General features: G+C 42.2%; 1 protein-coding gene across 1 annotated transcript; it reads right to left on the reverse strand.

Annotated features, from left to right (window-relative positions):
* Positions 1 to 40,344: 40,344 nt before the first annotated feature.
* LOC124791250 (glycoprotein 3-alpha-L-fucosyltransferase A-like) lies at positions 40,345 to 108,344 on the reverse strand. The gene is made up of 5 exons (XM_047257849.1): positions 108,259 to 108,344; positions 87,961 to 88,111; positions 72,607 to 72,836; positions 53,867 to 54,095; positions 40,345 to 40,818 (listed from the first exon to the last, which is right to left on the reverse strand). The coding sequence occupies exons 1-5, from the start codon at positions 108,342 to 108,344 to the stop codon at positions 40,345 to 40,347; spliced, it is 1,170 nt and encodes a 389-aa protein (XP_047113805.1).
* Between the last annotated feature and the right edge of the window lie 35,835 nt (positions 108,345 to 144,179).

Genomic DNA, 144,179 nt, shown 5'->3' on the forward strand with positions numbered 1-144,179 from the left:
CGCGGCGGATCGCATCAAACAGGTCAGGAGACTGATAATAATAACAATAAGAAGAAGAAGAAGAAAACCATGATTTAACGCCAATTTCAAGCTCAAACTTAATATCCATGTTGTCAGATAAGGAGTGCTCCGTCACCACATGCCGTTGTTTCACGTAACTTCCCAGTAAGATAGATCCAAAAGTTGTCAGTTAATTCTTTCCTTCTTCCATCCCTGAAGATGGGTTCCTTACTCCTATTCAAGATATTTATGTTGCTCTCCAACAGATTTTCAAGTAGGTAAACACATCTGCTATTGGTGTCGCTGATTCCCCACAAGAGTTGTCGGCGCTGGCATCGCAGCCTGCCAGCAGTTGTTCATTCAGCTGCAAACAACTGTATACCAGTCTTCTTACTTCCTGTGAAGGAGGAGCACTGTCTTCGTATGGAAGGTAAGTTGAGGCCAGTACAATTTACCTCGTGCTCCCTTCCCCACGCTGTTTCATACTGATGGTCACTAAGACACTGGGACAGAAGTTCGCCATCAGGATCAATGGACTCCATCCTTGCTGTAAAGGCAAGTTCTGAAGGTTTTTTAGATTTCTAGCGTAATTCAGCTTATCAACTATTACACTGCGGTCTGATATGTACCCTTTACATAAGTAGGGAGTCTGGATCAGGGCCTTTGCGGCCAAGGTAGCAGGCTTCCCACATTCCCTTTTCAACAAAAGAGTGACTGGTACGGACCTTTCGATGTCTTCAGATTAAAGCCTCGTTAAACGAATCGTCACAAACGAGCAGCCAATACTGACGTTTTAATGAACATTCATCATTCCACTGTTGAACAAAACCTAACGTTGATATAAGCCTCCTTCAGTCCTAATACTCGGTCCGTAAATAGCACCAATTTTTTATAACGAACGTTAACAGTTTGAATTTTTTCGGCAGCTAAAATCGTATTGGAGAACAAATTTCAAATTTGGCTGTATTGCTGTTTGGGTAATAAAATAACTCTTGGGTAATAAAATAAGCTTAAGTGTTAGGAATTCTTTTCTAAATACTTTTGTAAGGAGAGTTGGCTTGAATGAAGTGAGATTGAACGATAAACAATTCAAACACGTAGAGTGTTGAAGCTTTCGAGATGAATATGGAAGATGAAGGGTAGACTGGATAACTAATGAGCAGGTACTGAATCGAATTGGGGAAGAAAAAAAAAAGGTACGACTTAGCTGGAAGAAGGGGTCGGCTGAGTCATAAAAAAATCAGCAATCTGGAAGTGGAGTGAAGCATGCAGGTTCAAATCGATGTAAGTTGCAGTAGTTTGCAGAGATGACGAAGGATAGTAGCGTGGAGAACTTGAACACAACAGTCTTTGGACCAAAGACCACAACAGCACCAGGCAGCGGGTGCCCAAAGCATGGAGACACTGGACCTGCACGGTCGTGCATGCACTGAGCTTGGGTTGATGACAGGCGCCGTTGACAGTCACTGTACAAGTAGACAGCTGTGTTACAGTTAAGCGGGCTATGCTCTGACGCTAGACTACAACAACTGTTGAATATTCTCTCCATCCAGTACTGTCTCCTAGGAATGAAATAAACGTGAACATCTACTTACTGCATTCAGACATAAACAATGGTGCAGAGCCATCACATTGGACGATCTGTACAGGCAGGAAGGTCGCCAGGAGTGGTGAATCTTGGTACACATTGTTATTACTCGGCAAAGGAAACTGAAGACCTAGCTAGGGTGGAGCACTACCGTGTTTATGTTCGAGCAATGCAACACGGGAGTGGGAGCGGGAACGTGAGGCGGGGGGAGGGGGGGGGGGAGGAGGGGGGCGATTATTAAAAGCATGCACTCCTAGCAAGTAGAGCGCTTTCACATGGTACATTTCTATGCACCAATGTCGTGCATAGCAAAACAAACAAACGTGTATGAGACCTTGGTTTGATAATTCACATTACAATGATGTATGAATTATGGCTTCATCTAAATAAACCACTGGCCGTTTTAAGTCTAGTGCTTTAAATTTTCGTCGTCTTGTTCGCTTTCCGAGGACGTTATCTCGCGAGCGAAGACTTACCAGGAAGACCAACTTTACACTGAGATAGCTGACACGTTAAGCTACATCATCATTCAGTCCGTTTTCTGATCCCCATATGTGGCGCACACCCTGCCTCAGTAACAGTTTCTTTTCCTAGCCTGGAAGTCTAGGCCTGTGTGGATAGCATGTGAAGTTACCTCAAAGTTGGCATTTCTTTCGATTGTTCATAATGTCCCCGACACTGCTGTCCAAAAACACATTTATCCGTAACGCCAATGGAATATTTATTTTGTACACTTTCCGCCTCAATTCCACTCACCTCAGCGCCGTGTTGCTCCTGGTTTAATTTGCCCACCATCGACTTTCTCAGCGTGACCACTTTGTTCTGTCTCATGTTCCGTCTGCAGTATCATTTCTTTCTCTTTCTCATCGCCAATAAATACGACGACGTTAACAACCTCATTCCGCTCCTCCGCCTTCTTTGGAAAAGCCGTTTACAGAATGATGGTCCTCATAAAGGAACAGCTATTACCGATGATTTGTATTAAAAATTCAAGCAATGGCTGGGTTCGAAACCGGGACCAGAACTTTTTTACCATTAGTCAAAGGCTCTCCTTCCTTCCCCTTATAGCCCTTCTATTCGCTCACCTTTAGTTGCCTTCTCGGCCTGGCTTCTGCGCCTGTCATTTCATACTTCTTGTTAAGTAACAGCATTTTTTTTCTTTTATCTTGATTGTTAAATCATAATACTCATAATTCCCCTGAAAGATGGGAGAAACTGAAGGAAGTATCGACCTTTCTTTTATTCGGCAGCAACCTTTTTTATCAGTTGTAGCTTTCTATTATTTAAATTAAAGTGCTTCTTAATAGAAAATTAAACCTTCTACTTTCCCTTAGCGCTTGCCCCGTCTAGTATTGAGTCCTCTTTTTCAGAACTTTGCAATTTTTAGCACTCCGTACCTCTTTCGATAAGAAAGGAATTCCTACAGAATCACCTTGTTGTTCGTTTGTTTGTCTATCTGTCCGACTGTTAAAAACCATTTTTCTCAGGAGCGGATAGGCGTATCAAATTGACATTTACCTAATACACTAATGTCGAAGGTTCCTTGGTGGTGTAAGAAATTGAAGCTTCTAAGTAAAGACAGTCAAAGTTGTCACATACTTTGATACTCGCAAACTCACTCGTCAGAACCTATAATGTACTTACAATTGACCTAGAGCCATGAAATTTAGCGCGAAGCAAGGTTTCATGGTACAACTGAAGGAAGAAATCCGAATATCGTAAATCTGTAATTTCAGCACACGATTTTTTTTTTCCATTTGTTGTCTGTCTGTCCGTCTGTTAAGACCCCTTTTTCTCAGGAATGGATATACGTATCAAGTTGACTCATCAGAACCTATAGAGTACTTCCTGTTGACCTAGAATGATGGAGGAGTGTTGCTCTGGGGAGCGATTTCGTATGACAGCAGGAGCACTCTCGGGGTTACCCCACGCATCCTGACGGCAAGTTTGTTCGTGAGTGTGGTGATTCGACCAGTTTTGCTGCCATTCATGAACAGCATTCCAGGGAGTAGTTCCCAACAGAATAACGCTCGCTCACGTACCACTGTTGTAACCCAACGTGCTCTACGGAGTGTCCACATGTTGCCTTGGCTTGGTCGATCACCAGATCCGTCTTCCATCGAGCACATATGGGACATCACCCGACGGCAACTCCGGCGCCATCCTCAACCAGCATTAACCGTCGCAGTATTGACCGACCAAGTGCAACCGGCGTGGACCTCCATCTCATAAACTGACATCTGGAAGCTGTACAACATACTGCATGTATGTTTGCGTGCTTGCATTCAACATTCTGGCGGTTACAGCGGTCACTAATGTACCAGAAGTTCACACTGGCAATGGCTTATCTCCCGCTTACATTAACATGTGATCTTGCAATGTTAATCACTTAAATATGTTACCTTTACAAATATATTCACCAGATTTCATTACTCTACATTAATTATTTTTTTGGTGTTGCTATTTTTTTGCGTCTGTGCATGTATGGTCAAGGACGCCTCTATGTACAGGGTGATTATAATTAAACGTTCAAACGCTGTACAAATAACACCGATGGCCAGAATGACGTCAAATTGCAACCAAATATTATCGGAGAAGGGGGAAAACGTATGGAAGAAGAAGAAATAAATAGTGTGAAAACTGATCAATAGATGGCGCTATATGTGTCAGAATACATAAATGAAAATACCTGTCATGCGCACGACCCATTGAAGTTGGTATAGCCGGCCGGAGTAGGCGAGCGGTTCTAGGTGCTACAGTCTGGAACCGCGAACCCGGTACGGTCGCAGGTTTAAATCCTGCCTCGGGCATGGATGTGTGTGATGTAATTAGGTTAGTTAGGTTTAACTAGTTCTAAGTTCTAGGGGACTGATGACCTCAGAAGTTAAGTCCCTTAGTGCTCAGAGCCATTTGAACCATTTTTTTGAAGTTGGTATAAACACGCCGAGTACACGGCTTTTCCTCCTTTTGCGTCTGCGACGTTTGCCATGCTGTCTCAATGCACGATCGCCCTCTGCTTGTAAAGCTGTATACAAGACTGATGACTGTGCAGAAGTTCCGGACACTGATGGGTTTGAAAAAAGGCGTTGGTCCGATGACTGCCATGGGTTTGGGAAAAATGATTCGGAAATTCGAAAAGACGAGTGTTGGGGTGCAACGTGGTAGAGGGAGGAAACGAATTGATTCGACGTCAGTGGAAGCAGTGGCCGCAGCAATGCAGGTCAATGGACAATGATTGACCGTGGAAGATTTTGTGGACAGACGAAGCCCACTTCCATCTGACAGAATATGTCAATACACAGAATAGTTGTATATGGGCAACGGAAACTCCTCAAGCAAATCAACCAGTACCACTTCATCCTGAAAAGCCCACTGTGTGGTGCGGGTTTATGGCATCATTTATCATACGGCCATATTTTTTCGAAGAGACAGGTGCTGTTACTTGTATCATCAATGATAAGCACTATGAGTGTCTTTTAGCGCAGCCACGTCATTCCAGACCTCCAACAGCGGGAATGTGTGGATGGGATCATTTTTATGCAAGATGGCGCACCTCCGCACATTCCAAATAAGCAGCTGCTGAAGTGCCATTTCGGAAATGCTAGAACTATGAGCCGCCATTTGCCAGAGCCTGGCCGTCTCGATCACTTGATCTTAATCCGTGTGGACTTCTGGCTGTGGGGCTATCTGAAAGATGTTGTGTTCAGCGTTCCGATTGCAAACATAGCTGCATTGAAGGCACGCATTGTGCAACACATTCTGGACGTGACCCCGGAAACACTTCGATCAGTTGTGGAACATGCTGTTTCTCGATTTCAACTTGTTGCAGAAAACGATGGTCAGTATATTGAACATGTTTTGTGCCAGTCACGCGGATATTATTAATCCGATTGGATTCTGATTTACGTTTTTTATGCCGTTTTTGACCTTAAGAAAATTAAAAACTGCTGTGATTGATGCTTTTTATTAAAATTAAAAAGCGATTATTCCCATCCGGTGTATAGTTTGTTTAACATCAAACGTACACCTTAGGCATTGTTGTATGATTCATTTGTCATTTGTAGTCGACCACTATTAAATTATGATTATCTATTGCTTCAATTTGCAGCTATTTAGTTTCCTTCTGCCATTCGTTTTCCACCTTCTCCGATAATATTCCGGTCAATTTGACTTCATTCTGACCAGTGATGTTATTTCTACAGCGGTTTGAAAGTCACCCTGTACTTTCAGTGCGGATGCACCATATCTTCTGAACCCCTAAGGGACTTAGCGAGTGCTACGAGCAGTACGACTAATGAACGGGGACGCTAATTGTGTGCGACAGGTTGGAGATTGGGTCCACCATGGCCGAGGCGGTTAAGGCAACACTTTCAGAGAGGTGGAAGATTCCAGTCTGGCACAAATTTTCAACCTTCACCATTGATTTATTTCAGTGCCCGTAAGCCAATTGAAATCGTGTTCCTCGTAATAGTATGTCCCCAAATATAGGCTACTCCTCCTGGGACACCTCCACCAGAAACAGCACCAATAGCAGAGCCTCAGGGGCAATAATGAACATCGTAACAACACGCCCCGCCAGTTATGATGGCACTGAACATCTAAATTGATGCATTGGATCACAATTCAACCTACTCTGAAAATTTACTGTAGGATACAGACAAGTTCGAAATTGTAATTTCGCTTTCCGTACAATTTTAGTGACATTAATAAAATAATTTTGTGCCCGTACATACAGAATATGTGTTCAAACATGGATCTAACATCAATAACACGACTTTTATTGTTATTCCAAAATTTTAATTATTTTTGATATATTCGATATATTTCGGAATTTACTTATTCAGTTTTATTTTTGTTTGAAGTCATTAGTATTGAAACGGTTCATTATAAACTTTTAAAAAACTTAAAAAAAATATCGATAAGTAAATAATGTTTTATGTAAAATAATTTCTTTGACAGGTGTATTATCTTTGTTCTTGACGGTGTGAGAAGTTATTGATGTGTGTGATTGGCGGGGAGTTATTGTACTGTGTGTGTCATGCCGTCTTCTGAGTTTTAGACACAATTGAATGTTGATATTGTGATGTCTCGTAATGAAGAGGACTAAACGCTCTATGTGAAGGATAAAGCGCGTGCAAAAAGTTATTTCAACGTACATATTTTAAACCAAAACCTTTGTATCTTCCTGCAAGCACAAATAGCACGAATAGTTGCTGAGCCAACAGTCTCGTCGAAACTCATCGAATAAAGACAATAGTTAAGTACTGAAAATTACTGATTTAATTTGTATAACAATCTGTGATACCCGCGTATGAATAATTCAGGCTCTGCTCGTATTTGTTCGTGGTGACAGAAGATATTATGCAAATAGATGCAAAGAAATAATATGTGAGAGTTGTTATAAAATTAAATATTGTATACAAGTATAAAGGTTAGTGACTGAAATGAGAATAAAGAGTAAAAGTGTTGTTCCTTTTTTAAAGGCGAGATGGGGGTGGGAATTAAAGTATCCTTTACAATGAGCGAGGCCATTGGAAACGAAAATGGAAAATTATGTACTAATAAATGAGGATGGTCCTTGAAGAGATCTTCATGTCATTTATAAATTCTGAGATGCCGCAGTGAACGTAGACCACCAGGGTAAGAGCGTATTGTGAGAGCTGGTGTCCCCCACCCCCCTCTCCCAGTCTCCCAGTCCCCTCGCCCAAATCCAAATATAAGCCGAATTTTTCCGCCATTTCTTCAAGTCCATTCATGAAATTACGCTCGTATAGTGGTCAACAAACTTTGTGTTTGGCAGCACAATGTGTGCCAGCATTTACAGAAATGAAGAACTCAAAAATGGCTCTGAGCACTATGGGACTTAAACATCTGAGGTCATCAGTCCCCTAGACTTAGAACTACTTAAACCTAAGGACTTCACACACATCCATGCCCGAGGCAGGATTCGAACCTGCGACCGTAGCAGTCGTGCGCTTCCGGAGTGTAGCGCCTAGAACCGCTCGGCCACAGCGGCCGGAAAATGAAGAACTCCTTTGAATTTTCACAGATTTATGTTTCTGAATTGTCGACAATAACAAATACCTTTCACAGGTTTCCGGAAGCGAGTGTCCCTTTGACATAACAGTTTTATACCTGTCTTATAACATACGGATACAATGTGTTGTACGCAGGTCTACTTTACAAACGTGTGTATCGTATTGTGTTGTTTGAAAATTGTACGAAGGTAGGTCAATTTATGACCACATTTTTCGTATTAATAAAACTTTTACTGCGAATTTTTTTTATCTCTGTTAAAATAAGCTTTTTAATATCTCACTAAAGCGTTCACTCATCCATTAATTAGTGTTCTGTTTATAAATGTTCGACATAAGGCAGATACAAGCGTGGATGCGACACCAACAAATGCCGTAATAACTTCTAAGCGCCTCAACAACGCACGAATATAATGTTTATTTGTAGTTTCATTTTGTTGGCAAAGATGCATTCCGTCAAACTGTGCAGCAGGTATTTAGTACTATAGCTACTGATCTTTTCGACTACAGGATTGTTACATCTCACTAGATTGATGATTACTGCGAATCAGTTCTTGTCCAACACTGTTGTGGTGTCAGTCGAATTTATTGCTGGGGTTTGTTCCATTGAAAAAGATTAACGTTGAGTTAGATCACTGATATTTTTCGTGTAATTCTTGGAAAATTTGGAAATTTGTGGTAAGGTCATATGGGACCAAACTACTGAGGTCATCGGTCCCTGAGCTTACGCACTACTCAATCTAACTTACGCTAAGGACGACACACAAACCCATGCCCGAGGGAGGACTCGAACCTCCGGCGGGGGAGAGCCGCGCGGACCGTGACAAGATGCCTCAGATCGCCCGGCTGCCCCGCGCAGCACCGTGTAATTCTGAAGACTGTTTTACGACAATCACTGTTTATCATTTATATACACTAATTATACATTGCTATACCCCGCAAAACCTCATTTGGCTATCATTCCTTTAGTGTTTGGTCCATACGTAAGCAACAGGCAGATCATTTTACTGCACCGAATGACATCACATATGTTTAATATGTCTGGACATCCATGAGTGCACAGTTAGCGTCTCTTTCAGGTTCGTCAGTTGCCTCTAGTGTAGTCTTTCTCGAGATCCATTTTTCCGTTTAACTTATGTTTGCCTCTAGTATCATGAGTTATTTTAGAACTTCTGGCGCAGCTCCCTTTTAACCATCAAAGTTCAGCTTTCTAATGTTATCACAGGAGTCCAACTTAACTTTATAAAACCTTGACAAGATCACGAATTGCAAAAGTACGTTTTGCCACTGTCCTGGCTTTTGGACAGAGCTGACTATGTCCGTTTCACGTGGTTTTGTAGAGAAACCAAATTTCTGATACGATGCTCAAGCTAAGTTAGCGACCGAGATCACACGAACGACAAGGGACGTTCGTTAATCACTGTCTTCGCTCAGCTCTTGATAAGGTCAAGAAAAACTGAAAGTAACCATTGATATCACAATACAGACATATGTCAAAATCTCTTCACAAACAAAGCCGTGATCAAATAACCAAACAGCAGAAGAAACACATTTTAAAAAAAGACAAAAAAGATTGACATTATCCGTCGCAGACAATCGCCTGAAACTCATTACGACTAACACAGCTTCAGTTATAGTTCACGCCGAAAACTATGTCCTTCCCACAATACTTAGGATGCTACCCTCAAAAATTCGCTTCAAACGGAGAGTAGCCCTCTTGCCCCATGATTCTTCTGTTGATGAAACGTCATGCATTTTCAGTAACAGAAAAATTACAGCTGTTATCTATTCAACCAGGAAATTATTTTTGTCAGTTTAACCAGAAAATTATTGGTGGTACCGATTTCCGAATAAAACGAAAACCTTGTTTGTGAAATCCTCCTGATGGGACTTACGCTAATAGTAAAAGCTAAAATTTTCCAGACAGCAAGAACGCTGAAATTCTTTTGCTTCTCACGTCACAGGCGAGATTAATACTGTGAAGGATTAGCTGTCAGCCGGTGGAGAAAAAACTTAGGCAGAGAACAGATGCCGAATGAATTACCGTGATGGACAGCGCAATTAACGCCGCGTGAACGGTGCTGCCATCTCGCGGACGGGCTGCCAGGCGAGGTCCTAACATCGATTTACAAGTGTGCCGCTTCCCGCCCGTTCCGCCCCCAAAACTTCAGCGTGGCATGAACTCTCCTCGGCGATTCCTGCAACATATTACCAGTCCGTCAAAATGTAACACGAGTTGATTCACATACTGTATACAGTTCTTGCTCGAAAGCAGACTGTATTCCTCTTTGGTTTTTGTTTTTTAATGACATTTTGCAATTAAAGCTAAAAATAGCTTGTCAAAACAACATTTTATTGAAAAACTCAGCTTCGGTCTAGCTATCTTCATTTGTTACAGTACAAATCCCATTAGATTCCAAAAGCGTATTTGAAACATAGTGTCAGCGGACAAAATACGACAAAACCAAAAATTCAAAACAAAAACTCGGCACGCGCAAGCACTACTCAAGCTTCATGTTCAAGAACATATCTTACATTCGTAGGATAACGGTTGCATATCACCATCCATTCAGATAGAAATCTTAACACAAAAGTAAATCTTACATACCCAGACTGCAATCACATGCAATCTTGCACAAATAAGCTACTGGAAAAAAATTACTATACCCTCTCAGAGATATGCAACTGACACAAGATTTATTGTTGCAGGAGTACATGAAATGATTACATTTACAGATCAGTAGCTCAAGCGGTTCCAATGAATCAGGTATCGACCAATGCTGAAATATTCATATTAGTACGTTGTGCAGATTCCACGGTATAATTCAACAGCAGGCTCTGGAACTGCATGCTTGGGGTGGTGGCCAACATTGGAAGGAAATTCCCAATTTCCCAAGGCCGCTTTTCTTCAGAAACGCTTTTCTTGCCATTGTCAGTCTACATTTTATATCGTCACTTCTTCGGCCACCATTTATTTTGCTATCCAAATAGCAAAACTCATCTACTATTTCAAGGGTCTCATTTCCTCACCTAATTCTCTTAGCATCACCTGATTTATTTCGACTACATTACGTCATCCTCGTTTTGCTGTTGTTGATGTTCATCTTGTGTGGACACCGCTCAAGACACTGTCCACTCCGTACAATTCCTCCTCCAAGTCCTTTTCCGTCTCTGACAGAATTACAATGTCATCGACAAACCCCAAAGTTTTAATTTCTTCTCCCTGAATTCTAACTCCTACTTCAAATTTTTCTTTGGTTTCCTTTACTGCTTTTTCGGTGTATAGACTGAACAACATCGGGGATAGGGTAGAATCCTGTTTCACTGTCTTCTCAAGCACTGCTTCTGTTTCGTGTCCCACAAGTCTTATAACTGCAGTCTAGTTTCTGTACAACTTGAACACAGTCTTTCGCTCCCTGTATTTTGTGCCTTCTACTTTCAAAATTTCAAAGAATGTAGACCTGTCAACACTGTCGAAAGCTTCTCTAAACCTACAAATGCTATAAAAGTATGTTTGACTTTGTTTAACTTATCTTCTGGCCTAAGTCGTAGGGTCAGTAACGCCTCGCATGTTCCTACATTTCTGTGGAACCCAAATTGATGTTCTGCTTATGTAGATTTTACCATTTCTCTATAAATAATTACTGTCTGTACGTTTCAGCCTTTAGTTTTTAAACTGATAGTTCGATAATATTCACACCTATCAACACCTGCTTTCTTTGGAATTGAAATTATTACATTCTTATCGAAGTCTGAAGTTATTTCTGGATTTCCAGCATGCAGTTGTATGTTTGTCCTGCCAACTGTCACATGACTAAGACACAAGTGCCCCTGGATGATTTCAGATAAATTATACACACATCAATAAAAGTTTCGCATCACCTCGGTTCCGAGAGTTCCGGAACCTGTACAGAAAATTGGAATAGAGATCAACATAAACATCATTTCCGACATTTTTATTGCTCATGAAAACAACACATTGCATGTTGTACCACCATACAGCGAACCTATTCATCACGTAAATAAAAAGACCTGATATGAAGATAGTAGCTGTTCTCGAAAGAACAGATACCATTGATGACCGTGCAGCTTTTCTAGAATAAATGATAATTAATTGAAACCCTCAGCTGCCGACAGGTGTTGTTGACATACCTTGATGGGGACAGCTGAAAATGTGTGCCACGACCGGGTCTCGAACCCGGGATCTCCTGCTTACATGGCTTACTTAAGTGGGCGCGAGTAACGAGTGGATGGGCAAAGTATCTATTAGGAACATTACGTATGTAGATTGTGGACAGTTGGAAATGCGGGTCCCACGGGAAACATGCAAGGGATAAGTCCCTGCAGTCACGCTGTTCATCTGTGTCCTCGGTGGCTCAGATGGATATAGTGTCTGCCATGTAAGCAGGAGATCCCGGGTTCGAGTCCCAGCAGGGGCACACATTTTCAGCTGTCCCCATCAAGGTTTGACAACAACACCTGTCGGCAGCTGAGGGTTTCAATTAATTATCCCTTAAAAAGACCTGAATTTCGCAACTTTGGCTGTTTTCTACATCAAACTGAATGTATTTCGCCTGTCTCATACACACTGACGAAATAATGACAGTCGCAACGCCAAAAAGTAGTTGTGAGACATAATAAAAGTTGGTAGGCATGTTTCTGTATCTGAAAGACGATGTCTATTCAAATTTCGTGCCATTCGCACAAGAATGGTTCTAGTAGCGCCATTATAAGGATGCAAGTCAGATTTCCTTTAAGTACATTCTGTAACGGGAGTGAGCGTTAGGCACCTTTGAGACTGGATATGGTGAGTTAATGTTAGTCAACAATGCCTTTAAGACCACAAAGGCACCATTAGCAATACCTCTCGGAGTTTGAACCAATTCGTGTAATAGAGCTACGTGAAGCTGGATGTTCCTTCTGCGATATTGTAGAAAAACTTAGCAGAAATGTAGGCACTGCACATCATAGCTGACAGCGGTGGTCAAGAGAATGTAAGGTTGCAAGAACATTGGGCTCCGGACGGCCACGTGGCAGTATCAAGGGGGAAGGCCACCGTGTTCAGCGTATGGTTCTGGCTCATGCTGCATGTGGAGCAGCAATTTGAGCACCAGTTGGTACCACAGTGACACAACGAATTGTTACAAATCGATTACTTAGAGGACAGCTCCGAGCCACACAACCTGTAGCGTGCTGTACATTGACCCCAACATTGACTCCAAACCACTGCCATTTGAAACTTCAGTGGTGTCAAGCGAGAGTTAACTGGAGGGCAGGGTGGAGGTCTGTTGTGTTTTCTGATGAAATTTGCTTCTGCCTCGGTGCCAGTGATGACCGTGTGTTGGTTAGAAGGAAACCAGCTGAGGGCCTGCAACTAATCTGTCTGTATGCTAGACACACTGCCGGCCGCCGTGGCCGAGCGATTCTAGGCGCTTCAGTCTGGAACCACGCGGCTGCTACGGTCGTAGGTTCGAATCCTACCTCGGGCATGGATGTGTGTGATATCCTTAGGTTAGTTAGGTTTAAGTAGTTCTAAGTCTAGTGTACTGATGACCTCAGATGTTAAGTCTCATACTGCTTTGAACTAGACACACTGAACGGACACCTGGAGTTGTGGTCTGGGGTGAGTTCGTGTTACACGAGGAACACTCTCGTGGTTATCCTACATATCCTGACTACAAATATGGACGTCATTCAGATAATTCGACCTGTTGGGCTCTCATTCACAAATGGCATTCCAGGGGGTGTTTTCTAACAGGATAACGCTCTCCTACATGCCGCTCTTGTAACTCAACATGCTCTACAGAGTGTCGACATGTTTTATTGACCTCCTCGATTACCAGATCTGTCTCCAGTCGAGCACGTACAGGACGTCATCGGACAACAATTCCAGCGTTATCCACAAACAGCATTAGCTGTCCCTGTATTGACCAACCAAGTGCAACATGCATGGAACTCTCATCTCACAAATCGACGTCCTACACGTGTACGTCACAATACATGCACGTTTGCAAGCATTGATTCAATATTCTGCCGGTTACACCGGTTATTAAAGTACCAGCATTTCACATTGTCAGTGTCTTATCTCGTATTTACATTGTCCTGTGATCTTGCAGTGTTAATACTTAAATATGTTACATAGACAAATATATTCGCGAAATTTCATTTCTCCACATTAATAATTTTTTAAGTTGCGATTTTTTCCGTCAGTGAATCTTGTGCACCAGGTGGAATAGTTTTGTCTTGGCTGATTCTCCCAAGGGTGTCAGTAATGAAAAAATGGCGGCTACCCCAGGGACCATGTTTCCAAAAGACTTTTGTAATTGGATTGGGGATTTAATGTTATCTTCGAGGGAAAGCCATCGACAGACGAAGAAGTAAATCTATGCGCGCCCAAGAGTAATGTATTGGGGCCTTTGCAGTTCGTGTTGTACATTTATGACGCGTCAGACAGTACTAACCTCAGACTGGTTGCAAAAGATGCAGTTGTCTATAACGAAGTACTGTTTGAAAACGCTGAACAAATATTCAGGCAGTCGTTGATAAGATTTCAAAGTGGTTCAAAGATTGGCAGTTTGTTTGAAATGTTCAGAAGTGTAAAGCTAAGCACTTCAAAAAACGCAAAAATATGACGTCTTGTGACTACAGCATCAAAGAGGCAATTGAAATCAGCCAACTCATCCAAATACTTGGATGTAACAATTTGTAGTGATGTGAAATGGAATGTACTCATAGGCTCAATCATAACTAGAGTAAATGATACACCTCACTTCATTCGTAAGATAATGGTGTAATTCAGTCAGTCTAGATAGGAAATTTCTTACAAAACACTCGTGTAATCCAATCCTAGAATATTGCTCAAGTGTGTGGGACTTAGACCAACAAATAGGTTTACGAGTGAGAACGGAACGTTTACAAAGAAGACTAGCACGAATAACAGGTATATTTGATCCACGTGAGAGTGCCATGGAAATGCCTAAAATCCTGAATGGACAGAAACTTGAGGCCAGATGCCAACCACCCGGCGAAAATGTACTTACAAAGATTCAAGAAGCAATAGTAAGTAGAGAGCCAATGGGAATATTACACCCTCCTACGTACAGCTCCCTCAGGGAGGGCGAAGTCAAGGTTAGTCTGAACTACCGCACACACAGAGGCATTTTTCGCGCGCTCTACAAGCGAATGGAACGCAATGGCCAATGGTAAGTCCTGTGTACCATGCAGTTCACAGTGGTTTGCGAAGTATGATCTAGACTGTGGTACCTAAGTTTCATTTTTACAGCTTCAGCATACCAGCTTCATTTCATTACGCTACAATGTAAACATGTTGCTCTCTGTGACCTATAGCAAGACAATGTACGAGGGATGTCCAGAAAGTAAGTTCCGATCGGTCGCGAAATGGAAATGACTATGATAATCCGATAAAGCTTTGCACAGATGTGTTGGGCAGTGTCTCTAGTATGTCCCTATATAGCATCACGTCTCTCTTCACATTCCTAAGCTCACAGTGAGCGCGTAAAGATGTCTAGAAAATAGTGCCTCCCGCCAAGTACGAGGACCTGGTGAGAAATTTCGCCTGAAGCTATGCAGCCAACATTACATAACTGTCGTGCGGTTTCATCTTCAAGACAATTATCAGCCGCATTCCGCAGGGGCAGTGAAGATGCTCCTGCATCGTTTTCAATTGGAAATGTTTGATTACCCACAATACAGCCGGAATTGACTCCCTCTGAGTTTCATCTCTGCTCACATGCTGGCTTTGAAGACATTTTGGCACAGAAAACGAGCTATAGGCCAGCGTAGAGAATTGGCAGAAAGCGCTGGTGGCTGTCTTCTATAATGAGGGTACTGGAAAGTTGGTACAACGCTACGACTAACGCCTAAGTCAGAACGGCGACTACGTAGAGAAGTAGCTGGAAGGTATAGCTAACTGTTACAAATAAAACATTTCTGATTGTCACTGTGGTTTCCATTTCGCGATCAATCGGGATTTACTTTCTGGACAGTCCTCGTATATATTTTGTTACTCTTTCGGGAGTTGAGTCGTCTTCGTGTCTAAGGAGACGAGGATAATGCAAGAGAGATAAGTTTGGTGTAATCGGTTCAATGAATTATGTGCTTTCCTGTCAAGCTCTGCCAGATGTAATTAATCGCCATTACAAGAGGCATAATTATCCGAATAATACCTGAGGAGAAAGATTCCAGAGTGAAACTTATTCAGTATTGTACATGAGTGCACGTGTGGAACTCCGATAATTTACGTGCCCAAAATAAAACAATGCAGTATAGTAATTAGATGCTGCGCTACAAGCTTACGCTATAAATTGCTCCGAAGCAGGCGCCGCTATGTTACATGTCCCAAACCATTAGCAGATGATCGCTTCTTGTTCTTAATTTCTGTCGTGTGTGCGCAACAGTTCTTTTGGATGGAAAATGTCACAGTGCTTTCGTGAATAACACATTTGACTCAGTAATAACACACATTTCACGTCGTTTTTGTTACACATTTCGGATAACCAAGAATTGAAGCATGTGACGCTTCAACGAGGGTTTTTTACACTTTAGACTGTGCTCATAATGATTAATATGCTCGTAATTGACGCAATGTGACATTTTTGATCAAAACTCTTGTAAGAGGTCCATGACTAAGGAAATTATTGCTAGCGCACTCGGGCAGATGTAATTTCTATGGATTGCTCACTTGCTGCCTGCGATAAGTAAGCTACAATAGAATCGCAGACCAGAAAGCAGTGTCGGCTGCTGTAGGAGCAGTGTCGGTTACAGTAGTAGCAGCTGGCAGTGGGAGATGTGGAGTTGTTGGGGCCGGTCGTGGGGAGCGATGGCGGTGCCTGAGGGAGGTAGTATAAGGTAAAAGCAGCCGGGCGCGTATGTAAGTTGTAGCAACTGGTTTTGTATTATTGTTATATCAAGTCCCATGTAAATGTTTTTTTTAAAAATCTTTTAATAATAATCTTTCTTTTAAAACTAACTTTTGACACTCATTCATCTGAATTCAGAGATTTTACTGATTTCTCCAGTCCATGGTCATCCCTATTATCGTAAAGAAAAACCAGTTGTTTCTTTTTATTCATGAGAAATCTAGTGGCCAGCATTGCACTGGGCTGTGCCTGTAAAAATTTCTTATAGTAGCAGATATATACGCGTTATCCGGCGACTTCACTGAGGTATGAATTTTCAGTTTATTCAGAATGATTTTTCAGGGCCATGACGCAGCATTGCTGACGTCAGATTTACCAGTTTAGGTTCACAGTCAGTTAATTATTGAAAGGTTATATATGAGTCACAGTTTCATTGAGAGATTAGTCACCACTATTATTCCGAGTATTCTGAGCTTATGGAAGTAAACTGTTGGGAGGTTACACTGAATGTGGATGTTATAAATATTTTTTTTTTTTGGAAGGTTACACTCTCCCACCAGAAGCTAGTGTTTGGGGTACCTAACGTGGCGGATGTCTGTGACGTGATGGCAACTCCCCTTATTAAACGAAATGCTTGTTTCATCATTTCTCTGTATGAACTAATCAACCCAGTTTTTATGTTCCCATCTTATTATGTTATGTATTTCAAATTTCTCTCCATGCAAATAGCTACACGATAAACGAATGAAATATCCAGTATAGGCCTTAGGCGTTTCCTTTCATTAATATTTTTTTTTTTTTTGTATGTGTGTGGAAAGATGTAGACTGATCTAGTCATCTGCCTTAGGCGCTACGAGCGATAATTTGAGATGTGGCCTCTACTCGAAAATAATTCTTAGCGATTCGTCTCAAATCGGTAATTTTCGCAGGCCCACTCTGTGACAAGAGGATACACCTTTTGTTTTTCGTGTCGTGATAATCATCGGCCAGTACAGCGCAGTGTTTCCCAAATTACACTGTGCTCCAGTAGCGACAGGAAGCATATCGGTCGCGAAGGAAAGAGACAATGCATACTGATGCGTCCAAATGACGGGACGCCATGGGCAGCGGTGAGTTTATACATGCGATCAGGGCTGATTTGCAACGAACCCCGTCCTTCTCGTACATTATTTATAAGGAAGGGGTAATCGCCGGACGGAGGTTATTATCTGTCAAAACTAACAAACAGGGAAGTTTATTGGGGCGGCTCGGAGACGGGCGGCTATTAGACAATGCTGGCCGCGCCGCGCTCGCCTATCGTTGCTTATTGACTTCCTGTCTTTATTAAAGATGCTATCACGGCGGTCGAGCCATCTGGTGTTGAAACGCCGCCCCCGCAGCTCGTCCTTAATTTTCCGGATCATTTCACCGGGCTCCAATTATGATTAGCGGCGGAGATGCGTATCTGGCCGGCCCTGCCGAGGGGCAACCCGCGCGGACCCTCGCTGGCCTCGCCCGCCCCCGCAAACCCACCCCCAGGCCCTGCGTTTAGCGGCCCCCAGGGGACGCCGCGCTACTGTTCACATAAACGTGCGTACAACCCTCTCACTTAATCAGTGGTTTAGAAACGACCTGTTTTCGTCAACAGCATTATACTGCATTTTCCTATTGATTCCCTCCGCTTTTAAGTCCCTTTGGACCGGGTTGCAGCATTTTCACTCTTCCCTCACCCCAGCCCTTTACTATCAGTACCAAAGGTATTCGCGGATGTCAATATTCGCGGATATCCGCAGCATTCCTATCTGTGCAGGTAATGATTGAAGAATTCAGTGGAAAAGAGTGGTGACCCACAAGAGTGCATTTAAGTCGCTGCTTGTAACATTTTTTTGTTAAATTTGTGGGTAAGAACATAAATACCAGTATAGCTCAGTGTTTCTCAAACTACACCTTGTTCCAGTAGCAAAAGCAAGCACATCAGTCTCGAAGGAAAGAGACAATGCATATTGATGCGCATAAATGACGGGACGCCACCGGCAGCGATGAGTTTATACATGCGATCACGGTGACAAAAGTCATGAGGTACCTACTACACTACTGGCAATTAAAATTCCTACAGACGTGCTACAGACGAGAAATTTAACCGACAGGAAGAAGATGCTGTGATATGCAAATGATCAGCTTTTCAGAGCATTTACACAAGGTTGGCACCGTTGGCGACACCTACAACGTGCTGACATACGGAAAGTTTCCAACCGATTTCTCATACACAAACAGCAGTTGATCGGCGTTGCCTGATGAAACGTTGTTGTGATGCCTCGCGTAAGGAGGAGAAATGCGTACCATCACGTTTCCGATTATGATAAAGGTCGGATTGTAGCCTATCGCGATTGCGGTTTATCGTAACGCGACATTGCTGCTCGCGTTGGTCGATATCCAGTGACTGTTAGCAGAATATGCAATCGGTGGGTTCAGGAGGGTAATACGGAACGCCGTGCTGGATCCCAACGGCCTCGTATCACTAGCAGTGGAGATGACAGGCATCTTATGCGAATGGCTGTAACGGATCGTGCAGCCACGTCTCGACCCCTGAGTCAACAGATGCGGTCGTTTGCAAGACAACAACCATCTGCACGAACAGTTGGACGACGTTTGCAGTAGCACGGACTGTCAATCGGAGACCATGGCTGCGGTTACCCTTGACGCTGCATCACAGACAGGAGCGCCTGCGATGGTGTACTCACGACGAAGCTGGGTGCACGAATGGCAAAACGTCATTTTTTTCGGATGAATCCAGGTCCTGTTTACAGCATCATGATGGTCGCATCCGTGTTTGGCGACATCGCGGTGAACGCACATTGGAACCGTGTATTCGTCATCGCCATATTGGCGTATCACCTGACTGCTGCCCTGGCCAGCACATTCTCCAGATCTCTCACCAACTGAAAACGTCTGGTCAATGGTGGCCGAGCAACTGGCTCGTCACAATGCTCCAGTCACTACACTTGATGAACAGTGGTATGGTGTTGAAGCTGCATGGGCAGCTGTACCTGTACACGCCATACAAGCTCTGTTTGACTCAATGCCCCGGCATATCAAGGCAGTTTTTACGGCCAGAGGTGGTTGTTCTGCGTACTGATTTCTCAGGATCTATCCACCCAAACTGCGTGAAAATATAATCACAAGTCTGTTCTAGTATAATATATTTGTCCGATGAATACCCGTTTATCATCTGCATTTCTTCTTGGTGTAGCAATTTTAATGTCCAATAGTGTAATATCGTGTCGGATCTCTTTTTTCAAGATGTAGTGCAGCAGGTCGACGTAGCGTCGACTCAACATGTTGTTGGAAGTCTCCTGCAGAAACATTGAGCCATGCTGTCTCTATAGCTGTTCATAATTGCGAATGTATCGTCAGTGCAGGATTTTGTGCACCAATTGACTTCTCGATTATGTCCCGTAAATGTTCGATGGGATTTATATCTAGTGATATAGGTGGACGAATCACGCATTGTCTAGAATGTTCTTCAAACAAGTCGCGAAGAATTGTGGCCCGCCGACATGGGGCTTCACCATCCATAAAAATTTATCGTCTTCTGGGATCATGAACTCCATGAATGGCGGCTGCAAATGGTCTCCAAATAATCCAATATAACCATTACCCGGTCCATTTCATGTAAACATAGCCCACACCATTATGGACACACCACCAGCTTGCTCACTGCCTTGTTGACAACTTACTCCACTGCATACAACTGACAGCTCCACAAATGCACTGCCCACTCATACATTGTGTACGCGATACTACCGCCACAGGTATACGTGCATTTCGCTATCCCACGACTTTTGTCACCTCAGTGTATTTTCAGTCGATGCTTGTTGTATTTTTTTGTTCGATTTATAGATAAGAACCCAAACACAATAAGAAAAAAATCAAATCCTGTAGTAGACAGCTGTTTCTAGCAGTTCATATAGATAAAATTTGCTACCAGAGAGTAATGTGTTTGTAAGCACTCCATCTTCAGGCCACAAGTGGCCCATCGGGACCATCCGACCGCCGTGTCATCCTCAGAGAGGATGCGGATAGGAGGGGCGTATGCTCAGCACACCGCTCTCCCGGTCGTTATGATGGTTTTCTTTGACCGGAGCCGCTACTATTCGGTCGAGTACCTCCTCAATTGGCATCACGAGGCTGAGTGCACCCCGAAAAATGGCAACAGGTGTCGGCCACACCCGACAGCGCTTAACTTCGGTGATCTCACGGGAACCGCTGCATCCACTGCGGCCAGGCCGTTGCCAATGTGTTTGTAAACACAACAGATTATGGGATCAGATTAATCATTACTAAATTGAGGATTGGAAATTTCCTCCATTAACCCATTCAGTTACGTGGTGGGTGAAAGTCAAAGAGCAGTACCTACATTTCGATGTTCGTTTATCTACTTTACAAGCTTTTGTAATAATAATACCCTGATGTGACAAAACTCTGCCATACCTCCTAACATCGTGTCGGACCTTCTTTTGCCGGCGTAGTGCAGCAGCTCGACGCGGCATGCTACCTCTACAGCGATCCATAATTGCGAAAGTGCATGATTTTGTGCGTGAGTTGACTTCTGGATCACGTCTTATAAATGTTCGATGGGATTTATATCTGCCGATATGAGTGACCAAATTGTTCGCTCGAACCGTCTAGAACAGGGGTTCCCAACGAAATTTCCTGGAGGATCCCCTCATCGAGCATGATTGGTACCTTGTCATATCACAGTATTAAGTACCTAAAAAGCCAAATTAAGAGTCTTTTTATACATTTTCTATTTTTGGTAATTAGAAAAAACATTGACATATTCATTATTGAAAAATTATTGAGCTTAAAACTTCTTCAATTTAACCCTCATTGTTATTGTTAAATTTTTGATTATTGCTCAAAACCTTTGTCTTCAAATCTGGGTGTATAGTTGCTCATGCTCAATGCCGATCTCTTTACAAAACAAAGAAAATAATCTGGATTGCAAATGTCGAGTTTTAATGTAGTTGATGATTTGAACTTCTTCGTTAAGTATCTTTTGCAATGGTTCAGGCAATCTTTTGGCTACTAAGGCTTCACGATGGATACAACAGTGAGTCCATTTCACCTCAGGGGCTACTGCTTTGATACGAGCTAGAAGTCCTGTTTTTTTGCCAGCCATTCACTTTGCTCCATCTGTCGACGAGCCTACACATTTTTTCGAGGTAACATCGTGACATTGAGATAATTACTTAATGCAGTAAAAATATCATCTGCTGTTGTCTGCAGTAGTTCGCATGAAAAAAGAAAATCTGCGAACACTTGGTCCGCCCATAAGAATCTTGCAAAAACCAACATTATAGCTTTTTTTGATATGTCTGTGCTTTCATCCAATTGTAGAGCATACATGTCACTCATGCAAAGTCTAGCCAGCAATGTTTCTTCGACGTTAACTGCCATATCAGTAATTCGTCTTTGAATAGTATTATTTGAGAGCGGGACAGTTCCTATTACCTCAGCAGCTGCATCACCTAACATTCTCTCGCCAAGTATTATTGCTGATGGCAGTGTACGTTCCTCAGCAATTGTGTGGTTTTTCCCACATTTAGCAACAAGCTGAACCACCTCGTAAGACGCAAGGTTGCATTTTCATTTACATTTGCACAACAGTGTTTTTGTTAATTGTTTTACGAGATGTTTTCAACTCTCCTAATTTATTTTTGAAATAAATCTAATGACTTACTTTTGTACTCTGGGTGCTTTGTTTCAAGATGGCGCCGGAGTTTTCCTGGTTCATACATTCATTCGAAAGGCTTTCATTGCCGATTACACCGATTTCCGAATAATCAGAGTTATATTTTCTAATTTTTCTAGTAAGCTTAACACTGATCCTGGAAGGGTTAGGTTCAAGGGACGCCGACGATTTAGGTTCAATGGACACTGACAACTTCGGTTCGAGAGTCACTGACTTTCTTGCCTGCACATAAAATGCATTGTCTTCCTCTTCATCTGTAGACCTTTCTAGTTTAAACGAACCACTTTTTAAACAACGGTTCATTTTTAACTACGCGAACTGTAGCTTCCGCGAAAAACAACGCTTTACAAACACTACTGTTTTAATACAGAATATTGAATATGTAAACAACACGGTATGTGAAAGCACTGGCAATAAATTAACACTGGCCGATTCTCGTTTGAAATGCGAGTTTCTGTGTAAAGTGACTGTCAGTTGTCAGCTGCAAAGAGGCAGCGCGCCCAGTCTAACGGCATACAGCAGAACTATTTGCCTCTGTCTAATTCTAGTTTTGCGCTGGAGTGTCCTAATGTCAGTTTACTCTAGGAAGACGCTAGACGCAGAAGTTAGCGTTCGCTAAAGCTCTGCTCATGCAGGAAGCGGCCGAAACAAAAAATCTGTTAGCATACGAAATGTATTTAATATATTTTTTTTATTCTAATGGCGTCTTGCGGACCTCTCTGGCATAGCTCGCGGAACCTTGGGGGTCCGCGGACCACCTGTTGGGAACCACTGGTCTAGAATGTTCTTAACTGCAATCGCGAGGTCCATCCGATATCGTCACGAGTCCAAGAGAGACGCTGCAGGCGATGTGCCGTTAGTAAACGCAATCGCGTCGGTCGAATGCCACCATATCCCATTAACGTCAAATTCTGCTGCGCTGTGCCGAGCGGTTCTAGACGCTTCAGTCCGACACCGCGCTGCTGCTACGGTCGCAGGTTCGAATCCTGCCTCGGGCATGGATGTGTGTGATGTTCTTATGTTAGTTAGATTTAATTAGTTCTAAGTCTCGGGGACTGATGACCTCAGATGTCAAGTCCCATAGTGCTTAGAGCCATTTTTCTGCTGCGCTGTCCTAACGAATACTTTCACCATACGTCTCACATTGATTTCTGCGGTTATTTCATGCAGTGCTACTTGTCTGTTATCAACTCTACCCAAAAGCCGCTGCTCTAGGTCGTTAAGTGAAGGCTATCAGCCATTGCGTTGTCTATGGTCTATGGTCAGAAGTAATGCCCAAAAATTTCTATTTTCCGCACACTCTTAACACTGATGATCTCGAAATATTGATATGATATTGCAGTGCCTGTGTTATTCTGATTACGATGCGAAGTTACTTTGGACATGCTTGCACTGCGGCGACTACGGCCTTATGAAATACATTAAACGTATTCGCAATTGCAATTGAGGACTACCATCAGCTGTAGACCCTGACGGTACAGCAACTGGAACACCATGATTCTCAGCAACGTTCTGAATTTGCTCCTCGGTTTCTGGCACAAATCGAAGTTGACGACATGTGGCCGGGCAATATTTTATTGCGTGACGAGGCACATTTTACTCTATAGGGTACACTGTTAAATGCAGAGGAGAGAGCAGATAGGTGGAAAGAATACATTGAAAGCCTCTATGAGAGTGAACATTTGTATGATGTGATAGAAGAAGAAACAGGAGTCGATTTAGAAGAGATAGGGGATCCAGTATTAGAATCGGAATTTAAAAGAGCTTTGGAGGACTCACGGTCAAATAAGACAGAAGGGATAGATAACATTCCATCAGAATTTCTAAAATCATTGGGGAAGTGGCAACAAAACGACTATTCACATTGGCGTGTAGAATATATGAGTCTGGCGATATACCATCAGACTTTCGGAAAAGCATCATCCACACAATTCCGAAGACGGCAAGAGCTGACAAGTGCGAGAATTATCACACAATCAGCTTAATAGCTCATGCATCGAAGCTGCTTACAACAATAATATGCAGAAGAGTGGAAAAGAAAATTGAGAATGCGCTGGGTGACGATCAGCTTGGCTTTAGGAAAAGTAAAGAGACGAGAGAGGCAATTCTGACGTTACGGCTAATAATGGAAGCAAGGCTAAAGAAAAATCAAGACACTTTCATAGGATTTGTCGACCTGGAAAAAACGTTCGAAAATATAAAATGGTGCAAGCTGTTCAAGATTCTGAAAAAAGTAGGGGTAAGCTATAGGGAGAGACGGGTCATATACAATATGTACAACAACCAAGAGGGAATAATAAGAGTGGACGATCAAGAACGAAGTGCTCGTATTAAGAAGGGTGTAAGACAAGGCTGTAGCCTTTCGCCCCTACTCTTCAATCTGTACATCGAGGAAGCAATGATGGAAATAAAAGAAAGGTTCAGGAGTGGAATTAAAATACAAGGTGAAAGGATATCAATGATACGATTCGCTGATGACATTACTATCCTGAGTGAAAGTGAAGAAGAATTAAATGATCTGCTGAACGGAATGAACAGTCTAATGAGTACACAGTATGGTTTGAGAGTACATCGGAGAAAGACGAAGGTAATGAGAAGTAGTAGAAATGAGAACAGCGAGAAACTTAACATCAGGATTGATGGTCACGAAGTCAATGAAGTTAAGGAATTCTGCTACCTAGGCAGTAAATTAACCAATGACGGACGGAGCAAGGAGGACATCAAAAGCAGACTCGCTATGGCAAAAAAGGCATTTCTGACCAAGAGAAGTCTACTAATATCAAATACCGGCCTTAATTTGAGGAAGAAATTTCTGGGGATGTACGTCTGGAGTACAGCATTGTATGGTAGTGAAACATGGACTGTGGGAAAACCGGAACAGAAGAGAATCGAAGCATTTGAGATGTGGTGCTACAGACGAATGTTGAAAATTAGGTGGACTGATAAGGTAAGTAATGAGGAGGTTCTACGCAGAATCGGAGAGGAAAGGAATATGTGAAAAACACTGATAAGGAGAAGGGACAGGATGATAGGACATCTGCTAAGACATGAGGGAATGACTTCCATGGTACTAGAGGGAGCTGTAGAGGGCAAAAACTGTAGAGGAAGACAGAGATTGGAATACGTCAAGCAAATAATTGAGGACGTAGGTTGCAAGTGCTACTCTGAGATGAAGAGGTTAGCACAGGAAAGGAATTCGTGGCGGGCCGCATCAAACCAGTCAGTAGACTGATGACAAAAAAAAAAAAAAAAAAAAAAAATTGGGCTACTATTAAACCACATGTTGTCCACGAAGAGCTATTACCCTCGCCATTTGTCTGTGGTGTGGATTCACAGGCACCTTTGTTCTCGGTCTCTTTGAATAAAATGCACCCATAGGGCCTATCAGTGAACCGTGACGTCTGCACTTCTTGTACAGCATGTGATTCCTGCTTTCGAAGGGCGCAACTGGAGCAGCACCTCACGACGCTGGCCCGTTGAAAGATCTGCTTAGTGCGGCCTTCCACAAACGTGGCCTGTAGCATCACCTGATCTGAACCCATGTGGCTTTTGCCTCTGTGGATACCGAAAAGGACATGTTCGGTCTCTGCCTGATTTGAAGGCCACTATACACGAAACACGTTGTTCAGATTCAACCTGAACAGCTGAGAGCCACTGTTGATCAAGTCGTTTTACGGATGCGCCATCTCGTCGATGTCTCCGGTGCTCACACTGAACAATCTGTGTAAGCGGCGGTTAATAACAAAATCAACATTATGCTTTTCTCACTTGTCTGATAATTACATAAGGAAACATTTCTATAGGTCTTTCAACCATTCAAGCGCCAGATTTGCACCTGGTGGTAAAAACCGGAAATTATTTTTTTTCCAGTGTAAATCGGCTGCGCATTAACGTATCAGAATATCTACCAAACTCACCGACGATGCTGTAGGCGTATTTTGAAGATCAGCTATCGTGACCGCGTTTCAGATGATGACATGCTAAGAAGAATTGGTCCATGAAGCCTGCATAAAATCGTCGTTGTTAGAAGATTAAAGCTTGCAGGGCATGTTCTACGAATGAAAGATGCAAGAATTCCCAAATCAGCTCTGTTTTGGAAGCTAACGGAGGAGTACAGAAGCAGAGCAAGACCTCGTAATACCCGGAAACGAACTTTTGCAGCCGGCCGCGGTGGCCGTGCGGTTCTAGGCGCTTCAGTCCGGAACCGCGGGACTGCTACGGTCGCAGGTTCGAATCCTGCCTCGGGCATGGATGTGTGTGATATCCTTAGGTTAGTTAGGTTCAAGTAGTTCTAAGTTCTAGGGGACTGATGACCTAAGATGTTAAGTCCCATAGTGCTCAGAGCCATTTGAACTTTTGCAAAATATTACATGACTTGGGAGGAAGCTGAAAAACTGACCGCTGATAGAGTTTGCTGGAGGGAACTCGTCACGCGATACGCTACCTAGCCTTGGTGGAACTAGGTCTAACAAGGAAATATCACCAACTTTAAAGGAAAAAAGGATACTTGCAGGATATCAGGCTTATTAATCAATCCAAAGCGAAGAGTTGAACCATAATTCTGATAGTACGCAGCTATGAATGTTTGAATATACAGCTTTTAAATTTCGCGTGCACCGGTTGTTTGTTAGTAGCTCCGTCCCACTGTCACTCAATGCCCGAGGGCGAAGTACTGTACAGCAGGGCGAGTAAAAGGTTTATGAAATACTATTGTGACAGTGCTAACATGCTTTGTTCATAATGTCGAAGAGTGCGGTTTCTAACCTCTAGCTTGTGCTAGAGATCTCTTTGCTTTTGCCATTCTTATCCTGCGATTCACAAATGCGGTGTCACTGAATGAAAAGAATGAGTGTCTCATTAAAGTAACGAAGCTCTATTTCATTATTAACGCCACTGTTGTGTGCTACTTTCTTTGGATTTTAAAGCTGACAGTGTTAAAGTGAAGTAGGCTACATTAGCAGGGGATGCGTTGTTCTCCAAATTGATTGGCATAGTTAAATTGTAAATCCAAAATAACTAACTTTATTTCGTAATAATTCTTCACCTGCTTAGGTCTATTAAATTTGCTTTTGAGGCATGTGTATAAAACTGCAGAATATCGATACGAAAATACTGATAAATCATACTGAACACGTATATACGTGACATTGCCATATCGTGACCTCACGCTGGCTGGCCGTAACTGTGTTGTGGAACAAGATTTCAAAATACGTTGGACAGATGTGTCATCTCCCACCTCCTCTTCCCACACTTTCAACATTCCCAGAACAGAGGGCTCGGGTTGTCGCTCCGCTCAACAGCTCTTGGCGCTCTGTTTGGGTGGAGCGACACACAAACAACCGAGGCAAAAGGAAGTTAAAAACCCTGTAGCTTATAACTGCGTACTATCAGCATTAAGGCCCAAATTTTCACGTGGGATCGGTTGCTGGGCCTGAACTCTTGCGACTGTATTTTTGTCTCCTGGGAGCTTGATGTCGAATTGGTGACGTTCCCTTATAAGTCTAACTCTCCTGTTCCTATAGTACCAGAAGCTTCCTCAAGTCTGTTTCGTTTACCGTAACAAAGGCCACTTGTTTACCTAAACTGTCACAAATCGACATGAAGGCACGCTCCCCCGTTGTAACCATGACTTCTTGATCTGACTCATGTTTTTGTATCTCACACGACCTTCCTAATGGTCGGTGTAAAATTAGTAAATATATCAACGTTCTTCTGAGGTATAAGAACGTACTTCAGCACATAACATATTGAGAAGTGTACACCGAAACCAAACCAAGTGTTTATATTTTTCACCACACGAATAAAAAAAAAAGTTTGTTGAAATTTGAACGGTAAGTTTTCTTAAGTTCTGCGATAGCTTTAGTAGGGTGAATGATGAATAGAATGAAAGAATAACACAGTTTTAGGAATAACTGTATTTTACTGTGTTTTTAGAAAAGGCAAATAATATTCTATGCTAGTTAAGGTCGTTTGTCGTTCAGCTGTAATAAGGGGAACATTAAAATAACAATTATAGTTGTGCCTACCAAGCCTGAGCCAGGTGAAACCGAGAGCCAATAATCTTCACCGACGGGAAGGCAACCTAGGTAGTCTCATGGATGGACTGCTCGAAGTCAGTTACCACCGTTTTTGGATTAAACACAGTTGCCTCTTCCTAAATTTGTTTTGAACACATGACTTAATGTTCAAATAGATTTGCTTCTTCCTATCTTTCATAAGACTGAACACAGACTGAACACTGATGGTATGTAAGGACCTGCAGAGAAATCGTCGGTGGTGAAGAATTGGAGAAAGTGTTCCGCTACATATTGAGAAGTATCATCCAACAATATAGTTTCCTGTTGACACAGTTATTGTAGACTGAAGTCGGTTGAAAGGCAACCTGACCATTATCCATATTATCATTATTGTAGTTGTCACCTCCGTCTGTGATACGGCAACTCGGAATTTTCACCGCGGATTTTGACAGTTTCGCCATACTTTTCAAACGAACGCAATACTGTTGCGAATATACCTTACATCCTTCCTCGTTAATGTGTTCACGGTTGTCGGATTGTCATCTACGTCTTTGCGTATAACGTTTGTTGGTCTTTTATCCAAACCTTCGCCGTTTGTTTTAACAGAATTCCATAACATTCTCGTGTTTAAAAAGCGTTCTACTACAGGTGTGTAATTATGAGTACCATCCAAACGCAAAAATAAGTTTTCACAGACTACTGCAAATAATTTAACATAACACCGCGAAATTTCGCCATAGCATCGTCATCAGCGTTCTTCTGTTCCTAGAAATCGCATGTAAGATTTGAATTTATAACCGTGTCAGGCTAAAAAACATGGCTTTCGGCCATAATTTCCGCTTCTATGACTAATCTGAACCAAACAGCGATACACTAGGTAATTCTGCACAGATGTTAGCGAGATGCTGCTGTTTACAGGACTGACGGATTCGGTTAGAACCAGAATACCGCCCCCGAAGACTCATACCTAGGGTCAGGCCGTCTTGCTACCTACGTAAAAGGTTGCCGAGTTCCGAGTGTGAGATTAACGGACCCTTCCTGTGGTCATTAAAAGTTGGGGAGTTCGAATACATCCATAACTGGTACCAGATGGTCAGGTGACCCTATACTGCTGACTTAATTCGTGATAATGGAGTGGTGGGTATGTGGCAATCGTTCGTATGGAATCATGAGTTAAATGGTTCAAATGGCTCTGAGCACTATGCGACTTAACTTCAGTCACCTAGAACTCAGAACTAATTAAACCTAACTAACCTAAGGACATCACACACATCCATGCCCGAGGCAGGATTCGAACCTGCAACCGTAGCGGTCGTTCGGTTCCAGACTGTAGCGCCTAGAACCGCACGGCCACTCCGGCCGGCTGGAATCATGAGTCAACGTGGAAATGAGAAAGAATGGCAGTAAAAGAGTGTTTGGACGTACTCTACCGAGAATGAATTAGTCCTATTTGTTGCATCAACGCGGACTGTCCAACGTCTCTGCAAAGAATGGTGTACTAAACAGCAATGTAACATGGCGTAATAACAGTGCTCGTAAAAATATCATAATCTATCGATAGGAACTGAAGACGAATGTCACGTCTTGTCAGTCACAGTCGGTTTCATACCTGACAGAAGTTGCTGCTGTTAGTGAATGCAGGCCCACTCAATATGTTTGTGAGCGGACATTGCGAAGCGAACTGCATGCGATTCGCATACTTCGCCAGAAGACTATTGGTCAGAGCGGCGCATAAAGCTGCACGTCTTCATGACCCCAAACAAGATAAAATCACGATTGCTGATGAAGCCGTTTAGTATGGCCCAAGGAGTCGCGGAATTCTCCCTTTTGTAATCATACAAGGTGGGAAATACATTTACGGCTCAATGAGACGTTTCGTCCGCAATATGTGGAGGTTGTAGTTCCAGCAAAAGGTGGTTCTGTGGTGTCCTGGGGAGACGTATTAATTGTAACATGACAAGGGTCCACTCAGTGTGGTTAAGGTGAACATGAACCAAGATGTTTACTCAAATGCTCACAGTGACCAAGTATAAATCTTTCTTCACGACAAGCAGCTATGCTGTTGACACTGCGATCTTCTAAAATTACTACAACTGGAGTTACAAGGTTTGGTGCCTGGTTTGACAAAACCGCAGTCACTCTACAGCATCTCGACAAACCCGCTAAATCACACGGTCTTAATGAAAAAGAAAAGCCGGCCGCGGTGGTCTCGCGGTTCTCGGCGCTCAGTCCGGAACTGCGCGACTGCTACGGTAGCAGGTTCGAATCCTGCCTCGGGCATGGATGTGTGTGATGTCCTTCGGTTAGTTAGGTTTAAGTAGTTCTAAGTTCTAGGGGAATGATGACCACAGATGTTAAGTCCCATAGTGCTCAGAGCCATTTGAACCATTTTTTTGAAAAAGAAAACTCTGGCGCTATTTGAAGCAGCGGATGAATCGCAGCAGTTAGTATCTGCGCAATTTGGTGGTTCTACGGAATCGAAAGCGTCTTGAAAAGAGGACGCGAAATGAACACCAGCAAAAGTAAAATAAGGATAATGAAATGTAATTGAATTAAATCAGGTGATCCTGAAGGAATTAGATTAGGAAACGAGATACTAAAATTAGTAGACGACATCTTTTACTTGGGCAATATAATGACAGACGATGGCAGAGGTAGAGAGGATATAAAATGTAGACTGGCAATGGCAATAAAGGCGTTTCTGAAGTGGAGGAATTTGTTGACATCTAAGGTAGACTTAAGCGTTAGGAAGTCTTTTCTAAAGAGTAGTGATTCTCCAGCTGAAAGAAGTTCCTACTCAATGGTCTGAAGATGACCACAGCAGTGGTCGAAACCGGTCACCTTAATAAATATAAATCGTGATCAAGACTGTTTGTAATAGTAAATATTTTCTAAAGGTTTACGTCTGGAGTGTAGCCTTGCATGGAGGTGAAACGTGGACGACATACAGCGTAGACAAGAATAGACTAGAAGCTTTGAAATTCTGTGCTACAGAAGAATGCTAAAGATTAGATGGGTAGAACGTGTAACTAATGAGGAGGTACTGAATAGAATTGGGGAAACTAGAAATATCAACAAAACTAACAAAAAACCTTGATTAGAAGAAGGGATCCTTTGATAGGACACATTCTGAGACAATAAGGTTCAAAATGGTTCAAATGGCTCTGAGCACTATGGGACTTAACATCGGAGGTCATCAGTCACCTAGAACTTAGAACAACTTAAACCTAACTAATCTAAGGACATCACACTCATCCATGCCCGAGGCAGGATTCGAACCTGCGACCGTAGCAGTCGCGCGGTTCCGGACTGCAGTGCCTAGAACCGCTCGGCCACCGCGGATGGCAGACATTAAGGCATCATCAACTTAGTACTGGAGGTAAATTGGGGAGGGGAGGTAAAAATCGTAGAGGGAGACCAAGAGATGAATATAGTAAGCAGATTCAGAAGGATGTAGGTTGCAGTAGTAATTCGGAGATGAAGAGACTTGCACAGTACAGAGTAGCAAGGAGAGCTCGATCGATCCAGTCTTTGGACAGAAAACCACAACAACAACAAGGGGATGTAATTATCGATGTGTGGCTTCAGTTGGATATGACATACGTTAATAGATTTGTGGATTCTCTTCCTCGTCGAAATGAGACCATTACGCCGTCTGCACACGGAACGTACATCCGAACTTTAAGCGTTGTGCGTGCCGAATTTCTGATGTCACAACGTGGAATAGCAAGTTGGGGAGTCTTTCCGTACGTGTAGAGAAATATCTGGAATGTCAGATATCCTGAACGTGCGTTTGAACGTTGACCGATGAGATGGCAGAACGCCACCTACGTCACATGGACGCTATATCCCTTCAGTGCACAATTGTCAGGCGCCATATGGCTTCCAGTTGAAGCCCATATTTATATATGCCGTTTCTGAGCACCAGCAAACTGCAGAGCTCTCGAAAACCCGTCATTAATCGTACTATTCGCTGTAATAAAATGACGAGAAACGTCATATTCGTGGTAAAAGTATTATTGTAACTTATATATTGTGAGAGTATGCCATTTGAAAGCAACGGCATGTTGAGGAGCCATTAAAAACACATTGTTCTTGGTACAAATTGTTAAAATTAAATTTCAGTTAGTAAGGTAGCTACAAGTAAAGCTTTCCGGACGTAACAAGCCAGATGTGGTCACTAAACAGTCGTGGTCACTACTGTGCATTGAGTGGCGTCACAGATTTCTGGCTAAGATCTGAAGTGTGGTAGTTCGTGTCTCAATACATTCAATTTTTTTTCTAGCCTTCATGTTTGCAATAGGTTCTGATTCTTTCTTATTAGTTTAATATAAGTATATACTATAGTATTCGATGTTATATAAATGTAAGTGCGCTTTTTTTGAGGGGTGAGTTTGTTCAATTAGCTTAATTTACAGGACAAATTGCACTACGGGCAGTAAGAAAGTTTGCCTTTTTTTCTTTTAGCTTCTGTGATCCATTCTGCTACTGTGAAGGAAGATTAACCAAGTTAGAATGACCTTACGGGTTTACTAAAAAGTGAGAATGATGAAATAATTTTTATCGTATATGGAGAACTATTGTAAATTTGTATTGCACTATTTGTAATGGAACTTTTATAAGCCGATGTCCTTACTAACTGGACACGGTACTTTCCTTTTTGTCTTATAATATTTTCGGGATGCTTAAGTTTTTATTTATATATACTTCAGACAGAACAACCTGACTAGCACACGGACAAGGAAGAAAAGTACATTTTAATAGAGCTAATATAGGAATTTTGCTCCCGTTCATTTCGTAAAAGTGAGATTTACGAGCCAAATACAGCGGAGAACTGCCGTTGGAGCTCGTTGCGATCGCCCACCACGTTGACACCCACGCCCAGTAAGCACAAGTCGCATCGTTCCTGAGAGTTCAGCATCACGTTGTACTCGGCAGGCTCAACGTTGAAGTTCAACAGCACAGTCCGTGTGTCGACGGCTTAACAACCCCTAGAGACTATGTCATTGTGACGTTTATGTCACATCTCCGGCTACAATTTATTACGTTTGATTGCTACGTTTTAACAATCACTATTGGAAGATTCACGTCGCTCTAAGTTGGCTAGTAGTGTACACGTTGCGTCACGCGGAAGATGGTCTCAAGGAGTAAGAACAGTACCTTACCGTGCTGGAACAAATACAGACCTCACATATGTGACTTGCAGCGAAGGAGTATAATTTTCATCATTCATATTTATTCTTTAAATATCAATGCGCTTCTCCAGCTGTTCTTCCGACGTTATTTACACTGATAGGTTGTTAATAACAATTTTAATCCACACGTAAAAGACTAAAGACAGATTTAAATTAACTAGTATCGACATACTGTGTTCATAAAGTAGGGAAAGCCCATTGTATTATATAATTAATTGAATTTTTTTGTAAGCATATTCCTAGTTATTAACTGAACACTGCCTTTCAAAACAACAATAGACTTTTCGTTATCGATGTCCACATTATTCCTATTACTCTGTCAACACAAAAATTGTATCTCCATAGTTCGTGGTCTTTCAGTCTGACCGTTTAGTGTTCTTCTTCGAGACATAGCCTAAAATATAATAAGGGAAGTCGTAGCTATTCAAAATGATGAAACTGAAAGTTAGGAGCTTACTTCAATTTTTATCGCAACAGCGGCAATGAGAACAAACCTAATTCCGTTGCAAACTTCTTTCAATTGTAATCATGACTTCAATGAAAGTGGCAAGGGTAATGCTAATCAGAACACTGCGAGGAGTTGTGGTCTAAATAACAACAGATTTATTCATACTTAACATCACAAGACAAAAAAATGGCTAATGAAGCGTCATACAAACATTTTTATTTGACAAACGCTTTCACTAATATGCGGTCTATAGTGAACAAAGTGATCAGCTGGGGATCATCACGCGACCCTAAGCAGAACTAATCGCTTTACCTGACTTCATACACGTGAATCCGTGGTATGGTCCAAAAACTACGCTACTATCAAGCACCTATACTCAACTATTCCAAAAAGAAAAATAATGCTCCGAAGAGTAGGGTGCTGAGAAGCGTATATTGGAGCCCTACGCCGTAGCAGCGATTACTTTACCCTCCTGCTGGTCAGGGCGTCACACCACGATGCGCTCAGCGACTGAAGTAATGGTCGGCAGCAATCTGTTATTAATGGTGCACGACCGAAAAATGCATGTACGCGGTCTCGCGTACGGCTAATTCGGACGTAGGTACTTCCCTATGAGCCTCTGAAACCCGGTGGATTCCAGTGTGCACGTGGACCCGTTTGCTGGTCTGCCAAACCAATTTGACTCCGTGCCATGACTATGCGTGATGGAATATGTCAAATGTTTAGATGGCCGACTCAGAACAAATAAGTAAACCCACGCATCACTTGTTGTGTGCATGATGCTAGAAGCAGTACCTCTCATGGTTCAGATGGTGACTGGCACAGGCTATGTGGCACACTAGTAAAGGACACAGGTCTCACCTTTTAGGTAAAGACCTGCAGTTCTTTACTAGCGAAGTGGCAGTGCAAGAGTGTCATCTTCTCTTTCTCTCCACTTTCCTCGCCAGCTCGGTAGCCTAGCACACTTGCATCTTAGACCACTCCCACTTTAGCCAAGCCAATCACGAGCTGGAGCACGGCACTCGAAGCAGGGAGACTGTCCCTTGCTCTGCACAAACAGATTTGACCAATCAGCGACTTTAAAAATTAATTGGGCAAAAAAAGGAAAAAAGATTCAACTTCACGGCCTCTTTCCCACATGTTTATGCTATGTCTTTTGCTAATAGTAGCATGACCTGGATGGAACCACAGCCCTCTATAAAAAGATCCTTATCTGCCCTGTTGCATCCATTTCGAACTTTACAAACAACGGCCATAAACTCCCTAAAAGCCTCGTGCCTTCTCAAATATGTTTTGTAGCAGAGTCTGGACGTCTGGGCGCCACTGACATGTCCCATGGAAATTCGCTGAAACGCACAGACATCTCATCGGCTTCCTGCTTAACAAGGGCCCATACTCTGCTTTATTGCCGGTCATCAATGCTCTGTCCATAGCAGCGGCGACTTCTCAGCGCTAGTCAGCCTACCTGGACGCGGCCGCAGACCGACCGGCACCATCCAACGTGTCTGCACAATGAGACCGAGGAACTCCGCAGTCCGCATAGTTTCACCTAGGTTCTGCAAAAAAAGTCCCCTCGGCCCTCAGGCGCCGTACACTTTTATTGCAGTCGTTTAAATCGGCACCCTCATCCTTTGAACACAGGTAAACCTAACGCTATTCCTTCACTAGAGCACACAAGCAAGAGTGTTAACTACTGCCGCGCGGGATTAGCCGAGCGGTCTAGGGCGCTGCAGTCATGGAATGTGCGGCTGGTCCCGGCGGAGGTTCGAGTCCTCATTCGGGCATGGGTGTGTGTGTTTGCCCTTAGGATAATTTAGGTTAAGTAGTGTGTAAGTTTAGGAACTGATGACCTTAGCAGTCAAGTCCCATAAGATTTCACACACATTTGAACATTTTTTTGTTAATTACTGCCAGCCATTTCATCATATGAATGAAGTCAAATCGTATCCATGGATAGCAACCAAGTAAAAAAAAAATAAACTTCCCTAAGAACATTACGAAGTATAAAACCATATCAGAAGTGAGAGTGCTCTAGAATCTCTCGCCGTTTACACTTAGACAAAACTAAGCGAAAGAACCACGCCAGTAAACAGTGTTTATACAGTCTCTGTTGGTTCAAATGGTTCAAATGGCTCTGAGCACTATGGGACTTAACATCTTAGGTCATCAGTCCCCTAGAACTTAGAACTACTTAAACCTAACTAACCTAAGGACATCACACACATCCATGCCCGAGGCAGGATTCGAACCTGCGACCGTAGCAGTCTCGCGGTTCCGGACTGCAGCGCCAGAACCGCACGGCCACCGCGGCCGGCTCTCTGTTGGCGCCAATAGCTTTGCTACTATGACATTTTGTTTTCCACTGCTGACAGCATCACCGACCTAGCAGTTGTAGCACTGAAGTTACTCGGTATGCATAAGTTACTGCAAATAAACGATTTGCAACATTTAAACATGGATGTGCCCAAAATGAGAACCGAGTGAGGTTGCGCAGTGGCTAGCACACTGGACTCGCATTGGGGCGGACGACGATTCAATCCTGCGTCCGGCCATCCTGATTTAGGTTTTCCGTGATTTCCCTAAATCGCTCCAGGTAAATGCCGAGATGGTGCCTTTGAAAGGGCACAGCCGACTTCATTCCGTGTTCTTCCCTAATCCGATGTGACCGATGACCTCGCTGTCTGGTCTCCTTCCCCAAAAAAAAGCAAGGCAACCCAACCGAAAATGAGAATTCACGGAATGTTGTTACTTTCTTCTGTCATTTCTATGTTATTGAAACATTTGTATATTATAGATATAATTATTTGAATTCTCTTGAATTCTCAGGTCATTTGAAATGCATCCTTGATAAAGTGCGTTGAAAAACTAGTTTTGTGTTAATGCTGGCAAATTAACTTTTTTCTATGTGGATGGCATGTATCATGTACAAAAACCTCTAATGCAAAATGTTTTGCATTACAAAATCTGCAGTATAAATTCATCAAACCGCAATTGTAGCTGTCAAAGTTATGTGGAATTACCTAAAGAGCGCATTTAAATGTATTGTTCTATAAAATAGTTGCGCTATCATTATGAATCTCTACATTTCCGCTATTTTCTTTACACAAAGATTGCGTTTGTCTAACTCTGCGTCTTTCGCTCTGACCCGTTAGCGTTCTCTTCCTAGGTATAGCCTAAAACAAATATAATTTCCCTACAATGAGGGAACTCGGATGTCGTAGTTGTTCAAATGAAGAAATGAAGAATTAGGAGCTTGCTTCAAATTTTCTGGCGAGAGTGGCAAATGACCAAAAAGTTATTCTTACAGGAAAGGAAGCGAAATAACGACGCCAATGTACAACGTTAATTACAGACTTCGATACTACGATTTTTGATTTCCACTGTTGACAACGTCATCGAACTAGCAGTTGTCGCATTGTATCTGCTTGGTATGTGTGTGTTACTGCAAATGAACCATGTAAACATGAACTTCTCTAGAATGCATGTTCACCAAACGTTGTTATTTTCGTGTGTCATTTCTACCACAGCATCTGATCGGTAAGTAGGACAGAATTTGGTAGAACTTCAATTTTCAATGTTCACGTATTGCAGATTTTACATACGAAATCATCTGCTTCCTTCTACCACTCTTAACAGCTACGAACGCACATAATTTTTTCTTTGTTCGTACCTATGGGAAAAGCCGGCCGATGTGGCCGAGTGGTTCTAGGCGCTTCAGTCTGGAACCGCGCGACCGCTACGGTCGCAGGTTCGAATGCTGCCTCGGTCATGGATGTGTGTGATGTCCTTAGGTTAGTTAGGTTTAAGTAGTTCTACGTTCTAGGGGACTGATGACCTCAGATGTTAAGTCCCATAGTGCTCAGAGCCAGCCACCTATGAGAAAGTACCTTTCGAATTACCTAAGTTCCACTGGTCTTCTTACATAATTGATATTAAGAATCGGTACTGTAGTTTTCGTGTCCACGTATTAATATTGTGATGTTACTAAGCTGTTATTGTTAGAAGTCACGGGCGAATCGTGGGCGAGGATTCCCAGGAGGCAACACATACTTTAATGGGCCGAGTCCACAAAACTCGCCGTGATTAATAATGGTAGACTGATTCCCAGAACCGTTTCCTGATTTTTGGTTTCATGAATACACATAAAATCAAGGGACATCCCTATATTTCACGATGTTATTTTTATAGCACCGAATTCTTTCCCATTCACTATTTCGTTAAGCACTGTTTCCTACCTGCATGTCGAAGGATGGGGCCACTGGAGAAGAAGCCGATCGGGACATCAGCTATGAGACGTCTTTAGAAGGCGTGAGATAAGCAGGTTGCCTCCAGTTGTGCTAGGGAAAATGATCGCGGACATTACTTACTAAAATCCATCGTGTTTGTTAATCCCAGCACATTTTTAAGGTGAGAAGTGTCATTTATTGTAACTTACTATGTAGTTTATAAGCGTCAAATTTTAAAAAATAAAAAATAAACGAAGAACCGCAAAGGAATTATCGGAATGGGACGGAAGTCGGTAGACGCGACGTACATGTAGAGACAAACAAATGATTACAATTTCGGAGAAACTGGATGGGTCATTCTAGATAAAGATCTTGACAAATGGAGCTACTCAGTAATGAAGCGATCTACCTCTGTCCCTTACGCAAGCCTGGAGTCTCACTGACTGGAGCATAATTTTCTTCAGTGATGAGTCGCCCTTCGAACTGAACCCCGATGACCAGCGAGACGCCTCGAGCGGCGCGGCGGTGAGATACCAATCTGACAGTCACCCGCTGTACGGCCTAGCAACCGGGAGTGTTGATCTGGGGTTCCAAAAAAAATGGTTCAAATGGCTCTGAGCACTATGGGACTCAACTGCTGAGGTCATTAGTCCCCTAGAACTTAGAACTAGTTAAACCTAACTAACCTAAGGACATCACAAACATCCATACCCGAGGCAGGATTCGAACCTGCGACCGTAGCGGTCTCGCATCTGGGGTTCCATTTCTTTCCATAGTAGAACCCCTTTGGTTGTTACACGGGGCATCCTAACAGCACAGCGATACGTCGCCGGTTTCTTGTCCTCCACGGCAATCCATCCTGGACTATATTTCAGCGAGATAATGCCCGCCCGCATACGGCGAGAGTTTATACTGCTTGGCTTCGTGCTTGCCAAACCGCACTTTGGCCAGCATGGTTGCCATATCTCTCCGCAGTTGAGAACGTTTGGAGCATTATGGGCAAGGCACTTCAATCATCTCGGAATTCTGACGATCTAACGCGCCACTTGGACAGAATGTGGTGCCATATCCCTCAGGAGGACATAGAACAGTTCTATCAATCAGTGCGAAACCCAGTAACTTATTGCATAAGGGACAGAGGTCGATCAACACGTCATTGATTTGCTCACTTTGTGATGCACTTTGTCGTGATTGAATCGTCCAACTGGTCTGAAATTTTTTAATAATTTGCTTGTTTGCACGTTTAAACCACATCTACCGATTTTCGCCCCATTCGGATAATTCCTTCGTAGTGCGCCGTTGTTGTTTCTTTATTGTCTTAGAGTGTATTACAAGTTTCCTAGGAGTGATTATTTTATGTCCAGTGCTCTCATTTTACAAATGCAAATCACTCATGACTTCAGCAGTAACGGCGGCAGGTGTAAATAAGAAGAAAATACTTTTGTGTGGATTTATCACGACTTATATTAAAATGAATAGTGATATTGCAAAATACTGATTTATGGTACATACATTGTTTCTGTTAGAACACGGCACAGTATAAAAACTTATTTTCTCAGTGTGAGGATGTACGTTGAGTACATCAGTTAATGAGGAGGAGGTTTTTACATCATCTCAAGAATAGCTATAGAATCGTGAAATGCATTTTTCACCATTTTTTAACAGTAGGTAACAGCAGTTCGGGGGAAAGTTTCACAATAACCATCCACAAACAGTACGACACAACATTACGAAATCAAGTCTAATTACCCCCTCGAAAAAATAAAGTTACTAAATTAATTTTTATACGTTTTCGAAGGTGCATGTCGGCAGTCGTACTACACACTAAAATCACCGGGCGACAGAAGCAACACAGTGTGATGCTAGAGCAGGCAAAATAACACGACAAAGTTATAAAAGTGTCATATCGTGCGGTAAATCGTCTTCTGCAACAGCGGAAATGCTGCGGCTGTGTCAGGCCTGCACAAGCACCTAAAGGCATCGTCTGAATTGGCCTGAAAAATCTGCAACATTTTCGCTGATCCAGGAAACGAATTACTGCACGATACGACACTTGATCATGTTGTTTTGCGTCCTCTAGCGTCACACGACGATACTTCCGTGGTGCAGGGATTTCAACATGTACAGATGTTGCAGAGATGTACCTGGAAACGAAGAAAAAAAATCAGTTAAGTAATTTTATTTTTTCGGGATGATAATCAGAACTTTATTCCTGTCTCACTTCAGCCGTCCGTCCAGAGGCTTTCGGCGCAGGTGCCGGGCCCGTCCCACCACTCGTTTATGTCGGGGTACCACTTGGTGGGGTATTCGTCGTGCAGGAGCGCACACAGCCGGCAGAAGAAGTGCGTGTTGATGAACTCGCCGGTGCCCTTCCATGCGAAGTAGGCGTTGTACTGGTCGTCGTAGGCGTCCAGGAAGTGGAGGTAGCGGGCCAGCTCCTCCGGGGATCCGAAGTGCTCGGCCAGCAAGTAGGAGCCGCGCGGCGCGCTCAGCGCGTAGTCTGCCGGGCGCGCGCCCAGCGCCACGGGCAGCACCTGCCGCGACAGCCCGTTCACGAACAGCTTCTCCGTGATGTAGTCGCGGCAGTTGCAGTTCTCGAACGACAGGTAGAACTTGTAGTCCCTGTCCACCATCTCGGGGCACCTGGGGTCCTCCCTCGGACACTTCAGCTTACCACACATCCCGTATATGTCGACCTGAAAATTTATTTCTCACATTGAAACCTAGTGTCTGGATAGCTTAACCCTGTCGTGGTCGTACTACAAAGGTTACCACAAAAGCAATATGCAGTTGTGAGCGTTACGACGTCTGTATCTCACATCTGTCTAATGCTAACATGTGGTCAGGTGCTTTCGAAACTTGGAGAAAAAAAAAAAAAAAAATATATATATATATATATATATATATATATATATATATATATATAAAAACGGCGGTAATAATGCGTACACAAGGTATAAAAGAGCATTCCATTGGCGAATCTGTCATTTGTACTTAGGTATTTCAAATGAAAAGGTTTCCGACGTGATTAAGGCCGCACGGCGAGAATTAACACACTTCGAACGCGGAGTAGTAGTTGGAGCTAGATGTAATGGACATTCCATTTCGGAAATCTTAGAAAATTCAATATTCCGAGATCTACAGTGTCAAGAGTGTGCCGAGAATACCACATTTCAGGCATTACCACTCACCACGTACAACGAAGTGACCGACGGCCATCACTTAACGACTGAGGGCAGCAGCGTTTGCGTAGAGTTGTCGGTGCTGACAGACTAGCAACACTGCGTGAAGTAACTGCACAAATCAATGTGGGACCAAGTAACTTATACGTTGGCACAGTGCGGCAAAATCTGGCGTTAAAAGGCTATCGCAGCAAACGACCTACACACGAGCCTTTGCTAACAGCACCACATAGCCAGCAGCGTCTCTTCTGAGCTCGTGGCCATATTGCTTGTACCTTAGACGACTGAAAAACTGGGACCTAGTCAAATGAGTCCCGATTCATGTTGGTAAGAGCTGATGGTAGGTTTCGAGCGTGGTGCACACCCCACAAAGCAATGGGCACAAGTTGTGAACAAGACACTGTGTAACCTGGTGGTAGCCCCATAGTGGTGTGAGCTGTGTTTACATGGAATGTACTGGGTCTTCTTGTCCTATTATAACGATCATTAATTGGAAATGGTTATGTTTTGCTGTTTGCAGACCATTTGCAGCCATTCATGTACTTCATGTTCCTAAGCAAAGATGGAATGTTCATGGATGACAATGCGCCATGTTACAGGGCCACTATTTTAGCGATTGGTTTGAAGAACTATCTGGACAGTTCAGGTGAGTGATGAGGAATCTGGACACCCAGATCGCCCGACATGAATCTCATCCAACATTCATGGAACATAATTGAGAGTTCGTGCTCCACATCCTGCACCGGAAACACTTTCGCAGTTATGGACGGCTATAGAGACAGCATGGATCAATATTTCTATGGGGGACTTCGAAACACTTATTGAGTCCATTGTTGCTGTGGTCTTCGGTCCTGAGACTGGTTTGGTGCAGCTCTCCATGCTACTCTATCCTGTGCAAGCTTCTTCATCTACCAGTACTTACTGCAACCTACATCTTTTTGAATCTGCTCAGTGTATTCATCTCTTGGTCTCCCTCTACGATTTTTACCCTCCAGGCTGCCCTCCAATACTAAATTGGTGATCCCTTGATGCCTCAGAACATGTCCTACCAACTGATCCCTTCTTCTAGTCAAGTTGTGTCACAAACTCCCCTAATCCCCAATTCTGTTCAATACCTCCTCATTAGTTATGTGATCTACCCATCTAATCTTCAGCATTCTTCTGTAGCACCACATTTCGAAAGCTTCTATTCTCTTCTTTTCCAAACTATTTATTGTCCATGTTTCACTTCCATACATGGCTACACTTCATACAAATACTTTCAGAAACGACTTCCTAACACTTAAATCTATACTCGATGTTAACAAATTTCTCTTTTTCAGAAACGCTTTCCTTGCCATTGCCAGTCTACATTTTATATCCTTCCTACTTCGGCCGTCATCAGTTATTTTGCTCCCCAAATAGCAAAACTCCTTTACTACTTTAAGTGTCTCATTTTCTACTCTAATTCCCTCAGCATCACCCGACTTAAATCGACTACATTCCATTACCCTCGTTTTGCTTTTGTTGATGTTCGTTTTATATCCTCCTTTCAAGTCACTGTCCATTCCATTCAACTGCTCTTCCAGGTCCTTTGCTGTCTCTGACAGAATTACAATGTCATCGGCGAAATTCAAAGTTTTTATTTCTTCTCCATGGATTTTAATACCTACTCCGAATTTTTCTTTTGTTTCCTTTACTGCTTGCTCAATTTACAGATTGAATAACATCAGGGAGAGGCTACAACCCTGTCTCACTCCCTTCCCAACCACTGCTTGCCTTATATTTCCCTCGACTCTTATAACTGCCATCTGGTTTCTGTACAGATTGTAAATAGCCTTTCGCTCCCTGTATTTTACCCCTGCCATCTTCAGAATTTGAAAGAGAGTATTCCAGTCATAACTGTCAAAAGCTTTCTCTAAGTCTACAAATGACTGAAACGTAGGCTTGCCTTTCCTTGATCTATCTTCTAAGATAAGTTGTAGGGTCAGTATTGCCTCACATGTTCCAATATTTCTAAGGAATACAAACTGATCTTCCCCAACGTCGCTTCTACCAGTTTTTCCAGTCGTCTGTAAAGAATTCGCGTTAGTATTTTGCAGCCATGACCTATTAAACTGATAGTTCGGTAATTTTCACATCTTTCAACACCTGCTTTCTTTGGCATTGGAATTATTATATTCTTCTTGAAGTCTGAGGGTATTTTGCCTGTCTCATACATCTTGCTTACCAGATGGTAGAGTTTTGTCAGGAGGAGCTCTCCCAAGGCTGTCAGTAGGTCTAATGGAATGTTGTCTACTTCTGGGGCCTTGTTTCGACTTGGGTGTTTCAGTACTCTGACAAACGCTTCTATATACTCCTTCCACCTTTCTGCTTTCCCTTCTTTCCTTAGAACTGGGTTTCCATCTGAGCTCTTGATATTCATGCAAGTGGTTCTCTTTTCTCCAAAGCTCTCTTTAATTTTCCTGTATGCGGTTTCTATCTTACCCCTAGTGGGATAAGCCTCTACATCCTTACATTTGTCCTCTAGCCATCCCTGCTTAGACATTTTGCACTTTCTGTCGATCTCATTTTTGAGACATTTTAATTCCTTTTTGCCTGCTTCATTTACTGCATTTCTATATTTTCTACTTTCATCAATTATATTCTACATATCTTGTGTTACCCAAGTAGAAAACATTACTGTGCGGTACATCAAAGCTGTCTTCAAATGTTATGTTGAAAACTTTTGTGTGATATTTTATGTTTCTCATTGTCAAGAGAATAAATGCATTATGGTACTGATTTGTTACACTTTATCCATAATTTTCATAGTGAAAAATCGTTCTAAAGTTAATAAGTTACGTCTGAAAATCCTAGGTACACATGGAAACGTGAATTAGTTAGATTTGAGGGACACATGTGTTGCACTTCACATGTTTTGAAAATCGATCAGCATAAACTTTTTACAAGTGAAAATGATTTATTTATTCGAAGGTAGATAGTTTTTGACATTTTGTTTTTTATATATATTTACAAGTCAAACAAATTTTAACCATGAGAGGATTAAATATACCATAGACCCTACCTATTTGTGAGTGGTACCCTTTCTTCCAGAAGTACTAGTGCCTTATAAAGAAGTTGAATAAAAACCAGCTAGTGAAACATTTTTATAAGTTTCTTTTATTGGAACAGATTAATTATCATTCAGTTGAAATAATCTACTCATTTGTATTAATAAAATTGTGGAAATAAATAACAGATTGGAAAGCAAAAATAAAAAATTAACAAATATAATTGGTAAACATTTGTGAAATTCTATTCAGTGTTCAGTAATAGGACCAAGTGGTTGTGGAAAACAATATTAATCATTGATAATTATGGTCTAGCTCCAAGAAGGTTAAAATTGAAAAATTAATCTGTTGTATATGTATTCTAAAAGTTTAGATCAATCAAAATATCAAGAATCTATAAGAAGGTGTGAAAAGATTGAAGACAAAATTAATGAAAAATTGCTACTTTTATTGAAAATAATGATGAAATTGTTCTGTTAGAGGACTGTGAAAAAATTCAGTTGTAGGTTTTATTGATTTCATTCTTGAAAATCAATATATAGTTAGAGAGTATTTTGCTAGAGGCAGACATAAAGGAACAGATTGTTTTTACTTGCCTTAGACTTATTCAAACATACCAAAACAATTAGTTAGAGATAATCTTAATTTTTAAATGTTTTCAGTCAAGGTGACACAAACTTACATCATTTTTATCATGAATTTTTTGAGGGGGGATTTAAAAATAGACGATTTTAAAAATTTACAAACTAAATGGTGGAATAAAGATGAATTTGGTTTTATAACAGTAGATATGAAAAGAAAAATTAATGATGCTATATATAGAGAATATATTAAGAATTTTTTAAACATTACACATTAAACATGAAAATGTTAAACATAAAAACGTTTAACATAAATGTTATACATAAAAACATTGCATATAAAAATGATGAACATGAAAGTTAAACATAAAAGTTTTGACCATTGAAATGTTCAATGTAAATGATGAGTGTAAAATAAAGAAATTATTATTGTCTTTTTAATCTTACAACATCTTTTCAAAATGTGGCCCACAAGTTGTTCAGAAGGTAAATGGTATACAAAAGTAAAAGAACAATTAAATTAAGAGTTTAAAGAATGAATAGAAATGAGAACAGATTATGAAAAATTTTAAAAAGGAAATCAACCAGATAATGACACAACAATTAAAGGAGGAATTGAAGGTTTAGGCAATACTATTTTGAAAGCTACTGAAGAAAATATAGAAGCTGAAAACAAATGATTCCTTATAATCAACATTATTTAGAAGAATTTAACAATATTCTAACAATTCAACAGTATGATAGTGATAAAATATACTATACATTAAATGAATCGGAAATACATGATTTACTGAATAAATATGAAGAATTTAAGAACAGAAAAACTCAAAAGAGAAAGATGCTGAAAATATAAATATAAGTGAAAGAATTTTAAAACTTATCAGTCATAGTGAACCTAGTATTTCTGTATTAAGACCTGTTGGTAATTTTAAATACAGGGTGATTCAAAAAGAATACCACAACTTTAAAAATGTGTATTTAATGAAAGAAACATAATATAACCTTCTGTTACACATCATTACAAAGAGTATTTAAAAAGGTTTTTTTTCACTCAAAAACAAGTTCAGAGATGTTCAATATGGCCCCCTCCAGACACTCGAGCAATATCAACCCGATACTCCAACTCGTTCCACACTCTCTGTAGCATATCAGGCATAACAGTTTGGATAGCTGCTGTTATTTCTCGTTTCAAATCATCAATGGTGGCTGGGAGAGGTGGCCGAAACACCATATCCTTAACATATACGCCCATAAGAAAAAATCGCAAGGGGTAAGATCAGGGCTTCTTGGAGGCCAGTGATGAAGTGCTCTGTCACGGGCTGCCTGGCGGCCAATCCATCGCCTCGGGTAGTTGACATTCAGGTAGTTACGGACAGATAAGTGTCAATGTGGTGGCGCTCCATCCTGCTGAAATATGAATTGTTGTGCTTCTTGATCGAGCTGAGGGAATAGCCAATTCTGTAAGATCTCCAGAGAGTGTGGAACGAGTTGGAGTATCAGGTTGATATTGCTCGAGTGTCTGGAGGGGGCCATATTGAACATCTCTGAACTTGTTTTTGAGTGAAAAAAAACTTTTTTAAATACTCTTTGTAAGGATGTATAACAGAAGGTTATATTATGTTTCTTTCATTAAATACACATTTTTAAAGTTGTGGTATTCTTTTTGAATCACCCTGTATATTAGTAAATATCCACTTGACTTCAATGGTGATAAATTAAAAATTGGTGAAAAATAATATGAAGGTACTTAATGATTCATTCAAAATGTTGATGAAAGGTTAGTAAAAAATATTCAGAAAAACCAACTGAATATATTTCATGAATGATGTTGATTGGTTAATAGATACATTAACAGTAATCCATAGAGAAGAATTAGCTGAAAACAAAAATTATCATAATGAAAACTTAAAATAATGAAAATGTTTGGTATTAAATTTAATGATTTTATAAGTAACAATCTAAATGAAATTCCATATTTTATTGTAATTTTGAATAATCATCACATACATTGTGGGAAAGTGAATATGGAAAAGGTTTAGTTAATGATGCAATTAATAATTTACCATTTGAAACGTGTATACTTGAGCTACAATTGGTGTAGCTCTGGGACTAAAGTAAATGAAAGATTAGCACTTGAAGATAAGGGAATAAATCCATTAGATCAAAAATGTAAGGAAATGATATTTATAGACATAATAAAGTATTACAAAAAGACATAAAGCTGTTAAGAAAATTCAGTTAGTTGCAAAAGGAAGAATGTATGTTTGAGATGCTTCAGTTGGTGAAAAATTAATAGCAACTCCAGTTAGAAGAATAATCTATGGAAAGTGGAAAATAGGCCTTGGAAGAAATGTTGATGGAAATGGATAGTATTATAAAAAATTCTTTCTTAATTTTTGATCAATATAACTGAAAAACTTTAGTATTAATAGCACTAAACATCAAATTGGGAAAATAAAACCAAAATGAATTAAAGTTAAATTGAATAATGAACAATTGTACAGCATTGATACATTTTTAACAGTTGTATGAAAAACAAAAAAGATTAAAAACTTGGGGAAATTTGGATATTGTATTTGTTATTACTTTTTGAAAAAATTATTGAATATTTAATGAAGAAAAAAGGAACAACACATGAAGGTGGATTTTTAACATTACTATTGATTACATTACCATATTGAGCCACTATTGGTTCACTTGCTGGTGGATCTGCAGCAATTGGAATGCAGTTATAATCAAGACAAAAGCCAATAAGGAATTAGAACAAAAAAGACATAATTTAGCAATGGGTATAAATCAATTCGATGTAGAAAAAATTCAAAGAAATACTTAAAATTTTACTAATACTTTATCTAATTTTGGCATAGAAGCATTAGTTAACAACTGAAAATTAAATGTTTTCGTGGCATTTTTATGATTGATGATTTTGCTCATAAATCAAAAATTTAGAATGTGCAATAATGAATTTAGATACATCTGATCATGTTGGTACTCTCTGGATTTGTTATTATAAGAATAAAAATACGAAATTGGTTTTTGATTCATATTGGAGGAAATATTCCAAAAAACTACTAAATTATGAAGGAGAAATAGTTTATATTCTAACACCGAAAGGATACAAAAGTTTAACGAATTTATTTGCAGTCATTTGCTTTATATTTATTTTAAAACTATGATATATGACTCATAAGTTTAATGAAATTTTAAATCTAATAAATGAATATTTTTGGGAATGTGTTACATGCTGAACTCAATACCGATTTAGAAAAAATAAAAGATATTGAGATATTAGAAGCAAAAATTTATAGTGAACTTGTTTCGTAATTTGAAGATTTTCAATCAAAAACCACAGTTTTCAATCAAAAATTAAAAATACCCAATCTACAATAGATCCAAACTGAGGATGTGTCCAAAGAACACACTCCTTCTTTTCCTTATGTTGTCAGAAATTTCTTCTATCTTGGTGTACCGTTCCTGGTTGGCTCGGTTTCTAAATTGACCATCTTCTGATCTTGGAGGTCCTAATATTCTACTGAGAATCTTGCATTCTATCAGTTCTAGCCTCTTGATCACTCCGGTTCTTGCTAGGTTGAGAGTTTCTGCTGCATATAAAGCTTGATGGCGGGTTATAGTTTCATAATGTTTCAATTTAGCATTCATCAAAATATTCTTCTTATTGTAAATACTGATAGTTTATATGCCAAGTTCATTTTGTTCATTCATGCTCCCATTGCTTCTTTTTCGGCCAGTCTAATGTCTATATATTATCCAAGGTATTTGAATCACTCCACCTTCTGAATTTTACCTCCTTCTATTGACATCTATCTAGGAGCTGTCATGATATTTGTCATATATTCTGTCTTCTCAATAGAGATCTGTAGGTCTGCTTTAGCTACCTGTCTCTGCAGTTCTGTGGTTTGGTTAACTGCCTCTGCTAGTGATTTGGACAAGATCACAGTGTCATCTGCGAATGCTACATAATCTACCTGTACTACTTTATTCTTACACCCCAGTTGCATTCCACCCAGTCCTTTCATTCCTTGTTGCCACTCTCTGATCACCTTATCAAGGACACAGTTAACAGCAAAGTGGAGAGTCTGTCTTCCTGTTTCACCCCAGTTTTAATCTTGAAGGCCTCCGACAGCTTTCCTCTTAACTTGACCTTGGATGTTGTGTTGCTTAGGGTCTGTTTAACCAGTTCACTGGATATTCCATACAAACTAATCTCCCCTAAAATTTGGAACAGTGTGTGTCTGTTTACAGAATCATAGGCTTTCTTGAAGTCTATGAATGTAAGAACAAACTTTTTGCTCCTCTGTTTTTGATAAGCGGTTATCAGTTTTAGATTCAGGATCTGTTCTAAGCCCGATCTCTCCTTCCTGAAACCTCCTTGGTACTCATCTGTTTGTGGATTTAGTTGTTCTTCCACTCTATTTAGCAGCGCTTTCAAGAATACCTTATAGGTCACAGGTATTAAAGAAATTCCCCATAGTTCCCAGGTTCCATCTCATCACCTTTCTTGTGTATAAGATGTATTAGTGCCGATGTCCAACCTTCTGGAAGCTGCTCTTCTTCCCAGATTTTTCATATAATTTGTGTTAGTTCTATGATCACATTCTTGTTTGCATAGTTCTGCGTTGATCCCGTCTTCCCCAGGTGCTTCGTTATTTTTCAGGGTTCTTGTAATGTTCTTTACCTCTTCTATAATTGGTGGTTCCAAGTTGGGTTTTGGTTCTTTCTCATTGTAATTGAATGTCTCTTCATGGCGTTTCACAATTCAGGAGGTCTTCAAAGTATTCCTCCAAAATCTGACTGTTTTCCATGTCTCCATACACGGTCTTTCCTCCTCTATTCTTACAGCTGACGTTTGGAGGAACATATCTACTGAAGTTGGTCTTAACTGTTCTATAGAAATTTCATATGTTGTTCTTCCAGAAGTCTTCTTCTCTTTGATTTACATATTCTTGCAAAATATATCCTCTTGAGATTTCTGAAAGTTGTAGCAGTGGTTTTCCTTACTTCTTGAATTTCTTTAGATTTCCTGGTGTTTTATGAGAGCACCAATCAACCCATCCATTTTGACACTTGCTTTATTTCCTTCTACCTACCGCCATGCATGTTTCTTCCTCTTCTCCAGGCGAACTGTTTCCTTTGTACTGTCAATCAGTGCATATTTCAACTGTTCCAAACCTTGATAGTTCTTCTGATTCAAGCTCACCTTCAAATATTTACTAGTTCTAAGTTTCACTCATCATAGTTCGCAATACAGGTAGTGTTTTTAGTCTGATGGGCTATTGGTGGAATTTTTATTTTTATTTTGGATAGAAAATAATCTGAGTCTAAATTTTCGACCCTGAGGACTCTGACATTTTGAATTTCCTTCTCTGCATGTCTTGATATCACAACTTGGTCAAGCTTAAACTCAACTAGTAATGGATTGCGAGATACCCATGTTTTCTGTTGGAAGACGTTTAAATGCCATTGATTCCATGATCAGGTCAAAGATCTTACAAATTTTGACTTGTCGTTCGCCATTCCAATTAGTCCTGTTGTGAGCTGGATAGTTCCCAATTATGTTTCTGATGTTTCTGAACTTTCTCTCTTTCTGTAACTGAGTATTGAAGTCTCCAAGTTGTATGATAACATTCTTAGTTGGAAAACTGGATATCTACTACAATCTTTTAATACTTTGGGAAATTCTGCTTCGAATTCCTTTCCCATGAAACAAAATCATACGTTAATCATTTAATAAATTTCATTCAATTTTTTTATGCTGAACAAATAATCCCAAAATAAATGTTTGGTATAAGATTTAATACAAGTATCTCTAAAATTTTCAGAAAATTTGCTGAAATTAATCATTACAGTTATTATATTCATCTAAACTATAAATATCGATTTTTTTCCAAATTATTTTTGCACATTTATAATCTTTGTCAAAAACATTTTCTTTATTAAGTCTCAAATAAAAACATTCGTTTTTAGATAATTGTGTGCAATTCTTCTTCAGATTTCGTATGTTTGTAAGGACAAATTACTTTTTAATTGTTCCATCTACTTGTTCACCTTTAAAATATTTTTCTGTTTTAATTGTTCCATCTACTTGTTCACCTTTAAAATATTTTTCTGTTTCTCTAAATTGTTCTTTCGTAAGGTTGAAAAAAATGAATATTTGAAGCCATGAAATTAAATTTATCCAAAAAGCTTAATGTTAATACATTTGCAACCTCTTGTTCATTATTTCTAATAGAATAAGTATCTTTATAATCTATTGTTGATTCTTCAATAAGCAAATGAACATCGTTATTTGCTAAATTATGAATATACATTGGAATAAAATAAGGATTTTGATACTTAAAATAACAATCTTCATGCACTGCTCCTCGATATTTTCCTGTTAAATGACAATGAACTTTTACTTTTTTCTCCTTTAGTAAATTTCTATTCACAAATATAGTTTTTGAATTTATAAAGTTTATTTTATGCTCATTTGTCATTACCTTTGGAATATTTTGCTTATATATTTCAGCAAATTCTCTATGTTTTAACATTCCAACGAATTTTTTTGCTACACCTTTACAAGTAAATGTTACAGGCTTTTTATAATCATCGTTAGAAAATTTAACATAATAACTAAATGAAATTGGTAAATGTTTCTGTTATTTATTAATATAAGCTTTTTCAGGGATTTTTTGCCAATGTTATCATCTTATAAAGGACATTTGAAATCTGCATAAATTGCAAAAGGTACTCTTAACTAATTATTATAATTTTTAAATTTAAGTATTTCATCTTCTGCAGGCATATCTATTTTTATTTCTTTGTGTTCTTTGCAATCGTTTTCATCATTGTACAACTTTTCTTGACAATATAGATATCTCAAGTCTCTATCACAAGATTAAATTTTTCCATTGTGTTTGCTTGTTTGTGAACTAGTTGATCTGAATAAATAATATCAGTTATTTTTATTTAGAACTAAATGAAAATTAATGTCTTTATTGTTTATTTTTTGTGTGGTAAAGAGGACATATTATCAATTTTCCATCATAAGCCTAAATATTAATTGAAATATTTGACTGATTTTCAAATTTTGAAATATCTGCTGCTTGAACAGGAATATTATTTTTTCTTTTCTAGAAGTTCATCTAATTTTAATACAATATTTTTATAATTTTTAACTCTTTGAATGTGATCATTTCTTGGATATACAGCTGATTTTACTGAATAAAGGAAACATTTTTGATCTGTGTTTTTTACAGTAATTAGCTTTTTATCTTTAATTTCTTTGGTAAATCGATATAAGAAGAATCCAGAATTGAACTGCGTCCATTAACATTTAATTCGAAACAATTTTTTATAAAACAAATAACAACGAGGTTTTTTTCTTTGCATTTCTTCCATTGCAGTTAACTGTTCATTTGTCAATTTTTGATAATATTCTTCTAAGTCAGTTGTTCTTAATGAAACTTTATTACTTGTTTTAAAATTAAATTGTTATGTTTCGTCTTTTTAAAATAACAATAAAATTTCATATTAACTGTAATCACCGTTTATTGTATTAAAATATTCTTAGGCGATTTCTTCTTTAATTTGATTAAAAAAATTTTGTGGTTCCACAATATTAATGACATTATTAATTTCGCTAGTTATTGTTCTTGATCTACAAGCAGAAGCTTTTCTGTTAATTTGTTTAGGTGATTTTAAAAATCTTCATCATCTATAAAATTGAAACCAGGTAAATTTTCTGATATTTTTTGTATAGTTTCTTGATAGTTAGCCGCTAGAGGATTTTGAAAAAATTCACATTATCGATATTATTCCTATTACCCTCAGATCTATTTATAAGATCGATTAATTGTTTTTACTAAGCCTAGGAGATTTTTTTAATTTTTTTGTTTTACAGATTTGATGAATTTATTTTAAAGATTTTTATTAAATTCTTTATCATTAATATTAACATTGTACTCAGATTTTTGATAAGATCGATTAATTGATGTTTGTTAAGTTTGGAATACTTTCTTAAATTTTTTGTTTTACATGTTTCATGAAATTCCTTTAAATTTTTTCAGTTAGTTATTATTATTATTATTAATATTCTCAACAGGATTTAGAATAAGAGCAATTAATTTTTCTTTGTGAACTTTAGAATAATTTTTTAATTTTTTTGTTTTACAAATTGTTTGAAGTTCTTTTATATACATCTTAGTTCTTTCTTCTTCATTTGTTTCATATCAAAAAATCCATAAATTCCCCAAGATCTTGTCTAGTTAGATTTGAATAACCTTTTTCTTCACAATAATTTTCTAAATCAGCATAAGCTAATCCAAGTTTTTCTGTAAATTAATCCTCTATGTTTTGAAATAGCTCAGCTTTGGAGTACATTTTGTTTTGCTTTTATTTAATAGAAAAAATTTAACTTTTTTAATAAATTTAAGCATTTATAGCTGAAAAGCACCTTTGAGTTCTTAATAAAAATTTCAGTTGAGGATACAGATAGATGAGGTTTGACACAGCTTATTTATTAAGAGAAAAATTTATTAGAGTTTTATTTTTTAAATAAATGAAATTATGATTTGTGGATATGGATAAACATGCTCTTGGAGGGCTTATTTATAAAGAAAAAATTTATTACATTTTTATTTTTTAAATAAATGAAAATTTGGTTTGTCGATGTAAGCAAGTTTTTGAATAGGGGAATCAGCATAACTAAAATCTTTGTTTCATATCAAGAAAGTTTCAAAATATGTTCTCTTTGGTCCAGAACTATCATACTAATACTACTACAGTACATGCCACTTACTTCACTTAGAGTTCCAGAAAAATCCCTAGGACATAGGAAGAGTGAAAGTCTAGACTTACTTATTTTCTATTAATCGTGTATCCACAAAACTAAAATATTAAGATAAGTTGGATTAGCGATATGTTTACAGAGAGGAAATAAGATCGGACCTGAATGTGCTTCTGCAGCTCCTTGGCATATCCCATCCTATCATTGACTGTGGCGCAGTTGGAGACGAACCAGGCGACCTTCCGTGTCTTGTTCGCAGCGACGTTAGGCGGCTGTCGGCCCCTGTACGCTGCGCCCTCTGCGTCGTCGTAGTACACCCATTTCTCGTACGGCGTCACCAGGTCGCTGTCGCGACGATACGTCGCCGTCCAGTTGATGACGTCATGGCGGCTGCAACACAAAGCGCTCCTTTAGCTCGACAGCATCCAGGTAATTTTCCTGTCTATTCTCTTACTGTCTTTCTTCTCTTTGGCGCTCACCATAGGTCTACCTGTCCCACCCACATAATGGAAAAATGGAAATTATCCTCTGGCGGCAGTGCACGGCAGTTCACAGGCGGTAAGTCCGGCCGCCAAGTGCAAGTCTTATTGTGAGCGACGCCACATTGGACGATTTGCGCGTCGACAATGCGGATGAAACGATGATGAGGGCAGCACGACACCCAGTCCCTGATGGGAGAAAATCTCCCACCCCAGCCGGGAATCGAATCCGGGCCCCCGTGTGTGGCATTCCAACGCGCCTACCGTTCAGCTATTGAGGCGGACACTCCCATAATAAGTCCACCGAACGAAATATTAGTCACTCCCTTACCCCCTAACGTACCAAGCGGCGTCCTCCAAGGATCCCAAAGAGTAATTTTTATGATTCAATTTCTGAAACTCGATAACAGACGAGTTTTTGCAGGTACTGTGGCACGGAATCAGTTTGCGCATATCCTTCAGTTTATTACGTTTAATGGTAAGATAAAACGTGCTCTACAGAAAGAAAGGATGAATTTGTAGTTATACATAACTTTTGGAATCAGTTTGTAGGGCATTGGAAAATGATTTTCCGACCGATTGAAGAAATTAAAGTAAATGAGCAACCTGTCGCATTTCGGGGCTCGTGCCCAGTGTAACACTACAAGAAATCAAATCCAGCAAAATATGGAATCGCGGTCTGGGCAGCTGCAGAGGTGAAGATGTCATATTTGTTGAACACTCAATTCTCCACTGGGAAGCTTCCAGGGAGTTGGCGAGAGAAAAATTTGCGAAACTGCTTAGTATGTGACTTGATGGAAACACTGTTTGTGTCTCGAAGAGGTGTGACCACAATTTTGTTACAGCTGCCTTAACTAGAAAATTTTTGCTGATGAAGGTTACTATGACAGAAATTTTGAGAATAAAAAAGGCAGAATATTTCTTTCAAGAACATTCCTATTCTCAGACTGGGTAGCAGTGGTCACCTACGTCCCTTGTATACAGTTGGGTCAAACACTGAATAGCTCAAATGAACGTGATACTTGATGTTAATAACGCTTATTTAATTTAAATGCACTTTTAGTCATCCCAAAAACTTTATTTTCTAAGTTATTATGTTAAGAAATTTAAAAAAAATGGGTAAGGTCTGCAGCAGACCTCAGCCTGGTAAACCATTGTTGATGACTTAAGACTTGGCATGTTAAGCGTTAAAATGACATACTGGGCTCTGGTTCATTGTAGTTTGTGTAAAGTTGGAGTCAGTCAGTCACGTTACCCTCCATCGCCGCCGTAAGTCGTGCCAGTGAAGTGTTACGTGTGTGCCAGTCAGTTATCTGGAATTCACGAATGGACATGAGTCGATTTGGAGACGTGACAGAATGACAAAGGAGCTATCGTGTTTTGACGTGCCCCTGACTAGATCGCCAATGAAGTTGCCGGATCTGTAGTTCTGTCAACACGGACTGTCCACCGCGCCCACAAGAAATGGTGTACTAATCGCAGGCATGCAACACGGGCTAAGAACAGTGCTCGTAAAAAGATCGTAATTGACAAAAACCAGAATCTGGTGTCTCACCTTGTCAATGACAATCAGTTTCAACCCGGCAGAGGATTGCTATTGCCAGTGAATGCAGCTCCATGATAATCAATTTCCGAGAGAATATTGTGAAGTGATTTGCATACAGTGAACATTTGCTATCGGGTCTCTCTCAAAACACCGTTTCTCACAGCTACGATTAATATTGCACGTCTTCAAAAGACTAAACAACTCTAAAATTGGCCAGTAGTATAGCCTTTCTTCTACGGCTGTGAAGCTGTGGCCACTGTGCAAAATAACTTCTTCCAAAACAAAAACAGATGTCCCAGAGGTGCACTCAAGCGCCCTATTGGCATGTCGACCTACTACGATGGTTATTCCGGAAGTAATGTTCGAATCGCCATGATCAGTCGAATGTTGCGCGATCAATAAAACGTGCATGCGCACAACTCCCGGCATGCCTTGCTCATCAAACGACGAGATTTGCATTGGTATTATGGCGGTGTGCTGTTTAAAGTTTTACTCAGAATGTTTAAAACAATTGATCAACCTACCGACTGTGAAATCCGGTCAGTGATTCGTTTTTTGTCGGGAAAGAACGTTGCAAATTAACCGACAAACAAGTGAGGTGTATGGCTCCAAAGCGAAGAGTAACAGTAGTATCAAGACCGACCATCAGTGATTTTAGAAGATTTGGTCAATGGCAAAGACAAAAAGACTGGTAAAGACTGGCGATTCACAATTTCAACTTTAGAGTTGGAATTTCCGAATGTGGGTAGATCAACTTTGGATAAAATTGTCTCTGAAAAGTCGCAGTTTAGAAAATTGTGTACACTTTGGTTTCCGAGGCTGCTTACTGAGAAACAAAAATTGATTGTGCTCTTGGTTTTTTGGATTGATATCATAAAGAAGCTGATCAATTTTTAGAAAACATCAGAGGGGACTAGACGTGGGATTCTCACATGACTCCCACAGTCTAAAGGTACGCTTACGCAGCATCCTTTCTGCAGGTACCTCGCTGCTTCCTGCTGGCAAATCACAGCTCGCTGTTAGCATGGAGCATTGTTCATTTACTCTACAACCTCATTGCACGTTGTCCGCCAGGAATAATTATCCTGCAACTGTTCAGATATCGAACGGAGTGCTAACAGCACCAAACGCGGCACTGCTGGAGTGACCTTGAAGCAGCCAGTCATGGGTCAAGTTGGAAGACATAGAGCGATGGTCGCAGCACGGAACACAAACCAGCTAGACATCATCACATGGCGAGGATCGTAATGAGCAGCGGAGCGAGCAGCGATGGTTCAAGTTAAATGGGCTGGTAAGACGCAGTGGGCTTAATTCATCAATGTCGTCTGATACCAGCGAGTAGCGAGGTGGCAGCATAAACGCACCCTTAACGTCAGTCAGTTGATTGGTGTCACCAGTCAAAGTGAAGACCAAGCAAACAATCTCAATACGCAAGCTTTAGGCAACCATGTCTTGTTAGTTGAGCTTACGCAGCAAGGCACACTAATAACCGCAGTCGCTTACTGCGCTACATTGAACAAATTTCGACATGCAATACTGAATAAGCGATGTGCCCTTTTAACGTCTGGGGTTTTGTTGCTGCTTGACAATGCCAGACCCCATTCTGCCATCCACACCCAAAATTTGATTAGATCTCGGCGCCCAGTGATTTTCACTTGGTCCACTACCTAAAGGAGTTTCTTGGTGGCAAGCGCTTCGCAGCAGGTCACGTGAAGAACGTTGTGACAAATTTTTGAAAAAAATATGGAAACATGCAAAGTATTAAACAAAAAGAATTTTTTGAAAAAAAGTCTTTGATAGTTTATGTATTATAAGAAACCGGATCTTACTTTTCGAATAACCCCCGCACATCACTCGATCTTAACTGAATAGAAAATGTCTGGGATAATTTTGAACAGTGCATGTAATGTAACAACGAACACCCTTGCTAGCTGGCACCTCTATGGGATCTAATCATCAAGCTCCAGTTGTTTAAGGAATATCTGAAGAAATCTGTAGACTCTCTTCTTCACCGAGCTGACTCCATTCTCAAGACTAGAGGCAGCGTTACATGGTGGTAGCTTCATGTCTCCTGGGGGTGACAAAATATTTGCTGCATGTGTTTGTATCAACAGCTGATGCATTACATATAATGAACCAACAAGTTTAAATTGACATGTTAGATACCAAAATGCGCCCAAAACATTTTTTTGTTAGTTTAATGGATTTACAATCGGTGTCGTAACTAAAGCAAAATTAACTAATCCTTCTGTCACTCCTTGGTAGAACAGTTTCATAATTATAAACAAAAAGCAAAACATTCAAACAGAAGTCCCACATCGAGAGTAAGCTGCGAACCCAGAGTAAATGTCATCTATGACAGTGCAGTAGTAACACAATAAAAGATGTTAAACAATAAATATATATAAAGAGAACAAATCAGAATAACATTAACTCTAAACTTACAAAATCAGTGCCTATTTCACAGTTTAAATTAAAACAACAATCTCAATAAAATCAAATTAGTACATGACAAGAGTGCTGAAAAAATAGCTTGAAGAGGTAACAGCCTGAAGACATACTAGATCTGTAATACCTCTTCAAGTAGTCTTCAGTAGTCTTGTCGCATACAAATTTTATTTTAATGCGATTGTTAATCTAATACCACTCAAAATATTTCACGTGTAATAACTCCTCAAGCCATTCTTCAGCAGTCTTGTTACTTACTAATTTTATTTTATTGAGTTAGTTAATGTAATTTAAATTGGTCTATAGGCACTTGTTTTTCGAGTTTAGCATTAACTACTACTGGTTTGTTCCCTTTATATGCACACTGATAAACCAAAACGCTACGACCACTGCCCTGCCGCCTGCTGTCGATGCGGGCACGTAATGCGGAAAGAAAAGTATGTAATTGGAGCAGACATGGACGGGGATCAGCCCAGGGCAGATATGGACTACAAATAGGGAAATCCATTGGGATAAGCGAGTTTGACAAAGGGCAGATTATTATTAGCAAAGCCTGTGAACGACGAACTCGAAAACGTCAAAGCTGGTCGAATGTCCACGTGCTACTGTCGTAACAATGTACTGAAAGAGGAAGAAAGACAGTGTAACTACCACTAGGGGCTAAATGGCTGGACGTCAGCGAGTTTCACAGAACGTGGGATTCGGAAGTTTGCCTGCTTTGTAAAGTAGGATAGATGGTGATCTGTGGCTCTCTGCCGAAAGAGCACAATCTTGGTGCAGGCCAAAGTGTTTCAGAGCACAACGTTCATGGTACATTGTTGAACATGGAGCTCCACGGCAGACCATCCGTACGCCCTGTGGCTCTACCCTTCATTCGATCCCTGCGAAACCCTACATTTCAGCAGGATAATGCACGACCGCATGTCGCAGGTCCTGTATGGGTCTTTCTGGATGCAGAAAATGTTTCACTGCTGCCCTGGCCAGCACATTATTCAGATCTCTCACCAATTGAAAACGTCTGGTTACTGGTGGCCGAGCAACTGGCTCGTCATAATACGCCAGTCATTACTCTTGATGAACTGTGGTATCGTGTTGAAGCTGCATGGGCAGCTGTTCCTGTACATGCCATCCAAGCTGTGTTTGACTCAATGCCCAGGCGTATGTAGGCCGTTATTACAGCCAGAGGTGGTTGTTCTGGGTACTGATTTCCCAGGATCTATGGACCCAAATTGCGTGAAAATGTAATCACATGTCAGTTCTAGTACAATATATTTACCCAACGACATCGTCAATTACGATTGCTGTGGGCGAGGACCATCGGGATTCGATCGTCGATCAATGCAAGTGTGTCGGCTCTTCGGGTGAATCACATTTTTGCTACACTAGGTCGATGGTCGTGTCCACAAACGCCGTCATCGAAGTGAACGGCGGCTCAAAACGTGCAGCACGCTACGGACGCAGACTGGTGGGGGCAGTATTAAGCTATGAGGGAGATTCTCCTGGGACCTTTGGTAGCCGTCGAAGACACGCTGACAGCTGTGAACCACTTGCATCCCATCATGATTGATGTCTTCCCCGAAGGCCATCTGATCATTCAGCAGTACAATTTCTGTGTAGCGGAGCCAGAACCGTGCTACGGTGCATTGAGGAGCATTATAATTGAAACGTCCCCTTTGATCAATTATACAAGATTGTGCTTAAACTGACACACAATATTTTTTTAGCGCAACGCAATGTGACTTTCAAAAATCTCTACAAAAGAATGGCCCTGACTAACATTAACCTATACCTTTCACAAATCACTTACCTCACCAAAAATCTTCGTTACTTGCACTACATTTACATTTACATTTATACTCCGCAAGCCACCCAACGGTGTGTGGCGGAGGGCACTTTACGTGCCACTGTCATTACCTCTCTTTCCTGTTCCAGTCGCGTATGGTTCGCGGGAAGAACGACTGTCTGAAAGCCTCCGTGCGCGCTCTAATCTCTCTAATTTTACATTCGTGATCTCCTCGGGAGGTATAAGTAGGGGGAAGCAATATATTCGATACCTCATCCAGAAACGCACCCTCTCGAAACCTGGCGAGCAATCTACACCGCGATGCAGAGCGCCTCTCTTGCAGAGTCTGCCACTTGAGTTTATTAAACATCTCCGTAACGCTATCACGGTTACCAAATAACCCTGTGACGAAACGCGCCGCTCTTCTTTGGATCTTCTCTATCTCCTCCGTCAAACCGATCTGGTACGGATCCCACACTGATGAGCAATACTCAAGTATAGGTCGAACGAGTGTTTTGTAAGCCACCTCCTTTGTTGATGGACTACATTTTCTAAGCACTCTCCCAATGAATCTCAACCTGGTACCCGCCTTACCAACAATTAATTTTATATGATCATTCCACTTCAAATCGTTCCGCACACATACTCCTAGATATTTTACAGAAGTAACTGCTACCAGTGTTTGTTCCGCTATCATATAATACAATAAAGGATCCTTCTTTCTATGTACTCGCAATACATTACATTTGTCTATGTTAAGGGACAGTTGCCACTCCCTGCACCAAGTGCCTATCCGCTGCAGATCTTCCTGCATTTCGCTACAATTTTCTAATGCTGCAACTTCTCTGTATACTACAGCATCATCCGCGAAAAGCCGCGTGGAACTTCCGACACTATCTACTAGGTCATTTATATATATTGTGAAAAGCAATGGTCCCATAACACTCCCCTGTGGCACGCCAGAGGTTACTTTAACATCTGTAGACGTCTCTCCATTGATAACAACATGCTGTGTTCTGTTTGCTAAAAGCTCTTCAATCCAGCCACACAGCTGGTCTGATATTCCGTAGGCTCTTACTTTGTTTATCAGGCGACAGTGCGGAACTGTATCGAACGCCTTCCGGAAGTCAAGAAAAATAGCATCTACCTGGGAGCCTGTATCTAATATTTTCTGGGTCTCATGAACAAATAAAGCGAGTTGGGTCTCACACGATCGCTGTTTCCGGAATCCATGTTGATTCCTACATAGTAGATTCTGGGTTTCCAAAAACGACATGATACTCGAGCAAAAAACATGTTCTAAAATTCTACAAGAGATCGACGTCAGAGATATAGGTCTATAGTTTTGCGCATCTGCTCGACGACCCTTCTTGAAGACTGGGACTACCTGTGCTCTTTTCCAATCATTTGGAACCCTCCGTTCCTCTAGAGACTTGCAGTACACGGCTGTTAGAAGGGGGGCAAGTTCTTTCGCGTACTCTGTGTAGAATCGAATTGGTATCCCGTCAGGTCCAGTGGACTTTCCTCTATTGAGTGATTCCAGTTGCTTTTCTATTCCTTGGACATTTATTTCGATGTCAGCCATTTTTTCGTTTGTGCGAGGATTTAGAGAAGGAACTGCAGTGCGGTCTTCCTCTGTGAAACAGCTTTGGAAAAAGTTGTTTAGTATTTCAGCTTTACGCATGTCATCCTCTGTTTCAACGCCATCATCAACCCGGAGTGTCTGGATATGCTGTTTCGAGCCACTTACTGATTTAACGTAAGACCAGAACTTCCTAGGATTTTCTGTCAAGTCGGTACATAGAATTTTACTTTCGAATTCACTGAACGCTTCACGCATAGCCCTCCTTACGCTAACTTTGACATCGTTTAGCTTCAGTTTGTCTGAGAGGTTTTGGCTGCGTTTAAACTTGGAGTCAAGCTCTCTTTGCTTTCGCAGTAGTTTCCTAACTTTGTTGTTGTACCACGGTGGGTTTTTCCCGTCCCTCACAGTTTTACTCGGCACGTACCTGTCTAAAACGCATTTTACGATTGCCTTGAACTTTTTCCATAAACACTCAACATTGTCAGTGTCGGAACAGAAATTTTCGTTTTGATCTGTTAGGTAGTCTGAAATCTGCCTTCTATTACTCTTGCTAAACAGATAAACCTTCCTCCCTTTTTTTATATTCCTATTAACTTCCATATTCAGGGATGCTGCAACGGCCTTATGATCACTGATTCCCTGTTCTGCACTTAAAGAGTCGAAAAGTTCGGATCTGTTTGTTATCAGTAGGTCCAAGATGTTATCTCCACGAGTCGGTTCTCTGTTTAATTGCTCGAGGTAATTTTCGGATAGTGCACTCAGTATAATGTCACTCGATGCTCTGTCCCTACCACCCGTCCTAAACATCTGAGTGTCCCAGTCTATATCTGGTAAATTGAAATCTCCATCTAAGACTATAACACGCTGAGAAAATTTATGAGAAATGTATTCCAAATCTTCTCTCAGTTGTTCTGCCACTAAAGCTGCTGAGTCGGAAGGTCGGTAAAAGGAGCCAATTATTAACCTAGCTCGGTTGTTGAGTGTAACCTCCACCCATAATAATTCACAGGAACTATCCACTTCTACTTCACTACAGGATAAACTACTACTAACAGCGACGAACACTCCACCACCGGTTGCATGCAATCTATCCTTTCTAAACACCGTCTGTACATCTGTAAAAATTTCGGCAGAATTTATCTCTGGCTTAACCAGCTTTCTGTACCTATAACGATTTCAGCTTCGGTGCTTTCTATCAGCGCTTGAAGTTCTGGTACTTTACCAACGCAGCTTCGACAGTTGACAATTACAATACAGATTGCTGCTTGGTCCCCGCATGTCCTGACTTTGCCCCGCACCCGTTGAGGCTGTTGCCCTTTCTGTACTTGCCCAAGGCCATCTAACCTAAAAAACCGCCCAGCCCACGCCACACAACCCCTGCTACCCGTGTAGCCGCTTGCTGCGTGTAGTGGACTCCTGACCTATCCAGCGGAACCCGAAACCCCACCACCCTATGGGGCAAGTCGAGGAATCTGCAGCCCACACGGTCGCAGAACCGTCTCAACCTCTGATTCAGACCCTCCACTCGGCTCTGTACCAAAGGTCCGCAGTCAGTCCTGTCGACGATGCTGCAGATGGTGAGCTCTGCTTTCATCCCGCTAGCGAGACTGGCAGTCTTCACCAAATCAGATAGCCGCCGGAAGCCAGAGAGGATTTCCTCCGATCCATAGCGACACACATCATTGGTGCCGACATGAGCGACCACCTGCAGATGGGTGCACCCTGTACCCTTCATGGCATCCGGAAGGACCCTTTCCACATCTGGAATGACTCCCCCTGGTATGCACACGGAGTGCACATTGGTTTTCTTCCCCTCTCTTGCTGCCATTTCCCTAAGGGGCCCCATTACGCGCCTGACGTTGGAGCTCCCAACTACCAGTAAGCCCACCCTCTGCGACCGCCCGGATCTTGCAGACTGAGGGGCAACCTCTGGAACAGGACAAGCAGCCGTGTCTCCGACCGAAGATCAGTATCAGCCGGAGACAGAGCCTGAAACCGGTTCGTCAGACAGACTGGAGAGGCCTTCCGTTCAGCCCTCCGGAATGCCTTTCGCCCCCTGCCACACCTTGAGCGACCTCCCACTCTACCACAGGTGAGGGATCAGCCTCAATGCAGGCAGTATCCCGGGCAACCACAGTCGTAGTCCGATCGGGGGATGCGTGGGACGAGCTGGCCGTCCCCGACAAACCCCCCTACTGCAATACAGCGAGCGCCACTACTGCCAGCTAAATAAAAGATTCAAACTACTGAAGGCACTAACTACTGATAGGCATAGTTAGCAAATGAAAGATTTTGATAGAGAACAAATGATGTATTTACCTTAATAGTCATAATATATGTAGCAGTTCATGACATCCAGTCTTACAAATTTCAAAACTCCGCCATCTCTCTCCGCACATCCACCACTGCTGGCAGCTCACCTCCAACTACGGAACGCTACGCGCTGTTAACATCCAGCTGCCTGACATTACAATGGCAGACAACAATGCAAACTAGCCACAGACTGCACACAGCACAGCCAGTGATTTCCATACAGAGCGCTACGTGGCGATACCAATAAGAAAACCTAAACAGCCCCCATGCTCCCCACAAAAAATTTTACAAATTGTTTTGTGCACTGGCCAATACATATTTGTTAAAAATTTTTCACAATTACAATAACAAAGAAATCAAATGCACACACTTATTGATACAATGTTGGTCAAAAGCTAAAATTTTCTCACAGACCATAAATACAGTCCTAATCATTCATCACAGTAAAATTGCAGTGTTTTTCTCAAAGGCTGAGCAGTAAAAGAAAATGCACACAGAAGTAGTGGATTTCCATGCAGTCTTGAAGAACTAGTGTTGTCCTTCCAACAGAAAGACAGTGCTGACTCTCGACATGCAGACAGGTAATGGGCCACAACAGAGGAAACCCACAGCAGAGTCATTCGACATTTTGAAGAATATTGGTAGGTAGGTCATCACAGAGCAGGCCCACTATAGTCTTGGTAGAGAGTATGGTATTGATGGGCCACCAAAGGTGCAGACCCACTGTAGTTCTTGTAGAAATAATGGCATTGATGGATCATCAAAGGTGTAGACCCATTGTAGTCCTTGTAGAGATGGCCAGCAGCCATCTGCTGCGACTGTGCAGGTGCACAATCACCATCAAAGAGTTTTTCGGACAATATAGCAAGTCCATAACCACCACTTGTGCACTCACAAAGTTTTGGAATTGTCCTTGCAACCAGCAATGCTGTTATCCAGTCCCTTGCTGAATTATTAACACACGTGCAAACACTAACAGTCCCAACTTCTCACATATTGTGCATATACTATGATCAACAGAAATGCGTGCAGTGAAATGTATGCTTACAAGTTACTTAATTTGATGAACTAGTGTCAGTTACAATTTTATAACAGGAGAATACAATTACAAAGTACAGAAAACATCATTAAAAAACATAAAAATTCAGATAACATTTGTAGTAATAAAGGCCTTACAAAAGAATCGAAATAACATATACATCAGTGTTACAGAAATTATGAGATATGTAAATACATAAAAGGTCAGAATAACTTTCGAAACATCAACTTCACATGTGAGCATAAAAACAAAACTGAATAAATAATGTCTAAACATCTTTACAAAGTAAATAACATATTATTAATGCAAGTTATATTTGAAGATAACAGTATTCCTCATCATAGTGAATGTAGCTGAGTATTATAAAAATTCTACAACATAAATCTTATTAGCTGAATACATAAAGACAGGAAAAAGACAAATGCACAAGGTTACATAAACACATAGAGGGATAAGACAAAAGGAAAGGACAGGGTTTGTTTTACTGCAGTATTTTGCATGGAGATCTCCCTTCGTTCATCATTATTCTCAAAAAGTCCTATCTAAGCCTGCTTTCTGTATTCTGTTCACTTCCTCTTTCAAAAATAGTTTTTCTCCACTGTACACAACTTTTTTGGCCAAACCATTTTCTTATAGCTTCTCAATGCATTTCTTCCAATTCATCATAGTTAGTTTCTTACATAGTCTACCCCCTCTTAAGCTAACTTAAATCTACTGAGCTCAGATGCTAAACTAAGGGACGAGGCAATGCAGCAGCACAAAACAATTAACACAAACAGCAATGACAAAAATATGCAAATTGGCAAAGCAAGCAGCAGTATATCTAAATTAGCAGACCAAATGCAACATTACAACGAATATGAGCCAATGTACAGCAACAAGAAAAATAAATCAGTAGTAAAACTGGCTTAACAGAGTAATACAAAGTGAAATTTAGTAGCACTATGCTTGGCAAACAGCAGCAGCAAATGTAATAGCTTATATCTAAACATGACAAACCCACAAGCAGAAAAACTAAAGACAACAATGCAGATAAGGGAAATATATATTCACATCTTAATGTCTATGTAGTTAAAGTGGTGCACCACAAGAAGTTATTCTTCCAAAAAAATTAGCAAGTAGTTAAAAAGAAAATTATGTATGCAGTAACTGTTATTAATCCCTTCTTATTGTTCTTTCCTTTCCAAGTGCTTCATTTTCGAAGAATGTGGATCATAAAATTATTATTTAATAGATCTGTTGACAGAAAGTTTTCACATTAGCAAATGCATTTAATTTTATTTTATAAAACCAATGCTGTAACACAGCTGGAAACCAGATATCAAATGAAATTAGCAACTATCTAAAGCAAAGTATAAAAATATCATTCAATAGTCGTGTGACATTTCATAAGTTAGTAGAAATTCTCTCAACTCTCGTAGAAAGACGCTTGTCATAATCAGGCGTGCAGATGTAAGTATCTTTCCAAGTAATGAGCGTGTCGAATTTGCGATGCTTTCTACAAAGGAATGTCAATAGTGAGGATAATGGCCTCTTTTTTTCTCCACCTAATGGCTTTCTTTTGTCAGACGACTATCTCTCAGCTCGGCGCCCAAATGCATTACGTCAAGGCCACTTACCTTTCTTACCGAAATATTTACGACAGCAGTTTCCGCTACAGTGGCAGTCTCATATAAAAATTTCACAGGTCGAGAATTTGCATTACAAATGTGTAGAAACAAAATCCTATAATATAACAGTGTCCAAAAAAATTTCGACAGCATTGTAATACATTCACCCACGTACACACATTTCATAATTCTTAAAGTGACTTCTTCAATATTTCATCATAATAAATACATAGCATAATCAAATTCCTCATATACGGTAGCATCATCTTATTGATCATAAACATACCTCAACAGCATAATACACATCGTCGTCGTAATAATATCATAACATCTCAGTCAATTTTCAAAATCGACGTAGTTTCCTCCAATAATTTCAAAACCTAAAAAAAATTCTCTGCTCATTTCAATAGTGTCATCTACCTCAAACGTACTTTAAAATCATGATCCCATACCAAATACATCATTCAAAGCTCTCATAGTATCACAATGGTTCCAAAAAAATATGAACAGTTACTGAGTACGGACAAAATACAATTTCACAAGTATGAAGTTATCCAACTGTGTAATTGCGTAAACATTTGTCACTGATGTAGTAAAAAAAAGTTTGTTTCTCTGTTAAATAATCAGATAGCTGTGTAATTCTGTGTTAGAGGAATATGGTACCGATGTGTAAAGTTGTATAAGCAAATACCATATTAGCTAGGGCTCCTTGTGCTTGCCACACACATGGTACACAAAGTAAGTGTGTACCCCTTGAGGATTAATGTAATTAAACCCTCAGGTGTTACAGATTACAGAAATGGAATGAAATGTATCACGGAAAACTTTCTTTGTAATTCAAAAATCTTTAAAAATAAATGTTTTAAGTACAAAATTAATCACTCAAATACGTGTACTGTAGCGCTAAACTGTGCGTCTTGTTGTATGATAATCTCTGTGGAAGTGTCGTAGTTATCGTCCTCCAAAAGCTAAGTTCTGCAGAAGTCAATGTACTTACCTCACGATAACCAAAAGTGAAATGCTTTGCATATAGATATCGTAGTTATTACATACCTTACCGTGATCAAGAAAGTACTATTACGTAACGTATTGTTGTGCTACGAAAAAGGCTGTCTCATTGTAGCTATACCACAAAAGTTACTACTAAAACATGTTTTACTTTCCAGAATAATACAGAAAAACTGTGCAGATATAAAACAGATACACCACAAAAGTAACAATGTAAACTGTGTCACACATTAGTAGCATCATGTTACAATCGTGTAGCTGTCAAAGAAACCAAGTGCTAAGTCATCTTTAATACCAAAGAAAGTACTTCAAATACAGAATGTCTTTATAAGTAAACCAAAATCTTGCATTAAAATCTCATTAACAGTGCCGGTATATGTTCTAAGTATGTAACCCTTATAGTTGTTACCTGGTCGTGCAACTAACAAGCAAGAATGTACAAATAACAATACTCTGTCGTCTGTTCACTATGACAATGCATTCGTAATTTCTGTATAAATAAGTTCTCTTGGTTCTTGACTGGATATTTAACTTCAAACATTGTTGCATGTTAACAGTTTCTAAGTCTGACAAAGCATACTAGCAACGTGAAGTGAAAAGTTTTATGGCAAAGACAAAGTTAAAAAGCAGATTATCTTTCAATAAACGGTTTTACATGTGAAATGTGGCGTAATCCTTTACCCTTCCCAGTACGCAGAGTTTCAATTTCAACGCAATTATCACGTTGTATACGACGGTGAGGAATGCTAAAATTTTTCTCAAGGTTAGTGTTTATGTTATTTTTCTCTGAGCCAGCCGGCGCACGTGGCTGCCTGCGGTGCAAGTCATTGTCTGTCTCTTTGTTGGCGCGCATCGTTATTGGGATTAGGAGACCTAACTTCTACAAATTCACCTTGACGAGAAGGCCCTACCCTGTTTGACTCTCGCCAGTTCTGATGAAATTCAGGTCTGTCGTTACGATTATATCGTCTGTCGTCATGTCGGTAATTTCTGTAATTAATTTCTTGTTGGTCACGTGGTGGAGAATTTCTCCCTGAATCGTAACTGCGCGCTGAACTGATGCGTCTGAAGTTATTCTGTCTCCCCTGATAATAATTGTTTTGGTTCACATGTTGTCTGTTTCTACGGTTATCTCTGTCATATTCATTACAACGGAAGTAAGACCTTTCTCTGTAACTATTATTCTGCCGACGGGTGTCATACGGGGGTGTCTGTTTTGGTCACGATTTGTGTTGTGAGAATAGCCTTGTCGTGTCCAGTTATGATTTCTTTCATGCGGAATTGCGACGGATGTGACCTGTAACTGTTGTGTTGCTGTTTTCGCGTTCCGCGATTGTCAGTGTCCCTGAAAAGCTTCAGTGTCGTCTTTGCAACGTCCTGCCAAAATAATATGTCGTAAATGTTCAGGTAATTTGATTAAGCAAATGTGGATGAGTTCTGAGGGGCTGTATGGGTTTGACAGGTACTGATTCTTTTGCAACATGTCTTCAAAATATTTCACAAGACTGGAAAATTCAGATTATTCGAAATGTTTCATCATTATGATGCTATGTTTTACTCGGTCTTGTGTGGCTTGAGACCAATATATTGAGAGGAAGGCATGATAAAATTCTCCTTCACTGTGGCAATCGTGAATGACCGATCGCATTCTTACAGCTGGTTCATTCTCTAAATAGCCACACATAAATTCTAACCTGTGCTCCAATGACCAGTTGGGAGGAAAACAATGAGAGAATTGATGAAGCCATGCTTGTGGATGAATGTCGTTATCAGAATTCTTAAATGTTTTGAATTTACGTGTAGTAATGAACAGCTTATAGTCAAAAACATCGTGTCGGCGAGTCGCACATCGCTCATTGTTACTTCGTTTCGGCGGTTCCATCTCAAAATCCAATGCGCCTTGCCAATTTCTTTCATAATTTCCGAAGTGTCCTGTGTTATTATTTTGTGGTTGTTCCGTATTTCTATGTCCCTCTTCCCATACTGGAGCGCGAGTGTCCTCTTAAATATGTAATTCTTGTATTACTTGTGCCAACTGATCTTGTACTTCCCGGATTTCTCTTTTGTACTGTGTATTGATTTGATTTTGATTTTGTTTGAATTTTTTAATTTGTTCATACTCTTCAGTGTCCGTGAAGGCTAGAGGTCTTGTGTCATTCAGATCATCATCTACCTTTGCAGATAAGTTAGTGAACTGATCTGAAAGTTCGGCTACTTTATCCGTTAGTGAAATTATTTCCTCTGTGTGTTTTTCTGAACCAAGTTTCAGAGTGTACATTTGTGTTGAAATCGTATCTACTGTGTCCTTTGAGTTTTCCTGAGTTTTTGAAAGTTGCGTAACCGAATCGGTAGATGCAACTGAGTCAATTTTAGCTTGCAAGGTGTCGTGATTTTCATGAACAATAGTTTGCAGTTCTTTTATGGCTGCTTCGTGATTCTGTAATGCATTTTCATGACGCGAAAAAATAGGTTGGAAATGCTCACAAATTTGTGTTTTTACGTCGTTACAGACTTTTTGACATTTCGATTCGATTTTATGTAACTCAGTATTTAAATCTTCACGTGTTTGTTCAAGCGTGGTGTGAAGATTTTGTTCCATTGCGTCTAACTGTTGCTGTGTTTGTCTCTGGTGTTGTTCCATTGTGTCTAACTTTTGAAGATTTTGTTCCATTGTGTCTAACTTTTGAAGATTTTGTCCCATTTGTTTCTGATTTTGTTCAAGCATTGTGTCTAACTTTTGAAGATTTTGTTCCATTGTATCTAACTTTTGTAGCCTTTGTCCCATTTGTTGCATTAACTGTAATAACAATGCACTGGTGTCTGAAACATGTTCCTCAGTGCTATTCGGCAGTGCATTTGAACCGGCAATATTCGCATTTTGAAAAGCAGAAAATGTGTCTTGATTTATTTGAGAAAACGGTGAGAACGCAAAACTTGAATCTACAGTATTTGCGAGATTGTGTCGTGTCATTTCGGAATCCTGAGGCGAGCTGTTGCCGACCGATCGATCGATAATGCTTCCCTGTTCACTAATTGTTGCACTGTCTACACCATTATTTGCAGCCTGCTCCATTTCCCTATGCACAATTACGAAATTAGTACTTTGAATGTCTGTTAATTAATTACACAGTGGTGCTAATAAGCTACGCTCGTTGTCACTATTATTTCTCAGTTTACTTTGGAGCCTAGTGTTACGTTTTTCACACGCCATTATTGTCACAATATTTCACACGATAACACAGAAAAGCACAATTTGAAGAGCAAAAATAAGAGAACACATTAACATAGCACTGAAAATAGCTGCAAAATACTTGGTGCAAATCTACATGCATGCCACAACAACAATGAAAGACTGCAACTACAAAGGAGATTCTCTCTACAATTACGCGCTAGCAATAAACAATAGCTACACTAATTACACAAACTACAAGAAAAGATCAGGAGATTCCAGTGAGGTATCCTTGGCTAAGGGTCGACATATGAAACGTCCCCTTAGAAAAATTGTACAAGACTGTGCTTAAACTGACACACAGTATCTTTTTAGCGCAACGCAATCTTTCAAATATCTCTACAAAAGAATGGCCCTGACTAACATTAACCTATACCTTTCACAAATCACTTACCTCACCCAAAATCTTCGTTACTCGCACTACTGCAATACAGCGATCGCCACTACTACCAACTAAATAAAAGATTCAAACTACTGAAGGCACTAACTACTGATAGGCATAGTTAGCAAATGAATTATTTTGATAGAGAACAAATGATGTATTTACCTTAATAGTCATAATATATTTAGCAGTTCATGACATCCAGTCTTACAAATTTCAAAACTCCGCCATCTCTCTCCCCACATCCACCACTGCTGGCGGCTCACCTCCAACTGCGGAATGCTATGCGCTGTTAACATCCAGCTGCCCAACACTACAATGGCAGACAACAATGCAAACTAGCCACAGACTGCACACAGCACAGCCAGTGATTTCCATACAGAGCGCTACGTGGCGTTACCAATAAGAAAACCTAAATAATGAACTCACGTTGATGTCTCGGCGACCACATTCACACGATGTAAATCCTATGGAATACATTCGGGTCACTATGGGCGCCATCACAGCTTATGCAAATCAGCAACCCATTATTTACGAGAGGCAACGGCCTTGCCGCAGTGGATCCTGTGAGCGCTGTCGGGGGTGGTCGGCTTTTGGATGGGTTACCATCCAGGCCGCCATGCGCTGTTGCCATTTTTCGGGGTGCACTCAGCATCGTGATGCCGTTTGAGGAGCTACGCGACCGAATAGTAGCGGCTTCGGTCAAGACTATCATCATAACGACCGGGAGAGCGGTGTGCTGACCCAACGCCCCTCCAATCCGCATCCTCCTCTGAGGATGGCTCTGAGCACTATGGGACTTAACATCTATGGTCATCAATCCCCTAGAACTTAGAACTATTTAAACCTAACTAACCTAAGGACATCACACAACACCCAGTCATCACGAGGCAGAGAAAATCCCTGACCTCGTCGGGAATCGAACCCGGGAACCCGGGTGCGGGAAGCGAGAACGCTACCGCACGACCACGAGCTGCGGACTCCTCTGTGGATGACACGGGGGTCGGATGGTCCCGATGGGCCACTTGTGGTCTGTAGACGGCGTGGTTTATTATTTACGAGAATTACATAATCTGTGTGTACATATCTATTGCCACTTACCTCTACAAACCAAACTGTCGGATCCCTGATACGCAGAATCAGTGATGTATTTCGTTCCAAAGACGGACAAACAAACTATTAAGCAGGTGGTCATAATGTTTTGGCTCATCAGTGTATTCACTGTATAACTTTAATGTTTTTAATTGCATTACCACAGCACTGTCAAAGATTACTTTTACTTTGTGTTTGTACTTCTCTCTCGATGTGTCACATCTTTTTCAGTGTTGTCCGTGGACGACGACAGACAGTTAAAGTCTGATGATGGTTTGTTAACCGTTTGACGAAACAAACTGATACTGTACAACATACACAATATTATGTTTTTCATTTACATCTGAAGTACAAGTGCTTAAGGCATGAAGAAAGTGTGAACATCACCTAAATCTCTTGCTGTAGGTGGGAGGCTCCAGCATGTAAAGTATCCATATCTGCTCGGGGCGGCGCGGGAATGGCGTGCGCGGGATGAAATCCCTGAAGATGATGGCGTCGGCGTCCCAGGCCTCGAGCCGTCGATCGCTAAGCGAGCACTCGCTGACGGGGCAGTGGGCGAACGGCTCCTCGCCGGCAGGGACGTCCCCCCAGGACGCCAAGCCATTGTACACCACAACCTGGGGGAAAAGTTGTTGTCGTTGTTGTTAGGACTGCTTAACTCTAGACATGTAATTTAATCCATTGCACAAATGGTTTCTCGCCGTCGTGGACATTATCCTAGGACTTCAGACCGAACACAACGTGGCACACATTTAATGTTTTCGTTATGGTAGGTTAACTATAGGCCTGAAATTTAATCCAATGCGAGAATGGTTAACTGTCATCGGCAACGTCCACCAGGACTTCAGATGACTTCACTACTATCTGGGAGCACAGTTACGGTTGTCGTTATGAGCGGTTAACATCAAGGCTATAGTGGCGTAGGGAAACAACTAAAGGAGTTGAAAACAAGTAAATCCAGATGGAATCCAAATGCGGTCTGAGGCGTCTTGCCACGAATCGCGCGGCTTCCCCCCGTCGGAGGTTCGAGTACTCCCTCGGGCACAGGTGTTTGTGTTGTCCTTAGCGTAAGTTAGATTAAGTAGTGTGTAAGCCTAGGAACCGATGACCTCAGCAGTTTGGTCCCGTAGGAACTTACCACCACAACCACAATCCCAATGCGGTTTCCCAAAGAGTATTCTACGGCACTGGCCGTTATCTAGGTGATTTGCCGGCCGCGGTGGCCGAGCGGTTCTAGGCGCTTCAGTCTGGAATGTGTGTGATGTTCTTAGGTTAGTTAGGTTTAAGTAGTTCTAAGTTCTAGGGGACTGATGACCTCAGCTGTTTAGTCCCATAGTGCTCAGAGCCATTTGAACCATTTTTGGGAGCATTTATCGCAAATCTCTCGCCCAGAGCAAAGTCCCAAGCTACTGGAAAAAAGTGCAGGTGACTCCTGTATATAAGAAGGACAAAAGAACGGACTCACAAAATTACAGATCAATACCCCTAACTTCATTTTGCTGCAGAATTCTTGAACATATTCTCAGTTCGAATTTAATATATTTTCTTGAGACCGAGAATCTTAGAAAGCATTATTCGTGCGACACTCTGCTTGCCATTTTCTCACATGATGTACTGCGAATTATGGTTGTAATGCAACAGGCAGATTTCGTATTACTATATTTCCGGAAAGCATTTGACACTGTGTTCCATCGCAGGTAGTTAAAGAAGGTACGAGCTTATGGAAGAGGTTCACAGATATCTGAGCGGCTAGTAGACCTCTTAAGTTGTAGAACCCAGTATGTTGTCCTCGAGGGCGTGTGTTCATCAGAGCCGGCCGTTGTGGCCAAGCGGTTGTAGGCGCTTCAGTCCGGAACCGCGCTGCTGTTACGGTCGCAAGTTCGAATCCTGCCTCGGGCATGGATGTGTGTGATGGCCTTAGGTTAGTTAGGTTTAAGTAGTTGTAAGTCTAGGGGACTGATGACCTCAGATGTTAAGTCCCATAGTGCTTAGAGCCATTTGGATCATTTGTTCATCAGAGACATGGGCATCTTCACGAGTGCCCCAGGGAAATGAGACAGAACCGCTATTACCGTCTATGTACATAAATGATTTGTCGGACAGCGTGGGCAGCAATCTACAGTTGTTTGCTGATATGCCGTGGTGCACGGTAAGGAGTCGAAGTTGAGTGACTGTAGGAGGATAAAAGATGACCTAGACAAAATTTCGAGTTGGTGTGATGAATGACAGAATAAATGTAAAAAAATGTAAGTTAATGCGAGTGAGTAAGAAGACCAGATCCGTAATGTCCGGATACAGTATTAGTAGCGCCCTGCTTGACACAGTCACGTCGTTCAAATATCTGGGTCTGACGTTGCAAAGTCATATGAAATGGAATGAGCATGTGAGGACTGTGGTAGGAAAGGCGAATGGCAGATCTCGGTTCATTGGAAGAATTCTAGAAAAATGCGATTCATCTGTAATGGAGACTGCATATACGACGCTAGTACGACCTATTCTTAAGTACTGCCCGAGTGTTTTTGATCCATATCAGGTCAGAGTAAAGGGAGACATCGGAGCAATGCAGAGACGGGCGGCTAGATTTGTTACTGGTAGCTTCGAACAAGTTGCAAGTTATATGGAGATGCTTTGGGACTTCAAATGAGAATCCCTGTATGGAAGGCGACATTCTTTCCGGGGAACACTACTTAGAAAATTTAGAGAACCAGCATTTGAAGATGACTGCAGAACAAATCCGTAGCCTCGAAAATACATTGCGCGTAAGGACCATGGAGACGTATAGATAGCCATTTTTCCTTCGTTCTATTTGCGAGTGGTACAGGGAAGGAAATAACCAATAGTGATGTGGGGTACCCTCCGCCACGCGCCGTAAGGTGGATCTCGGAGTACCGTTGTAAATGTAGGCGTATGAGGGGAGTGTAATGGTCATTTTGTTGAAAAAAATTTTTTAATGCAGAAACATACTTTGAATTTCCTAATTAATTTGATGTGTACGATTTATTAAATTTGGCTGACTGGAAGTACATTCAGTTTAGCTTAAATAGATGCGTCGGACTTTTTTAGGATTTCATTTCATTTGTTAAAAAGTATATGTAATATCTAACCACAAGGTCTAGAACGCTGTGGTTCGACTTAATTTCTAGTGGAGACCTTGCTGCATAAGTGATTTGTGCATGCCATATTCTTAGTATAACGTGTTTAAGTACTTCATTCTTTGTGTTGTTTTGCTGGCCTTCTATTGATCTTGTGTATTAATTATTACATTTGATCACAACAAGAGCAGAAGAAATGTTCAAGAAAGCAAAAAACAAAGGAAATCGGTACTACAGAACTTAATTTGGCGCTTCAAGTGAGGCGAGTGAGGTCAGGAATGAACGTTCACCCAGAACCTCAGCTCCATCCACTGCTACACCTTCAAGCTCCTCCTCCAGAAAGAAATGTGATGAACTGCATTGAAATAAGAGAAATGCGAGTAATAAAGACATTAATATCATTATAGATTTGAGTATTCTCAAGTCCGTGTTCAGATATGGCTCTGAGCTCTATTGGACTTAACATCTGAGGTCAACAGTTCCCTGGACTTAGAACTACTTAAGCCTAACTAACCTAAGAACATCACACACATCCATGCCCGAGGCAGGATTCGAACCTGCGACCGTAACAGCAGCGCGGTTCCGGACTGAAGCGCCTACAACCGCTCTTCCACAGCGACCGGGTGGTCCCTGTTCAGTAAATTTGTGTGTGTAGGGGGGCAGGGAAGAATAAATATCGCCGCAGATGCTTCTAAAATGTAAAGGATTAGGTTGTAGTCTGAAAGTTTCATGTGAAAATTGTAAAATCCAGAATCAATTTTTATCTCAGATAATTGTTACAATTAATAAACTATTTGAGTCAAGCTAAGATATTTTATGGACTGAGGTGCGTTGGGAAATGGTCTACTACTGGAGAAATATTAATGTAGTAAAATATGTCTCCCACGCCCCACTGCAAATGTATGAAAGCATAGAGACATTTTACTAGACAATGTAAAAACATAGAAGAAGAATCTGAAAACTGCAACACGAGAGGCAGTTGAGGAAAATAGAGACGGCGATACGCGACAACATAACAACTGCATTTGATGGTACTTGGTAGAAGAGGGGCCATCAGTCTTTGAACTCCTCTACAGCTGCCACAAGTGTTGATACAGGTAAGGTCCTAGATGTAGAAATTATATATTCAAGCGTTGTCAAGGATGCAGTAAAATTGGTAAGTCAGATGCAGGAAAAAAGATGCAGCACGAAGCAGAGAGCACCGAGAACTATGTGGATTCCACTGGAAGAATGGAAACTACGTCAGCCGTAAACATTCTCATCGCTGTCTACAACAACGAGGTGTCCGCAATTTGCAGTTCGTCGGAGATGGTGACTCTAGTTCATTCAACTCTTTTGTTGATAGCAGATCTTACGGTGATAAGATACCAGAAACGTTACGGTGTGTCAATCACGTACAGAAAAGAATGGGCACACGACTTCAGCGGAGGAAGCGGGCAGTGTTGATATTGTTGTCTGATGGCAAGACTGTTAGGGGTTGTCTGCTAGACAACCAGATATTTGATTTCTTATCCGTCACCCCGCCAGAAGAAAAAATTCTAAAAGGTCTCCTTCTTATAGTGATCAACATATACCTTTTGGAACGTGACGTTCCACAGTAGTGAGTGTCAGTTTTTAAACTCAAATTAAATTATCTGTCTCGTCTCTTCGAAATACGACTTTGCAGTAAAGATAGTGTCAGTTCTTAAAACCAATGCAGTTGTTTGATTCATCTCTTCAAAATACGACTTTTCGGTAAAAATAGACAGTTCTCCAACTTGGGAAGGAGAATGTGTGACAGCGAAAGGAAAGTAATCAATGTACAATCAAAGGTGCAGCAGCGAGGCTTACTTGATCATTGCTCTATTGAACTATTAATCTGCCTTTCGCAATATTCTCGTCATTAAAAAAAAAAATCTGCTGTCTTCGAGACGCACAGCATTTCTACTTCTTTCATGTTCACATCACAGTTTGGCGATTGTCCAACAGCACACCCATACTGTACACGGCGGGGGGTTGGGGGGGGGGGGGGGGGGGGGGGAAGGGGGACTTGATACCTCAAAACTCCACACACCATGCTGGAAGCCGTAACCTTCAAGTACCTACAAGAAATTTCAAAGCATTATATATGACAGCCAACCAGTTGCAAAATACAGGTTTATTAGACCTTGAAAGTGGTTTCGACGGTTTTTAAAACCGTCTTTTTCAGAAGATGTAGAAACTATTAACAAGATTACGACATTGTGTATGGATCAGAGTTAGTAACATTACAACGAACTAAATTACAGAAAATTTTACAAAAAAATTTTAGAGAAGCATATTCACGTAAAGTCACCTTATCTACAGTCAAAGTGGGAGTCGTTGACTCCGCCTAGTAATGTCATCAACTTAATCACCATGTAAATATATTATACAAAAATGTAGTAGCCGTTTACTTTAGGGTTTTATATTAAAACTTTCAGTTATTTGAAAATATCACATATCCGACGCAGAATACAACAATATATAGTATGCCACTTGAAAGATTTGTATAAAAATGACAAATATAAAACGTGGCATCAGATCCTATAGAACGTCAATATGTCACGTTCAGAGCCAGTGGCATGCGCCGACTGGTACAAGAGTGAAGGCACTAGCCTTGAGTTTGAGTTACCTCTGATAGGTGGTGCTCCTGCGCGTAGCTGCATGAGCAACGTGTGTAATTTCACTACCACGTATTTTAACAGAATTAACATATTAACCAAATAGTTGAACAGAGCAATTGGAGAAGGAAAGAGTATCACTCAAATTATATGCCTTATAAGAAGCCTACAGACTCTGGTAAACATAAAAAATGTATAAACATATAAAATGTATAAACCGCACGAGAAGCACTTGTGTGTGAATACGCAACCGTAAAAGTATCATGCTAATGGGAGTGGTCGTACTAATAGGGCATGTTATAAGAACAGTTATACGAGGAGGGGGTGTTATAAAATAACCAGAAAAAATGGACGAGGCCTCACTAACCAAAAACTCACGGTCTTGTCGGTAGAATAAAAACACACTAAAAAAATAAAAAGCGGGTGCATTACTAAACTGTTCAACAGCAACCAAGCGTGGATGACAAAGCAAATTGTAAATAACAAGAGACGTATTCTTACTGAACATAGAATTTTTGAAGAAAAGAAATACTACGCCAAGGCCAGTACCGACCAGTCAGCTTGGCTGCTAGGCCAGAAGTGGAAGCTTAAAGCCTCCCCAGAAATATCTACATGCAAGTTGAAACTGTTCGTTTAAAATGTAGCCATAGTTTTTCTTTAAGTGTCTGAAAATTTCAAGCTCTTCTCCATAAATCTAATCTACGCCCTTTTACTTCTTTGTGTAAGATTACGGTATCCTCTAAATCCCTTGAGTATGACAAGCAATAAATAAATAAATGTGGAATTCAGTAGATTACTACCTTTGTTTCCCAATAGATATTCTTTATACCACATCTTGATTGTTCTACCACTTTGTCCGATACAGTAACTGGGAAAATCATTGCAGATCATTTTGTGAATACTCGTAACAGAATTTGAGAAATGATCCACAGCATTTTTGACAATATACACAAGATGTATATTTAGGCTACTATTAATAGAAAAAGTTACCTTCCATTTATATTTATTTACCAAAAGGCTTCAATCCCGTACAACATGTTGCCTAGAAACTGGATGGAAATTAATTTATTATTGTCCTCTTTATTGTAAGCGAATTTGTTACGTTGTTGAAAATGTTTTGGTAGTTTTGTTACTGAGGATACGATCTGTTACATCTTGTTTATAACCATTATTTGCAGCAATGCATTTTATTACACTGATTTCATTTTGTAGGTTACTAGGAGACAGGGGCGTCGATATGGCACGATTGATACCGGAATGAAAAAATGCTGATTTCCGTAATCGTGGATAAGAAGAATTATCTAGGATAAAATTTTACGAATAAGTTGCCATGCGGAAAACATTAAAGCTGAGGTTGTTATTTACTATACATATTTTAAGATCGACGAAGTTTAGTTCCGCGTTTTCATTCTGAATTTCTTTTGTGAAGCATATTTTCTCATGGACACTACTGAACGTGCTGAAAAACTGTTCTAATTCTTGGTCAGTCGTCAAAGGCAATAATTATATCGTCTGCATAACCAGCATAAACTCATATTTTCTTTTGTAAATCTGAGTTGGAGTTGGGAAAGCGCTTTTCAGAGAATTACCGAAAATGTCAGCTAGGATTCCAGCAAGGCCATATGATTGCACGAAAATTTATCACTGAGAGCCAAATACTTATATGTAAGTGCCGCCTGTAACAAATTAATGAGTATTTTTGTAACGCTCTTCGTTTGTCGTTGCTGTAGTGACCACTGTAAACATACTCATACCGCCCGCCACCAGAGTCGCATGATCGATTTACAACCGCGTGTTCCATATGTATCGTTCGGACCCCGCGACTTCGATAGATAATCAATGCTGGAAATTACCGCACAGTCAAATATTGCGACGTACACTGAGATGGCAAAAGTTATGGGATATCTCTTAATTCTGTGTCGGACTTCCTTTTGCCCGGTGTAGGGCAACAACTCGACACGGCATGGACTCAAAAAGTCGTTGGAATTTTCCTGCAGAAACACTCAGCCATTCTGCCTCTATAGCCGTCCATAACTGCGAAAGTGTTGCCGGTGCAGGATTTGTGCATGAACTGATCTCTCGATTGTGGCCCAGACAAGTTCGATGGGATTCATGTAGGGCGAGCTGGGTGCCAAATTACTCGCTCGAATTGTCCAGAATGTTCTTCAAACTAATCTTTTACAACCGTGGTCCGGTGACACGGCGCATTACCATCTATAAAAAGTCCACCGTTGTTTGGGAACATGAAGTCCGCGAATGGCTTCAAATGTTCTCCAAGCAGCCGAACATAATCATTTCCAGTCAATGATCGACTCAGTTGGACCACATGATCCAGTCCATTCCTTGTAAGCAGAACCCACAACGTTGCAGAGCCACCACCAGCTTGCACAGTGCCTTGTTCAGAACTGAGGTCATGGCTTCGTGGAGTCTGAGCCATACTCGAAACCTACCATCAGTTCTTAACAACTGAAATCGGGGCTCATCTGACCAGGGCAAGCTTTTCCAGTCGTCTAATGTCCAACAGATATGGTCACGGGCCCAGGAGAGGCGCTGCAGGCGATATTGTGTCAGTTATCAAAGACACTCGCGTCGGTCGCCTGCTGCCGCAGCCCATTAACGACAGATTTCGCGGCACTCCCGAAAAGGATACGTTCGTCGTACGTCCCACATTGATTTCCGCGGTTATTTCACGCAGAGTTGCTCGTCTGCTAGCACTGACAACTGTATGCAAACCCCGCTGCTCTCGGTCGTTAAGTGAAGGCCATCGGACACTGCGATGTCCGTGGTAAGAGACAATGCCTGAAATTTGGTATTCTCGGCACACTCTTGACACTATAGATTGCGGAATATTGAATTCCCTAACGATTTTCGAAATAGAGTATTCCATTTTCCTAGCTGTGTCAACCATTCCATGTTCAAAGCCTGTTTATTCCCGTCATACGGCCATAATCACATAGGAAACCTGTTCAAATGATTCACCTGGTTAGAAACGACAGCTCTGCTCTGTGTGCGCAATGTTACCGCCATCTGTATATGTGCACATCGCTATTCCATGACTTTTGACATCTTAATGAATAATTCCCACCGAATGGTGCAATACTACAGAGTTATAGATGTGAGTGTATCTAGAAGAACAAAGTGCGAAACGTACGTGGGTGTAGTCACTGTAGCAGGGCTTTTCCACATTGTGAAATGAAATGAATGGTTGCACTGAACATGAAGTTATAATAAAGGAACGCTTATAAATAAATTTTGGTATCTGCTGGGTGAAATCAAAATCACTCATACAGCATTACGTTACAAGCAAATTCTTCCACAATTACTACGAGAAATTCTAACAAAGGAAGCATACACCCAATTGTTTAGTGACTCCGTTCATCATTTGCGTGACTGTGCTACATGGTTAAGTGTAACAAACGTTGCCCTAGTGTTTTCGAGAAATCGAAATTTAAAGTTTTGCGACCCTGTTGAGTACCATACGAGAACGGAAGCAATCGAACAGCCTAGCAGCAGGAAATTTATGACTGGCTAAGCTAACGCTGTGTTCAACGGCTGGCTCTCTTGCAGTCTTGGGACATTTTTAACATTCACCGTACAGCTTAACTGGCTCATAATACTTTTAATCTGATTTCTGGACAATATTGAGGAGCTCATTAGAGCAATATTTGTTAAAGTCAAAATGAAAGTACGAGGACTTGTCATAAAGTTATAATTGTCTCCTCGAAAAAAATCAAGCTGCTACCACGGTGTCATCCGTTATCTACATACGCACCCTGCACTGCAACACGTTTTCCCCAACGATGAATGACATATAGGAGACCTCGTTTGTAAAATTCTGTATTTTGACTGTTCAGGAAACGTTCCACCTCGAAAAACAATTCTGCGACATTCTGGATGCGCCTGCGATACAATGGTTTCTTGACATGAGGAATGAGGAAGAAGTCGCTGGGTGCCAGGTCAGGAAAGTATGGCGGGAGAAGGAGGGGGCGGGGGTGTGAGGCAAAATACGATAGCCAAAGCGACAACGTATATGACTGTGTCCTGCACAGTATGGGAACTCCCACATTGGACAGTTTCCCGCTATGGTGCTATGCACCGTCTTGACAGCCTCCTGCACAATCGTCAGGATATTTTGGTAGTTTCCTCCTTTGACGATTCGCCTCTTAGGAACATAGACTCAAAACCACACTCAGCATCATCTTGCTCTACGATGGTGGTTACGTCTCTTTCGCCCGTCGTGAATCCACATGCATCCATTGCTTCCTCTGCTCCTTTGTTTCGGGGTAATGTTGATAACTCATCATTCGTCCATGGTGATTCGGCAGCTAAAGAAGTCATCTGGATTGGCCTGACACAGCTGCAACATTTCCAATGACATCTCGGCAGTGCGGGTATTTTAATAGGTTCGAGCAGTCGTGGACCGCAGAGGGCGGCGAACTTTGTCATGTTGAAATGTCATGCAAGACTAGCAGCAGTTTATCGTACATTGCTGCAGCAACAAAGGGTTCCTAGCGACTGGAAAGAAGCACAAGTCATCACCGTTTTAAAGAAGGGTCGAGGGAAAGTGTACATAATTATAGTCTGTTGTAGAACTATGTAATAAGTTTTGTGCTCGTGTGTTATCACGTTTTTGAAGAACGAAAATCTCCTCCATGAAAATCAACATGGTTTTGCAAACACAGATCTGTGAAACTCAGCTCGCTCCGTTCCTCCATGAAGTCTATAGCGCTAAAGACAACGGCGCTCAAGTTGATGTCGTGTTGATTGACTTCAGGAAGGCATTCGACGTCTCCTACACTTCAGTTTAGTACAAAAAAAAAGAAAACGAGCTTACCGAGTATCGGACCAGATTTGCGACTTGATTCAAGATTTCAACATGTCCCTAATGACGAGACAAAATCGTCAGATGTAAAAGTTATTCCCCGAGTAACCTAACGAAGTGTAATAGCACAGTGACTGTTTTCTGTGTATATAAATGATATAGTAGAAAGTCTCTGAAGCTCTTCAAGATTGTACGCGGATGATACTTGGCAACTAGCAAAAAAATGGTTCAAATGGCTCTAAGCACTATGGGACTTAACATCTGAGATCATCAGTCCCCTAGACTTAGAACTACTTAAACCTAACTAACCTAATTACATCACACACATGCATGCCCGAGGCAGGATTCGAACCTGCGACCGTAGCGGTCGCGCGGTTCCAGACTGAAGCGCCTAGAACCGCTCGACCACTTCGGCCGGCTGCAACTAGCAACGCCAGAAGACAGAATCGATTTGCAGAATGACCTTCTGAGGATTGCCGAATGGTGTAGGCTCTGGAAGTTGTCCCTGAATGTAAATAAATGTAGTACATTGCGATACAAAGGGAAATAAATCCACTACTGTACAACTGCAGTATTGATGACAAACTGCTTGAAACAGTATCTACCGTATAAAATCTAGGACTAACTATCTAGAGCCACCTTAAGTGGAATCACCAGATTCATATGAAGAATCTTAAGAAAATGTAACTCATCCCTGAGGGAAGTGGCTTACAAGGTGCTTGTCCGACCGATTCTTGAGTACAACAAGGTAGGACTGATAGACGAGATAGAGAAGACCCAAAGAAGAGCGGCGCGTTTCGTCACAAGATAGTTTAGTTCGTGCGAGAGCGCTACAGGGATGGTCAACAAACTCTAGTGGCAGGCGCTACAAGAGAGGCGTTGTGCATCACGAAGAGGTTAACTTTTGAAATTTGTAGAGAGCGCTTCCCAGGAAGAGTCGGGCAAGATATTACTATATTACTTCCCACCACACACATCTCGCGAAATGACCACGAAGAGAAAATTCGAGAAAATAGGGGCAATACAGAGGCTTAACTACTGCCATTCTTACCACGCGTCATTCGCGAGTGGAACGTGGTGGTGGTGGGGGAGGGTGGGGGGTGGGGGGGGGGGGGGGAAATCTGTAAGTGGTACCAGAAGTACCCTTCACCACACACCGTTAGGTGACTTGCGGAACATGATGCAGATTTTGAAAACGGATCCATGACTGATTATCAGTTTTTGCACTATCGCCTCGATCGCGATACGGCGGGCTTGGAGCGCCAGGATCTCCACGTCTCTTATTATTCCCGGTTCTTCAAAGAGAGAAAAGTCTGCCACTCCATTCTTCCTCTTTCAGACCTGTTTCCCCACATCGGAAGCGTCCATGCCGCCTAAACATTGTGTCATACGTTTATGCATTGTTGACGTACACTGTCACCAACTCACCAAGGATTGTTGTAGCGTTTTTCTCCTTCAAATGCTGAAAACGAACTACAGCACGATAACCCACTTTATAAATGGGCTGCTCGTTTTGTTTCGGCTGCGGCATGGTACATTACCGTGCCAACGGCTTGGTCGCAGTGGTAACACTGGTTCCCGTCAGATCGAAGTTAAGCGGTGTCGGGCTTGCCTAACGCTTGGTGGGCCAGCATCCGGGTTTGCCGAGTGCTGTTGGCAAGCGGGGTGCACTCAGCGCTTGAGACGCCAATTGAGGAGCTACTTCATTGAGAAGTAGCGGCACCGGTCACGAAAGCTGACAACATGTGGGAGAGCGCTTTGCTGACCACAGGTCCCTCCGTCTCTGCATCCGGTGACACCTAAAGGCTGAGGATGAAACGGCGGCCGGTCGATACCGTTGAGCCTGCAATCCCCGTTCGGACTGTTTTTGTTTATTTGGTGTATATTGCTGTAACGCAGGGGTTTCAATGTGTACCAGAACTGCAGACATGTGCCTGCAAACGCATAAAAATTAATAACGTAACTTCATATTTTTCGAGGTAATTAAGACTGTATGACTATCTTTCGTATGTACCAGGGACGTGCAATAAGTAAAGCAACAGATTTTTTTCTCGGGCAAAAAATTCGGAATTTTTCGTGAGACGTTCTGGAATATTCCTGTTTCAGCCTCTATACTTTCATGATGTTCCCATAGGTGAAAGCACTATACGTAGTCTTCAAAATGGGACCTGTAACGAAGGTGCGTTTCAAGCAGAGAGCTGTCACTGAGTTTCTTTTGGTGGAAACCCAGACCATCGCAGATATTCATCGGCGCTTGCAGAATGTCTACTGAGACCTAGCAATAAACAAAACCATGTTGAGTCGTTGGACGAGGTGTCTGTCACCATTGCAACAAAGAAGTCGCGCGCAACTGTCTGAAGTCCCGCGTGCCCGCCGGCCGCACACAGTGTTGGAACGTGCGGACACTCTCAATCGAGGTGATCGACGAATCACAATCCAAGTACTTCACTATTCAACTGGACGTCTCTGTCGGCTGTGCTGACACGCTTGTCCGCCAGTTGAGGTAATCAAAGGTGTGTGGCAGCTGGGTTCCTCGCCACTTAATGGAAGGCGATAAACAACAACGAAGGACCATCTGTGTGGAATTGCTTGAGCGTTACGGGGCTGATTTGATAATTTTTTGTCGAACATCGTCACAGGCGATGAAATATGGGATCATCACTTGGAACCTGAAACAAAACGGTACTCCATGTAGTGAAAGCACAGCATCTCCCCTCCGAAGAAAACATCCAAAGCCGCACCCTCAGTTGGTAAAGAAAGGACGGCAGTTTTCTGGAACTGTGAAGTGGTTATTTCGTTTTCGTCCTCCCTCATAGTGCAACGATCTACTCTGAAGTGTCCGCCCCGGTAGCTGAGTGGTCAGCGCAACAGACTGTCAATCCTAAGGGCCCAGGTTCGATTCCCGGCTGGGTCGGAGATTTCCTCCGCTCGGGGACTGGGTATTGTGTTGCCCTAATCATCATTTCATCCCCATCGACGCGCAAGTCGCCGACATGGCATCAAATCGAAAGACTTGCACCCGGCGAGCGGTCTACCAGACGGGAGGCCCTCGTCACACGACATGATTATTATTACTCTGAAGTGTACAGTGCTAGCCTCGAGAAAATATTTCAGGGTGTTCGTCGCCACAAAAATACAGACGAACTTCTTCTCCATGACAACGCAAGGTCTCACACAAGTCTGAGCATCCGAGACGAGCTCACGAACTTCGCTGGACTGTTCTTCCTCCTCCACCCTACAGCCTGGACCTCGAAGCTTCCAGCTCCTAATTGCTTGGCCCAACGAAGGATGGACTCCGCGGGAAGCAGTACGTCGATGAGGGAGAGGTTAGAGATGCGGCGAGACGTTTACTCCGACGTCAACGGGTGGAGTGATATCATGCGGGCATACAGCCTCTCCCAATAAGGTAACGTAAAGTTGACACATTGAACGGAGATCGTGTTGAAAAATAAGGTTTTGTAGCCAAAAGAGTGGGGAAAAGTATGGCGTGCTGGAATTCCGAATTAAACCAACTTGGTTTCAGAAAAAAGTGTTGCATTACTTATTGAAAGTCCCTTGTACCTGCAAACACACAAGAGGTTAATTACGTAACTTCATATTCTTGGAGGTAATAATTAAGACTGTATGTCTAGCTTACCACACTACTGGCCATCAAAATCGCTACACCAAGATGAAATGTTGATGATAAAAGGGTATTCATTGGACAAATATATTATACTAGAGCTGACATATGATTACATTTTCACGCAATTTGGGTGCATAGATCCTGAGAAATCAGTACCCAGAACAACCACCTCTAGCCGTAATAACGGCCTTGATACGCCTGGGCATTGAGTCAAACAGAGCTTGGATGGCGTGTACAGGTACAGCTGCCCCTGCAGCTTCAACACGATACCACAGTTCATCCAGAGTGGTGACTGGTGTATTGTGACGAGCCAGTTGCTCGGCCACCATTGACAAGACGTTTTCAATTGGTGAGAGATCTGGAGCATGTGCTGGCCACGGCAGCAGTCGAACATTTTCTGTATCCAGAAAGGCCCGTACAGGACCTGCAACATGCGGTCGTGCATTATCCTGCTGAAATGTAGGGTTTCGCAGGGATCCAATGAAGGGTAGAGCCACGGGTCATAACACATCTGAAATGTGACATCCATTGTTCAAAGTGCCGGCAATGCGAACAAGAGGTGAGCGAGACGTGTAACCAATGGCACCCCATACCATCACGCCGGGTGATACGCCAGTATGGCGATGACGAATACACGCTTCCAATGTGCGTTCACCGCGATGTCGCCAAACACGGATGCGACCATCATGATGCTGTAAACAGAACCTGGATTCATCCGAAAAAATGACGTTTTGCCATTCGTGCACCCAGGTTCGTCGTTGAGTACACCATCGCAGGCGCTCCTGTCTGTGACGCAGCGTCAAGGGTAACCTCAGCCAAGGTCTCCGACCTGATAGTGCATTCTGCTGCAAACGTTGTCGAAATGTTCGTGCAAAAGGTTGTTGTTTTGCAAACGTCCCCATCTGTTGACTCAGAGATCGAGACGTGGCTGCACGATCCGTTACAGTGATGCGGATAAGATGCCTGTCATCTCGACTGCTAGTGATACGAGGCCGTTGGATCCAGCACGGCGTTCCGTTTTACCCTCCTGAACCCACCGATTCCATATTCTGCTAACAGTCATTGGATCTCGACTAACGCGAGCAGCAATGTCGCGATACGATAAACCGCTGTCGCGATAGGCTACAATTGGAGCTTTATCAAAGTTGGAAACGTGATGGTATGCATTTCTCCCCCTTACACGAGGCATCACAACAACGTTTCACCAGGCAACACCAGTCAGCTGCTGTTTGTGTATGAGAAATCGACTGGAAACTTTCCTCATGTCAGCACGTTGTAGGTGTCGCCACCGGCGCCAACCTTGTGTGAATGCTCTGAAAAGCTAATCATTTGCATATCACAGCATCTTCTTCCTGTCGGTTAAATTTCGCGTCTGTAGCACGTCATGTTCGTGGTGTAGCAATTTTAGTGGCCAGTAGTGTATTTTTGGAAGTAATAATTAAGATTGTATGACTAGCTTACTACTATCGTGCGACATAGCTAAATGGGTGATCCGATAGGTTATGCTTCCTTTGTAAGCACTGCATGCATTGCACCACGTGAGGCAGAGGCTACCGGCTACGAGTGAAGAGACGGATACACCTTGCGGCGAGGGCGGCGGCGCAGCGGCGAGAACATGAGCTGCTCGACGATGCGGTCGGAGGTGGCAGGCGCCTCCCCAGGCCAGACACGGCGTGGAGCCGTGCCGTCACCGGGCTGTGGCCACTCCCAGCCGCCGGATAAGAACCACGGCCTGCAGCACAAGCGGCGCGCTATCACTAGCCTCAACTGCTGCTGCCTCAGCGTGCCGGAGAAAGACCCTTCCTGGTTATCGGCCGAGTCAAGGCGTCGTTCTGGGGCAACGTTTCGACAAGTTCCCTCCTTATCATCTTCAGATGAAGCGTCAGGTTCATGTGCAGTTCGTTTTTTTGTAGACTCTGGACCACAGACTCTTCTGCCTCGTGTGCAACGGCTGGGCCAGTCGCGCACCTTCGGAAGAGATGTCACACACGGTGATGAGGGGGACCACTGCCTCTTTGACAATCGAGTCCTAAGAGTCCGTCCGTCTGGCACATCGCCTCTGTCTGTTCAAATTCAAACGTAAGACCTTCGTCGAAGTTGCGCTGTGCCACTGCAGATTCGTCCGTTTGGCCGAACGCTTCTCACATGTTGTAAGAGGCGCTGCTAAATACACCGTTGAGTCTGGCAGCGATTTCTCTCCACCACCGTCTGCGACACCCCTTCCCTATGCGTGCGACTGGCCCAGCCGGTACAAAAGAGGCGTAGGAAAGACACGAACTGGACATGAACCGGACGCTTAGCCTGAAGATGACGAGCAGGAAACTTGTCGAAAGGTTACCGCAGAATGACGCCTTGACTCGCCTGATAACCCAAAAAGACATCATCATCGACCCTCGCCGAGAAAGCCTGCATTCCTGGAAAGGTTCTCGCATTTAGGCTGAATCTTTCGCTCTACAGTGGAATGTGCGCTGTTTTGAAACTTCGTGGCAAATTCGAATTGTGTTCTGGATTGGGCCTCGAACCTGGAATCTTGCATGCTTTTACTGGCTGAGCTAACCAGACACGACTCGTCCTCACAACTTTGCTCCTGTCAGCACTTTTTCCCTACTTCATAGAAGTTCTCCTCTCCAGATACGCCACGACTGGATAGGGTAAGGTTCTGGGTTCGAGTTCCAGCCTAGATTGCAGTTTTATTCTGTCAGCAAGTGTCAAATCAGAGCACACTCCTCTGCAGAGGGAAAAATACATCCCGGAAACAAACCCTTTGGCTGTGGCTAAAACTGTCTTCACACATGGTGTGAAAGCGCCCCTGGACGAGGACTGGTCGAATTTTGTGACGTTACACTGTGGAATTTCACGTTCCATTGCATTCCTAAGAATAAAACATTGAGCTGCTGAGAATTTTTCCGGGTTGTATGGCCGTGGTCCATGGAACTCTTCAATCCCTGACGTTTCGTCCAAGGCTACGTTGGACTTCTTCGGAGGTGGTCCTGGTTGTGCTGAATCTTGCCTTCATTGTATGAATGAAAGAATGAATTATACAAGTCAGATTTCAGTTTCGTGGAGAAGAACGTGACCAATTGGAAGCAAGATAACGTTCTACGTCAAAAGCAGAACTTGCAAGACGTCATATTGGATATCGTCATTTTCAGTTGCAGCCTTATTTGCCTTATTTAGTGGGTTTTGGATTATAACTTACATCCTACGGATACATGCTCTGTAAGGGAACGGAGAAGTAGGCAAGCGATCGTTCAGCTTCCAGCGCGGAAAGCATGTGTCCGTCCCCGCTGAGTCCGCACCGCCGAGTCGTCGCCCGCGCGGGTCAACTATCCACGCGGAATAACAGTGCGTCTTTCTACCTGCCGGGCGGTCGCTTTTGCTGTCGTCAGCCATGGGCTTCTGCGACAGATACGATTTGTTGTAAATAAATGTTAGTGAATTTCATATCACCAACTACTGCAGCCGAGCTCACTAACACATATTTGTGTGGTGCGCTCGGATCGGAGTTATTTCGGTTATATTCTGCTGGTGGAAAATTTTCACAGTCAGTTATGTAGCTGGCGAGAGGAGAAAAAGTGGTAGTGTAAAGTTCCAGATCACAAATCTTTGTTCCGAAGCTCTTGGTTAAATTCCAGATCTCTTCAAAGCGTGTCAGGATGTGAAGCCATGTGAAACTGTGACAGTGATCTGTCTGTCGGATGCGGATGTTAAGCTCGGCTGTTCGAGAGGAGCAGGCCATAAGTATTGGGTTTCACTCCTCCCTCTCCCTTCCCTTCATCCAGTAACACAAACCCAACGCTACACTGCACAAGTAATCATGACAGTAAACCGCACGACACAGATACACACTTGACACTTCATAACAATATGGAGGAAGAGAATGGGAAATCATCTTCACTAGGACCTCGTCTTGAGCGGCGATACAGGATCCCTACATCTGTTCCCCTGTGCTCAATCCCTATTTGTGGAATTACTTTGGCATGAATGACATATCGTCTTTATGGTATCGTAAGATATAGCTGTAATTAACACCATTTCACGGTTAAAGGTAGTTGGCTACTCTTCTATTCTGTCGCGTCCCGACACAGGCCCAAGTAAAAATACAGAGTTCGTGAGACCTAGTAGCGCAATTAGGAGGTTGACGACAATATTGTTCTGTTGTCCGGGACGTTTTCCCTAATTAATCTTTATAAGGGAGTCGAGAGGGAGTAAATCTCAAGTAGCAAGATCACATGAAATCTTACATTGCCTATAACCAAGTTTATTCATCTTCAAATACATATTATGTGAGTTGTCGGACCAACAGTGCCCCTAACACATATTAGCCACAATCCCTTTCATATTATTCTGTTCTTCTACTCATGGGCATCACCTTACCAAGAAACAAGAGACAACTAGAATTTTGCTCTAATCACTGCCAGTGCTTAACTGAGAGACAAGTGCAATTACTGCCACTCTTTCTGTCTTGTATTAAATCAACCATCTCTCTGACCTAATTCACCAGAGACATATACTGTACAACTACTTGTTCCTACTAACAAATGAATGCTGAGCACTAACTGCTTCAGTCAAAGATCAACCGTCCTTGTTCGCCACTAAATATGAAAATATATCTGTCGATGATTACTTGATGCGGACTGCCTGTTACTACTACCCTTTTAAACGCTTTCGAAGGCCCTTCTGACTCGCGTACAGTGCCTTGTATCCAAGTTTCATAAAGTACCAACTTATTTTTCTGTTTCCGGAATATTCAGTCTCTGCGTTTTCGTGTTGACTTTCTACTAGTAGGCAGAGTTCCAAGTCGAGTAATCGATGGCCCAGACCTTCACTCCCCATGGTGTTTACGCCAGTGCAACTGTTGGCCTCCGGCATCACACGTCCTTTGAATGTTCTATCCGTCTGCGTGTCTGTAAGTAGTACATGCAGAAGTCCCTGCACAGAGGTTTTGGTTGAACGTTTTCTCTTTGCAGCATGATTGATTTTCTACGGTCACGACAATTCATCTGCACGTTTTCTACAAGATTCTGGAATTTTATTATTAATATGTGTTATACTCTCTGTCCACCCTAGGCGACTGGAAAATCGATGTCTGGTCAGATGAGGTCTGATTTCACTTGGTAAGAGCTGACGGCAGGGTTCGAGCTTGGATCAAAGCCCGAGAAGTCGTGAACTCAAATCGCTGACAAAGCACTGTGCAAGCTGGTGGTGTTTCCATAATGAAATGGACTGTGTTTAAATGGAATGAACTGGGTTCTCTGGTCAAAATGAACTGACTGGAAATGATTATGTATGGCTACGTGGAGACCATTTGCAGCCATTCATGGACTTCATGTTCTCAAACAAAAATGGAATTTTTCTGGATGACAATGCGCCAAGTCACCAGACGACAACTGTTCGCGGTTGGTTTGAAGAACATTCTGTACAGTTCGAGCAAATGATTTGGCCACCAGTCGAACATCTGTGGGACATAATCAAGAGGTCAGTTGGTGTACTAAATCAAGCACCAGCAACACTTCCGCAATTATGGACGGCTTTAGAGGCACCACGGCTCAATATTTCTGCACGGTACTCCCAACGGCTTCTTGAGTCAATGACACGCGGAGTGGCTGCACTATGCCATGCAAAAGGAGGGCACGCTATTAGAAGGTGTCCCATGACTTGAACCCTACCGTTAGCTCTTACCAACTGGAAATGGTACTCATCTGACCAGACTTTTGCTTTACAGTCGTCTAGGGTCCAACCAATTTGGTCACGAGCCTATGAGAGGCGCTGCAGGCGATGTCGTGCTGTTAGCAAATGCAATCGCGTCAGTCGTCTGCTACCATAGCCTGTTAAAGCCAAATTTCGCCGCACTGTCCTAACGGATATATTCGCCGGCCGAAGTGGCCGTGCGGTTAAAGGCGCTGCAGTCTGGAACCGCAAGACCGCTACGGTCGCAGGTTCGAATCCTGCCTCGGGCATGGATGTTTGTGATGTCCTTAGGTTAGTTAGGTTTAACTAGTTCTAAGTTCTAGGGGACTAATGACCTCAGCAGTTGAGTCCCATAGTGCTCAGAGCCATTTGAACCATTTGATATATTCGTCGTACGTCCCACATTTGTTTGTGCGGTTATTTCACGCAGTGTTGCTTCTCTCTTAGCACTGAGAACACTACGCAAACGTGGTTGCTCTCGGTTCTTAAGCTAAGACCGTCGTCACACGTCCCTCCCCTCTTTACAGAAGACCATATAGATACAGCATAGTCCCCCCATTTGGAGGCATAGGCCGACGACGTTGAGGACGAGCCCGCACGTCACCCACAGATCGCCAAAGGAGCGAAGAACAACTCCCTAGGCCCCAGCAGCCTTCCGAGTGAATTTTATTGGACCTTCAACGCAATGATGCTTCTACATTGGACAGAGATGTTCCAAGAGTAGTTGAGTCATTCCTTTCCCCTAACACCAGACTTTGTCAATGGCATTCACACACTGGTGCCCAAACCAACAGGGCGAATGCACATCACCCATTTCCATTCATCACATTACTAAATGTGAATTATAAAAACTACGTGCATCTCTTGGCAGCACGCATGTGTGAGGTGTTACCTGCAGTATATTCTATGGAACAAACATAGCTAGGCTGTGGGGCCACCCTTCGGACAGCCAAGGATGAATATCAGGATTTTTAATGCGCTTGCCGTGTCCTGCCGCCTCCTTGCGGCACTGGTGTCGATAGATTTCAGTAGTGCCTTCAAATGAGTCCTCCACTGTTGTCTCCTCTCAGTGGCAGAATGCATGGGGTCCACCCACCACCACCAACAATCATAACTGCCATTGGCCACTTACTTTGCAATGCAATATCCATGGTCCTGGTAAATGGACAATTGGCTGGACCGATCCCTGTCCAGCTTTCGTTCAGGCAGGTATGCCCTTTGTCCACTATGTTGTAACGCGATCACCGTTGAGCCTCTCATCTTCCTACATCGTCTTACAGGACTTACATTGTGTGGCCACACATTCCACTGCTGGGCCTATGCAGACGACCTCCTCATTCTCACACACTCACCTGCGAAATACACAACGCCATAGTATGGATCCAACTTATGGACAATCAGTGGGTTGCCACATCAGTATTGCCAAATCGATAATCGTGAATATCTGACGTGGACTCCAGGACAAGGAACCACTCCCATTTCCCATAGTGACATTGCTCAATTACCTGGGCATCGACTTTACCAGTTCCAACCAGCATACTGTGGCAAAAACGTAACGTCAGTTGCTGCAGTCGATCCCTTACCATGTTTACCACATCCTCCTGCACAGCCTGAACCCACTACAGAGAGTGAATTATGTCAACAAATAAGTGGCATCTAAATTGGCCCAAGCTGCCCAATTACTCCCTCTACTATTGATACTGCGATGTCAACTCCAACAGGCCCTTGGGTAGAGTCCGCACACAATACCGTGGCTGGTACATGCGCAGAAGACTAGACATGTATGAGGAGAGCAGCAGTCATGAGGGTTACGGGCAGGTGTTAGAGGGGAAATGCCGAGCACTGGAGGGGGAGTGCTACTCCAAACTGAAGCCAACACTCACATTTTTTGTAAATATTCAGTGGGGCCCCCCATGCCCACACTTGTAAAGCAACCATTCAAAATGATCTGTCACCTCTGCTTTGGTTGTTGTTGTTTTTGTTGTTGTCTTCAGTCCTGAGACTGGTTTGATGCAACTCTCCATGCTACTCTATCCTCTGCAAGCTTCTTCATCTCCCAGTACCTACTGCAACCTACATCCTTCTGAATCTGCTTAGTGTATTCATCTCTTGGTCTCCCTCTATGATTTTTACCCTCCACACTGCCCTCCAACACTGAATTGGTGATCCCTTGATGCCTCAGAACATGTCCTACCAACCGATCCCTTCTTCTAGTCAAGTTGTGCCACAAACTCCTCTTCTCCCCAATTCTGTTCAATACCTCCTCATTAGTTATGTGATCTACCCATCTAATCTTCAGCATTCTTCTGTAGCACCACATTTCGAAAGCTTCTATTCTCTTCTTACCAAACTATTTATTGTCCATGTTTCACTTCCATACATGGCTACACTCCCTACAAATACTTTCAGAAACGTCTTCCTGACACTTAAATCTACATCTACATTTATACTCCGCAAGCCACCCAACGGTGTGTGGGGGAGGGCACTTTACGTGCCACTGTCATTACCTCCCTTTTCTGTTCCAGTCGCGTATGGTTCGAGGTAAGAACGACTGCCGGAAAGCCTCCGTGGGCGCTCGAATCTCTCTAATTTTACATTCGTGATCTCCTCGGGAGGTATAAGTAGGGGGAAGCAATATATTCGATACTTCATACAGAATCGCACCCTCCCGAAACCTGGACAGCAAGCTACACAGCGATGCAGAGCGCCTCTCTTGCATAGTCTGCCACTAGAGTTTGCTAAACATCTCCGTAACGCTATCACGCTTACCAAGTAACCCTGTGACGAAACACGCCGCTCTTCTTGGGATATTCTCTATCTCCTCCGTCAATCCGACCTGGTACGGATCCCACACTGATGAGCAATACTCAAGTATAGGTCGAACGAGTGTTTTGTAAGCCATCTCCTTTGTTGATGGACTACATTTTCTAAGGACTCTCCCAATGAATCTCAACCTGGCACCCACCTTACCAACAATTAATTTTATATGATCTTTCCACTTCAAATCGTTCCGCCCGCATACTCCCAGATATTTTATAGAAGTAACTGCTACCAGTGTTTGTTCCGCTATCATATAATCATACAATAAAGGATCCTTCTTCCTATGTATTCGCAATACATTACATTTGTCTATGTTAAGGGTCAGTTGCCACTCCCTGCACCATGTGCCTATCCGCTGCAGATCTTCCTGCATTTCGCTACAATTTTCTAATGCTGCAACTTCTCTGTATACCACAGCATCATCCGCGAAAAGCCGCATGGAACTTCCGACACTATATTCGATGTTAACAAATTTCTCTTCTTCAGAAACGCTTTCCTTGCCAGTGTCAGTCTACATTTTATATCTTCTCTACTTCGACCATCATCAGTTATTTTGCTCCCCAAATACCAAAACTCATTTTCTACTTTAAGCGTCTCATTTCCTAATCTAATTCCCTCAGCATCGCCCGATTTAATTTGACTGCATTCCATTATCCTCGTTTTGCTTTTGTTGATGTTCATCTTATATCCTCCTTTCAAGACACTGTCCATTAATATCTAAAAAGAATTCCACCGAAAATACAGAGATTTATTTTCGCCTGGCTTCTTAGCCATTTGTAACATTCGGAATAGCGTCATGAGAGACGAATTTTGAATAAGACCTACACATTTCTTGAGCTGTCATGTTAAAATTTGCTTCTTTCGCCAAAACACAACGGAGTTTACACAGTCTCACCTCACTAACATACTGTGCAGCCCCAATTAAGGGAGAATTCTGAAACAGTGGTTTATTAAGTCTGGTAATTGGGGAACTGAGGAAAAGTAAGGTCAGCAGCTTGTGATAAAGCACATCCTAGGTACAAAAATAAACATGTAATATCTTCACCGATGTTGTTCCAAAACCCACAGTATTTCTTGTTTCACCAGCTGTCAATGGCCCTCAAAAATTACTTCTTTCATCGAACAAGTCTGTAGTTAGTGGAATATTACGGTGGATAATGAAGTTTTACATAATAACGATATGGCAAAATACTCTCCTCTTTGCGTGCTGTCATTTGTTAAAATCTCGTTTCGGTACCTGAAACCGTTTATGAAATACGAGGAATGTTGAGGTTATTTCACTCTGGGTTTCAGGCTGGCTCGGTGCGATCGCAATTGAATGTGCAACGTCAGATCAATTTTCTCGACAATAGTGACAGATAAACACCTCTACCCAAGTCTAAAGAAAAATTCAATATGGTAGCTAAATATCATATGCAGCAACACATTATGTAACATGCACCAAACACAAAATCGTAGCGGCCATCTATTTTTCATTGTGAACTTTTCCGAATTTTGCGCAGTGTCTTACTTTCAAGTAAACATCACAATAACTATGGTCATTAACGAAATGATTAGCACATCATCATGAACCTGACATATAAAGCTGTAAGTAAAGCAAAAATGAAATCTTTTGTACCGAACAGTTTCTGTAATATCGTCTGAGGCAGACTACAGGGTATGCGCATCGATTCTGTCTTCACCGACAGGCCGAAGAGAGGCAAACGCTTATCGGCAGATAAACGAATGAACTCGCCCAGCTCTTTGGGAGAAAATTTGTCACTGCGCATCGGCCATCACATCCTGTGCGGGCTCTACCTCGTTTTCGCTGGCACCGTCTTCAAAATCTGATATGAGACCCTTACCCTGTGTGTTACAAAAGATGGTCTTGGTCTTGTCCATGTTTGGGCCAGAGGCACTGCATTATATGTTCATACAATATTGAGACGTTGGTGGGAACCTTTAACATCCCTTACTCACTGCACCCTGGTAATCCTTGTGCCGGACTCACCTGAACTGCCAACCGCACTGCACATTGCATCATAGAGCAAATTGCTCTGGTGCTGTCTCACATTCATACCTATTTTATCGAACTTAGTTTTGTACATGATGCTCTTCCGACAACACACCCGCCGCGTGGAATGGCCGCGCGGTTTGAAGTGCTGAGTTACGGATTGCGCGGCCCCTCCCGCCAGAGGTTCGAGTCTTCCCTTGGGCATGGCTGTATGTGTTGTTCTTAGCATAAGCTAATTTAAGTAGTGTGTAAGTCTAGGGACCGATGACCTCAGCAATTTGGTCCCTTGGAAATTCACAGACATTTGAACATTTTTGACAACACCTCCAATGCAGATTTTTGTAAGTTGTCATCGATGCACACCCCTCCAAAACACGTTGGTAACAAAATGCCCAGACGTCCAATGGTCGACAATGTTGAAGACTATCCACGCTCCATTCCTTCTGCGGGATATCAGGGCGTTTTGGTACTACATTGTCAATGGTTAGTTTCCCTACAACCAGTGACTATACCGTATTAGTCTGGCTGCGTCGCCACTTTGCACAAGTTGCCCGTGCAAGGACACTGATGAGCACCACCTTACGTGCGCTACGAAATGTAAGGTCTGGTTCCTAACACTATGTATATTGGCCTGCTACCTCTGCACCTCGTCAGCAATCGTCCATTCCTTTCTGCAACTCCTTCCACACACTTCTCACCTTCCCCCGGTTAAGCACCATGCTATTACGCGATTGCAAGTTGAGATGATCGCCTACCTTTTCCGCGATCCCCCAAACTCCACACTTGATTTTTGGTGGTATATACTGGAACCTCACAGTATGCTCGAATGTTCACCCACATATCACGTACCTTTGCCAGCTAGTTTCACAGCGCGATCACAATCCAGTCCCCTTAGTTTGGGAGTACCTAACCTCCTACATTATTGACATGTGAACGATCATTTCTGAAATGGTGTACGTTACCAACATGTCCAGTCTGGCGACTTGAATGTGTGAAGGGAATTGCATGGTCGACTGACTTTTTTTCTCAGTTTGAATTTTAGTTCTTATGTTTGTCTGCCATGAAGTTACGGGCGTCCCTCCATACAGCTCCCCCTCTCCCCCACCTCCCCCCTCCCCCCCCCCCCCCGCCAGGAAAGGCCTGATATGCTGTCCCACAAATAATACAAATTAAAATACAAATGCAAATAAAAATATAAAAAGTCCTTATTGTCATTTACCTTGATCTAGTCCCTTTCTTGACAAATCCCTTGTAATGAGGGGCAGGGGGGAATGCCAGGGCCTGGCCTCGAGTTTCGCCCCTTGCCTGTCTCACCCTCTTATCCACCCTGCCACGACTCAGACTCCTAAAAAAAAGAAAAAGAAAAAAATCTTGTGAGTGAGACAGGTTCTAATGCGGGCGACTTGTGTTCGATTCCCTGCACTTCCGGGAACTTTTCCTTGGTGGGAGGACTGAACTGTTTTTTACTCAGAGCTGTGACGCCCACTGAGGAGCTATCTGATTGAGAGTTAGCAGCTCCAAAGTCGAATCGCCGACTACGGCTAGGAGTGTAGTGGGATGATCCCATGCCATCCGTACCACATCCGATGATGAATACTGAGGATGATATAGCGGTCGGTCGACTATCGCATGGTCATCACGGACAGACTGTAGAGTTTCTAACTAAACATGTAACTTTGCCTTTTCTCTTGTATCGTTTTCATGGATACTAAAATGTTGATTTATGTGCACTGCACACAGAACAACTAGACCAGCATATCTACAAAGGTGGAAATTTGCGTTTTCATAGAAGTAATGCAGCAATTTTAAGAATGAACGCTCCATTGCAGAGTGAGAATCTATTGTGGAAACAATCCCCCAGGCTGTGGCTAAGCGCCGGCTGTTGTGGCCGTGCGGTTCTAGGCGCTTCAGTCTGGAACCGCTACGGTCGCAGGTTCGAATCCTGCCTCTGGCATGAATGTGTGTGATGTTCTTAGGTTAGTTAGGTTTTTAGTAGTTCTAAGTTCTAGGGGACTGATGACCACAGATGTTTAGTCCCATAGTGCTCAGAGCCACGTGAACCATTTTTTTGTGGCTAAGCCATTTCTTTGCAATATCATTGCTTTCAGAAACGCTAGTCCTCCAAGGTATTCAGGATAACTTCTGTAAAGTTTAGAAAGTAGTAGAGAAGAGGAGCAAAATAACTGATGATGGTCGAAGTAGAGAGGATATAAAATGTAGACTGGCAATGGCAAGAAAAGCGTATCTGAAGAAAAGAAATTAGTTAACATCGAGTATAGATTTAAGTGTCAGGAAGTCATTTCTGAAAGTATTTGTATGGAGTGTAGCCATGTATGGAAGTGAAACATGGACAATAAATAGTTTGGACAAGAAGAGAATAGAAGCTTTCGAAATGTGGTGCTACAGAAGAATGCTGAAGATTAGATGGGTAGATCACATAACTAATGAGGAGGTATTGAATAGAATTGGGGAGAAGAGGAGTTTGTGGCACAACTTGACCAGAAGAAGGGACCGGTTGGTAGGACATGTTCTGAGGCATCAAGGGATCACAAATTTAGGCAGTGTGGAGGGTAAAAATCATAGAGGGAGACCAAGAGATGAATACACTAAGCAGATTCAAAAGGACGTAGGTTGCAGTAAGTACTGGGAGATGAAGAAGCTTGCAGAGGATAGAGTAGCATGGAGAGCTGCATCAAACCAGTCTCAGGACTGAAGACCACAACAACAATAACAACATAGAGAAGAACAGGCAGAAGTAAAGCTCTAGGCCGAGTCGTGAGTAGTACTTAGATAGCTCGGACCTAGTCAGTCTCTGGCACGGCAACAGAGCGGAGACGCTGGTGTTTCTGTGTGCGGAGCAAAAGCTTGCCTTGTTTACATGCTGATGGCTGTTGCTTACGTGCCGGATTAGCGTCTACAACACAGGGCGAGCTGTTATCGTAAATCTACCCTCCGACTTAATTTCTGCAACTACTATTCCCGACCCAGAGCACTCGAAGTGGAGCGTTTTCTGTCAGATGAAGTCAAGATCCCGACGAGCGACATCATAGCAATACACTTGTCGATTGTGAACAGTGCTGTGTATGTTAGAGACCAAAGAGGTCATGCTGACGGCAATCCTGGTGCGGTGACCGTCGACTACGCAGGTTTAAACATGCGTAGGATACGCATTTTCAGAATGCCATTCGAACTTCAAGCAGAGGAAGTCGTCCTGGCACACTGACATACAGCACAGTCCACGGCCATACTGCAGAGAAATGGACGCAATTTCGGACATGTCATGCGGCTCCTGACAATTCACCACTGACTTCCAAAGCTACGTCCCATCCTACCTGCAGATTGACGGATGCCATACAATAACTATGTATGATGGACAGCCTCGGACCTGTTCCGGGTGGGACGAAGAAGGCAGTCTTAGATCCGAATGCCTATAATGGAGAATTACACAACTTCCAGCCACCGACGGACCACCGGCTTCGCAAACTACGGTGCTACTGGTGACCTACGCCACTGTTCTCCTTTCTTCTGCCACCTCACAACGAGGCCCGGAAGCGACCACTGAGCCAGAGCATACCCCAACAGAGGGCGCCTACGGACGGCCCACTGCCTCGGTTGGTCGTCGACCCGGCTTCAATGGTGCCGACTCTGCCAGCTGCTGATCCAACCATCGCCAACAATATGGAGATCAACCCGCTCATTTTCATTACGGTGGCCTTCTTGCAGACAGATGTGACTCCCTTCCATCCTCGGACATGAAAGGTCGCGTAACGAAACTACGTTCTCCGAAACATCGTAAGAGAAGGCGGCGAACCGTCTCCAGCCAAGAGGAGACATTGCAGACTGAACACGAGGCCGCCATCGAACCGTACGATGCCCACGACACCACCATCGCCGAAGAAAAAGATCTGAGCGTGACGACATCCACTGTCTGTCTGCGCCCGTCCCTGTTAATTATTTAACAGGCACAGCACTGCCGAAATTGCACCATGCACTACGACTTAATCTTCAGAGGACAAAATGGACGATATACTGATGCCTACCTTCACGGAATGGCATGAAGAGGAGGTCGAAGAGCAGGACTCGTTACAGGACTCAGCATCATCAGCGCCGCTCAAGTAATCATACTCTCCCCAGAACCCCCTTGGGGCGAGCAGGATGAAGTTCCACTGTGACGTGGACGTCACAGTGGATCATTCTCCAGCAGACCGCCACCAAGCCTATCAAATAGCAACAATCAGCACTTACAACATCCATTCAAGGTGGAAAATTCGCCATATGCAGGAGGTCTTGTGATTTTGATTTCGCCCTCCTGCAGGAAGTTCACTTGGCCAGTCTCCCAGATATCAATGGCTATACCGTCCGCACCTCCGCAGGTGATCCCATGGCTGTGGAATGGCCATCTACACCCACGAAAGGATTCCTGTCACCCATGTCGCCTTCTTTCCATCAGCTCGGGCCATGGCACTCACTGCCACGGGGAAATACTTCATTAATTTCTACGCAACATCGGCCATTGACCAACGACATGGATGGCCTTAGCTTCATTCTAAGGACATCACTCCCTGTTCTTAGGACGATATGAACACTACCTGCTAGGAGGTGATTTTAACTGCGTTCTGCAGCTAAAAGATCAGGTTCCACACTATACTACTTGCCAGGAACTACGTTTAGTGGTTCAGGGCTTCCTGCTTCACGATACCTGGGAAGTCCAACATGGCGACTGTTATGACCATATCTTCTTACCAGTTATTGTGCAACCTGTCTAGACAAGATACGTGTCCCACGGTATTCTATATTTGCAACACAGGACGCCATATGCTGGCCACTGGCCTCTTCTCACCATTGCACTTAACGTCTGCGTGGTCCTCATTCCACCCCAATCTGTATGGCACGGCCGTGCGCCATGGAATTTGAATATTTTTCATCTGCACGATCCGACTTGTCGCCAGCAAGTCAATGAGACATGGGCAGCCTGCGAGCGACACATTCCCAGCTACTGATCGACACTGGTATGGTGGATGGACTGCGCCAAACCAGCGATTTGGTCGAGATTAACGTCATATGCAAAGGGGTTTCAACGAAGCTCACAATTTGCAGCATTGTCTGCAGAACTGAAGGGCTCCCTAAATGGATCAGGTGTGAACTATACATCATTCGCTGCTACACAGATAACTAATTCTGTGTGGAGAGCAAGGTGCGGTTTTTTTTAAACTAGGCGACTCTACATTCAACCAAGATAACGAACAGTAAGAAACCTAGAAATATCGGTGTAAAATCGAAAGAAACGCCTCACAAAGGTGAGAGTATTAAAATCTTAATGGTAAACTGCCAAAGCATTCACAACAAAGTGCCAGAGTTTGAAGCGCTCATGAAAAGCAGCAGGGCTCACATAATACTAGGTACAGAAAACTGGTTGAAACAGAAACTGACAACAGTGAGATTTTTGGGGAAAAATTAAGCATATATCGAAAAGACAGGGAAATGGAAAATGAAGGTGGTGTATTAGTGGTAGTAGACAAGGAACTCAAATCCACAGAGGTAGAAATTGAAGCTGTATGTGAGATTGTTTGAGAAAAACTCTGTATCAGGGATGGGGATAAAACGATAATTGGATCCTGATGTCACCAAAAACTTGAGAGGAAACATCAGTTCACTTTTCTTAGTTCCCAAAAGTAGTGGGGATATGTTCATGCCACCCCACTCTCCACTGATGCCTGATGTATCCAAGATGGCGGCGATGACGTCATCCAAGATGGCAACAGCACCTTATGTCACCCAAGATAGCGGCAATGACGTCATTCAGGATGGTTCATTTTGGCAGGAAGTTTGAATTTTGGCGGGAAGATAGGTCAGTTGCGCTACCTCCACTAACCTAACACCCTTCCCCTCCCCTCCCCCAGAAAATGCCAGCAAGTTCAAATTCCATCAGGACAATCCAACACACCTCTAATAACCTAAGAAATGGTGGGAAGATAGATCAATTGGGCTACCTTCACTAACCTAAGTCATCTGACCATCGCCTCTTCCTAGGGATTGGCAAGACGTCTGAATTTTGGAGGGAAGATATGTCAATCTGTCATATGTCAATATGTCTCTACCAACCTAAGAAAATGGTGGGAAAGAATGGGCACTTGAGCAACCTCCACTGACCTAAATCATCCAACCGCCACCTGACCCTATAGATTGGTAGGAAGTCTGAATTTTGGAGGAAAGATAGATCAATCGGGCTATCTCTACTAACCTAAGAAAATGGCAGGAAAGAAAAGGCACTTGGGCTACCTCCACTAACCTAAGTCACCCGACCGCCACCTTATCCTAGGAAATGGCAGGGAGAGAACTCGGCCTATGCTGGACATAAGTTTTTAACTTGCATGCACTATTTAGTTAAACAATTAGAGGCAGCATCACCATCCAGTATAGTCGCCATAGGGTCAAGAGTCCAACTGAGCCAGTACACAGTACCACCACCAGAGGGCGCTGTCATCCATTCTGTGACGAATCCAAGATGGCGGCCATGATGTCAGCTGATGATGCAAGTAACATTATCCAAAATGGAGGATTTTGGCGGGAAACAGTTTGTTAACCACGAGGTCGGGACCTAGTAGACAGTACTGCCACCAGAGACCAGTGTAGGCATATGCATGTGATTTTACAAATTAGCTTTATGTAAAATTGTAAATTGGTGTAGTGTGGAAAAGTGTTTAGCTCATCGTGAACAGCTTTTGGAGCACAAGAAAAACCAAAAGTAAGACAGTAATAATATTCTCTGGAATATAAACGAAAATCGATATTAAATTATTAAATACGAAAATAATAGACAATGTCTCATGTGATAAGTAAATTCCTATTTTCCCCTACTCCCATCAGGTGGGAAGGCTTTTGGCTATTGTCCCAGACAAAAATTTTAATTTTGCATACTTATGTATGTATGTATATTGGTTTGTGTAACTCTGCACTTGGTAGTCTGTCCCTTTTCAATAATTACGGAAGGAACCAATACTTTCGAGCTGTGAATTACACCCTGCTTGGGCAGTGCTGTTAGTGAATCATGGCTACAGCCTGCAGTGTAGAACAGTTACCGTGGAAAGTTCCAAAGGAATGAATACGTTGCAGGTGCACTAGCAACACACTCACCAATCGGGGCTGCCTGTGCGTAATATGTTGTGATACAAAACTCTGTCAGTCAATTGTTCTGACAAGACACAAATGGTACTGAAATGCTTAAAGTTACTTAATTTTAATAGTAGGGAGAAAATCGATGTAATTAAAATAAGTTAATATTTGTATTTCTGTCCAATAATGGGATGAATAGCGTAAACTCTCCTTTATGTTTCTGAATCAAATGGCTCAAATGGCTCTGAGCGCTATGGGACTTAACTTCTGAGGTCATCAGTCCCCTAGAACTTAGTACTACGTAAACCTAACTAACCTAAGGACATCACACAGATCCATGCTCGAGGCAGGATTCGAACCTGCGACCGTAGCGGTCTCGCGGTTCCAGACTGTTACGCCTAGAAACACTCGGCCACTCCGGCCGGCGTTGGTGAATCCCACTGTATTAAAAATTTAGTAGGGTCCAGCATCGAACCTACTGCGCATTTTAAAACAAGGATTCAGTAACAATATCTTTTAGTAGTTACGTTAAATACCGCCCACCCCAAAAATTAACAAGTGAAGGTCGGCTACTTTGCACTCTAAAGCAAAATGTATATTTACCTATTTAGAATCTGAAGTGCCAAACTGTATTTCAGCATTTTCATTGTCAATCGATGTCATAGAGACACGGTCTGCAAATGTGGCACTCTCAAGAGGCTAATATACACTATATGATCAAAAGTATCCGGACATTTGGCTAGAAATGACTTACAAGTTCGTGGCGTCCTTAATCGGTAACGCTGGAAATCAATATGGTGTTGGCCCACCCTTAGCCTTGATGACAGCTTCCACTCTCGCAGGCATACGTACAATCAGGAGCTGGAAGATTTCTTGGGGAATGGCAGCCCGTTCTTCACGGAGTGCTGCGCTGAGGAGAGGTATGGATATCGGTCGATGAGGCCTGGCACGAAGTCGCCTTTCCAAAACATCCCAAAGGTGTTCCGTAGGATTCAGGTCAGGATCTGTGCAGGCCAGTCCATCACAGGAATATTATTGTCGTGTAACCACTCCGCCACAGGAAGTTTATTATGATCAGGTGCTCGATCGTGTTGAAAGATGCAATCGCCATCCCCGAATTGCTCTTCAGCATTGGGAAGCAAGAAGGTGTTTAAAACATCAGTGTAGGCCTGTGCTGTGACAGTGCCACGCAAAACAACAAGGGGTGCAAGACTCCTCCATGAAAAACACGAGCACACCATAACACCACCGCCTCCGAGTTTTACTGTTGGCACTACACACGCTGGCAGACGACGTTAACCGCGCATTCGCCATACCGACAATCTGCCATCGGATCGCCACATTGTGTACCATGATTCGTTACTCCGCATAACGTTTTTCCACTGTTCAATCTTCCAATGTTTACGCTCCTTACACCAAGCGAGAAGTCTTTGGGCATTTGCCGACATGATGTGTGGCTTATGAGCAGCCGCTCGACCATGAAATTCAAGTTTTTTCGCAGTGAATCCTGATACAGTTTGGGATTCCTGTCTGATGGTCTGGATAGATGTCTACCTATTACACGTTACGATCCTCTTCAGCTGTCGGCGGTCTCTATCAGTCAACAGACGAGGTCAGCCTGCACCCTTTTTTTGTGCTGTACGTGTCCCTTCATGTTTCCACTTCACTGTCACATCGGAAACAGTGGATCTATGGATGTTTAGGAGTGTGGAAATCTCGCGTACAGACATATGACACAAGTGACACCCAATCACTTGACCACGTTCGAAGTCCGTGAGTTTCGCGGAGCGCCCAGTTCTGCTCTCTCACGGTGTCTAACGACTACTGAGGTCGCTGATATCGTATGCCTGGCAGTAGGTGGCAGCATAATGCACCTAATATGAAAAACGTATGTTTTGGGGGTGTCCCGATACTTTTGATCACATAGCGTATGTTGAGATTTCATGAATTAGGGGCACCGAGCGGTGTAGCGCAGTTGTTATCAACATTCGGGAGGACGACAGTTCAAACCCAAGTCCGGTGATCCTGATTAGGTTTTCCGTGATTTCTCTAAATCGTTTCAGGCAAATGCCGGGATGGATCCTACGAAAGGGCACGGCCGCTTTCCTCCTCCATCCTCTCCTAATCCGAGATTGTGTTCCGTCTCTAACGACGGTACGTTAAACATTAATCTCCTCCTCTGACTTGCGGTTACCACATTCGGTCTCCTTTGGTAACTCGTAAATGTGTACAAGCTGGCTGGAATATTGTTGCGAATGATTGCGAATTTCTGTGAGATATACACAATAAATGCAATATCACTATTAGAATTTAATAAATTAGTCATAATATCCTGTTACTATATGTAGGAACATAATCACAATACGTGTTTCTAAATTCTGTGCTTCTTCAATAGAAGTAATTTTTATAGTTATGTCAGGAGAGTTGGAGGGTTTAAGACTCTAAAAATACAGATTTTGATATTATTGAGATGGTTAGTTTCGAGATTACATGTCACAAGACCTAAATTAACTGCACAAAAGAGTGAAAGGGTCATGTTGTGCACATAGTTCCGCGTAGTCAGCGCGTACACAACTTTCCCACCAGAGCGCGCCCCGCTAAGCACAACAGCGCAGGCGCAGCGCTCGTCCGTCTCCGCACTACGAGATTTCGCTGCCCATAGACGGACCAAATTCTGCTTCCGCCGATTCGCGTATTAATATGTAACGCAGCCAATGAGATTGCTGCTAACGTAGAACCTTTTCTCCTCACGGATCACACTTGCACAGTGATACCTGAACGCTCAAGGTATTATAAAGAGTGTACAGATCTCCGATTGGTCAGTCTACATTTGTCTGTACCAGTCTATAGTCAACTTTCCGTCTGCGCCCAATAAGATTACCATATTCCTGTACATAGCCATGAAGATAAAGGCTTCAGAGGACGGCATAAAAGGCGACAGAGGAACCACCCCTTCCCTTGGTGCGTTGATTTCCACGCACTATGCGGTCGAAAGCGACAGTTCGCAATGCGATGAGCGACAGGACGGCGACCTTTGACGCTGGTAACACTGCCCGAACCATTCAAATCTTCAACACTGCTCTAAGAAAATCGTGGACCTGCGACCCCATTGAATGTGATCACACTCGCTTGGAGTGCAGCGCGCTCGCAATTTTTGAACTGGTGCACTGGATGGAACCATTTGGGACTGTTCAAAACCATTCGACGAAATCTGAATTTGATTCGAAACAATAAAGGGTGTTTATAATTTTTCGGCCCTTCTGTTTGTTGCCCTCGTTTGGCATCATCATAAGAGGCGTGACGTTGACACATGCGAGAATAAAACGGTAAATGGTCCCTGTACGACGCCCTCGTTTGGTAACACCTTTAGTTCCGCCCACGCACCTTTGTTGATCACTTTCAATGTACCTGTACAGATACAAACCATTCATTGATACCTAGTCATTGGTGTATAAGGACGACACACATTACACTTCGCATGTAGGCAGCAAACGCTAGTGCAATGGCGTAGCGCCACTCAGCTGTTTTGTTTTGACAGACAAGAAAATCATTTTGACGGCAGAGAAAGATACATATTTTGATTTCAATGATTCATTTATTGATCACAATAAATATTCAGTAACAGATGACGCCCCCTCTAGCAGTAATAACAGCCTGACATCGGCGTCGATAGCTGAAGATTACGGAATTGACATAGTCCAGGGGTATGTTGGTCCAGAGGCAAATTCGCCAGCTGTTCCTGACTGACGATCTATGTGCCTTAGCCGTTGACCTATGTAATCACACACATTTTCAATTGGACTTAAGTCTGGGCTGTTGGTAGGCCATTCCCTCAAGAAGATGTCGACAGCTTTCAAACGATTTGGACGGTCTGGGCGATGTGATGACAAGTGGTTCAAATGGCTCTGAGAACTATGGGACTTAACTTCTGAGGTCATCAGTCCCCTAGAACTTAGAACTACTGAAACCTAACCAACCTAAGGACATCACACACATCCGTGCCCGAGGCAGGATTCGAACCTGCGACCGTAGCAGCAGCGCGGTTCCAGACTGTAGCTCCTGGAACCGCTCGGCCACTCCGGCTGGCGGTGCCAAGTGCTATTCTGCATCAGTGTGAAGCACGATCCAAATGCTGCAGCCTCCAGGATGATGTATGTTCCACCATCTCATCCTGGTGCGGCTGGGCATTCAGCGCTAGAGTTGGTGCCGTGAGGGGAGGAATTTTCACTTTGAATCTGATGCCTCCTCAAACAATGACAGACCTGCCCCAAAATGCAGTCTGAGGGGGAAATGACGACTGGATGATTCCCCGCATCCCCATCATAGCACCAAACACGGGGCCTGCCATTATGGTCCTCCATAGAGGAACGTGATTCATAACATGAAGAACACTCGGTGCCAACACTATACTCTATTGCATGTGCTGTCTCTCAAACCTTTACCTGGCAATACAATGTGCATGTGTCAAGGTAGGCAGCTTCATTGAGACGTGCAGATCACTGTGTCCTTCCCGTAGCCGTCCCCAAAGTGTTTGTGCTGACGCCACTCTATCAGGAGCCGCAGCATGGTGAGTGATTAAGAGTCTGTGCTGTTGCTCGTCGGACCCAGGTTGCCTGCTGCGCAATAGCGCGATCCTTCCAGATTATAGTGCAACAGTGAGGGTCATAGCCTGGGTGTTATGCGGGTAGGGCTGTCTCCTGATGTCGTTAAATTTATAGTAAGGCCTTATGGGACCAAACGGCTGAGGTCATCGATCCCCACGTCTACATACTACTTAATCTAAAGTAACTTACTCTATGGACAACACACACACCCATGCCTGAGGGAGGACTCGAACCTCCGACGGTGGGAAGCCGCACGGACCGTGTCAAGGCGCCCTAGACCGCGCGGCTGATGTCGTTACCGCACCCTTCACACCACACTTTATGACATGCGTAACGCGTCTGCAATATAATGCTTTGACCTGGCATCTCCAAATAAAGCAATGGCTTGGCTAACATCTACATCTACATCTACATCTACATCTACGTCCATACTCCGCAAGCCACCTGACGGTGTGTGGCGGAGGGTACCTTCAGTACCTCTATCGGTTCTCCCTTCTATTCCAGTCTCGTATTCTTCGTGGAAAGAAGGACTGTCGGTATGCCTCTGTGTGGGCTCTAATCTCTCTGGTTTTATCCTCATGGTCTCTTCGCGAGATATACGTAGGAGGGAGCAATATACTGCTTGACTCTTCGGTGAAGGTATGTTCTCGAAACTTCAATAAAAGCCCGTACCGAGCTACATCAGCAGAAGAGAGATGCTCTGTACCATATTTCTGCAAAAGAAAAGAAACATTAAAGTCCACTGTTCTGAGATAATCCAGAGTTTAAGGGACATGTTGTCATTCAGATTCCTTACTGTGCACTGAAGAAAAGTGATGATAACATGGAGAAGAAACACACTGAACCCTGCGACCGCCGTCTGCCGAATGATTTGCTTGTCCATCAAATCAAAACAACTCAGTAGTGCAACGTCACTTCACTAGTATTTGCTGCCCACATGCGAAATGTAACGTGTGCCGAAATGTTTCCCTATAAACCAGTGCCCTTGTATCACTGAATGGCTTGTCTCTATAAAGTCACGCTTACAACTGCGTAACAAAGGTGCGTGGATGGCACTGCGGTGTTGCCGAATTGGAGGATTGTAGAAGGACTCTGCAGTTTTATTCGCGCATGTGTCAGTGTCAGACTCCCCCTGACCATGCCACAGAATGGCGCGAAACAGGAGTGCTGTAAGAGCATAAACACCCTTTGCTGCTTTGTATCAAGTTCAAATTTCGTCGAGTTGTTTTGAATGGTCCCTTGTGGTTCCATCATGTGCACCAGAACAAAAATTGCGATCGGGCTACACTCCAAAGGGATGCAATCGCGTTCAGTGGGGTTGAAGGATTGCATCCGTAGCTGGGCAACGTTAATCAAAAACATAACTTCGCTAATCGTTAATCCGTTGAAAATAAAGTTAACTTCGTTAAGGGGGGTAGGACGTCAAACGGGCCGACTTGGAGCAGGAGAGGCACCACAGGACATTTTAATTTCCACTGTCTATACTTTTGCAAATAAATTCATAAAGCTTTGTCAGCTTGACCAGGAAGGATTCAGAATTCACACTCATAGGAGTGGAAGTTCGAAAACATAACGAAATGATTTTTTTTTACATGTGAAATTTCATCATTTTTTCAGTTATTAATGGCTGTATTTGTTGCTATAGGTACACTTTTCTTCATAAGTAAGAGAGATTATTCCACGACTTTTGGACAGCGTACAAACCATACTTAAAGGTGTATGAAACTCTGGAATTTTCCAAATCTATTAAAAATTGTGGTAAAAATTGAGGTAATTAAAATTTGTGTTTTTTCTAAACATGAAGTTTAAAATATAACAGTTCATTCGTTTTTCATAAATTAAATAAATTCTAGAGTTTCATACACCTGTGAGTATGGTATGTACGCTGTGCAAAATTCATAGAAGAATCTCTATAACTTATGAAGAAAAGTGTACATATACCAACAAATGCAGCCATTAGTAAGTGAAAAAATGATGAAATTCCGCACGTAAAAAAAAATTTATTTTGTTATGTTTTCGAACTTCCACTGCAATGAGTGTGAATCCTGAATCCTTCCTGGTGTTGCTGACAAAGTTTTATGAATTTATTTGTAAAATTATAGACACTGGAAATAAAAATGTCCTGTGATGTCTCTCCTGCTCCAAGTCGGCCCGTTTGACGTCCTACCCCCCTTAAACGTTTACAGAAGATTTATTGGAAGTTGAAGATAACAGTTAATCGTTAACTCGTTTACCATGCACTGGTCTACACTAGCTTGAGACACACCGCAGCCAATTACTGCAATGCGAGGAGATTCTCCAGAGCTTCTCTCCTGTATTCTTTTAACCGTATTACTACTACTGGCTCTGCTTTTTATTTTTTTTGCGTCCCTCGACTGAACCTTGCCTTCACTGTTTTTTCAAACTATGCACATCGCCATTCATTCCCTCTCCTTTGTTCAAAATGGTTAAATGGCTCTAAGCACTATGGGACTTAACATCAAAGGTCATCAGGCCCCTAGACTTAGAATTACTTTAAACTAACTAACTTAAGGACATCACACACATCCATGCCCGAGGCAGGATTCGAACCTGCGACCGTAGCAGCAGCGCGGTTCCGGACTGAAGTGCCAAGAACCCCTCGGCCACAGCGGCCGGCCCTCTCCTTTGTGTTGCTTCAAATTGTTAAGGCTGGATGTGTGAGCACTAATTGATATTTTAGTCAAGTACAGTTTACAACCGAAAAGTATTTCTTCTCCCGATCTGGATACAAAAGTTACGTAATCATTTAAGTGCGGCCACTGATTTTCATTAGTTATAGAGCTAGATACGATTCCATGATTTAGTTCCCACTCTCATTGCAGTAACAAAAAGTAGTACTACACGCAAACTCTGCAAACAAACTAGTTATTCTCTCTTGCACTCGATTCACACACCTACATGATCCGAACTTGTCAGAATACGATTCCGTGGGCGGCGCAGTGTCCTTTTTATGATAAATACGAGGTACCCAATTATCGATCAGAGGGCTCAAAAAAAGTTAGCGGGAGTTAAACAGTCCATTAACTTTAAATTAACTAAAAAGTTAATCCGTTACTCTAAAAGTTAACTTCGTTAGTAATTAACGATTAACGATATTGTGCTCATCTATGGTTGGATCATCCGCGGAGTATCGTCAGTGTCAACAGTTGTCGAGAACGTCGTCCTGTTACTCATCCCATTGCGAACTGTCGTTTTCGATCGCGAAATGTGTGGAAACCAACGACCCAAGAGAAGGGCTAGTTTCTTTGACGACCTTTACGTCACATCCTGAGGCCTTTTCGTGTCGATTCTGAGCGGTGGTGTATCTGAAATATTTTCCTCGCCCACCCACAACAACAAAAATCACGTGACTTAAAAGCTGGGTGTCGTGGGTCTGACCTCCGTCTCAGAGGCGTTAGAAGAAGGCGTGAAAGGCGTGAAGTAAGACGGGCTGTGACAACGTTCCCACCGTGTGACACGTTCACGGTGGCGTTGGGTAGAATTCGTTTGAAATTTGCTGCCAGTGTGACATGATTAACCCACGTTATACCTCACATTAACTTCTGAGCTCTTGCGTTTCTTTCGCACGTGTGGACAACTTTCTGTTAAAAGCATCGTGGAGCCCGAGGGTGACGTAGCAGGGGGCTACACTTTTGCACCGTCACAGAGGCAGGCTGTAGGCATCTTTGAGCAAAGTTCCAAACTTCTGCGTCACACTGGGAGAATTCGAAAAAGTAACCCTTTAATTGTGTTGTAGTATGTATTATAGGTGATGCTTAGCGAAATCACGAGAAATCAATTCTGTACGTATAAGAGAATTCCGTAATTAATAAAATCTGTGTACTCCAGATAACAGGGGGAAGGGACAAGTGCCCTCTCTTGCTCACTCACTGCTGAGACCTATGCTTACAGGAAGATCCTTTGATAAAGTATTATAATAATGTGCTTATATGATATTTACTTGTTTCAGATGCAGCTACAGTCAGTGACCTGAGGTTTATAACGTGAAATAAGTAAGTTACACTTAAATCAAACAAAGACCTATCGGACTGCTGACTGCAGCAAACGATATGAATCGTGTTGAAGTCCAATGGTTCAAGACCAGTTCTACGCTCCTACGTTCGATACTTTAAAAAGCACAGCGATCACTGCGTGGTCAGCAAAGTTTAGTATCGCTGGTATATCGACTGCATTAATTTTGCAGCGAGAACGCGCGACCACAGTGATTGTTCGGAGAGCCGTTGTAGAGTCGCAAACCTGAGCGAGAGTGGTTTGGTGCATTGCGGATGCAGACTGCGTAGAGACTGCAGAGACATTTAAGCAATCATTTTTTCCGCCCTGCAAGCACGAGTAGAACGGAAAGACACCCTAATGTGAGGTATGATGGGAAATAGCCCTGCTGCTATGCATTTTGCAGTGGTTTACAGAGTACAGATGTAAACTGATATGTGGAAACAATAAAAGTGTCGTATGGTCTTTTTGGTTTGAAGACCTCGAGCGGTAGCTCGGAAAGGGTTCCTCCCCAGTGTACAATGACCTTTAGGATGGCTGTGTCGTTGTATCCGTTGAGCGCAGGCGACTGTAATGGGCATGTGTATTCTGTCGTGTCATGATGATGAGAGAAAGGAGAGGATGATACCTCGTTCTGGAACTTACCCTACTCCTACTGAATAGCACCATGGGGGAGGACTGCTGAACTAAACATCCCCATATGAAAGACAGATCATCAACAGTGTCACACCGCAGTCATGGACTGTGCGGCTGATTCCGGCGGAGGTTCGAGTCCTCCCTCGGGCATGGATGTGTGTGTTTGTCCTTAGGATAATTTAGGTTAAGTTGTGTGAAACCTTAGGGACGACCTTAGTAGTTAAGCCCCATAAGATTTCACACACATTTGAACATTTTTTGAACAGTGTCACATGCCCTCACTTCATAAAACAATGAAGGCACATAGCCCTACGCTACTAGGGGCTTACTGTCCCTATCTGAAGGGAAAGATCACCATCAAAAATAACACATGCTCTCACTTAACAATGTATTGCGAAGAGGTTACGAATTTAATCCGGGACTTTGGCGCGAAGTTTGGTGATTAGTAACTTCAATCTACTGTCTTTCCTCCCCTTGTCGGCCAAATACTGATGGGGAAAACTTGTACCACCAGCAGAGTTAGAACTGGCTACCTCAGAATCACGAACCACCGCACTCTATTATCGAATGTGTCTTAACAATTTCGCACAGATTACTATTCTTCGACCTTAGACACATTTCACAAACATAAACGGGTAAATACGTCATTACCCAACCACCTATACTGATAAGAAAACTAGTAATTAGAAAAGGAATATTATGTAACGAGGTTCAAAATTTCTTTTAAAATATCACTCTGCAGCAGCTCTTTCTATCTCTCTCTCTCTCTCTCTATTTTTTTTAACATAAGTCTTCTGAATGATTTGACACGGCCCGCCACGAATTCTGGATGTATCCAATTTCTGTCTTCCTCTACCAGTTTTTTTTCTTCTATAGCTCCCTCTGGCACCATGGAAATTATTACCTAATATCTCAAAACATGTCCCTCAACCTGTTCTTTCTCCTTCCTTACTTTTCCGATTCCTTACAAAAACTTCTCATTCCCTATCTTTTGAGTCCATCTACTTTTCAACATCATACCGTAACACTAGATCTCAAACCCTTCGATTCCCTTATTCTTCGGTTTTACAATGACCTGTGATTCACTACCATACAATGCAGTGCTCCAGATGTACGTTTTCAGAAATTTCCTCCTGATATTAAGGCCTATGTTTCAGAGTAGAAGACAATTTTTAGAAATGAATGACCTGTTTCCCTGTTCTAATCTGCTTGTGATGTCCTTGATTTGGACGTCACATGTTATTTTGTTTCCAAAATAGCAGAATTCTTTTAATTCGGCTGTTTCGTGGTCACCAGTTTCGAAGTTAAGTTTATAGCTAATCTCTTTTCTACCATTCCTCACAATTATCGTCCTTATTTGGTTTACTCTCAGCCCGTATTCTGTCCTCATTACATTGTTCATTCCATTCAGTACTACTTGTAATTCTTCCTCTCTTTCATTGAGGATAATACGTCATCTCATCATTGATACACATTACTTTGAAATTTAATCCCATTTCTAAAACTATCTTTCATTACCTTCGTTGCTTCTTCGATGTACAGGTTCAACAGTAGGGGAGAAACACTGCATCCCTGTCTTACGCACTTTTTAATTCGAGCATTTGGTCTTCCATTTTTATTGCTCTCTCTCTTTTCCTGTACATATTGTACACTATCCGTCTTTCCCTCTAACTTAACCGTGTTTTTCTTAGAATTTACAACATCTTGCACCGTCTTACAGAGCCGAACACTTTTTCTAAGTGACAAACCCTATGAAGATATCTTGGATTTTCATAAGTTTTGCTTTCATTATTAACCGCCAAGTCAGAACAGCCTTTCTGTTGTCTTTACGTTCCCCAAAGTCAAACTCATCGCCATCTAATAGATCCTCAATTTTCTTTTCCATTCTTCTGCACGTTATTCTCGTCGGTGGCTGCTTTGCATGAGCTGTTAAGACCGTTATTCGATAATTCTCGCACTTATCTGCCCTTGCTTTCTTCCAGATTGTGAGAATGACGTTTTTTTCAAAAGTCTGAGGATATATTTCAGTCTCATAGGTACTACACACCAACCTGTATAGTCGTTTGGTTGTCCATTCCCCAAACGAATTTAGAAATTCTAAAGAATGTTATCCATTTCTTCTCCCTCGTTTAATCACAGGTTTGCCAAAGCTCTCTTAAACTATGACTCTAATACTGGATCCCCTATGTCTTCCATATCGACTCAAACTTTTTTTCCTATCACCCCCAAATTCTTTTTTTTTTTTTTTTTTTTTTTTTTTTTTTTTTTTTTTTTTTTTTTTTTTTTTTTTTTTTTGACTCATCAGTATTCTGACTGGTTCGATGCGACCATCCACGAATTCCTTTCCTTGTGTCAGTGTTTTCCACATATTCCTTTCCTTTCCAACTCTACACAGAACCTCCTCATTCTTTACCTTATTGTTGTTGTTGTTGTTGTTGTGGTCTTCAGTCCTGAGACTGGTTTGATGCAGCTCTCCATGCTACTCTATTCTGTGCAAGCTTCTTCATCTCCCAGTACCTACTGCAACCTACATCCTTCTGAATCTGCTTAGTGTATTCATCTCTTGGTCTCCCCCTATGATTTTTACCCTCCACGCTGCCCTCCAATACTAAATTGGTGATCCCTTGATGCCTCAGAACATGTCCTACCAACCGATCCCTTCTTCTGGTCAAGTTGTGCCACAAACTTCTCTTCTCCACAATCCTATTCAATATTTCCTCATTAGTTATGTGATCTACCCATCTAATCTTCAGCATTCTTCTGTAGCACCACATTTCAAAAGCTTCTATTCTCTTCTTGTCCAAAGTATTTACCGTCCATGTTTCACTTCCATACATGGCTACACTCCATACAAATACTTTCAGAAATAACTTCCTGACACTTAAATCTATACTCGATGTTAACAAATTTCTCTTCTTCAGAAACGCTTTCCTTGCCATTGCCAGTCTACTTATTACCTTATTATTACCTTATTAGTCCACCTAATTTTCAACATTCGTTTGTAGCACCACACCACAAATGCTTTCATTCTCTTCTGTTCCGGTTTCCCACAGTCCATGTTTCACTACCATGCAATACTGTGCTCCAAACGTATATTTTCAGAAATTTCTTCCAATAAATTAAGGCCTATGTTTGATACTAGTAGACTTCTCTTGGCCAGGAATGCCCTTTTTGCCAGTGCTAGTCTGCTTCTGATGTGTTCCTTGCTCCGTCCGTCATTGGTTATTTTGCTGCCTAGATAGTAGAATTCCTTAACTCCGTCTACTTCGTGACCATCAATCCTGATGTTAAGTTTCTCGCTGTTCTCATTTTTGCTACTTCTCATTACTTCCGTCTTTCTTCAATTTATTCTCAAGCCATACTCTGCACTCATCCGACTGTTCATTCCATTCATCAGATCATGTAATTTTTCTTCACTTTCACTCAGGATAGCAATGTCATCATCGAATCTAATCATTGATATCCCTTCGCCTTGAATTTTAATTGTACTCCTGAATCTTTGTGTTATTTCCATCATTGCTTCTTCTATTTACAGGCTGAACAGTAGGGGCGATAGACTACATCCCTGTCATACACCCTTTTTAATCCGAGCACTTCGTTCTTGGTCGTCCACTCTTATTATTCCCTCTTGGCTCTTGTACATATTGTAGATTACCCGTCTCTCCCTATCGATTACACCTATTTTTTTCAGAATTTCGAACATCTTGCACTATTTTACATTGTCGAACGCCCTTTTCCAGATCGACAGATCCTATGAAAGTGTCTTGATTTTTCTTTAGTCTCGCTTGCATTATCAACTGCACTGTTAGAATTGCATCTCTGATGCCTTTACCTTTTCTAAAACCAAACTGATCGTCATCTAACACATTCTCTATTTTTTTCCCATTCTTCTGTATATTATTCTCATCAGAAACTTGGATGCATAAACTGTTAAGCTAATTGTGCGATAATTCTCACACGTGTCAGCTCTTGCAGTCTCCGGAATTGTGCGGATGATATTTTTCCGAAAGTCACATGTTACGTCGCCAGACTCATACATTCTGGACACCAACTTGAATAGTCGTTTTGTTGCCATTTCCCCCAATGATTCTAGAAATTCTGATGGAATGTTATCTATCCCTTCTGCCGTATTTGATCTTAAATCCTCCAAAGCTCTCTTAAATTCTGCTTCTAATACTGGATCCCGCATCTCTTCTAAATCGACTCCTGTTTCTTCTTCCATCATATCAGGCAAATCTTTCCTCTGATAGGGGCCTTCAGTGTACTCTTTCCACCTATCGACTCTCTCCTCTGCATTTAACAGTGGAATTCCCGTTGCACTCTTAATGTTACCACCCTTGCTTATAATTTCACCGAAAGTTGTTTTGCCTTTCCTATATGCTGAGTCAGTCCTTCCGACAATCATTTCTTTTTCGATTTCTTCACATTTTTCATGCAGTCACTTCGTCTTAGCTTCCCTGCATTTCCTATTTATTTGATTTCTCAGCGACTTGTATTTCTGTATTCCTGAATTCCAAATGGTTCAAATGGCTCTGAGCACCATGGGACTTAACATCTGTGGTCATCAGTTCCCTAGAACTTAGAACTACTTAAACATAACTAACCTAAGGACATCACACACATCCATGCCCGAGGCAGCATACGAACCTGCGACCGTAGCGGTCACGCGGTTCCAGACTGAAGCACCTACAACCGCACGGCCACACTGGCCGGCCCCTGAATTCCCCTGAACAATTTTGCACTTCCTTCTTTCGTCGGTCAACTGAAGGATTTCTTCCGTTACCCATGGTTTCTTTGCAGTTACCTTCTTTTTGCCTATGTTTTTCTTTCCAACTTCTGTGGTTGCCCTTTTTAGGTATAACCATTCCTCTTCAACTCAACTACTAGTCATTATCGTAGTATCTACTGAACACTTAGCTTCCGCTAGTAACCATATAGGCCAAATGTTCTCCCAGATGACTTACCTGCTTGGCCGACGAGTGTAGACGACGGAAGGCAGATGTCGCTGTCTCAACATGTCGGCTGGCAAATTGGCCCACAGGACGAGCAATAGAACACAGCCCAAGACGACCAGCGAGACTGACGCAGTCAGAGCCTTTACACGTCTCATCTGGCTCTCCCCACTGAAACATGTATCCAGACATAAACAATCATTGGCTCCGTCGCTGCGTCTCATAACGTCAACATTCTGATATGACATTTTTGTTAGAAACAGCTGATAGTAGAAAGCCTCAACGATAAGAAAGTATAATGTCACTCTATTCTCATATGTGATGGATGAGAAAAATAGAGACTGGCCTATCGGCCCAATCTAGATGCTCAACAAGGTCTTCCAATCGATCCTCTTCCTAAGTAGTCATAAACACTTAAACCAAAATTTATACGTTTCCACGAAGCAGGGTAGCTTTCATCCCACCTACTCCGCCAATGACTAACTCTACAAACCTTATACATCTTGTATTCCACCATATCAGTAACTACGATTCCACCATACTAATGTGATTTCATCTTGAGAGAAGCCTATTTTCATTGTAGCTCAGCATTAGGGTGGAGTGAAGTTTCGGCCGGAGATTGTGAGAGCGGGGTCTTAATTTTTAAATAAGCTTTTATTTACTAGCATGTATTATAACACAGAAGCTCAAATAACATGAGCAGAAATATCTCAACAGTTACAATAAAAAATTAACGATACTCTTCCCAGGAATAATTCCTACTTAAAATATGCACGTCAAAATAATAATAAAAAACGTATTCTAAACAGATCCAAATATTCTTAACGAGTAATCTTACTCAGTCCAGATGACATTACAAGTGGGAACCAATGAAAAAACCCCAATATCAGCCCATAACAGCTTTACAAGTGGGCACTCAGAATCATGCTATAGAACTAAAAAGGGGACCGCGCCCAGTTTTCATCACCGTTTTCGTTCAAATTTTTGAAATAGTCAGGGCTTAGCTAGAAATGAAAGTGACAGAAATGGGAACTCCAGATGGCCAGGTGTTAGAAAAAAAAATACATTTTTGGCAACAATAGAGCGAGGCATGAGTTATTAATGCTAGGCAGCAGTTGGCAAAGCGAAAAGCGTACGGAACGATTTTCCGAAGGTCATGGGTTCATGTCACTGTCGGAAAAAAATTTTAAGTTTGAATTTTTACGTCACTTTTGCTGGAAATAAATAGAAATAATGGTCAATATACTTAATATTTTCTTAAAATGCATAGGAATTTTATAACTACTGTGGTGAAGTTCTACATATAGTGGACCCAATTTCTTCTGTTAGCTGACTCGTGAGGAGAGCAAACACATCCACAGTTATACGACGAGATTTTCCAAGATGAACAAGGATTATCATCGTGCATTAATAAAGTCATTCGCCATCCCTCCCCCCCCCCCCCCCAAAAAAAAAGGCACATCGCTAGAGCAATACTGCGATGTCTCTTTTATTGCCGCAGAAAGAATTTGATCAAAAAGCTTCAAAACTGCTTTTATGTCACTGAAAGAGAAAAATAAATCACATCCCCGGAAGACTGCATCAAAATACATTCTGCTGTACATCAGCAGTTATTCTCGCCAATATTTAGCGAAATTAAGCGTTACATTCTTCATTTGTGTGGCCATAGTGTCCGTAGCTGCTTTATAATTCTTGAGGGTATTCTGTTCTGTCGTTGCAATAACAAAAATGCGTGATTTTTTTCACCAGACGCGTTTCGCTTTATTGAAGTAAAGCATCATCAGTGCACTGTAATTAAGTTATTTACATTTTGATTTGCTTGTAGATCCATAAACAGTTCGTTAAGAGTAAGTTGGTTTGTACTTACGGTGATTTTCGGTTGATTTCTCGCTTGCATCGGGAAATACTGTCTGCTAGCACATCGTCGTTTTTCTGCGTTAGACTCTGATAATTTTGGTCTAATTTTTAGTTGTTCTGGAGCACTATGCATTTCTTATGTTTTCCACAACACACTTTTATGAAAACCACCGTAGTCTTTTTGTTTTTGTGCTTCTAAGTATGTGTTGTGATTTGTGTTTCGTTGTGTTGCCAACATAACCTTTCCACTGCTTTGTATTTGACCTACAACTTTTTAAAAAAATTAGATTATTATATGCGTGTAATTCTATTTAATTATGTTTCTGTGCATCTATGTACTCGTTAAAGTGGGAAAGGAATAGCAATGGAGGGACTTTTTTATGTTGGGGGTGGGGGTGGGGGGGTGGGGGGTGAAACCGCGATTAGTGGACTGAAGTATAGCAGCATGATACGTGATATGAGTTAGAGGAGAAGGGGAGGAGCGAGGATGAAATGAAATTGTGAGTGGGGGCTGGGGGGTTGTGAGAGAGTGAGAGGGGGTGAAGGATGTAAATGGCTCTTTTTCACGTAATTTCATCAGTTATTTTATCTAGAGTCTGGTTTCCAATATTTATTTGGTCATTGAGCAACTGTTTATTTTCTGTTATGCTTTTTGTATCTGGAAATTTTCTTGGAAAGCGCGGAGGTGTCTGCCTCTACGGATTTTTATGATATTCACATATTTTTTAATATTGCTTGGTCTATGATGTTCTTGTTTTAGATGATCCGCAAATGTTGAATGATTTGTACCGTATGCGTTACACATGGTTTGCTGCCAACCTGTCCGATGAGAGCAAAACTTTTATGAATGTAAATCAAATTTGTACGTCTACAGAAACTTTAAATCGACCCTGCAATTGTAAAATTGTGGCGTTTTTAGGGCGTAGAAGCTGAAGAGAATTACTATTTCCCCTATTTTTACGATGAAAGTCACCTCAGCACATGTAAATCATCAACTGTAATATAATAAAAGCGTCTAATTACATACACGATGTTCTCGTGTACGCTTTACAATCCATTCCTAGAAATTTATTTGCAAACACCGTTTTTTTTTCTTTTACCTTTCCTTTTAATTCTGCTTTATATTGTTAAATACGATACATTGAGAATTATTTATTGCACTGTCAGTAACGTAAAAGTTGAAAATTAAAAATAAATTATTTCCGCATAGGACTCGATCCCACGACCCTCTAATTACCGTTCTGTATTCTTTCCGCTGCTCCAAACAGTGCCCGGAAACTATCCTAAAATAAAGAGCCCATACATCGCCCAAACCACATCCAAAACGATATTTTTTTGTAAACGCTTATCCATCTGGAGCTCCTACATATCTTCATTCTCATTTCTGGCCAAGCCCCCCCCCCCCTTTCCTGCATGTATCATAAATGTGGACAAAAACGAACGGCGACGACGAGCAGGCGCAGTCAGCTCAGCAACTGTCACAAGAAGAGATACACTCCAACCAAATTAACCTCCGCCAACTACCGAATTGATGCTAACAGACAACACAACCTCACAACTCTGGCCTAAGGAAACGAGCATAATACAGGAAAAACTTATGCCTATATACAATGATTGAATCAAAATCTCTGAATGAGTACAACAGTCACAGTCCGATAAAATATCACTCTCTTATGCAGCATAAAGAAGCGCCAAAGAAACTGGTATAGGCATGCGTATTCAAAGACAGAGATATGTAAACAGGCGGAATACGGCATTGCGGGCGGCAACGCCTACATAAGACAACAAGGGTCTAGTGCAGTTGTTAGATCGGTTGCTGCTGCCACAATGGCAGGTTATCAAGATTTAAGTGAGTTTGAACGTCGTGTTACAGTCGGCATTCGTGGAATGGGACACAGCATCTCCGAGGTAGCGATGAAGTGGAGATTTTCCCGTACGACCATTTCACGAATGTATCGTGAATATCAGGAATCCGGTAAAATATCAAATCAGAGACATCGCTGTGGCCGAAAAGAGATCCTGCAAGAACGGGACCAACGACGACTGAATAGAATCGTTCAACGTGACAAAAGTGCAACCCTTCCGCAAATTGCTGCAGATTTCAATGCTGGGTCATCTACAATTATCAGTGTGCAAACCATTCAACGAAATATCATCGATATGGGCTTTCGGAGCCGTAGGACCACTCATGTACCCTTGAGGACCACGACACAAAGCTTTATGCCTCGCCTGGACCCGTCAACACCGATATTGGACTGTTGATGACTGGAAACACGTTGCCTGCTCGGACGAGTCTCGTTTCAAATTACATCAAGCGGATGGATGTGTACGGGTATGGAGACAACCTCATGAATCCATGGAATCCATGAACCCTGCATGTCAGCACGGGACTGTTCAAGCTGGTGGAGGCTCTGTGTGTGGGGCGTGTGCAGTTGGAGTGATAAGGGACGCCTGATACGTCTAGATACGACACTGACAGGTGTCACGTATGTAAGCATCCTGTCTGATCACTTGCATCCATTCGTGCCCATTGTGCATTCCGACGGACTTGGGCAACTCCCGCAGGACAATGCGACACCCCACACTTCCAGAATTGTTACAGAGTGGCTTCAGAAATACTCTTCTGAATTTAAGCGCTGGCATCAGACCCTGCAGACATAAACATTATTGAGCATATCTGGGGTGTTCTCAACGTGCTGTTCAGAAGAGATCTCCACCTCGTCGTACTCATACGGATTTATGGACAGCTATGCAGGATTTATCGTGTCAGTATCCTCCAGCACAACTTCAGACATTAGTGTAGTCCATGCCACGTCGTGTTGTGGCACTTCTACGTGCTAGCGTGTGCCCTACACGACATTAGGCAGGTGTACCAGTTTCTCTGCCTCTTAAGTGTAGAATTTCACCACACAAAATTCATAACGGCTTCGCCGTATTTGAAAATACCACACTAAGCACCAGAACAATTTACCACGAGTATCTGCAGCACGATAATTTACTCTCCTCTAACTGATGTCGGCCGCAAAAGCATACTTGGTGCTCAACGCATTACTGCAGTAATTAATTCTCTATCGTTCCTCGTCTCTGCCTATGGGCTGCCATCTTATTCTGACCACTGGGAGAAGACACCGTTCGCTCCTCAAGTAGACCAGGCCTGGCCAACATTTGCGCTGCCGGAGTGCACTCACTCTCCGCGAGCGCAGTCGAATTCCTGAGCTCTCCGGGTTCCCCTACCAGTGCACTGTTCCCAGCGGCTGTGAGTGAGACGGCTATATGCTGAAGGCTGCACACGCGGGAATTTTGGAAGACGTGTTTGCAACACAGTACAACTAAGAAACTTTCTGGCAGATTAAAACTTTGTGCCAGACCGAGACTCGAACTCGGGACCTTTGCCTTTCGCGGGCAAGTGCTCTACCAACTGAGCTACCCAAGCACGACCCACGCCCCGTCCTCACAGCTTTAATTCAGCCAGTACCTCGTCTCCTACTTTCCAAACTTCGCAGAAGCTCTCCTGCATACCTTGCAGAACTAGCACTCCTGGAAGAAAGGATATTGTGGAGACATGGCTTAGCCACAGCCTAGGGGATGTTTCATTCTGATTTGCTGTCGATTCTGATAAGAACACCTCTGTCACTGAACAGTTCGCAGTAACACATTCTCTGCCCTACCTTCCTATCCATAACGAATCCTACTCCCGTTATACCATTTTCCGCTGCTGTTGATATTACCCTATACTCACCTGACAAGAAACCCTTGTCTTCTTTCCACGTCACTTCACTGACCCCTACTATATCTAGATTGAGCCTTTGCATTTCCCTTTTCAGATTTTCTAGTTTCCCTACCACGTTCAAGCTTCTGACATTCCACGCGCCGACTCGAAGAATGTTATCCTTTCGTTGATTATTTAATCTTTTTCTCATGGTAACCTCCCCCTTGGCAGTCCCCTCCCGGAGATCCGAATGGGGGACTATTCCGGAATCTTTTGCCAATGGAGAGACCATCATGGCACTTCTTCAATTACAGGCCACATGTCCTGTGGATCCACGTTACCTGTTTTTAATGCAGTGGTTTCCATTGCTTTCTGCACTCTCGTGCCGTTGATCATTGCTGATTCTTCCGCCCTTAGAGGCAGCTTCCCATCCCTAGGACAAGAGAGTGCCCTAAACATCTGTCCGCTCCTCCGCCCTCTTTGAGAAGGCCGTAGGCAAAATGAGGGTGACTTCTTATGCCGGAAGTCTTCGGCCGCCAAAGCTGACTATTAATTAAAATTTAAGCAGCGGCGGGATTCGAACTCGGGACCGAAGACGTTTTGCTTGCTGTGAACCAAAACCGCTACCTCCTTTTTCATCTTATTTTGTTCGATATTGTTCGTTGCATTTGGTCGGTGAGGACGTCCCTAGACAACCGTCCAAGTTCGTCATTGATCCAGTCACTCAGTTTCTTTATTACAGAGGGCAACTGACCCTCTGATCGAACACGCTGAGCTACCACGCCGGCTCTCCTTGACCACGGGTGCAATGCTTTCTTTACACATAGATATGAAAAAAGTGATGGGTACATTGCTTTACATCACACCATGGACAACGTCGCACATATGTCAGGCACTTAGCCAGAGAGAATAGGTGCGCATAGATAGAGAAGGCGTCTAGACATAGATGGAAAATTTCAGTCTCTTGAACGTAAAGTTAACGACCTAGAGACATATGTCCAGACCCTTCTGGGACTGATCTACGACGTAGATGCTATGTTTAAGGAACTAGAGACGTACAGTCAGATCATTCTGAAAAAGAAAGTAGACGACTTAGCTGTAACTGTTGATAGAACTGAAAAAAAGGTGACTTAACTGTAAACGTTGGTAGAATTGGACAGAGTGTACATACGGTGCACCCTGTGAAAGAGTCAACTTAGTATACAACAAGTTTTCGACCAAGGATAAGGTCATCATGGCATAGAAGACTGTTCAAAGAAGTTACAGCTGCTAAGGTTAGGACATTTGGATCAAGAGCAGACACACAGAGAAATTTTGAAACCAGTCACTGAATCCCTCGATGAACTCTCAGCGAAACTACACAATGATGACAGTGTTGCTGATTTCGTTAACTGTTACAGTAATAATAGGATAGAAAAAAATTTGGTGTCTGTGGTGAAAAACCATACCTGTTGGGCACGCAACCTATAAGTTTAAAAGAAAAAACAACAGATAGGCGACAGGGAATTTCCAAGAATGACTGTTCTAATGAACCTCATTTTCCTAAATCCCACAGAAACTGATGCCCAGAGTACCTCCAAACCGATCACGGTGGAGAGTTTTACAATAGTTGTTTCAAGATTGTAATGCAGTGGTGTGGAATACACCACTATTCAGCATTCACCCAATTGAAGGCGAATATCGTGGAACGTCTGAAAAGAACAACAAAAGGTCAAATGTGTTTGCGTTTTAATCTTTGCACTTTATACAAAATGGCTCTGAGCATTATGGGACTTAACTTCTAAGGTCATCAGTCCCCTAGAACTTAGAACTACTTAAACCTAACTAACCTAAGGACATCACACACATCCATGCCCGAGGCAGGATTCGAACCTGCGACCGTAGCGGTCGCGCGGTTCCAGACTGTAGCGTCTAGAACCGCTCGGCCACTCTGGCCGGCGCACTTCATACAAATGAAAGATAACCTTCCAGAAATAATTGCACAGTATTATCTAAACAAATATAGCAGAATAAAAATGAGACCAATAATAATGATCGTGGACTCATGGATTCGATATATTGTCGTATTGAAATACTGGACCCACGTAAACAGAAATCTAATAAGGGTGATTTTGTACATATCTCGAAACACAAGATTGCATTTGAAAAGTTATACCTCCCAAACTGGTCGGGTGAGATATTTACAGTTTCTAGAGTGCAGAAAACAAATCCCAGTACTTACACCCTAAAGGAGAGCGGTGGCACTGAAATTTCAGGATGCTTTTACACAGAGGAAATGCAGAAGAGCTCAGAACCACATATGTTCCGTGTAGAACGCGTCATAAGAAATCGAGGGCCTAGAGCACTAGCTGACTGGCTTGGTTTTCCTGCAACACAAAACAGCTGGATTGACGCTGACAGGCCGGCCGCGGTGGTCTCGCGGTTCTAGGCGCGCAGTCCGGAACCGCGCGACTGCTACGGTCGCAGGTTCGAATCCTGGCTCGGGCATGGATGTGTGTGATGTCCTTAGGTTAGTTAGGTTTATGTAGTTCTAAGTTCTATGGGACTGATGACCACAGCTGTTAAGTTCCATAGTGCTCAGAGCCATTTGAACCATTTTTGACGCTGACAATTTGCTATATAACGAGGTGCACAGAACACAGCCAGCACAGCAGCATAGCATGCACGACGGGAGACATGTTACAGAAGGTGGAACTGCACATTTCGGAGTATAATTACAGCAGACGTGGCACAAAGCTAAATATACGTTTGGCTCATGGTGAGAAGGGGATTCACCTGCTTGAGGAGGCAAATTTGGAACACGACATCTCTTATGCAAAACACAAAGATCTCCCAGGACGTCACACTGCAGATCGAATTTTATCTGATAAAGCCAAAGCAATACGTGTGAGAAAGGTTATTGGTATAGGGCAGCACCTTGCAACATTTTCGGTTGATAAAACCAAACATGGTGAAATTAAGTTCGGCTTGGGTGTGGATTTCAAGCAATTTCTGAACGCTGCACGTCGTGCACTGAAGGAAAAAGAAAACGATGGCGAAGATAAAGGAGATGCCAGTGCAAGACTGTTTAAAAACCTGTATCCGGACAACGATGTATGCAGCTAAAATCGTGCTGAAGCATAAAGGACAGTTTAAAGCCGCCAGGATTCTGCCAATACGCATGACATCAGGCGGAATCAACCCCTTCTTCATTCCTGCCCACGCAGATCTGTCAGCATTGGGTTCACTGGCTGGTCGTGCTGCTGCTATTGCATTAACAATCAAGAATGCACAGAACTCCCAGCAGCAGCTAGAGGAAGCAGGAAGACATAACCGCATGATGGAAGCAGCAGCCTTCGGGAAAGGACTGTGCCTGAAGCCATACAAAAAGGACTAGATCTCTTCATAAATTTAAAAAAAAAAACAGCCCGTTAAACATCCTACCGGATAACCGCTTACAAATGCAGAATTTTTATACAAGATACATTACCGAAGAGTATGTGGAAATCTGAAGTATGTGGAATTGTGAATTTAGATGCTGCTGGAACACCGGGAACCCACTGCGTGTGTATATTAACAAAAATACAAATAACGTCCACTACACTATTTCGATTCGTTTTGATACCTGCAGCCACCAAATGAGTTACAACGATACTTCACTGGCACAAGACAAGTATCCTACAATTTTCACTTGTGTAGGCATCTGTGTATCATGTTCCCCACTCACCAGATGCAGATGCAATGTCGTATGCTGTGACATTAAAAGAACGATCGTCAATATTACACATGGATAACTTCCCACCGATTGATTTAAGCAATAGGGAGTGGAGTGCTGCGCTGATTGAACTGGAAACACACAACTGCTTTCCAAATATCACAGAGGCTAAAAATAAACTTCATCTGGAAAATGATGGTAGAAAAGAAATTGTGGAAATAGAACTTGGTGTATACGATACTGGCGACTTAAACGTTTTAAAATGGTCTGGAAAGGGGCTTGTGCTACGAGCAAACATCAATACACCTGAATCTAAAATAAATACACTGAATGCAGCGACTGACTTTAACCAGAAACGTTCAGTAGGGCAGCTACTGGGTTTCACAAAAGGACAGGTTTGGAAGAAGGATCCCAGTAAATTTTACAGATCCGACCAGTCAGTGGATACACTTCTTGTCAGCACAATCCATGTCTAGTGTAACATTGTAACAAACTCCCATCACAACAATAGATTGATTCATACAATTTATGGCTTCTTCTCTTCAGTTGGAACAGAGCATAAGATCGTTGACGCCCCTACCAGCTATATTTATATTCCATAAACAGTTCAGACATTGGACTATCTACAGCAGCTTATTGTGGATCAGGATAACTAACTCATCGACTTTCGTGGCGAGAAAATCATTGTGCGGCTACATCTAAAGCAGAACCACCAGTGACCGCGAAAGTTCAGAAACCATCAGGACCCGAAGCGGCGGAGACCTTCAGCCTGCCGGGACTCGCAGCAGTCTTCATCATCCTCTTTTTGTAAACGAAGATAGGATGGTCGTAAGGAACAAAATCACCGTGCACAACGCACAGCGTGGCGCTTCACAACAGAATAGCAAGTTGATAACAAGTGCGAACTACGTGATTCTTAAATCAGTAGGTCTGAAACCTTGCAATGACGTCATTCGAGATAACTAGCCCAGTGGAATAAAATGGTTCAAATGGCTCTGAGCACTATGGGACTTAACAGCTGTGGTCATCAGTCCCCTAGAACTTAGAACTACTTAAACCTAACTAACCTAAGGACATCACACACATCCATGCCCGAGGCAGGATTCGAACCTGCGACCGTAGCAGTCGCGCTGTTCCGGACTGCGCGCCTAGAACCGCGAGACCACCGCGGCCGGCCCAGTGGAATATGACGAGTATATTATACACCAGGAATACTTCACGCATAAACCTTATACATCAACCACGTTTAACAAGGACGATGAAATTAGGATTCTCATTCAACACGCTACACTTTAACCTTGCCATGCATGAGTTTTATGTATCTTGATGAATCATTTACAAGAAGCAATGGTACTGTTACAGTGATATCGAACCTTACACATAATGCTCTAGCATTTCCGTTTCATGAGATATAATTTGAACTTAATGGGTTCTAAATTAACTGTACATGCAAAGTAGGCATAACACCAACCCTTAAAATGAATGTCTCTGCTTCTCCCTCGGATTGGAACGATCTGGAAAATGCTGCATGGTTCATAGAAGAGCCGGTGGGTAGAACAGTGTAAGTTTACAAGGTTGTACTGCACGTATACCAATCAAATTGCTTATGGGATACTTTGAAGACACGCGGAAAATTGTTCTGAATGCTAAATATGAACTTATTGCTGTAAGGAGTGCAGCACATAATAACTCGTACAGTCAAGGAGCCAAAGAGGAGAATGAAATCACCATCAGTGATATACGTAATATGGAAAATGTTGTACGCCACTTTACTGGATGAGCAGCTTTCGAATCTTTTAAAAGTTCTGAATACTGGTGTATTTCACTGTTATCTTTCCGTTCATGGGAGTTTTTCGAGTACCAAGTGCTACTGACTGCAAGAAGAGAAACATGGTCTTTTGATACCTCTGCTCACTTGGAGATGCCCACCCATCTGTGTTGTGCAACAAGCTGTGTAAATGAACAGATATCTCAGCACCTATTCATTTACACAGCTTGTTGCACAACACTGATTGGAGGCAATAGTTAATCACACGGTCACGCTGAGCCATACCCAGAGCATTTTACAATGGCATCTGATGGAGTGAGTGTCATTGCAGACACTCAGTTTCCATGATAATGAGCATAGGCAGTTCATATTTAAAGAGGTTGCTTTCGTAGCATACACAGAGGATCCTGGTATAGTAGAGACATTCTAAGCAAACATTGCATTGCCAAGACCTTTCAAGGATGTGATGTGTGCTAAAACACGGAAGAGGGCAAAGCGGTTTAATATATTTCTGTCATGGAATTCACTGGTACAATCCTGGTATACCATATAAAGGTATGGTGACCTCACTTCAGTTATTTGACCTCACAGATACCATGTCTACGTCAAAAGAGAGGAGAGATCATATGGATTCTCCGAATCATCAAGTTTGCTGCTATTCAAGACCTGGAATTCTATGGGCGTACTGCTCTCCATCAACTCAAGCAGAAGATATGTGAAAATATTGTTGTGTCTCCTTATGAAAATGTAAAATTACTTTTAAGTTGGATGAAAAATAAATGACTTATTACCTCACAATCTGTGCATTATTTCTTTTCACCCTGCTCCCAACTTGATAGTATACAGCTTTGCAGAGATACTACATCTGTGGTTTTCTTCAAGTACTGGTGATATAATCTTAGACATGTTTGCTATATGCCTTTGGAAGTGGACATAGTCACGTGCTACTTGCTCCCATAATTGAACACATGCTGCATGATAGGCTCAGTAAGATGCAACCATTCTAAATATTTTGTTATATTCCATGTTAAACTTCACATCTGTGTCTTGCACATCCCTTATATATACAAATATATATATTTATAAATGACCTAGTAGATAGTGTCGTAAGTTCCATGCGGCTTTTCGCGGATGATGCTGTAGTACACAGAGAAGCTGCAGCATTAGAAAATTGCAGCGAAATGAAGGAAGATCTGCAGCGGACAGGCACTTGGTGCAGGGAGTGGCAACCGACCCTTAACATAGACAAATGTAATGTATTGCGAATACATAGAAAGAAGGATCCTTTATTGTATGATTATACAGGGTGTTACAAAAAGGTACGGCCAAACTTTCAGGAAACATTCCTCACACACAAAAAAAGAAAATATGTTATATGGACATGTGTCCGGAAACGCTTACTTTCCATGTTAGGGCTCATTTTATTACTTCTTTTCAAATCACATTAATCATGGAATGGAAACACACAGCAACAGAACATACAAGCGTGACTTCAAACACTTTGTTACAGGAAATGTTCAATATGTCCGTCCGCAGCTCGTGGTCGTGCGGTAGCGTTCTCGCTTCCCACGCCCGGATTCCCGGGTTCGATTCCCGGCGGAGTCAGGGATTCTCTCTGCCTCGTGATGACTGGGTGTTGTGTGATGTCCTTAGGTTAGTTAGGTTTAAGCAGTTCTAAGTTCTAGGGGACTGATGACCATAGATGTTAAGTCCCATAGTGCTCAGAGCCATTTGAACCATTTCAAAATGTCCGCCGTTAGCGAGGATACATGCATCCATCCTCTGTCGCATGGAATCCCTGATGCGCTGGTGCAGCCCTGGAGAATGGCGTATTGTATCACAGCCGTCCACAATACGAGCACGAAGAGTCTCTACATTTGGTACCGGGGTTGCGTAGACAAGAGCTTTCAAATGTCCCCGTTAATGAAAGTCAAGAGGGTTGAGGTCAGGTGAGCGTGGAGGCCATGGAATTGGTCCGCCTCTACCAATCCATCGGTCACCGAATCTGTTGTTGAGAAGCGTACGAGCACTTAGACTGAAACGTGCAGGAGCTCCATCGTGCATGAACCACATGTTGTCGTACTTGTAAAGGCACATGTTTTAGCAGCACAGGTAGAGTATCCCGTATGAAATCATGATAACGTGCTTCACTGAGCGTAGGTGGAAGAACATGGAGACCAATCAAGACATCACCAACAATGCCTGCCCAAGCGTTCACAGAAAATCTGTGTTGATGACGTGATTGCACAACTGCGTGCGGATTCTCGTCAGCCCACACATGTTGATTGTGAAAATTTACAATTTGATCACGTTGGAATGAAGCCTCATCCGTAAAGAGAACATTTGCACTGAAATGAGGATTGACACATTGTTGGATGAACCATTCGCAGAAGTGTACCCGTGGAGGCCAATCAGCTGCTGATAGTGCCTGCACACGCTGTACATGTTACGGAAACAATTGGTTCTCCCGTAGCACTCCCCATACAGTGACGTGGTCAACGTTACCTTGTACAGCAGCAACTTCTCTGACGCTGACATTAGGGTTATCGTCAACTGCACGACGAATTGCCTCGTCCATTGCAGGTGTCCTCGTCGTTCTAGGTCTTCCCCAGTCGCGAGTCATAGGCTGGAATGTTCCGTGCTCCCTAAGACGCCGATCAATTGCTTCGAACGTCTTCCTGCCGGGACACCTTCGTTCTGGAAATCTGTCTCGATACAAACGTGCCGCGCCACGGCTATTGCCCCGGGCTAATCCATACATCAAATGGGCATCTGCCAATTCTGCATTTGTAAACATTGCACTGATTGCAAAACCACGTTCGTGATGAACACTAACCTGTTGATGCTACGTACTGATGTGCTTGATACTAGTACTGTAGAGCAATGAGTCGCATGTCAACACAAGCACCGAAGTCAACATTACCTTCCTTCAACTGGGCCAACTGGCGGTGAATCGAGGAAGTACAGTACATACTGACGAAACTAAAATGAGCTCTAACATGGAACTTACGCGTTTCCGGACACGTGTCCACATAACATCTTTTCTTTATTTGTGTGTGAGGAATGTTTCCTGAAAGTTTGGCCGTACCTTTTTGTAACACCCTGTATGATAGCAAAACAAACACTGGTAGCAGTTACTTCTGTAAAATATCTGGGAGTATGCGTACGGAACGATTGTTGGTAAGGCGTGTGCCAGGTTGAGATTCATTGGGAGAGTCCATAGAAAATGTAGTCAATCAACAAAGGAGGTGGCTTACAAAACACTCGTTCGACCTATACTTGAGTACTGCTCATCAGTGTGGGATCCGTACCAGGTCGGGTTGACAGAGGAGATAGAGAAGATCCAAAGAAGAGTGGCACGTTTTGTCACAGGGTTATTTGGTAAGCGTGATAGTGTTACAGAGATGTTTTCAGCAAACTCAAGTGGCAGACTCTGCAAGAGAGGCACTCTGCAACGCAGTGTAGCTTGCTGTCCAGGTTTCGAGAGGGTGCATTTCTGGATGAGGTATTGAATATATTGCTTCCCCCTACTTATACCTCCCGAGGAGATCACAAATGTAAAATTAGAGAGATTCGAGAGTGCACAGAGGCTTTCCGGCAGTCGTTCTTCCCGCGAACCATACGTGATTGGAACAGGAAAGGGAGGTAATGACAGTGGCACGTAAAGTGCCCTCCCCCACACACCGTTGGGTGGCTTGCGGAGTATAAATGTAGATGTAGATGTAGAAGTGGGATAAGTCTTTTTGTAAATAACAACAAAAAAGATGTATAGTAACGAATCTTTCGTTTATTCAATTCTAACCGATACAACTTGATTCCTGAGATACAATTGGTTCTTGAGGTATAATTTAGTTGTAATATTCAATGCACAGATACTTCTTTTTACAGAATAAGACAGTTTTCTGATGTATGAATCTATGCTAAAAACTAATGTGGAGATACTTTTATTCTTACACTACAACTAAATTACGTACTCCCAATAATAGCAGCTACACAACACCAATTCTAAAGAACATTGAACTATGTATATATAAACGTGCATTTAAAAACTAATCAACTTGGATGGCTAGCAGCAGGTGAAACTTAAAAAAAACTATTCTGTTTACATTCTGTGCAAGGTAAGAATATATATTACTGATGTACAACTTTTTTTGTCAATGCAAATGGTCACAGTACAATTCTTGTCGAAGAATGGGGTGTGCAGATAGTTTTCTTTTTTTGCGAGATACATACTTACAGGTGTACATAGTACACATTCCTACACACGTGGTGTGCATAAACAAACAAATAAATATTTACATCACACACACACAGTTACTTACACAATGATAAAAGGGTCATACGATTCTGCAACATTTGCAACACGTCTCATTCTCTCCATCCCACTCAATCAGAATCCACCCATCACCTCTCTGACAACAAGCGAATACAGTGATTATGGGAGTGCTTCAATCCCATCATCACAAATGACGCTGTTATCATCATGAGGCGACAGGCCAATTTTAGATTGCAGCACAGTGTACACCTCATGCCCTCTCAGTCGAATATTAGTTTGCTGCACCATATGCTGCAACTGCAGTGGAGTACCGTAAACACCGCAATATAGGCACTGCAGATAGTCATCGATAGTGATGGCCCTCAATACTGCTTGACACACTCCATTAACCCACTCCTGGATGGCACCTTCGAATGCACGATGTGCCTACATTTTTGCTTGTGGACATACAAATTCTACAATTGGTGACCCACTCAGCTTGTCTTTCATTAGGCCAATAACTATCTCGTTCTGTGGAACAATACTGTAAGGATTATCAGCTGTGTATGAAGACATGTCGAATTCTTCACTGCGGCGCCTGATTACTTCATGCGGATCACAGTTCTTCGCGCAATAGATGAAGCTATCTGTATCCATATAAAGTAACTTTGAAAACTCCTAATGAAAGTGGTACATGTGGAGTTTGGATAGGTCTAGTATGCACGTTTCCACACAGATAGGTTTTCTAAGCTCTACTGCAACCTTCACCATCTCTAAAGCAACAAACTTCTCATTGAATATAGTGACTGATTTAAAATTTAGTCTGGCGATGCATTCTCTTATGCCCCAATGCCCATCCTATTCGGTTGTAATCAAACTTTCACAATGTTCCCTCAAATTCCCCATCGTTTTGTCGAAAATTGAATTATTCATTAATGTTTAAAAAACCTTTGTCAAAGTCACACATTGCGGAAGGCCTCAGTGCCGTGTTCAAATCAATATAGTCCTCCAACCAGGGGGGATTGCTTGAAGGAGATAGCACAGGTGAGTCTAACCCGCATCATCCCCAATCTGAGATACTGCTGAAGATTACAACAACGAATAATGTATCTCTGCTTATTCCCCAGATTTCTCATTAGTTTTGGGGTGGAGCCTCATCATGGAACTAGTTGCTCCAAACACAGCAGAAATCAGAATGTGATCTTGCAGAGTAATAGGTTATGTGAGTTCTGTCTCCACCACATACCCTATTCAGGGTCAGCTATTGAGGCACCCATAAAATCTCACCAATTGGCAGTGATTGTAAGGCATGCCCGTACAGGTTATTAACATCCAAGTACCTGATGTATCTTGAATCAAGGGGAGGACTGAACCTCTCTCCCATATGTGGGTAATTTACCTTAGCTTGCCTATGGACACATTGACAAAGTCCCCCAGAGATTCCTCGTTCAAAGAAAAGAAACATGTCAGTATTGGTCAACAGTTCAATGCTGCGCTTTGTTTTCTTGAGCGTAGCATGACAAGGCAACCCAGGTGCTGTGTAACAAAGCCTAGAATCCAGAGAAAATGTTGTGTCGGCTACTGTGGGAGTCAGCACTGACACGAACAAGGAGGGAGAAAAGTTGTGATGGCCGAAGGCAGGAATCAAAAATGATCTGTACATAACACTTTCAGATTAATAGAATACTTTATTTCTAAGTGAAAAGAAACGTAACTTAACTTTGTGCTATGAAATGAAACGAAATGTCGTGTGACTAGGGTCTCCCATCGGGTAGACCGTTCGCCTGGTGCAAGTCTTTTGATTTGACGCCACTTCGGCGACTTGCGCGTCGATGGGGATGAAATGATGATGATTAGGACAACACAACACCCAGTTCCTGAGCGGAGAAAATCTCCGACCCAGCCAGGAATCGAACCCGGGCCCTTAGGATTGACATTCTGTAACGCTGACCACATTTTTTTCTTTTATCTCATTTTGTTTCTTATAGTTCGTTGCAATTGTTCGTGGCGAACGTCCCCTGACGCCCGTTGAAGTTCGTTATTGATCCATTCACTCAGTTCTTTTTTTTTATTACAGAGGGCAACTAACCCTCTGACCGAACACGCTGAGCTACCGTGCCGGCATACCACTCAGCTACCGGGGGCGGACATTTTGTGCTATGAGGTGGCTTGATGTACTTCCTGTGCTTCCTGTGCCTCCTTCATGCAATTATATTGTCCCGCTATTACTATTTCCTATTACTCAGTACTGATGCTCTTGAAGTCTGCGACCGAACTGGGCCCGACCAGCGATGGGTGGCTGGTTAAATCAACACTGGCAGGGGGCGCTGAACTCTGTCTTCCTAGAGGTGTAGCGCTGCCTGCTCTTTCCACTGGTGCAAAGGTCAGCACCGTCTTGACGCTGTTTCATGGCGCTGCACTGGCCAGTGTGCAGTCTATGGGTTAGGACTGCACAGTATCGGTTAAAACTCGAATCATAGGCTGATGCAACTTTGTATGCTGCCAGATATGGTACGTTTTAACCTCTGAAGGTGGTATGTGGTGTTGTGGGATCGTCTTTACAGTGCATCACAGGAGTGAGGAAGCACTCAAAGTCACTGTACATCACAAACGGGCGTCGATCCTGACGGTGACCATTCTTAAACTTCATGAATTTGTTTTCCTCGGTAAGCATAATAACACGTATCAGGTCCTTGGAAGTGCAATCTACCTGAGGGTAATTACCCCCTGAGGAGTAAAATGAAATTTTCTGAGGGATAAAAACTAAACAACTCGATTCTGTTTAAGTCACGAAACTAAATAATTTTCAAAAGATCATTACTATTATCAAATTTTGTATGGGTCTAATACTGATTACATAAGTTACCAATAGTAACTTTTTCTCAATTAGTAGCATTAATGTTGTGGATGTTACAGGTTCCTCACATGGTCCACCCACTACACACCTATGTTGTGCTTTGTCCCATACATCGCTAATGATAAAAGCGAGACATATGTATAACAAATGCTAAAGATCGCAAGAAAATGTCTTCTTCAAGTTGTAGAGAGTACCCGCAGTAGTCCAGAAATTTCTTCATTACTCTCTTCGAAGCAGATAAATGAATTAATTGCCAGTATGACACAGCAGTTACTACATAAAGGCCACTATAGTGCTGTACACATTTCTTCTTATTATTATTATTTTATTACTATTACTATTAGTAGCTGTGGATCCAGCATCTCATCATAGCGATAGCAGCTCCCTCTCCATCTCTTCCACCCACTGAGACATTTCCTTGACCGAACCATCATGAATCCATAGATCCATCTCTCCTACAACCGCAGCATATTGACTTAATAAAAACGTATACACACATAAAACTAAGAAATTGTTTTTAGAATATACGATAGCTAAGAAGTGATCTCTAACCCTCCCTGCTCCCGCTCCTCAAAATCATCTACAAAAACAAATGGCAAGCTTCCGACGACGTCGTGTTATCATTAATTTTTTAATGAACAGAATAATATGTCTAACAGCAACATATTACGGAGAGCAAAATATATGTACTTAAGATGTTGATGCTGCTGCTACACCCTCTCAGCTTCCATCTGATCCACGATTTGATGGATGTATGCTGAAACAACAACAAAAATTAGCACTGGGATCGGAATAAATTCTACAAAACCTACGAAATCTGAACACACAGTGATTTGGTACCACAGAGCTTCTTTAACTTCGGAATCTGAACACACACTGATTTGATTCTATGAAACATTTTACGAAAATATACTCTACGAAATCTAATCTCTTGCTATGAAACTTAATCACATTCTGTGATACCGAAACCTGAAGACAGTGTGGGTTGACTCTATGAAACTTTTTTCATGAAAATATACACAGCAAAATCTGATCTTATGCTATGAAATTAAATATGTGCTTACCTGGTAATTCACCTTGCCTTGAGCGACTGGCATTGTCACTGGTGCTGCTGCTGGTGCTGCTTTAAAAATGCTTTGTCTTGCAAGCAAGCTAACACAGAAACAGGCAAACTGATGTAACGCAATAATGGACGATAGCAGAATGAGGATGACAGTGGAGGGGATAGGCTTTGTATATCTTCACTGATTGAGCATTAGCCAATAGGAACACTGCACTCTGAAGAGGGATGGAACCTCCATCTGTGTGTCTGGACACATTGGTTCACACACAACCAGGAAGTAATCACTTGACAGAGAGAATAGAGATTGTTTCCCAGATATCCAGTATCAAAGGATGCCGCCATCCTCTGCTTTGTCTGTCAGGAAGTAACCACTTAAGATGGTACACATTTTCTGAGACCACATACAAACATGAATTCCAAAATCGCCGGCCGGTGTGGCCGAGTGGTTCTAGGCGCTTCAGTCTGGAACCGCGCGACCTTGACGGTCGCAGGTTCGAATCCTGCCTCAGGCATGGATGTGTGTGATGTCCTTAGGTTAGTTAGGTTTACTTAGTTCTAAGTTCTAGGGGACTGATGACCTCAGATGTTAAGTCCCATAGTGCTCAGAGCCATTTGAACCATTTGAATTCCAAAATCGAAGAGATGCTGCCATTTGATACATTGTTTGGGACTGCACGCTCAAAGGAGGCTGACATCTGGTATCACACGTTCTTCATGGGGATTAAGAGGTGGGCTGGCCGTGCGATACCGGCAGCGGTGCTTGTGGCGCCCTCTGACTGGCTGTGTTGTGAACTACTACCCAGTATGCATTGGACTGCCTTCACGATCACATGTGTTGCATGGAATGCATGGAGGAGGGTGCTTGTGTTTTCAAATATCGGTGCATGCAATATCTCTGACATATTTAGCGCTGTGAACTATTTGTGGCGTAAATTAATTACTTGATCTACAAATTGTTTGTATTTGATTCTCAGACGTTGAAAATACGTTTTATTGCGACATAAAATCGTCATAAGGAGGTGGTGAGTGTTTTAAACAACCGATTTGACTCCTGTACATTGTTAAACTATTAATTTGATAGGATAGTGCAAGTGAACTATACGCCACAATTTTTGATATCACAGTTGTGATGTCATTAGTATAGGCTATTTTTTCTGCTCAGGTAAACAGAAGCACAGTCCAGCAGTTCCCACCAAATGAACTGATTAATTAATGTTTAAATAAATAAACTATATATCTGTCGAATTTACCACTCATTTTGTGTCATGAGATTCTCCCAGTATGGCAGCTCAGCGCAGACTGAGTTTCTCCCACTACTTCACAAGTGGGAGAGGGGAGGGGAGGAGCTCTCTCTCCCAATAACTGATTAAATAAAGAATATGCAAACTGAGTTGAACAATCTATTATTATCGACACTGATTTGAATTTTGTTTCCTGAGATCCTTTCTCTCCAGCACATCAGCACAGACTGAGTCTTCTTCCTACCAATTTCCAAATTGGGAGGGTAGAGGGGGAAGTGTGGGAGGGAAGGACTGAGGGATTTCCGAGGAGGGGGAAAAGTGGCTCAGAACTGAACAAACGTTCTTTTTCCCAGAGGGACGGGGGAGGAGGAGGGGGAGAGGTAGGGGTGGGGATTCTCAGAAGGATAGATTATTCCCAAAGGGTTATAAATCAATCCTAGTAGTCATAAATCAATTAGAATTACAGTAGGTTAAGGGGAGGGGGACAGAAAGTGATTGTTTAATCACTTTAATTACTTAGTGTACGAATTTGATATCAAAAGAGCGCCAGAACCCCCTTTATCCAACTACTGGCGTTTATTTCTACACTGGCGCCGTTCGCAACTGCTAGGTGGTCATTGGTGCATGTGGATGTGCTACAATACGTCTCCCCAACACATCCCACATGTGCACGATGAGCTGTAAGCAAGAGGAACAGGCGAGCCAGCCCATTCTCTGAATATACTCTTGTTGCAAGAGCTCCTCCACCTGTGCTGCGTGCTGCGGTTGCACCTTCCTATTCTTAAAAATGCACCCCTCAATAGACGCACATCGGGAAGGAGTACAGTGTCACAATGACGTTGACTGATGAGTGTACCGTGGATTTGGAGGTCAGTATACCCATGCAACATTATGCCTCCTGGCATCATAACACCTGAATACCAATACTGTTATGTTCGTCGCTGTTCGAGGCACATTATGTGTTTCCACCTCTTGCATTATGAGGGTACATAATACACCCAGGAACATTGTTCAACAGCAAATTAATTTATGAATAAGCTACACTATACTGAAGGTTCAGTGTGCATTGTGTTGGCTGGTTACCAAGTGTAACTGTATAATTAACATTCAGAATTAGTAGTAATGTGTCTGACTTTAACGGTATCGAATAGTTATTGTAGTAAACATAAGTCAACTTAAACGTTTCTCTAGAATGCAAATTTTGAACATTGGCCGATATAATTTCAATTTGCTTAACCCTGACTATTGTAATTTACCTTTCTCGAGCATTAATATACAGAACTGTTATATACAAGTAAACTTTAGAGCACTGAACAGAGGTTTGGGGTTCATTCACAGCTTATGAAATGAAAATACGTAACAGTAAAAGCACTCTTCACTTAAGCAATTATTATGATTTATTGACACATGCGAGAGAGATCTTGGATTTTCTAAATTAAAGCACTTGACTTCCCACAGTAGCATCTTGTGAACAGCTTCATTGTCCAACGCAGCACTTGTTATAAAAGTACTTAAATAAGTCGTTTCAGTGAGTAGTCTGACACCTCTATAGCCGTTGCTACATAATGCCGTCAAGTACAGCATACTTACCACTTAGCTCCGTCCAGTACAAACCCTGCATTGTTCTACATAAGATATTACTATCTTTTACTGCTGCCATTAAGCAGATCGAGCAACCTCTTTATGTAAATCTCATCATTGCAAAAGCTGGCTGTTAATAACCCTTAAATACATGGTCAACACTATACGTAACGGCGAAGTTATTTTACAACATATTTGGCGGCTCCGAAGTAGCATTTTAGAGGACTGTATAATAGAGGCTTTCTTCAAACACTATTTACATTACTGTCCACTTCGCACTCTCACAAAGAAGTCCCAGAACAACATGGGTTAGCGATACTCCTTTAGTACCTCCCTAACTATTAAACATCTCTGGTTTACCTATGAGCGCTGTTCTCTCTCTAAATAAATTTAGATATTTTGAGTGTAATATTTGATCGTTTATTCTACAAAAACCACTAAATATTCTGGCAATTAATAATTACAATTTTAAATACTAATAATCTGCATGAAACAGCATTCGTTGTAAGATGTACCAGTACGCAGAGAATCGATACTGGCAGGTGGTCAGTTACAGCAATTACCGCTAGATGGTATCACCTTACAAGATTTCTAACGACCTTTTTTAATTGTCATTTCTTCCCTCTTAGCCCCATGTAGGCGGGGAGTTGCGCGATCTCCAACCAGCTCACTCTTCGAGCGCCCCCCACCCAGTTAGTGTGACTACTGCTAGGTGATTCGAGCATACTCTATACCATATGTACCAGTACGCCTGCCTTATGACGAAATTAACCCGCTGTTTGTGAAAGCAGAAGAAAACGAAAATTAACTTCGATATAATATCATTGTGGAGGTAACAGATGTATCGTTACAGCTTGCACACTATGGATTAGTGTGACGGGATGCATGAAAACAGTCTTCGGACGGAAGACTAACACAGCAGTAATTGTTTTTCGCATACATCGTGTAACACGAAATTCTTTTAACACGAAAAAGTGGAGTCTTCAAACGAAAGAGTCATATGCAAATGACTGTTTATTGTCTCTAAGCGAGACGCTCTCTCCTGCTCAAGTACGTATAATCACACAAAATGAAACTACTTCTCACCAGGATTTGCTGCGTCCCTTAGACAGCACATAATGCTCTATTGAAGGTTTGTATAGTGTAAGGAAATCGGCACAAATTTGTCCGCGTGGTTTAACGATTCCCTTCTGGGCATGCAAAATGATTCAGAAGCCTACATACAAATTAAAGAAGCTGATGGAGGACTCAGAATACAACCCTGGAGTAGAAACTTATCATCTTGGAAGTAAACCTGAGCCAGTGAAGCTTTGGAATGTCAGAAACTACAAGAATGATCAATGCACAGGCACTTTAAGTATCAAAGATAATATGCTGTTAACAGTGATCTGCATTAAATAATGCATTCAAAATTGCGACGACCACATTCAGCACAGGCATAACATCTTCGTAGAGAATTCTGGCACATTCGATCAAGTACACCAGGCACCGCTGTTTGTTACCAGACGCTTCATAATGACTAGTGAGAAGTGTTTTTCCGTCTTGACCTGGTGTCACGTACACGAGGTTCTCAATATCCCCATACCCCTTGCCAAAAAAGAAAAAAAGAAAATCAGAAAGGCGTCAGGTGAGCGTAGCGAGGTGGCCATGCAATCGGACCTTCCCTTCCGATATCCAACGCCTGGGATATGTGGCTACGTAGTTGCACAGGACAGTGTGCATATGAAAAGCCTCGCCGTGTTCATGACACCTGTTCCCTTGTCTTCAGGGTACTTGCGGCTTCAGATCAGATACGTGCGATTCCCGCTGTACCTGGTAGAGCGTGTCAGAATTATCTGCTAAGAGATCATGCCTGTACTGAATGTGGTGGCCGCAATTTTGAAAACCCTATTTAATACAGAACACTGTTTAATTCCCCATTGCTAAAATTTAAGGCCGTGTGCATTGATTATCCACGTAGTTCATCCAAAGCTTCCATTGGCTCAGGATTACTTCCAAGATCGTATGTTTCTGTTCCAAAGTTGTTGAATCCTTCCGTCTACGGGCAATCTTTTGAATCACCCTGTGTATACTTTTTTTCAAATACTGCAGTTATTCGTGCGTTTCGTGCTAATTAAACTGCAAGATTTCGGTAGTTTGTAGTTATCTCGTATAGGCGTGCTATCAGTTACTCATTTCAGCCATATAACAAACTCGTTGTTGGCAACAGAGACTCTGCTCACGTGACACACCGCCGAGGTATCCCAGAATCGTCAAGCGGCCACTGGACGGACAATTATGCCGACCTGTGTGGTTGAGCGGCTCTAGGCGCTTCAGTCCGGAACCGCGGGCCGCCAGGGTCTCAGGTTCGAATCCTTCCTGGGTCATGGATGTGTGTGATGTCCTTAGGTTCGTTAGGTTTAAGTAGTTCTAAGTTCTAGGGGACTGATGACCTCAGATGTTAAGTCCCACAATGCTCAGAGCCATTTGAACCATTTTGAACGGTCAATAATATTTCGCAATATTTCCTGAAGCGCAATAATATTGAGAACATCAAAAACTTTTAAAATATTTTGCGCTGTCCGGAAATATTGTTCCATCTGTGGGCAGTGTTGTGCAACATCCTTGACAGCCTCTCCCATAGTGTTCAGCGTTCTTTGTTGTTATGATGTTGAAATGAGTTCAAAACTAGACGAAAGAGAGTTATGATTAGAGTGCATCAAATGTATAAATTAACTGCTAATATTTTGGGATGCTGTAGCAGATGAGTACAAAACAGGAATGTTAAGAATGAGTTGTATCATTTGTTGCTCAGAAAATACAGGAATTGCCACAAAGTACAATGTTCTTATATACAAAAAATAATTAATGCAAAATCATAATTAAAGTACAAATGGATATCTGTGTGTGTGAGTGTGTGTGTGTGTGTGTGTGTGTGTGTGTGTGTGTGTGTGTGTGTATTCACAAATACCCGCAAATAATCCTTTTGTGCACGCTAGTGACACGTTTCTATAACTATGTACCAAATACTTTAATGTGACACTGCACTTGTAAATTTAAAGTCTTCGAAAGAACTGCCGTTGGCGAGGTGGTGTAGTATAATAGATAAACGCTGATTTGGTGGTATTACGTCTCTCGTTATAGTATTTTTTTGATCATGGGGATTTGAGCGTCCGCGGAAATTTAACCAGCGTGGGGGGAATATGCAAGACTCTAGAATTTATATTTTGGTCTAGAAGAGTTTGTAAGTTTTGACACTAAAACATTATATCCCAGAGAACTTATGGTTAGCCACTCAGGATTTGTTACACGAACGATTCCGTTCTTAGAACAATTATACAGCAACTGCTAAAGCCATAGTATTGTCTCACTGTCAGCCGCGTAGTGTCATATTTGGCTAAACGAGAGGTTTAGCGGAATCAAAGGAAATCACTTCTAGAAGTGTGTAAGAATTTAGTAATGAATAAAAACACCGTACACCAGATTCCAAGAGGGAGGGGGCACTGATACCTATATATGGGGACGCCTATGTATGTTGATAACCATTTCCAGTAATGTAATGTTGGACCATCACCGCACAAAAAATAATGATAATCCTCTATTTTACCCAACCGCAATTCCGTCAATTAGTCTCCGTTAGTGATCTTTGACGCTCCTTGCCCCAATTTTGGCATCCACTTTTTTCTCTGCTTACGACATAGAAGAGCAATTATCACAACAACAGCGTCTTTATCGTCAACAGTCCGAACTACAAAATTGTTGAGTAATATTATCGAATGCTGAACAATATTATTGAGCAGTACTATTGACCATCTGGGGAGCGCTTTACAGGGGGGGGGGGGGCGGAGGGGGGGGAGGGGTTCTTAGTGACCAGTTCCTATTTGAGCTAGATACATGGGGTGAAAAGTTTTTGGTTCAATCCGGACTAGCGGCCATTTGTATAGCCTATCGAACATCTGCCTTACTGTAGCTATGT

This window comes from Schistocerca piceifrons, chromosome 1 (assembly GCF_021461385.2).
Source record: "Schistocerca piceifrons isolate TAMUIC-IGC-003096 chromosome 1, iqSchPice1.1, whole genome shotgun sequence".
NCBI lineage: Eukaryota > Metazoa > Arthropoda > Insecta > Orthoptera > Acrididae > Schistocerca > Schistocerca piceifrons.

Bases quoted from the DNA above. Each gene is read 5' to 3' on its own strand.
- LOC124791250 (XM_047257849.1), bottom strand. From the start codon at position 108,344: ATGGCAGGCCCCGTGTTTGGTGCTATGATGGGGATGCGGGGAATCATC. The intron at 72,837-87,960 runs GTGTATCCGTCT...CTTTTCCCCCAG, and splicing joins GCCGCCGCCCTCGCCGCAAG to GTTGTGGTGTACAATGGCTT. The intron at 40,819-53,866 runs GTCCGATCTTAT...ATAAATTTTCAG, and splicing joins AGCTGCAGAAGCACATTCAG to GTCGACATATACGGGATGTG.